The sequence below is a fragment of the Rhinatrema bivittatum genome, unplaced genomic scaffold (assembly GCF_901001135.1).
Source record: "Rhinatrema bivittatum unplaced genomic scaffold, aRhiBiv1.1, whole genome shotgun sequence".
Lineage (NCBI taxonomy): Eukaryota > Metazoa > Chordata > Amphibia > Gymnophiona > Rhinatrematidae > Rhinatrema > Rhinatrema bivittatum.
In genome coordinates, this window is record NW_021820466.1 from 295,563 (window position 1) to 427,390 (window position 131,828).

Genomic DNA, 131,828 nt, shown 5'->3' on the forward strand with positions numbered 1-131,828 from the left:
GTTGCCAAGAGCTAGCTAGCCGGGCTGGTTGTGCAAGAGACAATAAGAAGACTGGGACTTTCACAAGCTATATATATTGGAGAATGGATGAAGGTTCTGTGGTTCTGTTCAATATCTTAATGAGATATCTGCAAGATCCACGCACATGTTTTGCTGAGGAGACTGGGACTTTAATTCTTTGCAAATAAAAATCAAAAAAATTTTGCTGGAAAATTTCTAGTCTTGTAAGCTTAGCTGCTTAGAATTTAAAAGCGGGAAAAAAACTTAAGCAAATAGCAAAAACTCTTTTCACAAAAAACCCCCACTAAAAACAATTTTTTGCTTCAATAAAAAGTGGAAATGAGAGGAAGTTGCAGAGTTCACCATTTTAACATTTCTGCCTGAAAATGTTCCCACTGGATAATTTTGCAGTGTGAGGTTTCTGGGCTTTTTAAGCAAATAGAACTCTTAGACCTCTCTAGAACACTCTAGACCTCTCGCTTTCTAGAACTCTCGCTTTCTAGAACCTGTAGAAGACCTCTAGAACTTTCTAGAACATAGAACTCTAGCTTTCTAGAATGTTCTATGAACTTCTAGAGTTGTAGAAAGCTCTAGAGTTCTAGGACTCAGATCTAGACCTCGTAGACCCCTAGAACTTTCTAGAACCCATAGAACGTGAGCTTTCTAGAACCCATAGACCTATCTAGAACTCAAGCTTTCTAGAACCCATAGACCTCTAGAGCTTTCTAGAACTTTTAGACCTCTAGAATGTTCTAGACTTATGAACTTCTAGAGTTGTAGAAAGCTCTTGAGTTCTAGGACTCAGATCTAGACCTCTCGAACTTTCTAGACCTCCTAGAGCTTTCTAGAACTATGGGCTATGAAGTTTTAGAACGTTCTAGACCATTCTAGACTGTTCCAGAACTCGTAGAACTCTAGAGCTTTCCAAATAACTGGCGTTATGCTTCAAGTTACCTATGCTGTGTTCTTCTTCCCCCAGTTTGCGCACCCCTGTTTTATTGTAACATTTTTACTTCTTTACTATGTTAACATATTTATGTTATCGTTCCCTAGTTTTCTGTAAACCGACATGAAATGATTCAGTCATGAATGCCGGTATAAAAAAGCATCAAATAAATAAAATATTTGCCTTAATGACAACCTCCCTTTTTGAGTATCCCAGGAGAACTCAGTGGTATCAAATTATTTCGGAAAGTCCAAGGGGTATTAACTCAACCTTCCTTGCTTAATGCCCTGAACAGGCTCTGTCATGTGCTGTCTTGCTCTGACAGCAGGGGAATCACATGTGCACCGTAACTGCACGCACAGCCTTCAGATGCTCCTCTTAAGCAGAGTAAAATGGAAACCACTTTGTCCATCTGGTGCATTGGTGAAAGCACTGGTTTAACACGTTGAGCCATACTGGTTTCCATTTTCACAGAATAGGTGAAAAAACCTTTTGAAAGCAGGGCCAAAGACTTGGGGCAATAGCAGGAAATGAAGCATGAATCTTTCAGATATTGCCCAGTGGCACTTCAACCGGTCTGAAGAGGTTGAGGAAGGCAGACTGACAGGAAGCTTCCCACTCTACATAATCCCCCTTACATGGTATCACACAGGCTGAGGATTGGGTGCTGATGGAGCAGTGTGGGAACACTTCCAGGAAGCTGGCGCCAACTTTTAGAACTGGACACTTTTTTAGCTTGTTTATTTAAAAGGGTTTGTTTTTTTATATTCCACTTACAGAGACCACATGCTAGGCAGATCACCAAGGGGATAAAAACATTTTAAATGGGATAGTACTGAATGAGCCAATAAAAATGTTATAGGCATTGATACATAGAATTCTTACAAGAGCTGGAGACAAAAGTGACTCACTATGTCCCATGCACCCCAGTAAACTTACTCAGTGCCAGGATTACTTTTATTTTCACCTTCACAGCATTGCTCTGGCTGGTGAAAATCCCAATGCACAAGAACAGCTCCTGGCTATTCACAGACCTCTGGCGCAGATCAGTTTCATATTCCTGGCCAAAATGTAATTTTCAGTGAATGTAGGTGAAGTAATTTAATTCTTTCACACACTAGTGACAATACTCCTCCTATTTGGAAAACAGAAGCAGCTGCACAGTACAGATCTCTTCACAAAGTACACACTAGTAGAATCCCATACCCTAGAACACAGACCCTCAGCAAACATAGGAGGAACCACAAATGTGACTCTAGAGTGGCGAGTCTGATGGCTTTCCAGCTAAAACAGCAGCAGGGCATCTTCTACAAAGATTAAAACATACATAATTATAATAAAAACCGAAGAGGTAACAAAATTAAAAGGATATAATTACAATCAGAAAAAAACTGAGATGGGATAACGATGGATTTGAGCAGTCACATTAGCTTGTGAAAATAAGTAAGTTGTTACTGCTTTCTTGAAGTCATGTTTTGTGGTGAGCTGATGGATGTAATTGGGTGGATCACCACCTCCATTTGCTTACTGGTTATTCCTCTCTATGCAGCTCAGCATTCTTCTGGCTGTAGCTAAAACCTTGCTTCATTGCCTTCAGATCACCAGACACTGTCACCCCAAGGTCCCTCTCCCAGTCCTTCACATTAGCCTTTCACCCCCCATCACATACAGCTCTTTGGATTACCGCACCCCACATGCACGACTCCGCGCTGAATCCCAACTTCCAAATCCTCAACCACTGACCAGACAGTCCCAAAAGCCTTCAGAGACCCTCGCTGGTAGAACTTCAGAACCAGAACCCAAGAATTGTCCTGGTTATTACCCTCCTTTCACTTTGTAATATTTAACTATTTTGACATTTTTTCCCTTTCACAATTACTTTAGGTATTATTCGACAACATGTGTAGAAGTTTTAGGCCACTAAAGTTAACTGGAAAGAGTAAACAAGACTACGATGAGGAGGGGGTGAGCGCTTCAGCTGTCACGAGCCTGCCTGTGGCAACACAATGTTTGTCTTTATGAAAAGCAGCAGCACGTGATCAGCAATGCAGGAACGCAGGATTAACCAACGACGCTAGGCATCCTGCCAAGCAGGATATCTGGCACACGAGATTAGTACACAGGGCTCTGAGGTCGCCATCAGGCAGCAACACGCTCTGAATTTTGAATTATGAGAAAAAAAAAGCGATAGAGCAGCTACAAGAAACCCAAAGAAAACCCTGGGGAACACTGTCTGCTCACGTGCTGCAGCTGCCCAGAGGTGAGCATTAAACAAATAAAGAGTACACAAACCTCGCAAGCAAGGACTGACTAAGGTTATTCTCTGCTGTAGAGAAATTGGAAAAAGCAGCATGGACTTAGCCAAGGGAAGAGAAACACAAATCATAGCTACAAAATGCAAGGATCCACATCAGGAGTCACCACTCAGGAAAAGGATCTGGGTGTCATAGTTGAAAATACGTTGAAATCTTCTGCTCAGTGTGCAGCAGCAGCCAAGAAAGCAAAGAGGATGCTGGGGATTATTAGGAAAGGAATGGAGAATAAAACAGAGAATATCATAATGTCTCTGTATCGCTCCATGGTGCGACCTCATCTTGTGTTCATATATCATACACAAACAGAATGCTGGGGATTATTAGGAAAGGACTGGAGAATAAAACAGAGAATATCATAATGTCTCTGTATCACTCCATGGTGCATCCTCATCTTGTGTTCATATATCACACACAAACAGAATGCTGGGGATTATTAGGAAAGGAATGGAGAATAAAACAGAGAATATCATAATGCCTCTGTATCACTCCTTGGTGCATCCTCATCTTGTGTTCATATATCATACACACACAGAATGCTGGGGATTATTAGGAAAGGACTGGAGAATAAAACAGAGAATATCATAATGTCTCTGTATCACTCCATGGTGCATCCTCATCTTGTGTTCATATATCATACACAAACAGAATGCTAGGGATTATTACGGAAGGAATGGAGAATAAAACAGAGAATATCATAATGTCTCTGTATCACTCCATGGTGCATCCTCATCTTGTGTTCATATATCATACACAAACAGAATGCTGGGGATTATTAGGAAAGGAATGGAGAATAAAACAGAGAATATCCTAATGCCTCTGTATCACTCCATGGTGCATCCTCATCTTGTGTTCATATATCATACACAAACAGAATGCTGGGGATTATTAGGAAAGGAATGGAGAATAAAACAGAGAATATCATAATGCCTCTGTATCACTCCATGGTGCATCCTCATCTTGTGTTCATATATCATACACAAACAGAATGCTGGGGATTATTAGGAAAGGAATGGAGAATAAAACAGAGAATATCCTAATGCCTCTGTATCACTCCATGGTGCATCCTCATCTTGTGTTCATATATCATACACACACAGAATGCTGGGGATTATTAGGAAAGGAATGGAGAATAAAACAGAGAATATCATAATGTCTCTGTATCACTCCATGGTGCATCCTCATCTTGTGTTCATATATCATACACAAACAGAATGCTGGGGATTATTAGGAAAGGAATGGAGAATAAAACAGAGAATATCATAATGTCTCTGTATCACTCCATGGTGCATCCTCATCTTGTGTTCATATATCATACACAAACAGAATGCTGGGGATTATTAGGAAAGGAATGGAGAATAAAACAGAGAATATCGTAATGCCTCTTTATCACTCCATGGTGCATCCTCATCTTGTGTTCATATATCATACACAAACAGAATGCTGGGGATTATTAGGAAAGGAATGGAGAATAAAACAGAGAATATCATAATGCCTCTGTATCACTCCATGGTGCATCCTCATCTTGTGTTCATATATCACACACAAACAGAATGCTGGGGATTATTAGGAAAGGAATGGAGAATAAAACAGAGAATATCATAATGCCTCTGTATCACTCCTTGGTGCATCCTCATCTTGTGTTCATATATCATACACACACAGAATGCTGGGGATTATTAGGAAAGGAATGGAGAATAAAACAGAGAATATCATAATGCCTCTGTATCACTCCATGGTGCATCCTCATCTTGTGTTCATATATCATACACAAACAGAATGCTGGGGATTATTAGGAAAGGACTGGAGAATAAAACAGAGAATATCATAATGCCTCTGTATCACTCCATGGTGCATCCTCATCTTGTGTTCATATATCATACACAAACAGAATGCTGGGGATTATTAGGAAAGGACTGGAGAATAAAACAGAGAATATCATAATGTCTCTGTATCACTCCATGGTGCATCCTCATCTTGTGTTCATATATCATACACAAACAGAATGCTGGGGATTATTAGGAAAGGAATGGAGAATAAAACAGAGAATATCATAATGCCTCTGTATCACTCCATGGTGCATCCTCATCTTGTGTTCATATATCATACACAAACAGAATGCTGGGGATTATTAGGAAAGGAATGGAGAATAAAACAGAGAATATCCTAATGCCTCTGTATCACTCCATGGTGCATCCTCATCTTGTGTTCATATATCATACACAAACAGAATGCTGGGGATTATTAGGAAAGGAATGGAGAATAAAACAGAGAATATCATAATGTCTCTGTATCACTCCATGGTGCGACCTCATCTTGTGTTCATATATCATACACAAACAGAATGCTGGGGATTATTAGGAAAGGAATGGAGAATAAAACAGAGAATATCATAATGTCTCTGTATCACTCCATGGTGCATCCTCATCTTGTGTTCATATATCATACACAAACAGAATGCTGGGGATTATTAGGAAAGGAATGGAGAATAAAAACAGAGAATATCTTGGTCCCAAGATGGCGGCACACAGAGACGGAGGAAGTAGTGGTCTCAGAGCTGCGATTTATTTTCCTTTTGAAAATGCCAGGTAAAAGGAAAGGGAAAATACAAGTTTTCCCAGTTGTTTCCTCACCTTCAGCGGCGATTCAGCGTGAAATCACGAATTTCCTCAATCCTACAACGGAAGTTCCAGGGAGTGAGGATCCCGATGTGCCAGGCGAGGAGAGAGCGTCGCCTGAGCCTGGCGGAGGAGCTATCCCCGAGTCCTGACCTAAGGCAAGCACCGGGGAGGTGTTGCAGCCCGGACCGCTATCAGAGGGGACCTCTTCCGGGTCAAGCGCAGATGGAACATCGATGCCTGCGGCTTCGGGTGAAGCTGGACAAGCTGAAACGGGGAACTCCGGGCCTCGGAGCAGCGGTGGAGCAACAGGGACCAGGCTGGATCCAGGTACTGTAGGGGCTGAACCCACGGGAAGATCGCTGCCAATTTGTGCCTTTGCTGGTCCCAGAGAGGCCTCAAGTAGTCACCCTTGCTGTACTGTGGGACATGATGGCTGGAGTAAGTTCAGCCTTAAACACTTTACATGTTAAAATGGAGCATTCAACAGAATACAATATCTAACTCACAAATGCAAAATCAACTAGAAGAGAAAGATGCTGGGACTTTGGACTTTAAAACGGCTACGGTTAGAGATAGAGAAATGCTGGCGAAAAGGATCGAGACACTTGAAAATAAATCTAGGCAATTAAATTTGCGTATATTGAATTTTCCCAGAGTTATTGGGGAGACCCCTTATACTACCTTGAAAAAATTTATGGAGGAAATCTTGGGATACACCCAAGAGGAATTACCATCGATTAATAAATGCTATTTCCTCCCTCAGCAGTAACTACCACCGGTCAAAATTGGCAGGAGAACCTCACTGGAATAATTGAGAACTCAGCCATAGAAGTATTAGAAAGGGAAATGAAAGATACCAGGAGCGTTGCTCTATCAGATTTACAACGTGTAATGAAAAAGTATTTCAGAAATTTTCCTATTTCATATTTGAATGCGAATGTTAAGATTTACCCTGACTTGGCCGCATCTACACAATCTAGACGAAAGGGTTTTTTAGCCCTTCGTCAGGAGGTTCTTGACCTAGGTTCTTCCTATATGCTTAAATTTCCTTGTAAATGGTGCTAAAGAGAGTGGGAGAAATCTTTATATTTTTTTTCTTCAGAACAATTAAGGACTTTTATAGATGTGAGGAAACCAGCTACATCTACGCCCATTGTACGTGAAAATGATTCCTTGTAAGCGTGCCCGTTTCCTTTTGTTTATGGATTCTGATTATGAATTACTCTTTAAAATTTCGGGGAGCCTAAATAGAAATTGATTTATGGTTATTTGAGGATATACTGTTAAAAGCCTGTTTAGGCCTTTTCTTTAGAGTTGTGGATTGTTTAACTCTGTTTTTCGAACTTGCAAAAATGTTTAGTTTTTGTAATTGGAAAATGATAAAGAATTTAATAAGAAAAAAAAACCCCAGAGAATATCCTAATGCCTCTGTATCGCACCTTGGTGCGACCTCATCTTGAGTATTGTGTGCAGTTCTGGTCACCGCATCTCAAGAAAGATCTAGAAAAATTAGAAAAGATACAGAGAAGGGCAACCAAGTTTATAAAGGGGATGGAATGATTCTCCTATGAAGAAAGGCTGAAGAGGTTAGGGCTGTTCAGCTTGGAGAAGACATGGCTGAGGGGATATATGATAGGGTCTATAAAATAATGAGTGGAATGGAACAAGTAGACATAAGAACATAAGAAAATGCCATACTGGGTCAGACCAAGGGTCCATCAAGCCCAGCATCCTGTTTCCAACAGTGGCCAATCCAGGCCATAAAACCTGGCAAGTACCCAAAAACTAAGTCTATTCCATGTAACCATTGCTAATGGCAGTGGCTATTCTCTAAGTGAACTTAATAGCAGGTAATGGACTTCTCCTCCAAGAACTTATCCAATCCTTTTTTAAACACAGCTATACTAACAGCACTAACCACATCCTCTGGCAACAAATTCCAGAGTTTAATTGTGCGTTGAGTAAAAAAGAACCTTCTCCAATTAGTTTTAAATGTGCCCCATGCTAACTTCATGGAGTGCCCCCTAGTTTTTCTACTATACAGTAGACTCAGGTAGGATAACACATGTGTCCCACAGTCACCCATTCTTGACAGATGGGAAGCCAACAAGTATACCCCCCCACTCAATCAGGTCATCAAGTAAATCATTAAAAAACAGGATCACAGTGGGCTCTGGTAGAATTAGACCTGTAACAAGGAGACACACACAGTATCAAATGCAACAAGAACATAAAGCCCTCCCTATATTAACTGAAGAAATTCTAGAGAAAAACATTGACGTGTTACCAGAAAAGAGAAAAAACCAAAGCATGCAGAATTTCAAGATCCATAACCAAAAGAAAAAGCTAATTGAGATAGATAACTCTGTCATCAATGGTACAACTGCAAAAGGAAAGAGTAAAGTGAATAACAAATCTCAACTAAAGTCTCATAAGGAGTCCAGGAAAAGCAATAACCTTAAAGAGAGTACCTGGAAGGCTATGACCACAAATGCTCATAGTTTGGGAAATAAAATCCCAGATCTGCAGGCCCTAATGACAGAGGCAGAACTGGACATCGTTGCTATCACAGAGACATGGTTCACAGGATCTCATGATTGGGATACGGCAATACCAGGCTATAACTTGTTAAGGAAGGACAGAGTGGATAGAAAAGGGGGAGGTGTGGCTCTTTGTCAGAAACGACATCCAAGCATCTGAGCTACAAGGAAGTTGGGGCAAGGAAGAAGCTCTATGGGTCGACCTAAAAAAAAAAAGAGACAGAGCGTCCATTTATATTGGAGTGGTTTACAGGCCTCCAAACCAAAAGGAAGAGCTGGACAGAGACCTGGTTGAAGACATCCATAAGATAGGTAAGAAGGGAGAAGTGGTGTTCGTGGGTGACTTTAATATGCCAGATGTAGACTGGAAAATCCCATCTGCAGAATCTAAAAACAGCAGAGCAATAGTGGATGCCATGCAAGTAACTTTGTTCAAACAAATGGTATTGGAACCCACCAGAGAAGGAACTATTCTCGACTTAGTGCTCACTAATGCAGATAATGTCTCTGATGTCAAGGTGGGCGCCCACCTCAGCAGCAGTGATCATCAAACGGTATGGTTTAATATCACTAAAAGAATAGAGAAAAGAACCACAAAGACCCGAGTTTTACAGTTCAAAAACACAGACTTTGAGGAAATGGGGAAGTACCTGGAGGTAGAACGAGAGAGATGTGGAGCAGCAGTGGACCAATCTAAAAGGAGCAATCACCAAGGCAACTACTCTATATGTTAGAAATGTAAAGAAAAGCAAAAGAAAATTGAAACCTATCTGGTTCTCAAAGGAGGTGGCTGACAAAATTAAAGCTAAAAGAACTGCATACAAGAAATACAAAAGATCCCAAAGGGAGGAACACAAAGAAGAATATCTGATTCAACTGAGGGAGACGAAGAAATTAATCAAGTTGGCAAAAAGTCAAGCGGAAGAGAGGATTGCCAAGGAGATAAAAAATGGTGACAAAACATTTTTCAGATACATCAGCGAAAAGAGAAAGGTCCAAAGTGGTATAGTGAAATTGAAAGGTGGTAATGATCAATGTGTGGAGGGAGACGAAGAAATGGCAGAAATATTAAACAAATACTTCAGCTCTGTGTTCACTAAAGAAGACCCTGGAGAAGGACCATCTCTACACAACAAAAAACTGGAGGGAAGTGGAATAGATGAAAATCCTTTTACAGTAGAAAATGTGTGGGAAGAGCTAAAGAACCTGAAAGTGGACAAAGCCATGGGGCCTGATGGGATTCATCCAAGGATACTGAGGGAGCTCAGAGATGTGCTGGCGGGACCGCTGTGCGACCTGTTCAATAGATCCCTAGAAACGGGAGTGGGGCCGAGTGATTGGAGAAGAGCGGTGGTGGTCCCGCTTCACAAGAGTGGAAACAGAGAGGAGGCTGGTAACTACAGACCGGTTAGCCTCACTTCAGTGGTGGGAAAAGTAATGGAGTCACTGTTGAAAGAGAGAATAGTGAACTATCTACAGTCAGGAGAATTGATGGACCAGAGGCAGCATGGATTCACCAGAGGAAGATCCTGTCAGACAAATCTGATTGACTTTTTTGACTGCGTAACCAAGGAATTGGATCGAGGAAGAGCGCTCGATATCATATACTTGGATTTCAGCAAAGCTTTTGATACGGTTCCGCACAGGAGACTGGTGAATAAAACGAGAAGCTTGGGAGTGAGTGCTGAGGTGGTGACCTGGATTGCAAATTGGTTGACGGACAGAAGACAATGTGTGATGGTAAATGGAACCTTCTCTGAAGAGAGAGCGGTTTTAAGTGGTGTACCGCAAGGATCGGTGTTGGGACCGGTCCTGTTCAATATCTTTGTGAGCGACATTGCGGACGGGATAGAAGGTAAGGTTTGTCTTTTTGCGGATGACACTAAGATCTGCAACAGAGTGGACACGCCGGAAGGAGTGGAGAGAATGAGACGGGATCTAAGGAAACTGGAAGAGTGGTCGAAGATATGGCAGCTGAGATTCAATGCCAAGAAGTGCAAAGTCATGCATATGGGGAGTGGAAATCCGAATGAACTGTATTCGATGGAGGGGGGAAAGGCTGATGTGCACAGAGCAGGAGAGGGACCTTGGGGTGATTGTGTCTAATGATCTGAAGTCGGCGAAACAATGCGACAAGGCGATAGCTAAAGCCAGAAGAATGTTGGGCTGCATAGAGAGAGGAATATCGAGTAAGAAAAGGGAAGTGATTATTCCCTTGTACAGGTCCTTGGTGAGGCCTCACCTGGAGTACTGTGTTCAGTTCTGGAGACCGTATCTTCAAAAAGACAAAGACAAGATGGAGGCGGTACAGAGAAGGGCGACCAGGAAGGTGGAGGATCTTCATCGGATGACGTACGAGGAGAGATTGAAGAATCTAAATATGTACACCCTGGAGGAAAGGAGGAGCAGAGGTGATATGATACAGACTTTCAGATACTTGAAAGGTGTTAATGATCAAAAGACAACGACAAACCTTTTCCATAGGAAAAAAATCAGCAGAACCAGGGGTCACGATTTGAAGCTCCAGGGAGGAAGATTCAGAACCAATGTCAGGAAGTATTTCTTCACGGAGAGGGTGGTGGATGCCTGGAATGCCCTTCCGGAGGATGTGGTGAAGACCAGATCCACAGTGTTTATCCCACGCCCCTTTGAAGGACTTCAAAGGGGCGTGGGATAAACACTGTGGATCCATAAAGTCAAGATGCTGCCAATGAAGAGTGGGTGACTCGCCAGAATGATGGCTACTGCCTGGAGTCAATACCCTTATTAAATAAACATACACATGCTTACTGTGACTCCAACATCGCTCTAAGCTTCAACAAGAGGAAATGTGGAAAAAAGGATTTGCACTCACAAAGCGGGGAGTAGCTGGCTTGTTACGGCGGTTACTACCCCAAACCAAATGTGCCTGATACTTCACTTTCGATGCACATCCAGCATGGCTCTCTGCTTCAACAGCATGGGAGAAGAAAAACAACCAATAAGGGCTGTATAACATAGTCTGGGTAAAACAAATAAGCATGGGTGTAGCTTGCTTATTGCAGCGGCTACTACCCCTAACGAATCAAGCTAGATATTTCACTTGGATGCAGCTCCATCACTGCTCTCTACATTAAAGGTGTGGGTAGAAGGGAAATAGAACCAAGAGCAAAGAGAAACAGATAAGTATGAGAGAAAAAATGTGTGAAGCTTGCTGGGCAGACTGGATGGGCCATTTGGTCTTCTTCTGCCGTCATTTCTATGTTTCTATGTTTAAGTAAATAACTGATTCACATCTATCCATTCTAGACCTCTCATGATTTTAAACACCTCTATCATATCCCCCCTCAGCCGTCTCTTCTCCAAGCTGAAAAGTCCTAACCTCTTCAGCCTTTCCTCATAGGGGAGCTGTTCCATCCCCTTTATCATTTTGGTTGCCCTTCTCTGTACCTTCTCCATCGCAATTATATCTTTTTTTAGATGCGGCGACCAGAATTGTTGTTTTAAATACAAACACTCAGTTCTGTTTACTAGCTGCCTTACAGACTTAAAAATAAACATACTACCTACTGCTTTCTAGCTGCCTTATTGACTATTTAAAAATACAGTCTAACTTGTTTATTCACTGTCTTACTGACTATTAAAAGCACACACACACACTAAATAATATTCCCAAATACTTAACTTTGCCCCAATACTATTAAGAAAGAATGTCCCAAGCAAAAACTTACTGATTCCTTTCAGCCACCAGCAAGGTGATCCTCTCAGTGTTTAATGTCAGTTTAACACCCCACCCCCCCCCAAGCTGAAACCATTTTGCTAAGTAGAAACTCAATTTATAATCACCTGCCCTAAACCTGAGTAACTTTCAAATTAACCCCTCAAACTAAGTATGGGATTTACGGGTTCTGATAGATGAGAACCTCACAATGAAAATGCACATCAGTAAATTAAGAAAGTATTCTCAACTTGGTGTAACCTAACTTGGCTGAAATCATTACTAAGCCATACAGTATTGCAAACTCTGATCTTCTCATATCTTGACTACTGTGCAAGGTGATGCATGTAGGGAAAAATAACCCTTGCTGTAGTTATACGATGTTAGGTTCCAAATTAGGAGCTACCACCCAAGAAAGAGATCTAGGAGTCAAAGTGGATAACACATTGAAATCGTCGGCTCAGTGTGCTGCAGCAGTCAAAAAAGAATAGAATAAGCCTGAGGTTGCACAGTTTTCAGTAGATTCAGTCAGGTATCAGTATCAAACAATTCTCCATCAGGCTGATTAATAGCTAACTCCGACCCAAAATATTTCATAACAGCACTGTCAAAGTCCAGGATCACAAGCCAGGATCAGTGTCTGATTTTTAATGCATGACACCATGCAGCATAAGATCCAATCAAGTAAACAAATAATTTAACCAGGCCCTGTATGCAGCACTTATCATAACCATTTCACTGCCGGAACAACCCCAAGTTTTCATCCTTCGACATTAGTCATTCAGTTCTCTACCTCTTGCATGGACACTAAGCTCCTCAATGTTTACAGGAAAGGGCGACCAAAATGATAAGGGGCATGGAACAGCTCCCCTATGAGGAAAGACTAAAGAGGTTAGGACTTTTCAGCTTGGAGAAGAGACGACTGAGGGGGGATATGATAGAGGTGTTTAAAATCATGAGAGGTCTAGAACGGGTAGATGTGAATCGGTTATTTACTCTTTCGGATAATAGAAGGACTAGGGGGCACTCCATGAAGTTAGCCTGGGGCACATTTAAAACTAATCGGAGAAAGTTCTTTTTTACTCAACGCACAATTAAACTCTGGAATTTGTTGCCAGCGAATGTGGTTAGTGCAGTTAGTGTAGCTGTGTTTAAAAAAGGATTGGATAAGTTCTTGGAGGAGAAGTCCATTACCTGCTATTAAGTTCACCTAGAGAATAGCCACTGCCATTAGCAATGGTTACATGGAATAGACTTAGTGCTTGGGTAATTGCCAGGTTTGGCCACTGATGGAAACAGGATGCTGGGCTTGATCTGACCCAGTATGGCATGTTATGTTCGTCGAATGAACTCTCCAAGGCCAGCACCAACAGCACTGCTATATCTGTTGTCATTTTCTACTTCTGAGCAGCAGCAATAATCTGCGCTGTGATGTCTGCCACACACACACTATTCGGGGTGGGGGCTCTCCTACATATAGAGACAAGATCGGCTCCTATTTTCCTCTGCTGATGCCTCCATGAGCTTTACCTGCTGCCTTATTATTCCCACTCTCCACCTTCAGGTACTCTTGACATGATCTATCAATTGCCAGTTTCTGGCTTCTGATTGATCAGTAGTTACTTATTTGTAAGGAAACATCTTCCCTACCCTTCACCCTTGCCTGGTGTTTACCCTATTACAGATTCTGTATCATGTGCCAACAAGACTTTCCCTCCAGTCTCTCAGCACATTAACATTTATTGAAAATAACTTGTCCGTACTTGCAAAATCTGCCTGGGTCAGCTCTTTAGCACCCTTGAGAAAGAAGGCTGACATATAAACACTAGGGATGTGGTTGTTTCAGGAACACAGAGTAATCCACAAACTTCAGTGAGCTATGAAACATAAAACACACTGCAGGCCACCCAAAAACATATTGTACGGCAGATATAACTGATGCCATGAAGGCTACAGACATGCACACACCTCTACCAAGGCACCACCAAGAGACCTCTCCTCCCCCCTCACACACACCTCTACCAAGGCACCACCCCCCTGCTATTCCAGTACCAAGAGACCTCTCCTCTCCCCCCCCCCCCCCCCCCACAGCTCTACCAATGCACCTCCCTCCTCCCCTGCACCACCCCCTGCTATTCCCGGGCTATTCTCAAGTACCAGGTCACCTAAATTTTGGTACTTGGCACCCAAAAGTCAGGCCCAAGAAGAAGATGTCAGGCAAGACATGAGCTTCAGACATAGGGTGGGAAAGGAGCAGGGCCCAACCAGACAGCAGTCACCATCAAGTGCCAGCTCATTCTCAGCCCTTCCTTGAATTATAACATAAGAACATAAAATGGATTTATTTATAGCGTTTAGATACCACATGTTTCTAAGTGGTTTACAATAAAACATACAAAATATAGACATAAAAACATTAAACTACAATAAAATCTAATAATGATCTAAACACACAATCACCACAATACTCAATTTTCAAAAACCAAACAAAAATACCCAATGCCTGCTGATTTAATAAGTGACTGAATTCAAGGCATTAATGCTATTATGAGCAATTTTTAAAAAATGACATTACTATATGCCTGATTAACAAAAAGCTATAATTTTCCTAAAACTGGTCACAAAACATTTTTTATCTCAGTTGGTAAATAACTCTGGGACCAGGGACCAACATGCCCTTCCCATCCTGATCACCCCCTCTCCACACTTTCTTACTTCCAATTAAAACACAATACAGTCATGCAAAACCCTGCAAATAACTGGCTGTGAAGGCCACAGCTTTATTAGCATCACAATAAACAGAATAACACACATACCAGAGGGTCACTCACCACCCACCGTGATAACCAAGCAAGGCAGCGATCTTCACCCGCCGGCCCTGGCAGTAAACAAGGGGATCACCCGCGCCAATTCCTCCATAGAGGCTTTCCCTTGGCAGCTGACAGCTGGCCCATTACTGTGATGCAACACTTACACCTCCCATCGGAGCTTGCCATTGGCTCGGGTACCTGCAATAGGCATGAGGCAGGGTTTACCTTGCTTCATGCCCCCCACAAACAATACTGGGGATCGGCATCAATGAATAGTGATAGGTCCTCAACTGCCTTCTGCAGTATTTTATTAAAGATGTAACCAATGTCGGACAGATGTGTTTGATCCGGCCTGAACAAGACGTCACATTGCGCATCTTCCCAGTCATGCAAAATGTGCAGCCCACCCAACCTTAGAGTCCATACACCCACCAGGCGATTCACTTTTTTGCAACTCTGCCCCCACAGCTTCGTATTGCCCCATTTTGGGCGCAGAATGTCGTCTGAATAACAGAAAGCTGCCTGGTGGCCGAATATCCATTTTGGCAAGGTCAATCTTCATCCTCTTAATTAGTTGTTTGCATGATAGGCTGCCCGGATTGTTACCCCCGAGCTGCGTAATTAATGTGTTGGGGGGAGCCAACGAATTCCTGAAACAATGCAGGAGGGGTAATGACTGGTTCCTACTCATACCCCTCCGACCCATCCAGTCTATGCACATGCCTGAAGGAGCCAAGGATAAGTGTGGCCCATAAGGCCGATTGCTCAACCCTCCCGGCCACCCAGTGTACAAAGAAGTGTCTAACAAGTCACACAGTCCAAAAATAATATCGTTGCAGGTGCATCACATTTAACATCATGAGTGATATTACTTGTGCGATCAAGTCTCATGTATGCATTGGCTGCAGAGGACTTCCAACGTCCTATTTACTTGGGTCCATCTGTAATCCTGTCTGCGCTGGTTGTGGCTCCAATTCTGAATGAGTGAGATGTGAACTTGCTGTGATCAAAACTTGCTGTGATCAAGACCCAATCTGTCTATTGCAAGAAGTATAGCAGAAAATTGCTATTGGGTGAGTGGAACCCCACCTGCGTGAATAAGCAAATGTGCCCCACCTTTAGGCCAAATAGCTCTCCATGTTTTGTTTTTTACTGGGCAGGTGACCGGGGAGCCGATGGATTTTTAAAGTAAACGAGACCCCCTTACTGGCCTAATCTGTCTTGGACCTGAGTATCTGTATGGAAATGGATGACGGTGTGCATATCACATGCCTGAATAAGATGCCATTGAAGCCAGAGTCACATTTGGATGAGGCCACCAGCTCGCTTTCTCGCAATGCTCCAAAGAACGCCAATGAGAAAGCCAAGAGAAATAAGCAAGTCTTGAGCTCTGACATGCATATGGTTGGCAATAGCACGGACAAGCAGGTCACGCATAATTTTCAAGCAGGTCACGCATAATTGGGAGGCGAGCATGAGGCGTGGGCTCACATATTTCCGTTGCAGAGGACCTTGAATCATGAAAGTGCGCTTGTGAGATTAATCTAATCCAGGGGTCGGGAACCTTTTTGGCTGAGAGAGCCATGAACGCCATATATTTTAAAATGTACACCCCCCTACTCTCCTGATGCCCCCACAAGACTGTCAAATTAATTTACTACAACCCCCACCCTCCTGACCCCCCCCCCCCCCCCCCCAGACCTGCCAAAAGTCCCCTGTGGTCCAGTGGGAGTCCAGGGCTCGCAGACAAATCTTTAATAAAAAAAAGTCACTCTCTCCTCTCTCCTTCCCCCCAGTCACTCTCTCCTCCCTCCCCTCAGTCACTCCCACCGCCGCTATTACATCTTGCCGCCACCACCGCCGCTACTCCCCGCCACCACTGCTACTCCTTGCCATTTTGTTTTTGCAAGTAATATCCAACGGATCCTCACCAAGTGAGTACAATACACTATCCACAATAAATTCACCCGGTGTTTATTCTTATATTAATTTTCAAACGGTGAATTTCTGTGTACCCATAAAGCAACCTTATAATAATAATCAATCATTACTATAAATTATTTGAAGGCGATGGGTGATTGTTTCATATATTTAAGGTCACCATCCCGGTGCCAAGTTACTGCTGTAATCATTAACAACCAACCACCATCCAATGCTTTAATCAAACATAAAGTTTTTATTTTTAATTTATACTAAAATTGCAATAGTGGGACACAGGAATTCCCTGAATCTCCATATATTGATATTAAACTGTGTAATATAAACTTCTCTCCGTGACTAGCACTTTTTAAGAATTTTTTGGTCTCAAAGCCGTCAAGTTGCCGCCGCTGTTACTTAGCTTGTGAGAATGTCTGTCATACTCCCGACTTGCGCAAGTTTCGACGAAATGTCTTCCTCAGGGTGTATTCATTCTCTAATGACGGTACTATCCCCGATAAATTGTTTCCAAATTTTACGGTGCTCCATTAAGCCTCCGCTACCCTTCACTCTCCTGACGGCGTTTTGTACCCTCTATCTTGTTTCCTGTCTTCCTTTAAACCCACTTCCTGGATACTAGGACAGCCAATCATCAGGCTTCAAATCAGAGAAAACCAATCTAATTGGTCATTTAATCCCCCTGGTACTTCCGTATGAAGTCTGAATATCCATGCTTGTTCACGTCGATTAAGAATAGAATGTCCACCCCGACTATCCGTAATGCTGTCAATAATCGTCCATTTTAATTGTTCAAATGAATGTTGTTTTTCTATGCAATGCTGAACAATTGGAGCTGTGATATTGGCATTGTTTATGCGGGAACGGTGTTCAGCTATTCTAAGCTTCACCGCCCTGCTGGTGCGTCCCACATACACCTTGGGGCAATTGCACACTATCACATATATTACAGATTTGGTGGTACAATCAGTGTTGGCTTTCCTGAAAATTTTATACCCTGATACCGGATCAAATGTTTGGCTTTTCTGCCAAACATTTGCTGAGAGAGGATATCCTCGCAAGGTCATCCGCAATGCTTACAAGCGGGCAAGATACAGGGACTCGCTGCTTCAATATAGATCTGTTGACACACAGAATAGAATGGTATGCGTATTACCCCACAGCACGTCGACCACTACCATCATGAATTCCATAAAAAGACATTGGCATATTGTGGCTTTGCACAGTGTGTTGGGAGAGGAACCTCTCATAACGACTAGTAGAGGAAGAAATATTAGGGATTATGTCATCCATTCTAAATTGCAACCTTGTGAAAAGGAGAGAAACAAATCGGCATAGCAAATGTGGCAAATGCACTGTGTGCGAATTCACTATTGAGGGAGATACATGGATTGATCCGGTATCAGGGTATAAAATTTTCAGGAAAGCCAACACTGATTGTACCACCAAATCTGTAATATATGTGATAGTGTGCAATTGCCCCAAGGTGTATGTGGGACGCACCAGCAGGGCGGTGAAGCTTAGAATAGCTGAACACCGTTCCCGCATAAACAATGCCAATATCACAGCTCCAATTGTTCAGCATTGCATAGAAAAACAACATTCATTTGAACAATTAAAATGGACGATTATTGACAGCATTACGGATAGTCGGGGTGGACATTCTATTCTTAATCAACGTGAACAAGCATGGATATTCAGACTTCATACGGAAGTACCAGGGGGATTAAATGACCAATTAGATTGGTTTTCTCTGATTTGAAGCCTGATGATTGGCTGTCCTAGTATCCAGGAAGTGGGTTTAAAGGAAGACAGGAAACAAGATAGAGGGTACAAAACGCCGTCAGGAGAGTGAAGGGTAGCGGAGGCTTAATGGAGCACCGTAAAATTTGGAAACAATTTATCGGGGATAGTACCTTCATTAGAGAATGAATACACCCTGAGGAAGACATTTCGTGTCAACTTGCGCAAGTCGGGAGTATGACAGACATTCTCACAAGCTAAGTAACAGCGGCGGCAACTTGACGGCTTTGAGACCAAAAAATTCTTAAAAAGTGCTAGTCACGGAGAGAAGTTTATATTACACAGTTTAATATCAATATATGGAGATTCAGGGAATTCCTGTGTCCCACTATTGCAATTTTAGTATAAATTAAAAATAAAAACTTTGTTTGATTAAAGCATTGGATGGTGGTTGGTTGTTAATGATTACAGCAGTAACTTGGCACCGGGATGGTGACCTTAAATATATGAAACAATCACCCATCACCTTCAAATAATTTATAGTAATGATTGATTATTATTATAAGGTTGCTTTATGGGTACACAGAAATTCACCGTTTGAAAATTAATATAAGAATAAACACCGGGTGAATTTATTGTGGATAGTGTATTGTACTCACTTGGTGAGGATCCGTTGGATATTACTTGCAAAAACAAAATGGCAAGGAGTAGCAGTGGTGGCGGGGAGTAGCGGCGGTGGTGGTGGCAAGATGTAATAGCGGCGGTGGGAGTGACTGAGGGGAGGGAGGAGAGAGTGACTGGGGGAAGGAGAGAGGAGAGAGTGACTTTTTTTTATTAAAGATTTGTCTGCGAGCCCTGGACTCCCACTGGACCACCGGGGAAAGTACCCAAACACATTAAAAAGTCCCATGCTATTAATGCTGGCAACAAGCAGTGGCAAGTTTCTATTTATGCAACTGAAAAACTTAAGTTTCATTTCATTTAAGTTTCAAGTTTCATTTCATTCAATGTACAAACGAAACTGATCTATGGAGATTCTTAGTGCAGCAGACTAATCTTAATCTCAAGGTTCAAATTACTTTTAGGCCGATACAGTACAGTGCGCTTCGGCGGAGCACGCTGTTAACCTGCGTTTGACGCACTAGCTTTACCCCTTATTCGGTAGGGGTAATAGTCCCCCGAAACTAATAGCGCCCGCAACATGTAAATTCATGTTGATGGCCCTATTAGGTATTCCCGTGCGATTCAGTAAGTAAAATGTGCAGCCAAGCCGCACATTTTGCTTTCAGAAATTAGCGCCTACCCAAAGGCCGGCCTTAATTTCTACCGGCGCCGGGGAAGTGCACAGAATAGCAGTAAAAATTGCTTTTCTGTGCACCCTCCGACTTAATATCATGGCGATATTAAGTCAGAGGTCCCAAAAGTTAATTTAAAAAAAAAAATTTTTTTAAATCGGCCCGCGGCTTGAAAACCGGACGCTCAATTTTGCCGGCGTCTGGTTTCCGAGCCCGTGGCTGTCAGCGGGTTTGAGAACAGACGCCGGCAAAATTTCATCATCGGCTGTCAAACCCGCTGACAGCCGCCGCTCCTGTCAAAAAAGAGGCGCTAGGGACGCGCCAGTGTCCCTAGCGCCTCTTTATACCGCAGGCCCTAATTTGAATGTTTTGCTTTACTGTATCACACGCACAGGAGAGTGGGCGCTCGCCCGCGATTTTTACTGTATTGGCCAGTTTGTGTAAGACTTTTCTTCCTCACTAGTTAGATTACTTGTTCACAAAAATCAGCTACACTATTTTTTTAGTTACTTATCTTCTGCTCTACTTCTCTTCACACATTCAAGGGCAGGGTTTTTGTGAATTCACAATAAGTTTTTCTATACTGGTTTCCATTAAGTGAACATACCTAGCTCCTCTGGGAAGATATTTCTAGATGTGCTGATGTTTTTATTTGGTATGGAAAAATCCATCAGCAAAGAAACTCTCTCTCAATCATTAATAGACCAGAATGCCTTTAAAGATTAAGCAGAGGTGCTCTCTGAGGACAGCAGGATGTTGTAGGCCCTCACACATGGGTGACATCATCAGATGGAGCCTGACTCTAATCTCAAACATTCTAGAAGTCTCAAACATGCCCTACTGAGCATGTGCAGCTGTATTCATCACCCTGGCCCCTAAGCAGAGTCCCTCAGTCCATGATATACCTCATACATGGAGAAACCTTCTCCCATGGGAGGCAGGTGGGTTTCATGACTAAATTCCTGCTGTCCTCGGAGAACACCTATTACAGGTAAGCAACTCTGCATTCTCTGAAGACAAGCAGGATGGTGGTCCTCACACATGGGTGACTCCCAAGCTATAGGCTGCCCGAGCAGGATAAAGCAGGAAATTGCAGTGTGCTGAAAGCACCACCTCTCTCACTTTTGCCTGTGAGGAAGCCGATCCACAAAGGGGATACATTGGGAAAACAGTTGGGCTTTAGAAAAAGAGAAAACCATAGAAACGACAGACACAAAACCCCCATGTGTAGCAAGGGCATCTAAGGCAGAGGAGCGATGCGAGTGCCAGCAAGAAACACACATTACAAGCAGGGTTTCGGATCAGTTGATGACAATTGGTCTAGAACCTTCTGGATACAGGAAAAGTCTAGAAATGTAAACAAGAGAAGGACTTGGATGAAGACTGCAGTTCCCTTTCATGTTACAAGACAACCAAAAAACCAACTGCATCCTGAGCCCCCCAGAAAGAAACTGCGGTTCACTGGCATCCAAAGCACAGAACGCCTCTGCAGAAGTGCGCCCACGTTTGGCTGATAGGCACAATAGGTAGAAAAACCCAAGCAAGGCTTGGAAGAATAATCTGCAACAGCAGGGTCTGTGACAGACCACACAAGCCAAAGCACCAAACACAGCTAACCAGCAGGACAACATCACAAGTTTCAGGGGATGAAAGACAACTCCTGAATGGGATCGCTAACCCAAACCCCCCAAGCAAGAAGATAAGTTAGGCCTGAAGGTCACCCACCCTGCACCCTGTCAAGGGCAGGGTTATGCATCCTGTCAACGGGATAGTTCAGGGGAGCAGGAAGGCACTGTGGACAACTTAGTGAAGTGAGAAACGCTAACGGCAGTAATGTCCAGAGCTTGGTGAAAATATAGGGAAAAAACTGGTGTCTCTCTTTGCAGCTATACATTAAGATATACCACGAATGCCTTAGCTTTTCCTCCCCTCCCCACGACGTTCCAACTGGAAGTCAGAAAGAATACAAGAAATCAGACCACTGAATTGCAGGGATAAGAACAAGTCGCTAGGTTGTATCTCTCAACCCCAAGCAGATAACTCACTGCTAGTTCCAATGGGGAGTTACCCACCGAGATAGAGCCCTTGGCATGGCTGAAACTGAGAGCGAATCCCCCAGGGAAGAAATCCAGGAACATTCCACCTAGAGACAGGAAGCCGGGGCACCACAAATGCAGATCCCTGTATAACAGGATTTTTTCACCAGCCTGGAAACTGAAGGTACCAGGGCAGGGTCTGAACAGATTGCCACCAACCTGGCTTAGGCATGTTATGCGCCAAACATGCTTAGGACGCTTCTCCACGGGAACAAGAACACATTGTTCAATAAAAAGTGTACTTTCTACAAAATCTAAGTATTCTTGGGAGATGCTGGATGCCCGTTCTCTGACAAACTGACCACCAGCATTTCAAATACATGAACTGATCTTTCTTTTATAAGTAAAAAAACAATGCAGTACTAGGTCAGAAATTATGCAGCTGCTCACGCAACTTCAGAATAAATTATCCCTAAACTACCCTGACCAGTTCTACAAGGTGGGGCCCAACTCTTTAGATCTTTTGTTCTGTTAAAATCTTGCTGCTCAGGGCAATCTTCGTACCTTGGACTGTGTTTACAGATGCCGCTCTAATGGCATTGTAGCCTGAGGTTCTAATAGTTGCATTCTTTCTGCTCACGTGACCCTTGCTGTAGTTACACAATGTTGGGTTCCATATTAGGTGCTACAACCCAAGAAAGAGATCTAGGTGTCATAGTGGATAACACATTGAAATCGTGGGCTCAGTGTGCTGCGGCAGTCAAAAAAGCAAACAGAATGTTGGGAATTATTAGAAAGGGAATGGTGAATAAAACGGAAAATGTCATAATGCTTCTGTATCTCTCCATGGTGAGACCGCACCTTGAATACTGTGTACAATTCTGGTCACCTCATCTCAAAAAAGATATAATTGCGATGGAGAAGATACAGAGAAGGGCGACCAAAATGATAAGGGGAATGGAACAACTCCCCTATGAGGAAAGACTAAAGAGGTTAGGGCTGTTCAGCTTGGAGAAGAGACAGCTGAGGGGGGATATGATAGAGGTGTTTAAAATCATGAGAGGTCTAGAACGGGTAGATGTGACTCGGTTATTTACACTTTCGAATAATAGAAGGACTAGGGGGCACTCCATGAAGTTAGCATGGGGCACATTTAAGACTAATCAGAGAAAATTCTTTCAGTCAACGCACAATTAAACTCTGGAATTTGTTGCCAGAGGATGTGGTTAGTGCAGTTAGTGTAGCTGGGTTTAAAAAAGGTTTGGATAAATTCTTGGAGGAGAAGTCCATTAATGGCTATTAATCAAGTTTACTTAGGGAATAGCCACTGCTATTAATTCGCTCCTGAACAGGAGAGATCCTTTAAAAGGCATTCTTGTGAGGTTCATTTTGGAGGTCACATCAGCTGACCAATTTCAGAGCCATAGTTTTCTTTTGGCTGCCACTATGGAAGAGACACCCCTGGCTGAGGTGCGTACCAAGTCTGAGGTTGCATCCGTGAGGAAGGATATCACTAGTTCTAATATTTCGGTGGAGGTGGTTGCGTCTCTGGAGAGAAGCAAGCAGACACGTGTCACCACGGCACAGCAGGAAGTGATCTGCAAATGACATCAAATGACTGTTTACAGATGGATTCCTGACATCTGTCTTGGGCATCCTTGAGTGAAGCTCCTTCTTCGACTGGGATAGTCGTTCGCACTTTTGGGAACAGGAGTTCTTTGGCCATGGGTTCTGGTGGTATAGGGCTTCTAGGGCCCATCCTCCTTTGAAGCTGGTTTCCGGAGCATTCCATTCCAGGTCAATAAGTTGTTGTACAGCCTGTAGCATTGGGAAACAGCAGGAGGCCTGATGGAGGGAGACCAGAGCGGGGTTAGTTTTTGGCTCTGCTATGGAACTTGTGCCTGGAATGGCCAGCGTCTTCAGGGTCAGAGACAGGAGGGCTGGCAACTCATCTTTGGAGAAGAATCACAGTATGGTTCCATCCCTGGAGGAATTTCCCCTTCCTCCAGGGAGTCAGTCACGTCTGAGGTGTCTGTGTTCCCTAAGGAGAGGCTTTTGCTTGGATGGGGCACGGGAGGTCTTGCGCTTCTGGTGGAGACTGGGGCTGTGTCGCAGGCGGTACAGATTGCACCTGGACGAAGGTTTGCAGCCCTTTGAAGAATTCTGCCCAGGAAAAGGTTCCTGAGTCCATACTGAATCCAGTGGAGGACCCCCGAGGTGCCCACCTGAGTAGGGATCGAGTAGGAGATACAGAGTGCCGGGTAATATCATTGGTGGAGCCGGATCCCTCTACTGGCTGAGGGGTCGCCTTGCTTCGGTTCCCCCCCCCCCCCCGAGTCTCTTCATACTGCAGGCATAGGGCAGAGGCCACGTCTGGTTGCGCAGCTCTCAGGTGGCAAGCTGGGCAGAGGGCTTGTCCCTTGGCCCGCTGTGCCATGATTTGTGCGCATGGAGTGGCTCAAAACTCATCTGTGCGTGTAGGTGCGCGCACCGGGACACTTAGTTGTGCGCTCCGGGTATGCCGATGTGCGTGCAGGCCAGGGATGCACGCACCGCTGTACGCATGGGCCTATCTGTGCGCCGCTCAGGTGAGCGTACAATGAAGTGGTTGGGGGGGGGGGGGGGGGGGGGGAGAAATGGCGATTCCCCCCCTCCCCCCTGGGTCTCCACATGTGAGGACCGTCGCACCAAATCGGGGTCTAGTTCGGACGGGGCTGCTCAACCTGATTAACTGACGCCGGAAGGACAATGTGTACGGCTAACTGAGCCTCGGAGGCCGGAGACTTTAATAGAATTTTCTAACTTACCATGTCTCAGCGCTTCCCAGTCTCATGCCGGGCGGTCTCCAGCTGCGGGAGGGGGGGGGGGGGGGGGGGGGGGGGGGGAAGGGAAGGAGAGGGAATTACCTTCACTGCCGCCTCTCAGCCACTCTGGGGGCTAAGTTTTCTTCATGGGTATATGTAGGCTGATGTCAGCTTGAAATCTGACTCGTGTCTCCCATCTGCTATCAGAAATACACTTATACCGATTGGTCCTCAGTCCATCTGTTACATGCTAAGAAATGCAAGAAATTTTCAATCAAAAAAGTTGTGCTTAATATCGGCAGCCGAGCTGCCGTAGAGTGTAACAAGAACTATATAGTGGAGTTTAACAGCTTTTATATACAGATATTAAAATGCATATCATATCTGTTTACATTGAAACAATAGGTGGAAAATACAATGAAACGGGGAAGGGGGAGAGGGACAACAAGGTTAACATGTTGACACACTGGTGCTGCAGCTGGAAGAGGCTCTAAAGGTGAGCCTGAAGAATAAACTAGAGACGTAATATAAAAGAGTACTAAAGTAAAGTATTAACATTAGCATGTAAACATATTAACGTAAACATTTAGTAAGGAATAGTGATAACTGCGAGGTGGAGGCGTAGGGGGTGCCTGGAACTAGTCTGGGAATGCCTGCTGGAAGAACCAGGTCTTCAGCATTTTCCTGAATTTAAAGGGGCAGGGCTCAAGGCGGAGGTTTGTGGGTAGGGTATGCCAGCGGGAGGAGCCGGCAATTGAAAAGGCACGGTCCCTTCTTGATGTGAGATAGGCATTCTTGATAGGTGGGATATGTAGGGTACCTGTGAGGTTTGCTCTGGTAGAGCGGGAGGACTGTGTGAATCGGAAGGGTTCGCTGAACCAGGAGGAATTGCTTTTCTGGATGGATTTGTGCATAATGGTGAGCGTTTTAAATAGGATGCGTGACGAGATGGGGAGCCAGTGTAAGCCTTTGAGGAACGGGGTTATATGGTCTGATTTGCGTGCATTCATGATTCTAGCGGTGACGTTCTGTAGCAGTTGGAGAGGTTTGATAGTGGAGAAAGGAAGGCCTAGATACAGTTGCAGTAGTCCAGCTTGGATGATAGGGTGGCTTGGATGACAGTTCTGAGGTCATGGGTGTGGAGTAATGGTTTGAGCTTCATCAATCACACAAAAAACTTAACCTCAGTAGAACACCTCTGGTCCAACTTTATTATTTTTATTTTTCACACTCACTCGGCATAACAACTTATTTTTGTGATTTTTTTTAATCTATTTACTTAAAGTCATGAAAGTCCCCGGGGTAAAGATAAATCATTTCTTTAATCCATGAAGAGAGCAGAGCAAAGAAAAATTAAGCACTTAACTTAAATGTCCAGTCCATACATCACCCCGACATAGCCATGTTTCGATTGATCTCTGCTTCAGGGGGTCTTCACATTCAAATTGATCTTGCTCTCTATCACAACCTTTGAATCTCTAGCGTCCAGATCTATCCCCAATGGTTTTACCCCCTTCTTCCAGCAGTGCATCAAGCTCCTTCCCAGCCAGGGATAATCATTCACACAGCACTGGAATAGTCCTGAATCCCTGCTACAGGTGTCAGGATCACAGAGCTCCCCTCCTTCTTCCAGCAGTGCATCAAGCTCCTTCCCAGCCAGGGATAATCACTCACACAGCACTGGAATAGTCCTGAATCCCTGCTACAGCTCTCAGGGCCATGCACCTTCCCAGACAGATCAGGTGGTAGCAGAGCTCCAACAATTCTCCATCAATGCTTTTCTTTTCCTCCACCGAACAGGAATCTCCCAAGCTGGGGACGGTGCATGGAAACCATCTGCTTTACAGGCCTTACTTTAACCTCCTCTCGCGTGCTTAGCGCTTCTCATGCAGATTTTCTCCTCTTCAGCCTCCTTCCATACTCCAGGCACAGCGAGGACTTGGTAACTTCCTCCTTGCAGGACAGGCTCACCCCTACTGCACTGCCTCCATCTCAGAGAAGCAGCTGAAGCCTTTTGCTTCCACCTGGAGATTTCTTTCCAAGGCCCAATCCTTCACTGCACCCCAGCAGGGTGAACAAAATGACATCACTACCATACTGAGGCAACAGAGCCTTACACTTACCCTGTTTGCTTCAAGCACTTTTACTTACAGTTTATTTTTCACTCACTGATGTTCTAAGCGAGTTACAATATAAAATACAATATGACTCATGAAATTATAAAATATAAACATAAACTGCAATACAATGCACATAAAGCATCAAAACCATTCATAAAAACAAACAAAAATAAATCTGCATACGAATTAGCAGCTTCAAGGCCAAGACCGTTTCCTGATTCTGAATATTTTCTGGGACCCAACCCAGCCTTTAGTTAGGACCTGCAATCCCTGGTAGTGGTTACCACGAGCCTTCCCTCAAAACCAAAAGACTTATGACAAAACACAAAATTATAAGAAACTCATTTTTCGGCTGCAAACGTTTTTGCCTGGTTTCTCTGATTTGGGGAGGGGGTAGGGACACCCCAGAAAGATCTATTAACAGTCAATTGTGACTGTACTGATGATTGGATTTAATGTCTTAATAACCCCATTGGTCCAGACAAATCCAAGGCTGTGGGAGGGGTTTTCTGATTGTGATCAGCACAGCAGCACCCAGCTTCACATTAGGAGCTTGTAATGGGTTAATTACACCAATCTATGAACATGGAGATAGCACTGATCCAACACAACTACAGAGGGATCTGTTCTCAATAAAGGAGAACTAAAATCCTTAGACCACAGAAGCAGGGTCCACATCTTTACTGTACAAACAAGTAACCACCACCACCTCAGGAATAATACTTGCATGTTTTATTGCCTTTACAAAAGCCTGCTACTATCTGGCGAGGGCTCTGCCTAGGCAGGAGACAAACTCTGCTCAAGCATCCAGCTAAGCAGATAAAAAAATTTCTTATTAATTCCTATTTATTTCAGAGTACTTTTGTGATAGGGATTAAAGTGTAGAGACAGAATATATTCTCTCTTTAACTGCATATAGCTGTCATTAAAAACAAAAAAATCACCATTTGTCTACTCTAGATATTAAGATTGGGGCATTAAATTTAACTCCACATCAATTTTAAGTAAAACTGAAAGCATTCCTGAAACAGCCTTGCTCTAACCAGCTTGAACAGCAGACTCACAGATCATTTGAGGGCTGTGCTCAGCCAGAATACAGGAAATACTAAAGCTTGTGTCCAGCTAAGTAAAGAGTTTAACTTAGTAAGGCAATCTGGGGGAGGCTCTTGTCAAAACGCAATAGCAGATACAGGGTCCTGTGAACAACTCCCACCCACCCCTGGGGTTGGGTTTCTGATATAAGCTGCCTAAATACATAATTGTCAACAATATAAGCTGGCAATTCCTTAAGTGTTATCCATCACATTTACCAAAATGAAGACAACTGTTGTGGAGCCTTTATATTGAGAGTGATCATATAGAAACTTAGGCCTTGCCCCATTTGTTCAGAACTCTCCACCTTGGAAAAGGAGCTGGCTGAAGTTAAAGCTGAATTAACTTCAATAAAGTCCCAGCCACTTTACATTATTCAGGAATTAATTCCCCATTACCACAGAAAACCCAAACATCAAGGAAAAAGATTTACAGAGGGATCAGGTAGGAGACGACCTGTGACCCACAGACACCCATTCTTGACAGCTGTGCAGCCCACAGGTCTAGCCCCCCACTCACACAGGGCATTAAGGAACTGTAAAAACATCAGGATTACAGTGGGCTCTGGTAGAATTAGACCTATGATCCGGAGACACACAGCGTATCAAGTGCAACAAGCACAAAATGCCTTCTCTGTACTAAATACTGAAGAAGTTCTTGAGAAAGAGAATGAAGTGTTATCTGAAAAGAAAGAGGTAACCCAATGCATACAGGAATTCCAGATCAGTAACCAAAGGAAAAAGCTCACTGTGATGGATGACTGTCAGAGGCACTAATCTTTTCCCTTGCACAAATGCAAAGGGAAAGGGTGAATTGGATAAAAAAAAAACTCAACAGAAGGCACAAAAGGAGTCCAGGAAAATCAGTAAACCGAAAGAGGAAAGCTATGAGCACAAATGCTCGTAGTTTGGGCAATAAAATCCCAGATCTGGAAGCCCTAATGGTGGAGGCGGACTTGGACATTGTTGCTGTCATGGAGACATGGTTCACGGACTCGCATGATTGGGATACGGCAATACCGGGCTATTACTTGTTTAGGAAGGACAGAGAGGATAGGAAAGGGGGAGGAGCGGCTCTTTACGTCAGAAAGAATATCCAAGCATCTGGGCTGCAAGGAAGATGGGGCAATGAAGAAGCACTATGGGGCATCCATTTATATTGGAGTGGTTTACAGGCCTCCAAAAAGGAAGAGCTGGACAGAGATCTGGTTGAAGATATCCAAAAGATGGGAAAGAAGGGAGAAGTGATCGTTGGAGACTAATTTACTGGATGTAGACTGGAGAATCCCATCTGCAGAATCTACCAGAAGTAGAGAGATAGTGGATGCCCTGCAAGTAACTTTGTTCAAACAAATGGTAATGGAACCCACGAGGGAGGGAGCTATACTCGACTTAGTGCTCACTAATGGAGATAACGTCTCTGATGTCCAGGTGGGCACCCACCTCAGCACCAGTGATCATCAAACGGTATGGTTTAATATCACAAAAAGGATACGGAAAAGAAGCACAAAGACCAGAGTGTTGCAGTTCAAAAACACAGACTTTGATGAAATGGCTCCATCCTGTCTCTGTCTCCAGAACTGAACACAGGTGAGGCCTCACCGAGGAGCTGTATAAAAGGGACTTATCACTTCCCTCTTCCTGCCAGTTATTCCTCTCTCTATGCAGCCCAGCATCTTTCTGGCTTTACCTCCCACCTTCTCAGACACTATCACCCCGTATACATCAATCTTTCACCGCCCACACAGCTCTACTTCTTGGCATTGAATCACAGGGGCCAAATCTTCAATCATTCTTAAATCACTTTTCATTCCCTCTATTCCTTCAGGCATGTCCACTGCTGCAGATCTTTGTATCATTCGCAAAAAAGCAAAAATTTTCCTTGTAATCCCTCCACAATGTCGTTCAGGAAAATATTGAACAGAACAAGTCCTAAAACTGACCCTTGAGGCACTCACTTAGCAGCATTGTCTCAGAGCTGCTTCCATTTCCCATTACATTGTTTCCTGTCAGTCAACAGCAATCCACTCACACCCAAGCCTCTTATGCGGAATTATATCAAAAGCTTTACTGAAATCCAAGCAAATCACATCGCGTGCTCTCTCTTGATCCAGTTCTCTCGTCATCCAATCAAAAAAAAAAATTTAGATTTGTCCAACAGGACCTTCCCCTGGTGAATCCCTGCTGCCTGGGGTCCAGCAAGCCTCCTGATTGTAGATAGGTCACGATCCTTTCCTTCAGCAGCGTCTCCATTACTTTTCCCACCACCAAGGTGAGGCTAAGTGGTCTGTAGTTTCCAGCCTCCTCTCTGCTCCCACTCTTGTGAAGCGGGACCACCACCGCTCTCCTCCAATCTCTCGGCACCGCTCCCGTTTCCAGGGATCTATTGAACAGGTCGTGCAGGGACCCGTCAGCACATCTCTGAGCTCCCTCAGTATCCTGGGATGAGCCTCATCAGGCCCCATGGCCTTGTCCACTTTCAGTTTTCCTAGCTCTTCTCATTCATTCTCTTCTGTAAATGGAGTTTCGTCTACTCCACCCCCATCCACAGTCTTGTTATCCAGGGACGGTCCTTCTCCGGGGTCTTCTTTAGTGAACATTGAACTGAAGTATTTGTTTAATATTTCAGCCATTTCTTCGTTATTCTCCACATCTCTCTTTCCATGTCACTATACCACTGTGCACCTCCCTTATTTCTCTGGAAATATCTGAAAGATGTTGTCACCTCTTTGGCAATCCTCTCTTCAGCTTGTCCTTGTGTTTTTCTGATTTCCTTTCTTCATCTCCTCAGTGTCACCAGGTATTCTTCTCAGTGTTCTTCTTTTTGGGATCCTTTATACTTCCTAAGTGCTGTTCTTTTTGCCTTTATTATTTCAGCTGCCTCCTTTGAGAACCAGATCAGTTCTCTCTCCTCTTACTTCTGTTTACTTCTCTAACAGATTTGTTGCCTAATTCTATTAATTGGGCTCACTGTCTCCCAGTCTTCTACCTCTTCCTCCAGGAACATCTCCATGTTTCTGAGATTCAACCCTCAGGTCTTCAGGCAATTTTCTATCTTATTTGTGATATTGAACCATCCCATCTGATGATCACTGGTGCTCAAATGGGCTCATACATTAGAAACATTACCCCCATGTCGAGGATCACATCCTCTCGTAGGCTCCACTACCATTTGTTTGAGTAGGGCTCCTTGAAGGGCATCCACTCTCTCTCTACTTTTTGTAGATTCTGCAGAAGGGATGCACCAAGCTACATCCAGCAGATTAAAATCTCTAACGAGCAACACACTTCTCTTCCCCCCCCCCCCCCCCCCCCCCCCAATCCCTTTGCGTGGCTTCGACCAGATCTCTGCATCGGAGGCCTGTACACCACACCAATGTACATGAAAGCACCAACTTTTGTTTCCTGGACAGCTCACGATGCTTCTTCCCTACCATGGCCCTTGCACTTCAGTTAATGGGACATTGTTTGACAAAGCTCATCTCCTCCCCCTCCTTCCTTATAGACCGGGATGGCCGTATCCCATTCATTAGACTATGACCCATGTCTCTGTACAGTCTGCTTCTACCATTAGAACTTGCAGCTCTGGGATTTTATTGCCCAAACTTTGAGTTTTCCATCATCTCACCCTCAGCTTGCTGCTTTTGTTTGGACATTTCAGCTGTTCTTGTCTGCAGAATTTTGTTAATTTATTCCCTCACTTCTCGGACATGACTTTCCAATTTCTGTCTGTCACCCCTGGTCTCTAGTTTAAATGTCATATGGTGTACGATTTGAGTCTCTCTCTTGCCAGACAGATGTAAGCCATCTTTGGCATAGAGCCTTTTACTGTTTTCTTCACATCCCCGGCCCCCAATATATCCAAAACTTTGTTCCTTACAGCAGGTTCTGAGCCGTGCAGTGAAGTTATCGATAGAGCTTAAGCCTCTCCTTCCCATGAACAGGTAACACTTCTGAAAAGGCAACAGGTCTTAACCATGTGCCTAATCTGCTTCCCCAGAGCCTGGAAATCTTTGTACCACTTGCCTGCTGTTATCAGCAAGGTTGCTGGTTCCAAGATGGAGATAATGTCGACGTAAGAGTCCCTACGTTCTTCACTGATCACATTGACCATCTGATGTGCATTTCTACAGCTGAAGAACCCGGAAGGCATTTAACTACAGTGTTTGCCTTGAAAATAATTTCCCAAATTAGTGCCTGTGATGACAGAGTCTCCCAACCCAATGAGACACTTCTTATGGTTTTTGGCTGTTTTAAGGAATTTCTGTGTGCATCGGGTTTCGTCTTTCCTTGATGCCACTTCAGACTCCATTGCTGGACCTTTTTCATTTTTAATCCAGAGAAGGCATTTTGTTCATGTATTGCCTGAGTGGGTTTCTCTGCATCACAGGTCTTATCCTACCAGAGCTCACTGTAATCCATTTATTCTTGGGTTTCTGGATGTTCTCTACAAGTGGCGGAGGACATCTGGATTGCAAACATGAAAAATGGATGTCTTTGGGACGTAGATCTTATCCTACCTGAGCCCTCTATAAACCACTTGATTCTGAGATTCTGAATCTTTTGTGGTTGTAGGGGAAAGATATCTGAATGCTGTAAAATGGGTGATGTTTCCTTGGTGGTGCTTAATGCCTTTTTTTGCTGCAGCTAATGCAGATTTAAGGTGCGTCAACTCCTTTTTCATTGAAGAGAGTTGTGAACAAATGGGGCAAGCCCTAAACTTCCACATCATCTGCCTCAAGATAAAAAGCACCACAGTTGTTACACTGAATAATAGTCATTTTATTTAATTGATTTGATAGTTTGATAAAAGGAGTAATCTATCTTCTTACAAATTACTGCAATTGGCTATCCCAGAAAGACTAAATATTAAAGAGCAAGATCTGGGGTGAGTGGATAGGCAGGGAGGGCTTATAACAGTTGAGATTATTAGTAATCAAATCAGATATAAGCAATATATATTGGGGAAAAATATGAAAGAAAGTTATATTAATGTAGACTTTTTTAAAACTTAGCCAAAGCAGGACTCAGGTGAACTGCTCAGCCCCTCAGCCAGGTCACCATGTGCTTTGAAATTCTGTCTCTAACTGGATTATAGTAGATAGTGCTTGTTGTGCAACAGGTTTCAAACCACACCCAGATGCCTGGTAAGTAATAAGATGTGCTTCAGCTGAACCTTTTGGTTCGACCTTTGTTATTGGTGTGCCGCAGGAAATTTTGGTTTCCCGCGGTTCAGGCCTTTTTTTTTTTCCAGCCGTCCCGAAATTTGGGTTAGTACGTGCTAAACGGGAGTTAGCACACACTAACCCTGAAAAATGAAATTTCCCAAAATTTCGGGGAAATTTCCTTTGTTTTTCGGGGTGGCCAAAACAGGACGAATTAGGCAATTTAGTTGAAACATCTAGTTCATCCTAGACAAATGCACAGCCCTAGTAAGTAATGCTCTGTGTTACTCATAACAGACAGGGAATTTAAAATAAACTAAGAAATATAATTCCAGCTAGAAAACAAGTGTAAAAGTCCAGCAACACACAAGACAGGAAAAAAAAAGTCAGCAGAAAGAAAACCCTGCAAAATTCCTTGTCCACAGAAACTCCCCTAATAATGGAGGCAGAGCAGAATTAGGGTGCTTCCCCTTATTACTCAGAAGCAATAAAGAATATTCAAATTCTAGTGCCACCTTTATAAAAACACCACAAATTCCCTCCACTACAAGCATCTCTGTGAAGTAACATCAAACCAGGGAAAAACAAACACACTCAGCACATATGGAGCAAGCCTCCTATACTAATCCAGCAAGAACCTAGCACATAAAAAGAGGGCAATGCAAATATTGCAACACGTTCTAGAACACCAATACACCTCCTGGAGGGAGGAACACCTGAGAAAGCAGAGTAAGTTGGACTGCTACAGATCCCTACACAGAAAATACATGCAAGCAGATTCCTTCACCTCAGTCATAAATGCAAAAAGAATCCAACAAAAAATCCCAAAATAAGTAGACCCTCAAGCACAGGATAAGTGATGACAGACTAGAAATAAAAAGATGAAGACACAAACTGAACTGCAAACCCCAAGACGCCAGACTCTGCCTGCACATTCCTGGGGACTTCAAGTTCTGCTCACCCTGAGATTAGTGCAGTCTCTCTCTTCCTCCCCCCTCAGGCAATTACCTTCTTCATTTCTATTCTCTCTCTAGCCTTTGCTGGCTCAGCATCAATTTTTGTCACTATTTGTCCTTATCTCTATTCCTTTGTTTCTCTCTCGGGTATCCTCTGTCATTTCTCTCAGTTCTCTCCTTCCCTTCAGCAGCAGATGCTTCAATACTTTCTCCTTTCTTTCTCTCCCCGTGTCCTGCTGTTTTTCCTATTCATCCTACAGCTCTGCTTTCATTGGTTCCTCCTGTGCTCATTCCCTCCTCCATCGGCAGATACAGTACAGTGCACTCCGGTGGTTACAGAGAGCACGAGTCTCGCCCTGCCCAAGCCACATCGACACAATTGCTCCCCCTGGTGGAAAGTAGGGGAGCAGCAGATGCAGTAGTTACTGACCCTTATCCCACTTCTGTGCAAGCCAATTTTGACAGCACTCTTTACCTGCTGTCTCAATCTGCAGACTGTAGCACTACAGGAACACCACAGGGTGGTCACTAGGACTGCTCTACAGCAAGCAGAGTTAATTACAGCACAGAGCAGGGGAAGAGGACTGCAGCACAGGGCCACTTACGGGCTGATACAGAAAGAAGCGCGGGAGAGCCTGCGAGCGCCTGCTCAGGCCACTCTCCTGGGCGCGCGATTCAGTATCGGCCCGCATGCAAATGAGGGCCTGTGATAAAAGGAGGCGCTAGGGACACTAGCGCATCCCTAGCGCCTCCTTTTTGACAGGAGCGGTGGCTGTCAGGGGGTTTGACAGCCGACGCTCAATTTTACCGGCGTCGGTTCTCTAGCCGCTGACAGCCACGGATTCGGAAAACAGACGCCTGCATAATTGAGCGTCCTTCTTCCGACCCGTGGGCAGATTTTCAATTTTTTGGGCCTCTGACTTAATATCACCATGACATTAAGTCGGAGGGCATACAGAAAAGCATTCCCCCCCCCCCCCCGGGACGGATTTTGGGCAGGCTTTAATTTCTGAAAGTAAAATGTGCGGCTTGGCTGCACATTTTGCTTTCTGTATTGCACGGGAATAACCAATAGCACCTGCAACATGCATTTGCATGTTGCAGGTGCTATTAGTTTGGGGGGGGGGGGGGGGGGGGGGTTGACCGTGCACTTTACTGTATCGGCCGATAGCCAGAATCAATCAACAGCCAGAGACAGATAATTGGCAGCAAGGCTTCCTTCCTAGCACCTGCCATCAGCTCAGCACAGACGGAGGAGAGGGGCTGCTGCTAAGCAGAGTCAGTGCTCTCCCAGGTCTCTAAACCCTGACTTGCCGGGTCAAAACCCGAGAGTTACAGTGCACCATCAGAGAACTAGAACCAGAAATGCATTTGCTCCTGTGCAAAATACAGCTACAGTACAGTGCACTCCGGCAGAGCGCACTGTTAACACGCGTTTGGACGCGCACTTTCGATGCACTAGCTTTACCCCTTATTCAGTAAGGGGTAACGCACATCCAACCCCCCAGAATGTAATAGCGCCCGCAACATGCAAATGCATGTTGATGGCCCTATTAGTAATTCCCATGCGATTCAGTAAGTAAAACGTGCAGCCAAGCCGCACATTTTACTTTCAGAAATTTAACGCCTACCCAAAGGTAGGCGTTAAATTTCTGCCGGCACCGGGAAAGTGCACAGAGAAGCAGTAAAAACTGCTTTTCTGTGCACCCTCTGACTTAATATCATGGCAATATTAAGTCAGATGCCCCAAAATTAAAAAATAATTAAAGATTAAAAAAAAAAGTAAAATCAGCCTGCGGCCCAGAAAATGGATGCTCAATTTTGCCAGCTTCAGGTTTCTGAACCCGTGGCTGTCAGCAGGATCGAGAATCGACGCCAGCAAAATTGAGCATCGGCTTTCAAACCCGCTGACAGCCTCCGCTCCTGTCTGAAAAGAGGCGCTAGGGACGCGCTAGCGTCAGTAGTGCCTCCTTTTACCGCCAGCCCTCCTTTGACTACTGAATCGCAGGCACAGGAGAGTGGCCTGGGCGCTCGCCCCGGACTTTTACTATCGGCCTGAAAGAGACTGGAGATGCGCCTTTCCCAACACCGAGGAGAGAAAATAAAATATCAGAGCCTTCCCACAAAAGGAGAAGCGGGAAAATCTGTTTCTAATTCTGCTCCCAGGCCGGAAATAGAAGCCGAGCAGGGAGAAAAGGGAGCACCAGCACCAAACCCCGAGACCCGGCCCTGAGACTGCGCTTTCCGGAACCGGTGCCTTTACTGTCACCATTTCCTAATTTTTCTCCTTTTATTCGCATTCATGACGCTGATACGAGGCCCGCGGCGGCTTCCAAAATAAGAATACACAAAGCCCAGCATTAAAACAGCAAGAGAAATATTACTGGTGTCATACTGTATACAAATATATACTCACATTCATATATAACTGGTGGAAGATGGCCCTTACCACTGTGTCAGATCGATACTGTAACGTGTGGTTGAAGATTTCCCGTCTGTAACGTGCTGGGAGCGCACAATTCAGACGCGCAAGGCGATCCAGCCTCCAGTTTCACGCGTCCTTAGCGCTTCTTAAAACAGACGCATAACCCTTTCCGCACCCAGCATGTATAGGATATGTAAATGAACGAATTAGCTGTTTAATGAAGGAATTAGCTATTCCCCTCCGATACTGTGACGCGCGCTCAGATTTTCTCCTTTGTAACCCGCTATTTTGCCGCGGCCTTAACGTGTTAGTTTACCGCCTACCCTCTATGTGGTGTTAGTGTGGTGTTCGAACAGCTAACATAGCGGAATGTACCATGGACGACCTCTCTACAGGTCGATACAGTAAGGCCGCGTTTGAAAGAGTGCGGCAGTGTCAGGCGCACCCTCATTCCCCGCACGCACAGTTCTCTTCACCTAGCGCTCGATACTCTCTTCTAATCGCATGCAAATGCATGCCGCGGCTGTGAAGCGTTAGGCGAAGGGTTAGGCCCGCGCAACCAATTTTACTGTACAGCGCCTATACAGTGTCCTGGGTGCGCTGGTACCTGTCATTTCAAATGTCATTTCAACTGACCATTGAAATGACAGGCACCAGGAAGTGTAAAAAAACAAAAAACCAAAAATATGTATAAATACCTGTCACTTTCCTAATCCCCCAGGCGTGCGGTCATCCAGGCGGCGGCGGCGGGAGCCGGGGGGGCGCACGTTGGTTTCAGGCGGGCGGGTGGGCGCGTGTTCGATCCAGGCCGCGGGCGTGCATTCATCCAGGTGGAGGGAGCCGGCAGCAAAAGCGGCCTCCGGCAGCCCCCGCCTGAAGTGAATGAATGCGCGCCTGTGCGACCCGTGCGATTTCGGCGCTCACTGCGTGACGTCACGACGTCTGACGTCACGGCATGTGATTGCCTTGAGCGCCGAAAGCGCACGGGTCGCACAGGCTAGGAAACCAGGAAGAGGCTGTAATGGCGCATGCCTTTCCCACGTGACAGTGGAAAGCGGGGTGGGCCTATCTCCAGACTCTTTAACTGGAAACCGTTAAGGAGCTCCACTCCGGCGCATGCAATGAAAAGTCAGAAAAATAGAAACAAACGCGGTTCCTTCTTTGCTGGGCACACGTGCATTGCTCTCAGTGGCTGCGGCCGGAAAAGCAAGACTTCACAGGTGTGCAGGGGAATCCTAAATAGAGCAAGGAAAATCCCCCTCCAAAAATATTGGGGGACAAAAACAGCCTTCACACGGCACAACTCCCAATTGCACCTTTTCTCCCCAGGGCAGGTGGGGGTATCCCAAATTAATCAAAAAGATTTTACTCACGGTTCTCTTTGTCAGATGACGAACAGGATTAAAGGTCCCGGCAGCAGGGACAACTCTTGTACCTTTCCCCACTCTCGGGCAGGAAGGATGGCAGCAAAAGTTTTCCTCCCAGATCCCCAAAAAAAAATCTTCTCAAAAGTCCAAGCACACGAATTCTCCTGCAGCTTGTTGCAACCGGCTACCCTCAGATTGTGAGAAGAAGCTGCAAGTGCCTGCTCTTCTGCTGGCCACCTCAGAAAACGACTTCCCGAAACCCCTTCCTAGGCCAAGAGCCAGGTATCTTGCCAAAAAAAAAAAAAACCTCCAAAAACTCAGCAAACTTCAAACAATTAAAAACCTCTTACGCAGATCCATACTGCGACACTTGCTGCCACCTACTTTTATATAGCAGGAGGCAAGCTCAGGGGAGTGTTCGGAACTGGTACGCCCCTCCCTAAATCCTACAGGGTTTACAACTAGGGCCACCTAGTGGTCATCACAAAGTGTTGCCGCATAAACATTTTATCATTGCAGTAAACCACATTGCATAAAAGTGTATCCCTTTCTAAACAAAATCCTGCTACAAAGAAAAAACAAACATCTTCCCCTTAATTCAGAACAAAGAAACAAAGGGGTTTCTATGAGTCCTTATGAACCCAGTTGACTGAACTGCCAGGTTTTTAATTGCCTGTAAAACACAGAGACAAATTTCTCAACTAAACAGGCAACACATTCCATGTTGCTGGAGCCATTCTTGAAAAATGATGTGCTCTAATTTAATAGAGGGCAGCTGTAAGAATGTAAAGCCTTTATCGACTTATATCGCTTGAGCTTAGCCATCAAACACATGGGATCAAACCCCGCCAAAGCTCGAAACACCAAAACTAATAGCTTAAAGCCAATTTGAACTGAGACTGCAGTGCTAAATGCAGAGCTTTTAACACAGGGGAAGTCCTCTCCCAGAGCAATTCTAATCTTTCCTGCTGCTGCATTTTGCACTCACTGTAGTCTGCCTAAAATTAAAAGGCAGAAGAAATGCACGTTTCCCGAAGCTGAGCGAGAAAATCCAAGACTTCCCACAAAAGAAGAGGCAGGAAAAATGGCTTCTAATCCTGGGGGAAAGAGGAGAAACAGCAGCAAAATCTGTGGGATCCTCTCACTGAGCCAGAAATGGAACCCAAGCAGAGATAGTCCGGACCAGCACCAGGACTGTTATGGTTAAGCGCTGTTTGGGTGGTGTGGCAGATGACCACGCCCACGGGGAGCCACAGTACTGGGCTAGACTCAAGGAGGCACAAACCCAGAGTTCTGCCTTTTATTGTACAGCTGATGGGTACCACCAGAGGTGGCAGTAGTGAGGTGATCCAGAGGTAGCAGTCCCGGGACCCTCGACAGAGGGAACCCGTCTCACCCCATTGGTAAAGGGAATTCTGGTGTAGGTTTCCCAGACAAGGCAATGCTGTAGATGAGACAGACTGAGAGATTACTCATTAGATGGTAGCTGTAGGTATGCGATTCCACCAGGCTGAAGTAGAAGGTACAGGCACCGAGGCAGGGAGAGCAGGTCCTCGAGGAGTGAGTACCTGATCCCAGTAAGGAACCTGAAATAAAGCAGAGGGCCCCCGAGGAGCGGGTACCCAGGTTAGACAATACCCCGAAGGGCAGAGAGAGAGCTTTCAGCGGCAGCACGGAAGCAGCAGAGTAGCTTAGATTGGCCGAGACCAATCCTTGCTAATTCAATGAGCCAGCAAACAAGTACAGGCTAAATACCCGGATGACGTGATGTCACTTGAGGGGGACGCCCCTGAGGTTCGCATCATAGCTGGAATAAAGATGTGGGTAGCGCGCACGCGCACACCTTAGAAAGCCCTTGGGAGAAACATGGCGGGAGGCAACGCCATAGCCGTTCCGTGGACGCCGGAGAGAGCGGCTTGCAGACGCGGCGGTAGCCATCTTCCCAAGGCTAGCAGGGAGAACTGAGAAAAAGGTGAGGCACAAGGGTCGAAGCCATCTGAGACCGACGGACGCAACAAGGACCTGGGAACTCTCTCTAGGATTTTTCTTCTGCATGTTTTTATTATTATATATTTTTCTTTTATTTTTAAGCATTTAATGTCTAATTTGCCAACACATAAACAAACTGTCAGACCAAGAAAGTTTTCCTGAGTAAATCTGATGGGACATAGACTCAGGAACAGAACATATATGGAAGGGCGTAGGATTTATGAAGTTATTTGTCACATACCCACAGAACATTTCTGAAAGATTGTAGAGTTTATGTCAGGAGTAAATTTCTTGGAAACATCTATCCTGGAGATTTTCATTCCTCAGGAACACAAATCTGATTTTTGTTTCAGATTTCTTCTTTCGGATTGATTTTTAGTGTCAGTTCTACAGAATTTGGAATTTTAATGTGTTTTTTTATTTTTTCACTTTGTCTGTGCTTGGTCTTTACTGTGGAGGATGTTGGGGAGATACAATTTCTTGTCAATGATGATTCTACAAACAAATCAGTATCAGTCTGGAAGAGGTGCTAGATCATTTTGATAATCTAAATAGTAGCAAATCACCAGGTGCTTATGGTAGTCATCCCAAAGGAACTTAAATATAAAATTGCAGACCTGCTACTCAAATCTGCCACTGTTCCTGAGGATTGGAGGGTAACCAATTTAATGCCAATTTTGAAAGAGGGCTACAGGGATGACCCAGGTAACTGTAGACTGGGTGAGTCTGATGTTGGTGCCAGACAAAATGATGGAAGCTATTTGTTGCAGTTTGTGTGCCTGCAATAATGAAATATAGTGAGCAGGCCAGTATACCCTCATCATCTGAACAATAGAGATGTGCAATCGTTTTTCACGATTTAGTCAATGCCAACGACATTGTCTAAATCGTCATTGTTGGGGAAGTTGGGAAAAAGAATCAAAATTCCACGAATTTTCGGGTTAAAGTCGGTTTTTTTATTACTGCGCACTAACGGATGTTAGTGCGCATGGACTATCCGTTAGCGCGCAGTCGCTGGACGTAGTGCGCAGTACATGGCGCCTCACCATACTGCGCACTAACGGATTATTAGTGCGCACTCGGTACATGGCAGTGCGCGGTGATATATGTTAGTGCGCACTAACGTAAATTGATACTAAATTGACACTTTTTTTTAAATTGAAGGTTGAATATGTATTCCTATTGGGTGTCTTCTTGTTTTTTATTCATTACCAAGGTTACCAACAGCCAAGGTGCTGTTTTTTACAGATTGTTTTATATGGGGGATGGGGAATGGGAATGGGGGATAGAGCTATTAGCTTGAAGTTCTAATCCTACTGTAGTAGTGTGTCTGTGGATATTGTGATTAGGTCATCAATCATGTGACTAGAATTTGTTTGATATATTATGCATAATATTCATTTGCATCATTTTTGAATTGGCCACTTAAATTAATAGGTTTATTTTCCCTCCTACTTTTAGTCAATAGGTAGCTATAATAGCTATATAATAAGGGGTGCTCTGCTTATGTGTTGCTTTTGTTTTGTGGGTTTGAGGAGAAAACATCAGTCAATCAGTCATTATAGCTAGCTGCAGCTGTTGATTGATAGCTAATATTATACAGCCTTTATTGTTATTAATAAGGGGTAGCTGCTAGCTGGCTTAGCTGCTAGCTGATACTAGTATCAGCCTATGATACTAGCCAGCCAGCCAGCCAGCCAGTAGCCATTGCCACTAGCCACAGTAGCATATAGCTACTGCTAGCAGCCAAGTACCACTAGCCAAAATAGCCAATAGCCACAACCAGTGAGCTGAGCTGAGCTCTACTCTTTTTTTCTGTTTCTTGAGTGAGCTCTTCGTTCGCAGCATTCCTAGCCTAGGCATAGGCAGGCACCAGCACTCCAGTCCAGCAGCAGTGCTTGCTTATAAAGGACAAGGTAGGTGCTTTGACTGCTTTCTGAACATTGTAGCAGTAGAGTTTTAATAGATTTATAAATATATAAAATTATATAATATTATATTTATCAATATTATATAGATGTATGTGTAATCTACTAGATTTATCACTAATAGTGTTTATAGCTAGCTAGCCATAGCCAGTGACACTAGGCTAATAGCTAGCTTGGCTATTAGCCTAGTGTCACTGGCTATGGCTAGCTATTAAAGCCAGTGAGTCACTACTATCAAATCAATTCTACTACTAAACCTATAATTGGCCAATAGTCTGTCCAATATCCTATATTATGTTTCTTGTGCTTGGCTTAAGGCTTCTGCTCCTGTGTGTGAGATTTGTGGGTAAGACTTGAAGTGGGAGGGAGAAGTTATTTTAGTCCAAAGAACAGAATAGGCCTGAAAAGGATATGAAAAAATAAGAATAGGACTTCTCTAACCTCAATGCTTGGCTTGCATGTAGTATTAACAGAAAAGCCTAGCCAGTCCTGCCAGGAGGCTAATGTAATGAGTGAACTGAAGTATTGCAGCCTAGTTTCAGTCTCAGTCTGCTGCAGTTTGATGCTCTGGCCAATGCATGGTATAAATTGCAATATAATATATTAGTAAGTATACTATATCAAATTATCAATTGTCAGTGTCACTCACTGACTAATAAAAAATAATCACTATATCCTTCTTTGTCCTGTGGTCTGGGGGTAGCCTTAGCAAGCAATAGCTAGCTAGCTAGCTAATGCTATTAGCTCAATAAAGTTTTAAATATGAATACCAAACTAATTTATTAACTTGTTTAATGTACTATATTTATTATATATTTCTTTGACCACAGGATCATAATGCCCCTACCAGTACCCTCTGGAAAAAAACGTGTTGCTAGTGATAGTGCTACTGGAAAGAGCTGTCTGCCAGTCCCTAGGAAAAAACTGCGATTTTTTGAGAAGAAAGAGGATGTAGAAGTGCAAGGAAACTTGTTGCAAGGGAAGGAACGAGCAAAATTTGAGGGAAAGGTGAAAAGATTAGATGAAAGAATGGTGATACAGAAAATATTTGATGATGATGAAGAATCAGATATTGAGGAGGAGGAGGAGGAGGAGGAGGAGGAGGATGATGATCAGGAGTTTTTGGCTAGTAAACATTCAGAGGAGAAGGAGGAGGAGGAGGAGAACAGAAGCAATGACAATGTTAGTCAGATTGCAAAACAAACAACTACTGCCAGTGCCAGCAGTATTGCTGGTACCCTGTCCCCTACACCATTTGAACATCCACGTGTGACTACTACTACTACTACTACTATTTCTACTACTAGTATGAAAATGACAAGTATCCAGCCTAGAGTAAGGAACAGTACAAGGACATCAAAGATTTGGAATCATTATCATGTTGTGGCTGACCAGAGATTTGGACAATGTATCCATTGTAAAAAGATGGTGAGCCGTGGAAGAATTATTGGACATCTTACTAACAGCAACATGAAATATCACCTTGAAAGAGAACATAGAGCACTGTTGCTTGCAGAAGAAGCTGGTCCCACCGTGCTTGCCCAGGCTTCAAGTAAAGCAACAGGGAAGCAGCCACAGAAGGAAAGTAGTAGTACTAAAGAAGATACAGATTGTGTGCATCTGCAGAAGCAGCAGTCTCCTCTTCCTCATCCCCAGCAGCAGCGGCAAGCTACCATGGAGCAGATGGGGTGGTGTTCTTCTGCAATGTCACAGAGCAGGAAGCAGGCAATGTCTAAAGTGGGTACACGACATATTGCTCTAATGATTGCTTTGGATGATCAGCCACTGCAGATTGTAGAAAATGAGGGATTTAAGCGGATGCTCCATTATTTCGCCCCTTACTACAAACTTCCTTCAAGAAGTACATTTAGCCGTCAGGTGCTTCCTTCCCTATACAGAAAATGTCGTGCTGAAATGCAGATTATGATGGCAAGGGCAAAGGGGAGGAGCATCCATCTCACCACTGATGTTTGGACTAGTATGAATGCAATGCATGCATATTTGTCTCTAACAGCACATTGGTGGCAGCTGGATGAGGCATTAATACCTGTAAGCACTAGCAGCATTGGCAGTGGCAGTGGCAGCAGCTCCAAAAAGGTTTCACCAGGATACCATTGGGCTTTACTGCATGCTCAAGTGCTAGACAAGAGACATACTTCAGAAAATATCTTACACGCAATTCAGGGGATGATGGAAAAATGGAATGGGCTCCTTAGAAGCAGTGATATGGAATGCTTAAATGGATTTTTCATTACTGACAATGGTTCCAATATTATTAAGGCTCTGGCTGATGGCAGATTCAGCGGCATCCGATGCTTTGCACATACCCTGCATCTGATAGTGAGGGATGCTTTGGGGCTTAGTGGCAAGGAAGGTGGTACTACTACTAGTTGTAGTAGTCAACTCCTGAAGCGGTTGATTGAAAAGTGTCGCAAAATAGCTGGGCATTTCAATCGTAGTGTAAAAAGTGGGAAGCAACTCAGAAAGAGGCAAATAGCAGTTGGCGCACCTTTGCACAACCTTCTTCAGGATGTGCCTACCAGATGGAATTCCACCTATCTTATGTTGGAGAGGTTGTCTGAACAGCAGACACCTCTTCATGATTTGGCAATGGCAACTGAAATTGGATTGGAAAATCCTCTTGGATGTCAGGACTGGACAAACATTGCACACATGGTGCATGTCCTCAAGCCTTTCAAAGTATATACTGATGCATTGAGTTCAGCTAATGCCACTTTGGGTGGTGTCATCCCTGTAATAAACTATCTGGAGGAGGTATTACAGGAATTTCTGCATCATCCAGATTTCTCTAAGGAAGTGTTAATGCTTGTTAAATGCTTAAAAGAGCAAGTTGAAAAAAGATTGAAACCTCTCATGCAAAGGGATTGCTATATGTTAGCCACGATGTGTGACCCACGTGTGAAAGGCAGTATTGCTCTCAAGAACAATGCTCTTACACATTGGAAAAAAAAGTTGATTACAATGGTTGAAAACATAATGTCTAACAGGGTCTGTTCCACTGGTAACGATGAAAAAGAATTAGTATTATCCTCTCAGTCTCCAACTCCATCCTGCTCAAGTACTAGTATGATCAGCTGCTCCCCTACCCCTTCCATAACACATCAAAATATGAGTCATTCCACATTTAATGAACTGCCTGCCATGTCACAAGCAATCGCATCAGCTGTTGGCAGAAGAGTTACTACTACTGAGTCCTACCTGCAGGAGAATGTTTCAGAACTGCATGTTAAGAGTTTTCTGTCTGAGCCAATTCAGAGCATGGACTCAGATCCCTTGAGATATTGGGCACAGAAAGCTTCAATGTGGCCTGATCTTGCAATACTAGCACAGCACTTTCTTTCCTGCCCGCCAACAAGTGTGCAAAGTGAAAGAGTATTTTCAATGACAGGGAACATAGTGAGTCCACACCGTGCACGTTTGTCTCCAGACTTAGTCGAGCAATTGGTTTTTATCAAAACGAACTTTCCACAGCTTGGGTATCCGAACTTTCCCTGTGACTGGGAGGAGTGAGCCTCTTGTCGAGGGCCGAGATCCAAGGTCAAGGGGTGGAAGAGAGGCTTGGCTCTATGCAGCTGTGCTCCCCGCATCGCTTGCTGGGGTGCCCGGCCACAAGAGGCAGCAGCGGCCACAACACTGCCGCTGCTGCCTCTTGTGGCCCACAGGAGAAGCCAGTCTGGGAGTCACAAGACATGAACACTCTGTCCTGCTGCGTCTCCAACACAGGCTTCTCACTCCCAGGCTCCTTTCCCCCAGTGTCCACCTCTGAGGCAGGCAAGTCCTCGCTGGGTTCTTCTGCCTCAGCGTCCATCTCCGACAGCATGATTGTGTGAATGAAGTATGAAAGAATTTCAGGCCAATACAATATAAAATTGCACTTACAGTGCACAGAGAGGTTGATACTCTAACAAAGTAGCTAGTGGTTGTACTAGTAGTAGCTAGCTACTAGCTAGCTACTACTACTAGCTACTACTTGGATATCCAGTTTATATCCAACTAGTAGCTACTACTACTAGCTACTAGTTGGATATAAACTGTTACTGTTATATCCACTACTGTAACAATATATTGATTAACCAAATATATACAAACACCCTTGAGTGTAATAAAAAGAGAAAACTGAGCACCCAGAAGTTGTACATTTCTGAAGGATTTTTTGTTCATGAGTCTGCTTTCTCCTAGTCCTTACTCCTACTTTAGTATCACAAGCATTAAAGTTTTTGCTTCAAATGGCTGTCTTGGTCATGGAGCAATTTTTGGCATTGACGTGTGAGTCATTGCAGTAGCTTGAGTGCTGCACACACTGCACACAGTGCACAATATTGTATTGGCCAGGTTGAAAGATGTGTGAATGGTCAGTAGCCACGGTTGAAGCCTTGACGTTGGCGCTACTGCTCACAAGTATACAACTTGTGCTAATTCAGCCAGACTGAATGTTGTATGGAAGTGTATGACTAACTTAGTTACTACTAAAACAATGAAATATGTTGGATTATAATAGACATACATCCGTACATGTCTGCTCTTTGTAATTTAGTAGTACCATACTATATTATTTATGAATAATTATTATTAGTTAAATGACTAATAAAATAATATATAAAAAAGAACAAACAAACATTTTGCACAATGTTAAAACATTTATTTTTTTTTACAAATATTTAACTATTAGAAGACATTAACAAATTACAATAGACAAACATTTTTGTCAAAAAAATAAATTAAAATAAAAAAAAACCAGCCCAGCAGCCCAGGTCAAGGCGAAATATGATGCCTTGACTTCATGATGTTGCAGCAGGGTCAGGCTCATGTGGAGAGGAGGGTGCCGCCACTGGAGAAACCTGCTCTGAAGCAGAGGGAACTGGCACCTCCTCCTCATGAGGCATCTCATGAGGAGGAGAAGCCATTTCCCTCTGCTCCTGAGGGGCCTCCTCCAGGGCTAACAACCTCCTCTCCACATTGCTGACACTGGCCTGCACCTCTCCGACCCTCTGCTGCAACATCATGAAGTCGGCATCATATTTCGCCTTGAACTGCCGTACTTCCTGCAGGATCTCCTCCAACTTTGAATATTGTGCACAACAGCACTTACAGGTTGGAGGAGATCCTGGAGGAAGTACGGCAGTGCTGGTGCTGGTGCTGGCACTGGCGCTGGCGCTGGTGGTGGTGCTGGTGGAAGTGGTGGGCCGCTGGCTGGTGGCAGCTTTATCTTGGCCTGTAAAGAAATTAAAAAAAAATAATAATTCAACATGAGACACAGAACTATACATTATACATACATTACACATAGTCAGATATGACAAATAAAAAAGCAAATACTGGATGCGTGCGAGCAAGTTTATAAAATAATCTACCCCATATTTAGTTTATTGACCTTGAGGATTATAGAAAAATGAGGAGTCCATTGCAGGGGAGAAGGAGTGAGGGGGAGAGTGGAGGGATATCAAATCTATCAACATAGATTAGAGAGAATACATAATTTGAAGGATTGGAAGGAGAAATAATAGTCAATCTCAGGTTACACAGAATATGATGGTAGGAGATACACTACAAACCTCTTCTTTTTTTTCACCTTCAATTCTTTAGTTTACTATCATAGCCACTCAGTGTCATTTAATATATACAAATAAATAAATACACACTTCCCCCCATTCCCAATCCCCAGCCACTAAAACTGATTGATATTAAAAAAAAAAGATTTTGTTTTTCAGCCTCAGATAATATATACTACTTTACTGGCCGTGCCAAGAGATATATTATTTCCTACCTAGACCACTACTGGTTGCTGCCTCCGTCCTCCTCTGGTGACAGCTCTGCCTCCCACTAGGCCCAGGAAGCCCCGCCTCGTCCCTGCCTGGGTGTGGTTCTGTACAAGACAAATCAAAATTCAGAGAACAGTTAGAATTTTAAAAACAAGAATGAGATCAGACACAATGATTCATTCACTGTTATAGTAAAGAAACATTTTTAAACACAAATTCCATTACAATTAATTGAATACTTGTGTAATGTGTGTTGTTCTTGTGTAGTATTCTGAAAACAACTTACCAGGCACGGAACGGGCCACGGTTCGGCGGACCTCCTCGAGCCACCTACCCTCGTGCAATCGCAGATGGCGACCTGAAAATTAGAGGGATATACAGGAAAAAGAATAACATTGATTAATTTTTACAACATGCCCATGTTTTGCCTTGACCTACTAGATTATTTTTTATGCAACATACAAAAGTTAGTTATACATAAATACTATTTTATTTATATTTCAATGTGGCTTTCAAAAAAATCCCAAATACCACCATTTCAAAACGATTAATATATAAATATCAATAATATACCACAGATAATTTTATTTCCTGTGTAGTCTAGTTATTAAGTATTAATACTAGTATAGTATAGGGTAAGGGTGGTACACTAGTAGCTAGCTAGCTAGTAGCTAGCTACTAGTATTTCTGTTTTTTTAAAATATATTTACTTAACATTATAACTTTTATTACTTATAGTAGTTAATTATTACATTATAATTATATAACTCAATGTATGCTACTAGTAGCTACTGTAGCTAGTATTACTATCATACTCTATTTAATTTTCAATGACAAAATAATATACATAATTTATAATTGAATATTATGATCAACATTATTATTTTCACCTTTCTTTTTCAGGTCTTCCACCTCACGAGGGTAGGAGGCCCGCCGGCAAAACTCCTCCTGGAGAGAGGCCCAGGCAGCAGTCTCCCTTTGCAGGTTAGGCCTGCTGCCTGGGGGGGTGTAAAGGTTCCCCTCATCCAGGAGCATCAGCCGGGCCAGGAGGTCCACGTCGGCCTGGGTAAAGCGGGGCTTCCTGGACCTTGCTGCCACCTTGGAGGAGGACGGTGGGGAGGAGTCAGACTCCCTCCCCCTGTCATCTGACTCCCTTTCACGTTCCATCCTACCATGAGAAAATAAAAAAGAAGATGAAAAAAAGTATGTGCTATAGGACAGCTGTTTGTTCAGAAGCTCACACACTAATGCAGGGAGGGGCTAGGCAGCTCCCCCCTGTCTGTGAAGCCAGCCCTCAGCCCTCACCCTCACAGTGACAGTACACTATTCAGTTCAGTGGCAGGGACATGGGGGGAGGGGAGGAGTGAGGGTCAGGCAGCAGCTGAGCTCCCCCCCCCCCCCTACGTAATGCAGGCAGGGAGGGAGCTGTCTCAGCCCTCACCCTCACAGTGAGGGCTGAGACAGCTCCCTCCCTGCCTGCATTACGTAGTGAGAGGCTTGCTGGCTTCACAGACAGGGGGGGGGGGGAGCTCAGCTGCCTGACCCTCACTCCTCCCCTCCCCCCATGTCCCTGCCACTGAACTGAATAGTGTACTGTCACTGTGAGGGTGAGGGCTGAGACAGGGAGGGAGGGAGCTGTCTCAGCCCTCACCCTCACAGTGACAGTACACTATTCAGTTCAGTGGCAGGGACATGGGGGGAGGGGAGGAGTGAGGGTCAGGCAGCAGCTGAGCTCCCCCCCCCCCTACGTAATGCAGGCAGGGAGGGAGCTGTCTCAGCCCTCACCCTCACAGTGAGGGCTGAGACAGCTCCCTCCCTGCCTGCATTACGTAGTGAGAGGCTTGCTGGCTTCACAGACAGGGGGGGGGGAGCTCAGCTGCCTGACCCTCACTCCTCCCCTCCCCCCATGTCCCTGCCACTGAACTGAATAGTGTACTGTCACTGTGAGGGTGAGGGCTGAGACAGCTCCCTCCCTCCCTGTCTCAGCCCTCACCCTCACAGTGACAGTACACTATTCAGTTCAGTGGCAGGGACATGGGGGGAGGGGAGGAGTGAGGGTCAGGCAGCTGAGCTCCCCCCCCCCCTGTCTGTGAAGCCAGCCAGCCTCTCATGCAGAGAGGGAGCTGTCTGACACTGACAATTTCTGTTAAACTTTTTTTTTCACTAAATTAGCATAAAATTAAATGAAGTACTTTTGTGTGTTAAACTTTTAATTTCCCCTAATGTAAGTAACTTCATTTAATATTATTTTTATATTATTTTATGCTACTTCACCGAAAAAAAGTGCATTAACTATTTCTTAACCAACTAAGTAACTACTAGTAAAGTAATACTGTTGTATAAAAACTAAAACAAAATCTTATATATTTATTATATTATACACTTACAGTGGTAGAGTTGATGATAATGTGGGAAGAATGAATCAACGTCTGTTGAATTGATGATTGATTATTATATTACTGGTGTCTGTAGTATACTGCTGCTCACAGTGCTCAGAGTCAGCTCACTGCGCGTGCTGCTCAGCTCACTGCTCTGTCTCAGAGACTGCACGTAGTAAGAAAATAATTATTAGTGCGTGTATTTTAAGCAAAATGGCCTCCGGGGACCTCACAGAGCATGCTCAAGGTAGTGCGCACTAATCCGCGATAGTGCGCACTAGCCAGCGATAGTGCGCACTACCTACGGATGATTTAAAATACTGGTTCTACATTCCCATTGCCTGTTTTCCAGGTGGTGCGAACCAGTGGGAGCTGGGAACCGTACATTTAGCTAACGGACTCCTTAAAAATTGATACGTTTTACTTAAAAGTTGCAATTTTTGGCTGTGCGCACTAACTTTAGGTAGTGCGCACTAACGGTAACAGTGAGCGCACTAACCCCGGTAGTGCGCACTAACTACGGATGATTTAAAATACTGGTTCTACATTCCCATTGCCTGTTTTCCAGGTGGTGCGAACCAGTGGGAGCTGGGAACCGTACATTTAGCTAACGGACTCCTTAAAAATTGATACGTTTTACTTAAAAGTTGCAATTTTTGGCTGTGCGCACTAACTTTAGGTAGTGCGCACTAACGGTAACAGTGAGCGCACTAACCCCGTTAGTGCGCACTAACTACGGATGATTTAAAATACTGGTTCTACATTCCCATTGCCTGTTTTCCAGGTGGTGCGAACCAGTGGGAGCTGGGAACCGTACATTTAGCTAACGGACTCCTTAAAAATTGATACGTTTTACTTAAAAGTTGCAATTTTTGGCTGTGCGCACTAACTTTAGGTAGTGCGCACTAACGGTAACAGTGAGCGCACTAACCCCGTTAGTGCGCACTAACTCCGTTCGTATAAAAAAACCAAAACACACGCGAAAAACTAAATTTTTAAACGAATCGGTCGACCGAAGCCAGACCCGATACCTAAACACGAAGCACATCTCTACTGAACAATAGCTCAAGAACTGGTCTCCATAGCTCTGCAAACAATTTGAAGGCTGAATAATGGGGCCAAGTCAAATTCTCTGATAACCTGACAAGATTAGTTGGAAACAGTGGTGCACACCCTTATTTTACAACAGGTACCTTGTCTGAGATGACTCAAGGAAGAATGATTGACATGAAGGGGTTAAGGGAGGATATGAGTAGTTTGTTCTATGACCTGGGGTGGGAAAGAAAGGTAGAAGGGATACATGGAGCAGGAACCATATAAATATTACTCAATCATTGCCCTCGCCTAGTGTGTTTGGAAGGAGACCTATGGAGGAACTCAATGTGGTCAATTAATCCTTGTAATTTTATAATTATTATTATCCTTGGTTTCTATATCTAGATCTTAGGTGGGATTGCCTCAGGAATATCGCTATAGTGGATTTTATAATAATAAGGTAGCTGGAATTTGGTTACTGTTCTGCTCTGTAGTCTTATTTAGTTATATATGTACTGTGATTACACTCGATTATGCAGAGACCGAAATTCAAAGCACATTTTGCACTAGATAGCTGGATAAGTAGGACTTATCTGGTTATGTAGCAGCCGCTGAATATTTGGTTATGTTTAGTGGCCACTAGATAGCTGTATAAGTAACTTATGGGTGGGCAGTAGGCAGATCAGGGCAGCGCTATTTAGCCAGATAAGTTATCTGGATAAGTAGCAATATTCAGTGTTAGGCGGATAACTTATCTAGGTAAGTCAGACCTGCTTAAAAGCAGATTTAAACATAGATAAGACTTATGCAGCTAAGTAGTGCTTACTAAGGGGTTATTTAGTGGCATAGCCGTGCTGCTGAATATCCCATCTCAGTTAGCTGGATATGTCTATCCGGCTAACTTAAAAAATGTATACATTTTGAATATCTACTTCACTTTGGTTAAATTAATTACTGGTCATTTGGCTGAACATGGTTTAATGGGAAAGAGTCAGCATGGATTTTGCAAAATGAAGCCGTGCCTTATCAACCTATTAAAACTCAGGGGTTAGGTAATGATGTCCTACTGTGGGGTTGGTAATTGGTTAAAAGAAGACACACCCCCCCCAGTTCCTCAGCTTTAAGCTGCCCCCTCCAACATGAACGGTCAAGGAAGTCCATTCAAGGTTACTTTGAAGAGCTAGGATCTCTATCTCTACATATTACAATCACAAGCAAGAAAGAATTCCATTTTAACCTCAGCGAATAATGAAACGTACACAGGTAGTTTTTATTTTGAAGCCAAACATAAAGGCAGCCATGTGGATAGGAAGTGACAGGGAAGAGGGCTATAAGGGGGAGAGGACTTTAGATAAGGCATGGATGAAGGTCCTTGCTACCAGCTGCACGCTCTTCCTGTTCCTGCAGGTGTATAAGTCACAGCGGATACTCACGGTGCTGGATGGGGAAAACGGAACACAGACTGTCCAGAAATATTTTTTTAAAACACCTAGAACTATGGCTTTTTAAACATTTATCTTGATTTTTGGGTGATATTTTATATTGGTAAATTGATTTTACTTTATTATTTAGCTACCACACTGTGTTCAAATTAGTTTTTGTTCCAGTTTAGTCAACTGAATATTATATTGCATGGAAGCTAAACTACAAAGAGGTGTGAAAGAACACAGCGCTTTCTCACTCTTAGCATGACCCAAAGTCCTTCATTTCTTCACTCCGTGTTTCTTCCATGCGTTGATCACCAATAAACGTTTCTGGAAAGACAGGGCAATCTTTTGCAGTCTCTCCTTGTTCTTCTCATATATTTCTTCCTCACTTGGAAGCAGCTTCTCCCCATTCACAATTTTTGAGATGAGGATGGCCTGTTCCTTGACCTCCAGCAGGGCCTCGATCCTCTTCTCATACCCTGGCTTGGCTTCCTGCTTCTCCGTGGTGATGAGCAGCTCTATGTACTCTGGTGTGGAGAGGGGGTTGGACTTCAGGGCAATCTTCTCCAGCCGTTTCAGGCACTGAGAAGACTCTTCAATCTTCTTAATGACATTCGCTTCTGCTTCAGCATATTCCTTCTCCAGGGCCTCCAGCTCATTCATTTTGGATGTTACATCTTTCTGGACCATCTCGATCATGTTCTCTGTGCCCGCACTGCTTTTAAATGTCCTTCTCTTGATGATCCACATAAAATTCTGATGCAGATGAACTTTCCAGGGGCACTTACCAGGGCACACCACACACTGCCCAGAGTAATCCATGGCCGCGCAATACTCTGTGTTATCATCACTGGGCAGCTCGCAAGGGAAGTGGCAGGACACTTGGCACAGAGGACAGTTTGTGGCACATTTTGAGTCAATGTTCTCCTTTACGTTTTCTTCCTCCACTTTGTCACCGTCCTCCATGTTATCCTCTAAAACTTTCCGTTGTCTTTCTACAATATCCTTCTTCCTTTTAATAACCTCCAGCTGGGCAATGCCAGCCTTGAGGTCAGGCTGCAACCTCTCTAGAAGCTGCTCCAACCTTTTACGCTCTTCAAGAACCTCCTTTGTCAGCTGAAGGCTTTTGCTTTCTATCTTATCCAGCACAGCAAAAAACTTATTCAGGCTGCTGGTGCCCATCTTCCAAACCATCTTATCAAACCTGCTTCCTTCTTCCTCATCATCCTCATCCTCTTCTTCAGAGCTGTTAGGAGTTTTTTCAGGTTTCCTATTGTTGGTAAAGATGGCAGAGTTGTTAAACTTGTAATGTATGGGTTTCCCTTTTGTGTTCATTGGACAAGGAACCTGAGCTTGCAAAAGGGCCTCTAGTACAGCAGGTGTCTGTCTGTCTGCAAAGGTGACAAGAATTTGAATGTTGTCTTTGATGTCATTCCCAAAAACAGACAAGACAGAGTCAAAAATGTACTTTTGGGAGTGGGTTAAGCGAGCCAAAGAGGCCTGCACCAAAAAGCAGATAGCATCGATGTGGTCCACATATTTCAGCTTAGAGAAAAACACATGGATTTGCTTCATGATCTCTTTGTCTCGCTCAATCCCCCTGGTGTCTCCAAACCCAGGTGTGTCAATGATGGTCAGGGAGACAGGAACCTTGAAGCCCTCCTGGTAATTGAGTTGATAGGCTGCCACAAACGAAGTTTGACTTTCTGCCTGAGATTTACTGCTGCCTTCATTGATAAGCTTGAAGCGGAAATTGTCTTCCCACTCCACTCCTAAGACATAGTTGACCAACCCATTAATAAGGGTTGTTTTCCCAGAACCTGTGGCCCCTACCATCATAATCACCTTATTCTTGCGACTAACAGTGGCATCCCCAACTCTGAAGAACCGATGGTCAGCACTCTCTTCTATCTTCTCTTCCCGAAGGGAGAGATTATAAACAGAGGGCTGACCTGTAGACAGAAGGACACTTTCTTTTAACAATTGTTCTGCCAGTCTCAACGTTTTGCCTTCTTTTGGGGTTGTTATCATCACCTCTATACTAGGCAAACTGTTGCCATCTTCTCCACACTTTGCAATGACTCTAATTTGGTAGGCAGTGCCAGGTTTGAGGTCCTCCAGGGTGGTCTGACAGAATCTACCACTTGCATGTTTTCCATTCCAGCATGCTCCAGAATCAAATTCTTTAAATTCAACCCAGTACTGGCTAATAACTGCTCCATCTCCAATAACACTAGGTGTGCACCAGGTTATGGTTATTGATGAGGGCTCTGCTTGGTGCTTTAAGACTTCTGTTGGTGGGCTTGTAGGATGTGTCTTGACACTTGCCATCACCTCACTGGGCAAACTCACTCCAATCTTGCTTGCTGCAGTACACCTAAAATCATAGCAAAAATTAGCTTTTAAGTTTGACATGGTGAATTCTTTCAATAGCGCTTCTGTGTCCACAGCTACCCACATAGTTTCTCTGCACTTGTACTCTATCCTATATTTCTCAACCCACGAGGCACCATATTCGGGTGGTATCAATTCTAGGGTTATGCTGTCATGGGTTTTTGCAGAAACCAGGGGGCGACCTGGTTTGGAGGGTGGTTGAAACTTATGGGAGCTGAGCTTTCCATTCTCATAAAGGTAGATGGAGGCTCCTGGGTTTATCTCATCAAGCACCGAAGCAACAACAAACTTTGTTTTCTCTGCATTCTTGTTGGCACTGGCAAAAGTCAAGAACTGGTAAGCTGTGTGTTGCACAGAGTCAGTGGAATGATACCAGGCTTCTGTTTTTCTTGTCTTATCCTGTTCCTTCTCACCAAGCTCAGGGGAGAGATAGGTCTTCATTGACTCCAGCTGAGGGTCTTGTTTCTTGAGTGATGTGAACATGAACCCAACCACCCACTTTGCTTCTGGATTCAGCACTGTTTTAGTCAATGCACTTTTAGATGGAAGGATGGTAATGTCTTTCATGCGCTCAAGGTAGGTCTTCACGGCAGTCAGTTCATTGTCCTTTTCCTCTATCCATTCAGTCAATGTGTGATCACAGAAAGGTGATTCTTCCCGGCTTTTCATGATATCCACAAGGGCACTTTCCTCTTTCCCTCCCCCACGAATATCTGGCAGCAATTCGCAGAATTTTTTCTGACAAACTAATTGGTACTCTTGACACCTAGATTTGAAAAGTTGGATTTTTTTCTTCGGTGCTTGAAACGGCAGAGTGTCACAGTCTTTCATCAGGTCATTGCACTGCATGTCATACTCCACCAGCTGGTCCAACGTATCGCGGGCTCGGCGGACGAGGCTCACGCTGATCTCTTGCACCAGTCTAGCAGCTGCTGTGTTGATTTTATTCAGTGGGTACAGCCAGGCCCTCATGGGCACTGCGTTCTCCCCATTCTCTCCCATCAGCTTGGGTAGATTGGCGTAAACTGCCAAGGCATCCTGGAATGTCACCGGGTTCTTCTCCAGGGCAAAGTCACCATAGAAGCGGCAGCTGAACTTCTGCGCATTGACTCTTTCCTTCTCTGACAGCTGAAGTTCTGCTTCACCACTAATAGAAACCAAAGGAATCATCTTAATTGTTGCTTGTAGGCTGCCCTGTATTTCTTGATATGCCTCACTGGAGTTGACCTCTTGGTCAAAGATGAAGAATGCCTGGGCACCATACAGCACTCCAGTGATGACATGAGTAGCTATGCCCTGCTCAAACACATAGGGATAGGTCACATTTCCTGCCCCTAGATCTCTCATGGTGAGCTGCTCAAACTTGGTGGTTGCTCTGTACTGCAGTGTGACTCGGGCTTGATGTTTAGAAGTCTTCTTGTCATTCATAAACTTAGCTGAACCCTTTATGGAGATTAAACCCCCCAAGACGCTGGCCTCCAGGGAAGCAGACACATTCAGGGCTGAAGACTTTGCCTCTGTAGAGTCAGAGGCTATGATCTGGTACTCTGACTCCGGCTTCGGTTGACTGTCCTTCACCAATGAATCGATATTCCACAGAGTAATCCCTAGAATACAAAGTTCAAGAGTAATGTTACCACCTGCACTCACAGCAGTAGTACTATAGTCATAGAGTGATGCTCATGTTCTAAGTTGTCTGCGACTTTTAACCATGTGAAATGTATACTTTTATTATGTGTGTTATTATGTTACCTGCCTAGGATTGTAGCTAGTTTAGTTTTTTGATTTGAAGAATCACTATGCTTTACAGTTAAGGTGATGTACAAAAAAAATGAATCAAAATTACATTAAACAAATAAAACTAAACAATATACAATAAAATGAGAACAACAATAAAAGCAATAAGAGGTAAAACAAGTATTAAAAAACAAAACTAAACAATGATTTAAGTTCAGTTAAATGCATAAACCCTGATAAAGAGCAAGGTAGTGTGGGATACAAATCTTTAAAATAAATAGTGAAATAATCAATTCAAATAACATCACTTTATCCTGGTGGAAAAACGGACTATGATATTCTCAATTAACTTTCCAGATCAGTTTGGAAGAGTAGGCTAGCAGGCAGCACAAGAACTATACACTCTCTGTAATGGACACATTTCACCCATTAAATTATATTCAGTTAAACGAATTACATTTGAGGAGAAGAATATTGTTACAAGAAATTCCATGATACAAATCAACCTCACTGTAAGCAACAAACAAAACAGAAACCATACACCAAGATAGTCCACCCCCACACACTGAAATCAGCACGCCCTGAGACATCCCTCCCACCTCAATAACATACCCCGCTCACATACTAAAGTCAGCCCACCGTGAGCCAGCCCAGTCCCTCATAAGTCACCCCATTCCCACTCACTGAAATCAGCATGCCCTGAGACATCCTATCCCCACATGCTGAAGTTAGCATACCCTGAGCCAGCCCACCCTCAATAAGTCACCCAACCCACCCACACACTAAAGTCACTACATCCTGACACCCCCCCCCCCCCGCCTCAAAATACCCTACCTCTATACAGTGAAGTTAGTATACTCTGAGTCTTCCTCGCACAGTGGTGTGCTTGATACTGGAAAATGCATATCATTGCATGTTTGGTACCTGGGAGAAGCGAACCATTGGTACCAGGAGGAATGTTCAGTACCTGAGAGAAGCAAGTCATTGGTTGTTTCCTGGAGGAAGAGTATCTATGCATGTTTGGTACCTGAAAGAAGCATGTCATTGCATGTTTGGTACCTGGGAGAAGTGAATCATTGGTTGTACCTGGGAGAAGCTTGTTAATGCATGTTTAATACCTGGGAGAAGTGAGTCATTGGTTGGGACCTGTGGGAAGTGAGTCAGTTCACATTTGGTTCTTGGGAGAAGCAAATCATTGGTTGGTACCTGGAAGAAGCTTGTAATTGCATGTTTGGTACCTAGGAGAAGTGAGTTATTGGTTGTACCTGGGAGAAGCTTGTTATTGCATGTTTGGTACCTGGAATAAGTGAGTCATTGGTTGGTTGCTGGGAGAAGTGAGTCATTGGTTGTATCTGGGAGAACTTGTTATTGCATGTTTGATACCTGGGAGAAGTGAGTCAATGTTTGTACCTGGGAGAAGTTTGTTATTGCAGGTTTGATACCTGGGAGAAGTGAGTCATTGGTTGTACCTGGGAGAAGTTTGTTATTGCATGTTTGATACCTGGGAGAAGTGAATCATTGGTTGTACCTGGGAGAAGTTTGTTATTGCAGATTTGATACCTGGGAGAAGTGAGTCATTGGTTGTACCTGGGAGAAGCTTGTTGTTGCATGTTTGATACCTGGGAGAATTGAATCATTGGTTGTACCTGGGAGAAGCTTGTTGTTGCATGTTTGATACCTGGGAGAATTGAATCATTGGTTGTACCTGGGAGAAGCTTGTTGTTGCATGTTTGATACCTGGGAGAATTGAATCATTGGTTGTACCTGGGAGAAGCTTGTTGTTGCATGTTTGATACCTGGGAGAAGTGAATCATTGGTTGTACCTGGGAGAAGTTTGTTATTGCATGTTTGATACCTGGGAGAAGTGAATCATTGGTTGTACCTGGGAGAAGCTTGTAATTGCATGTTTGGTACCTAGGAGAAGTGAGTTATTGGTTGTACCTGGGAGAAGCTTGTTATTGCATGTTTGGTACCTGGAATAAGTGAGTCATTGGTTGGTTGCTGGGAGAAGTGAGTCATTGGTTGTATCTGGGAGAACTTGTTATTGCATGTTTGATACCTGGGAGAAGTGAGTCAATGTTTGTACCTGGGAGAAGTTTGTTATTGCAGGTTTGATACCTGGGAGAAGTGAGTCATTGGTTGTACCTGGGAGAAGTTTGTTATTGCATGTTTGATACCTGGGAGAAGTGAATCATTGGTTGTACCTGGGAGAAGTTTGTTATTGCAGATTTGATACCTGGGAGAAGTGAGTCATTGGTTGTACCTGGGAGAAGCTTGTTGTTGCATGTTTGATACCTGGGAGAATTGAATCATTGGTTGTACCTGGGAGAAGCTTGTTGTTGCATGTTTGATACCTGGGAGAAGTGAATCATTGGTTGTACCTGGGAGAAGTTTGTTATTGCATGTTTGATACCTGGGAGAAGTGAATCATTGGTTGTACCTGGGAGAAGCTTGTTGTTGCATGTTTGATACCTGGGAGAATTGAATCATTGGTTGTACCTGGGAGAAGCTTGTTGTTGCATGTTTGATACCTGGGAGAAGTGAATCATTGGTTGTACCTGGGAGAAGTTTGTTATTGCATGTTTGATACCTGGGAGAAGTGAATCATTGGTTGTACCTGGGAGAAGCTTGTTGTTGCATGTTTGATACCTGGGAGAATTGAATCATTGGTTGTACCTGGGAGAAGCTTGTTGTTGCATGTTTGATACCTGGGAGAAGTGAATCATTGGTTGTACCTGGGAGAAGTTTGTTATTGCATGTTTGATACCTGGGAGAAGTGAATCATTGGTTGTACCTGGGAGAAGCTTGTTGTTGCATGTTTGGTACCTAAGAGAAGCAAGTTATTGGTTGCTACCTGGGAGAAGTGAGTCATTCCATGTTCAGTACCTGGGAGAATCGAATCATTGGTTTGAACCTGGGAGACGCAAGTCATTGCAGGTTCAGTATCTAGAAGAAGCAAGTCACTGGTTGGTACCTGGAAAAAGTGCATCATTGGTTGGTGCCTAGGAGAAGCTTGTTAATGCATGTTTGGTACCTGGGACAAGTGAGTCATTGCGGCAGTCGTAGAGCATGCCCAGTTGAAAGGGACGTCCAAGAGTCGCCATCTCGATCGCACCTTCTGACCCTGCCATCTCGCTGGGTCTTAGATTAGGTAAGATGAGGATTTCTATTGGCCTAAAAGTACAAAATCAACCATAAAGCCATTTTTATTATGTCATTCTTTTTATTTTCTGTTTCACTGTTTTTGAAATTTCCTCTTTCTCTGCGGTTGCATTTTCTTTCCTTCACTTCCATCTTATTTCTTTCCCCATCTCATTCTTTCTCTCATCCTTCAACATTTTTATGTTGTTCCTTGCCTCATCTCTTACATATCACCTTCCCATCCATCCCTTCAAACGTTTAATGTATGATGTTCTGCTGGATAGGAATGTGAATCGTTTTTTGACGATTTAAAATATCGTCCGATATATTTTAAATTGTCAAAAATCATTAGAGCCGTGATACAATAACAATTCCCACGATTTATCGTCAAAAAATCGTAAATTGGGGGAAGGGGGAGGGGAAGGAGGAGGGCGGGAAAACCGGCACACTAAAACAACCCTAAAACCCACCCCGACCCTTTAAAATAAATCCCCCACCCTCCCGAACCCCCCCAAAATGCCTTAAATTACCTGGGGTCCAGAGGAAGGGTCCCAGTGTGATCTTTTACTCTTGGACCTCCTGTGCATTGTAGAAATGGCGCCGGCGCTACCTTTGACCTGTCATATGACAGGGCAAAGGTAGCGCCGGCGCCATTTTGTTTTTTTGTCCCCTGACGGCAGGAGCATAGGAGATCGCTCCCGGACCCCCGCTGGACCCCCAGGGACTTTTGGCCAGCTTGGGGGGGCCTCCTGACCCCCACAAGACTTGCCAAAAGTCCAGCGGGGGTCCGGAATGACTTCCTGCACGCAAATCGTTTTTCCATATGGAAAAATGATTCGCGGCAGGAGATCGCTCCCGGACCCCCGCTGGACCCCTAGGGACTTTTGGCCAGCTTGGGGGGGCCTCCTGACCCCCACAAGACTTGCCAAAAGTTCAGTGGGGGTCCGGAACGACCTCCTGCAGTCGAATCGTGTTGCCTTACGGCCGGCGCCATTTTGCGCAAAATGGCGCCGGCCGTAAGGCAACACGATTCGACTGCAGGAGGTCGTTCTGGACCCCCGCTGAACTTTTGGCAAGTCTTGTGGGGTCAGGAGGCCCCCCAAGCTGGCCAAAAGTCCCTGGGAGTCCAGCGGGGGGTCTGAGAGCGATCTCCTATGCTCCTGACGTCGGGGGACAAAAAAACAAAATGGCGCCGGCACTACCTTTGACCTGTCATATGACAAGGCAAAGGTAGTGCCGGCGCCATTTCTACAACGCACCGGAGGTCCGAGAGTAAAAGATCACACCGGGACCCTTCCTCTGGACCCCAGGTAATTTAAGGCATTTTGGGGGGGTTCGGGAGGGTGGGGGATTTATTTTAAAGGGTCGGGTGGGTTTTAGGGTTGTTTTAGTGTGCCGGTTTTCCCGCCCTCCCCCTTCCCCTCCCCCCACTGGACCCCAGGTAATTTAAGGCATTTTGGGGGGTTCGGGAGGGTGGGGGATTTATTTTAAAGGGTCGGGGTGGGTTTTAGGGATGTTTTAGTGTGCCGGTTTTCGATTTACACGATATTTAAAAAACCCAAACTGCGACGATCCGATTCCCTCCCCCTCCCAGCCGAAATCGATCGTTAAGACGATCGATCACACGATTCACATCTCTACTGCTGGATACATTGTTTTTTTATATCTGTATGAATGTTGCTGGTATCTTGTGTGTGTTGAGTGTTTGTATGTATGGTTGATATGTTTTATACTGTGGTTTTGTGTATTGCGTATTTTCATAAATAAACATTTCTTGGAATGTGTTTATATCATTTTTTGTTTGATGTATACAGTAGGGTTATATAACAAGTAGTTAAGCCAATTATTTTGCTATTTAAGCTCCCTGATGCAGCGTTTCATTGCCTAAACTCCCTAGATGGCTCAAGTGCATTAACTTATAGCCTTGGTATAGGGGAATCAAGAAAAGGCAGGGTAACAATTACTTGTGCAGGAATTAGAGAGAAAATGAATATCTCTTGTGGTACAGAATCTACCAGACCCTATATTGTAAGCTCTTTCAGCCCCTGGATCTCTGTCCACACCCAGTGAATGTTCTTATCCTGCCTGATTTCTGGGAAGACATTATATTACCTTATAGAGGCACAGAATACACTGGCAGAGGAGAGCCAGAAGCAGGGCTTATCTGGTCAGTGGTGCATTTCTGCCAGGTCACAGCAGGGCTCAGACCTGGAACCTTTAGTTTTCTTTGAACTTGCTTCCTTTTTCCCATTGCAGGTGGAGGCTGCTGCTGCTGGCGCCGACCCAGTATCTTTTATGTTTAAAGATGTGACCAGGCTTCGCCAGTCACTAATATTTCCCCAGTGATTTTCAAGCTAGGGATAGTAGGAGGAGTTTTGTATTTTAGAATTCTTTCCATTGCTATAAACCCCACCTTTTTGGGGGGGTGGCATTTGGGATATATAATCCCATGGAGCTGGTGGGGAGAACTGCTGGAGATTCCCAAGGATCTCAAACAAGTTGTTGGAAGAGTAGGAGATCTTCCCGGGATTTCAGTTTAGGAGAAAGAGATCCCTTCAGGATTTCAGTCTCCCCCCAGGATCCTAAAGTAGAGGACTGAAGTCTCAAGAGAAGATTGAGTAATATTTATTGGATGGGCCTCTGCTCATCATTTTTCATATTTGGACACTGATGGACTTCTGAATGTGACCACGCTGAAGAGAAGGGTGGACCCCCTGGGATCCCCAAGGACTGGGATAAGGATCTTGTTGCCGAAGCAAACAGAAGAAGAAAGAGTGATATTTTTGAGATAAGGACTCAAGGGGGGCTAACCCTTATCGAGAATTTTCTCAGTTGAGGAAGAAGTTTAAACATTTGACCAAAGTAGAGTTTGGATGTTTTTTTTCTTGGTGGTTGTTTCCCTGCAGTTTTTGTGTTTGGGGATATTCTTTGATTGACTTTAGGCTGGAACCCCATTCCAGTTACCCAACGCTACAGGGTGAGAACATTTCCTCCATGGATAATGGAGCTAACATCTAAGATGCAGAAGTCATTGTGATCATACTCCTCATGCTGTTTCTCATTTTTGGTATTGTGGTTTGGATCATCCTTTTCAAGTTGCAGTAAAGACTTTTTCATTTGAACACAAGTGTGCTGCTTCTACATTCTCACCCCCTTTGGGACTTACTAGGGGATGGAGGGGCTCTTTTGGGCCTCCTGGTTTCTCCCTATTGTTTTGATTGTTGCTTCCCTGCAGATTATTTAATTAGATTGTGGTGGATAATGCCAGAGGAGAAATCTTCCTTCCTGTCCGGATCTGAACCTGGACCCGTAGCACCCCCAGTCTAGGATAAAGCACCAAAATGGGGGACCTGCTACAAAAAGATAATTACCTCTGTATCTAGTCTCTGCTCAGTTTCCTTCCTGCTGCAATGCCACAGATCCCAGCTGATCTCTGGCTTTCTGCTCACTTCTTCACCATGAGGGAGCCTCTGTGCCTGTCCCAGGCTTATCTGAATTGTGTCTCTACCACCTCCTCTGGGAGGCCATTCTGTGCCCCCACCACCCTTTCCATGAATAAATATTTTCTCATGTTCCTCCTGACTGTGACCTCTTGGAGCTTGTACCATGACCTCTTGTTCTAGAACCTTCTTTCCTTCTTGTATCTGATGTGCATCTTTCAGGATCTGAAGTTCTCTATCATATTCAGGAAAAGACAGAAAGGCACCGACACACAGTCCTTAGGACTGTACAGTAGATTAGTCTATGAAGTCTAAACCACAATAAGCTTAACTATAATACTATGTGTGATAAAACTACCCATGTAAGTACCTTGGTACAATTGGTCATGAACTACTTTGCTAAATGACTATGTCTAATGATATATTGTAACCGAACCTTTGACGGCACCTGTTAGAATGCACTATAGTACACTTACCTACATTAAATATGTGCCTACATGTAAACCATTGCGATGGTATTTAACTTAGCGACGGTATAGAAAAGATTTTAAATAAATAAATAATCTGTTTAGGTCCTTAAGTTTCATCTCCTATGGCTTTTGATTGAGACTCTGTAGCATTTTGGTAGCCTTTCCTGCACCATCTCCACCTTGGCTGTATTATTTTGGAAGTATGGCCTCCAGTCGAGGTCTCACCCACCTCCTACACAGAGGCCTTAGCACCTCCTTTTCTTGGCAGGCACCCTGTCCTTTTCCACCCCCCTTCACCCCCAGGTTTCTCTTCACCTGCCCCCTATCTGTTTCTGTCTTCCCTTGCCTAATTCTTCTTCCCAGGCAAACCTTTTTCAGAAGAAAGAATGTTCTCGAACAAGAGGACATGGTTTCAGCCTCCATGAGAGTAAAGTAAGGAGCATGGATACCCCGGGTTGGTGGTTTGGTCATGGGACTTAGAAGGCTGAATGTTTGGGCAACAGCCTTGCTAGCTATGGTACCTGTTTAGATCCAGGCTTGTCAAATCCTGGGTACCAGGTTGCTTTGGCACTCAGATATTTCTCTATAGAGCCCCACTCCTATTTTATCTGCTGCTGCTAGAATCTCTGTTCTCTTCCAGTCGGCACTGTGAATCTCAGTAACTTCACCACTTTGGTTCTGTTTTGTGTGCACTTGGCTGTTTCTCAGAGCAATGGGATACTTTGGAGACTGTGAAAGCTTTTATTGGAATCAAGCAGCGTAAATCATCATCACAGGCATAGGTTATTGTACAAGAGTTATCGGTGCCACTGCTGTACCCCAACGTGCAACAGGCAGAGACAAAAATCAGATTTATAATCCTCCTTCCTGAGCAGAGCACCCCAGGATCACCAGAGAGGTGAGAATGAGCATGAGAGGAGGGGGCAGTACACGTGCAAGGAGAGGGCGGGAGACATTAATATAGGAAGCAGTGCGAGGGGAGGGAGGGAGACAGTAATAAAGGAAGCAGTGCGAGGAGAGGGAGGGAGACATTAATATAGGAAGCAGTGTGAGGGGAGGGAGGGAGACAGTAATAAAGGAAGCAGTGCGAGGAGAGGGAGGGAGACATTAATATAGGAAGCAGTGCGAGGAGAGGGAGGGAGACATTAATATAGGAAGCAGTGCGAGGAGAGGGAGGGAGACAGTAATATAGGAAGCAGTGCGAGGAGAGGGAGGGAGACAATACAGGAAGCAGTGCGAGGAGAGGGAGGGAGACATTAATACAGGAAGCAGTGCGAGGAGAGGGAGGGAGGCATTAATATAGGAAGCAGTGCGAGGAGAGGGAGGGAGACAGTAATATAGGAAGCAGTGCGAGGTGAGGGAGGGAGACAGTAATATAGGAAGCAGTGCGAGGAGAGGGAGGGAGACATTAATATAGGAAGCAGTGCGAGGAGAGGGAGGGAGACAGTAATATAGGAAGCAGTGCGAGGTGAGGGAGGGAGACAGTAATATAGGAAGCAGTGCGAGGAGAGGGAGGGAGACAGTAATATAGGAAGCAGTGTGAGGAGAGGGAGGGAGACATTAATATAGGAAGCAGTGCGAGGTGAGGGAGGGAGACATTAATATAGGAAGCAGTGCGAGGAGAGGGAGGGAGACAGTAATATAGGAAGCAGTGCGAGGAGAGGGAGGGAGACAGTAATATAGGAAGCAGTGCGAGGAGAGGGAGGGAGACAGTAATATAGGAAGCAGTGCGAGGTGAGGGAGGGAGACATTAATATAGGAAGCAGTGCGAGGAGAGGGAGGGAGACAGTAATATAGGAAGCAGTGCGAGGTGAGGGAGGGAGACAGTAATATAGGAAGCAGTGCGAGGAGAGGGAGGGAGACAGTAATATAGGAAGCAGTGTGAGGAGAGGGAGGGAGACAGTAATATAGGAAGCAGTGCGAGGTGAGGGAGGGAGACAGTAATATAGGAAGCAGTGCGAGGAGAGGGAGGGAGACAGTAATATAGGAAGCAGTGCGAGGAGAGGGAGGGAGACAGTAATATAGGAAGCAGTGCGAGGAGAGGGCGGGAGACATGAATATAGGAAGCAGTGCGAGGAGAGGGAGGGAGACAGTAATATAGGAAGCAGTGTGAGGAGAGGGAGGGAGACAGTAATATAGGAAGCAGTGCGAGGAGAGGGAGGGAGACAGTAATATAGGAAGCAGTGTGAGGAGAGGGAGGGAGACAGTAATATAGGAAGCAGTGCGAGGAGAGGGAGGGAGACAGTAATATAGGAAGCAGGCCAGGTATCAGCTGTGTGTGTGCTGCAAGCCTTGGGCAGGGGTCCCTATGCCTGTCCTGAAGACCCCCCCAGCCCCCCACCACCAGTCGGGCTTTCAGGATATCCGCAGCGAATATCGTGCATGTTCATGCTGGAGATCCTGAAAACCAGTCTGCCAGTGGGCTCCGCCATTAGCTGCTGCTGCATTTCTATCCTGCTGACCCCTTGGGCCTGGCCTGCCCGGGAACCTGGGCCGTATTTTCTGGTGATGCGCAGCCCCTTCCACCCCCCTGCACCCCATTCATGTAAGCGCCGTCCATAAACGACGTCAGGCTATGTTGGCATGAAATCACCCCCCACTCCCCTTGCGTCACACTTTGTCACGAATCTCCAAACCCGCCCCCCCCCTCGGAGCGTGACGTCACCTGTGGACGGTCCCCCGGGAGCCTCCTCTCTCTGTCTCTCGCTTTGCTGACTGCTTCCTTTTAATTAATTGTATTGCTTTACAGGGCAGCCTGATCCAGTCCTGGGGGCAGAACCGGGATTGGATCAGTCTGTCCTGCAACCAGGAGATGTGTGAATATGTCCTAATGTCTCCTTTCCTTCTTCGGCACAGAAATTTGCAGCTCATTGTGACCGTGTTTGTTAGGTAAATTTCCACATAATCACTTAATTAAACACTAGAAACCTTTTTTTTTTTTCTCTTTTCTTATAGGAAATGAGGCAAGAAATGGAGTCAGCTGGTGGCCACAAGCACTGACCAATGGCAGGGCAGCTTTAAAAATGGTTGATGACATCACGATGTGCTGTGGCCTCCGAGGCCTGGTTTTCTATAGGAAATGAAAAAAGATAAGTGGATCCTGTGAAACGGGCGAGTCAGGGGTCATTGGGCAGTAAAATGTTGCTGGAACAAATCTGAATGAAGTTGGATGAATGCTTACAAACTTATGGGGGGGGGGGGGGGGGGGGGAGGCAGACGCAGAGACGTGAGGGTCTGAGGAGGAGAGTTTGCTCACAGGGAAGAAGGCTAAAACGTGGCGAGAGCGGGTAATTCTGCCTCCGTCCCTGGGATCTCTATCTGGTGAACCAAGTCCCCAAGAGCAGGAAGGGAAGACCTGGGTGAGAAGAAGCCCTTCAGGGCCACCGGGGGTCACCGTTGGATTGGTAGCTGCTCTTCTGCCTCTCCCTACTCTCTGGACTTGCCCTGTTCTTCCTCTCGCTCCTTCTCCTTCTCCTCCTCCTCCTCTCGCTTCTTCTGGTGCTCTGCCTGCATCTTCTGCCTCTCCCTACTCTCTGGACTTGCCCTGTTCTTCCTCTCGCTCCTTCTCCTTCTCCTTCTCCTCCTCCTCCTCTCGCTTCTTCTGGTGCTCTGCCTGCATCTTCTCCCTCTCCGTGGCCTCCTTCCTCCTCATTTCTGTTTTCTTTGCCGCAGCCTGTTGCGCTCGGCAGGCCTCATTTTTCTTGTTCAGGCAGCTGTTGCAGAGATAATAGCTGTTTTCATTCCCATCGTGTAACATGTCGCCCGTCTTTTCCCCACGCTGCCAACCTGGCTTTAGGTCAAAATCACAGTTCTTGCAGTAATATCCATGGTACGATGGTTTACCACCCATGAGGATGCTTGCTTTGAACAGGGACTTCTGCTCCCACTTCACGTGACGGCTTGGGGGTGACAGGAAGCTCACAGCAGGCCAGGACCGGGTCTGAAGGAAGAACAGGGGTTTCTTGGGTTTTAAATGATCGGAACAAGAAGATAATCCCACCCGCTCCCCTGACATTACATCACTGTCTGTGGCCAGATTCAAAACACATTGTGGGGGGGACAGAGCCTCCAGCTGCGGGGGTGCGTCCCAGCGCGATGCTGCACGATTCTGCACAGAGGAACCGGGATGCATCTGTTTAATGCACCTAAGTGGGGCAGTGAGTTGCACAGCCGAGGATTACTTGGCCCTACACAGGCTGCAGTTCAGGTCTATCCTATTAATAACTATCTCGGAGCTTCCAATGTGGGACGGCACTTCTGATAGCGCCTGACCCGAGGACGTGACTCCACCCCAGCCACTTTCATAGTGGCCATCTATCTGTGCTTAGACATTTGGAGGTCAATATTCAAATCCTACTCATCCGGTTAAGTGGCAGCCTCTGTATATCCAGCTACGTTCAGCGGTCGCCTGGATAAGCAGCAGTATTCAGACTTATCCTGCTAAGTAGTGACACATTTGGGGATATTCAGCAGTACAGCATTGCTTCCTATCCATCTATCTTACTTAGCCAGCTATGTCTGCAAATTGTAATGTCCAATGATCCTTTTGTGTGTCTGTTCCTGCAGCCCGAGTACAAACAGCCTTTAAGAGCTGCAATCAGAGCTTCAGGGGCTGCATTTTATAATTACCCAGAACCCAGAATTGGGTTGATTCTGGTGTGAGCCACCATGAAGCCTGTGGGGAGATGGATGAGTCAAAAGTGAAGTCCTAATGGGTTTTTCAGGTGTGACCAGGATGCTATGAATCATGGGTAATATAATTCAGAGACTACGTGGCCTTCAGGACTACATTTCCCATGGTGCACAGCATCCAGATCACAGTTAGGGTGTGGGCAGGCAGTGGTGGCAGGAGGCGGGCTCTGCTGGAGAGGTCTGTGGTTGCTGGGAAGCCAAGCCTGGCCCCCTCCAAAGGAAGGTGGGGCCATGGTAGAGCGAGAGAGAGGGAGCAGGAGAGAGATGTAGAGAGTGAGAGAGATAAAGAAGAAAGGAGTGACAGGGATGCACTGGGAGCAGCAGACGTCGATAACAGTGAGACATTTCACCTCTGAAGGATCTCACCCAGGTCTTCCTTTCAGAATGAGACAGTGGCTCATTCCCCATTAATCTGATAATCATTGAGCTGTGACCCATTCAGTACTGACGGCAGAGCCCAACAGTAATCAAAGCGCAAGTGAAAGTCCAGTGGCTACCGTGCAAGCAATGGTGATAGCTATGAGAGGACTACCATGCATTCTACATTGATAGCCATGTACAGAACTAGAAAGGGCTACCATGGTAATGGTGTGTGCAGCTAGAGCTGGCTACTGGATACTATAACATGATGGCCAAGCACGAAGACAGAGACGGCTACCATGCACTCTCCATTGCAAGCCATGTGCAGAAAACTGCTTGGCTACCATCACTCCCTGGTGGTAAAGGTGGACATGGTTTTAACCCATGGTGCTAAAGATGACCTGTGTGGTTTAGACTTCAGAAACCTGCATTGACCCAAATAGAGAGAGACAGCAAGAGACAGACAGGGCGATAAAGCTGATCTCCAGAGGTTGCTTACGCTCCTGCTCTGTGACTCCCCTGTGCGCTTGTTTCTTGTCCCAAGATCCCGGTGCTCCCAGCATCAAGGACGGACACAATTTATCCCAAACGTAACATGAAGGAGATTACAAGCCCTGCGACTCAGGGAACCAAGCCTGGAGGAGCTGGGAGACTCCCTGCTCCTTCTGAGGGAGGTTTTATGTCACCTGTCACTGGGAGTCTCCTGATTCTGTGATCGTAGCGTCCTTAGTACCTGGGGCTGGAAGTGACACTGCCACGGGGACTCTCAGCAGCTGAGGGACTCCCTGCTCCTTCTGAGGGGGGGTTTATGTCACCTGTCACTGGGAGTCTCCTGATTCTGTGATCGTAGCGTCCTTAGTACCTGGGGCTGGAAGTGACACTGCCACGGGGACTCTCAGCAGCTGAGGGACTCCCTGCTCCTTCTGAGGGAGGTTTTATGTCGCCTGTCACTGGGAGTCTCCTGATTCTGTGATCCTAGCGTCCTTAGTACCTGGGGCTGGAAGTGACACTGCCACGGGGACTCTCAGCAGCTGAGGGACTCCCTGCTCCTCCTGAGGGAGGTTTTATGTCACCTGTCACTGGGAGTCTCCTGATTCTGTGATCCTAGCGTCCTTAGTACCTGGGGCTGGAAGTGACACTGCCACGGGGACTCTCAGCAGCTGAGGGACTCCCTGCTCTTCTGAGGGAGGTTTTATGTCACCTGTTACTGGGAGTCTCCTGATTCTGTGATCCTAGCGTCCTTAGTACCTGGGGCTGGAAGTGACACTGCCACGGGGACTCTCAGCAGCTGAGGGACTCCCTGCTCCTTCTGAGGGAGGTTTTATGTCACCTGTCACTGGGAGTCTCCTGATTCTGTGATCCTAGCATCCTTAGTACCTGGGGCTGGAAGTGACACTGCCACGGGGACTCTCAGTAGCTGAGGGACTCCCTGCTCCTTCTGAGGGAGGTTTTATGTCACCTGTCACTGGGAGTCTCCTGATTCTGTGATCCTAGCGTCCTTAGTACCTGGGGCTGGAAGTGACACTGCCACGGGGACTCTCAGCAGCTGAGGGACTCCCTGCTCTTCTGAGGGAGGTTTTATGTCACCTGTTACTGGGAGTCTCCTGATTCTGTGATCCTAGCGTCCTTAGTACCTGGGGCTGGAAGTGACACTGCCACGGGGACTCTCAGCAGCTGAGGGACTCCCTGCTCCTTCTGAGGGAGGTTTTATGTCACCTGTCACTGGGAGTCTCCTGATTCTGTGATCCTAGCATCCTTAGTACCTGGGGCTGGAAGTGACACTGCCACTGGGACTCTCAGTAGCTGAGGGACTCCCTGCTCCTTCTGAGGGAGGTTTTATGTCACCTGTCACTGGGAGTCTCCTGATTCTGTGATCCTAGCGTCCTTAGTACCTGGGGCTGGAAGTGACACTGCCACGGGGACTCTCAGCATCTGAGGGACTCCCTGCTCCTTCTGAGGGAGGTTTTATGTCGCCTGTCACTGGGAGTCTCCTGATTCTGTGATCTTAGCTTCCTTAGTACCTGGGGCTGGAAGTGACACTGCCACGGGGACTCTCAGCAGCTGAGGGACTCCCTGCTCCTTCTGAGGGAGGTTTTATGTCGCCTGTCACTGGGAGTCTCCTTATTCTGTGATCCTAGCGTCCTTAGTACCTGGGGCTGGAAGTGACACTGCCACGGGGACTCTCAGCAGCTGAGGGACTCCCTGCTCCTTCTGAGGGAGGTTTTATGTCGCCTGTCACTGGGAGTCTCCTTATTCTGTGATCCTAGCGTCCTTAGTACCTGGGGCTGGAAGTGACACTGCCACGGGGACTCTCTCAGCAGCTGAGGGACTCCCTGCTCCTTCTGAGGGAGGTTTTATGTCGCCTGTCACTGGGAGTCTCCTGATTCTGTGATCCTAGCGTCCTTAGTACCTGGGGCTGGAAGTGACACTGCCACGGGGACTCTCTCAGCAGCTGAGGGACTCCCTGCTTCTTCTGAGGGAGGTTTTATGTCGCCTGTCACTGGGAGTCTCCTGATTCTGTGATCTTAGCTTCCTTAGTACCTGGGGCTGGAAGTGACACTGCCACGGGGACTCTCAGCAGCTGAGGGACTCCCTGCTCCTTCTGAGGGAGGTTTTATGTCGCCTGTCACTGGGAGTCTCCTGATTCTGTGATCCTAGCGTCCTTAGTACCTGGGGCTGGAAGTGACACTGCCACAGGGACTCTCAGCAGCTGAGGGACTCCCTGCTCCTTCTGAGGGAGGTTTTATGTCGCCTGTCACTGGGAGTCTCCTGATTCTGTGATCCTAGCGTCCTTAGTACCTGGGGCTGGAAGTGACACTGCCACGGGGACTCTCTCAGCAGCTGAGGGACTCCCTGCTTCTTCTGAGGGAGGTTTTATGTCGCCTGTCACTGGGAGTCTCCTGATTCTGAGATCGTAGCTTCCTTAGTACCTGGGGCTGGAAGTGACACTGCCACGGGGACTCTCAGCAGCTGAGGGACTCCCTGCTTCTTCTGAGGGAGGTTTTATGTCGCCTGTCACTGGGAGTCTCCTGATTCTGTGATCCTAGTGTCCTTAGTACCTGGGGCTGGAAGTGACACTGCCACAGGGACTCTCAGCAGCTGAGGGACTCCCTGCTCCTTCTGAGGGAGGTTTTATGTCACCTGTCACTGGGAGTCTCCTGATTCTGAGATCGTAGCGTCCTTAGTACCTGGGGCTGGAAGTGACACTGCCACGGGGACTCTCAGCAGCTGAGGGACTCCCTGCTTCTTCTGAGGGAGGTTTTATGTCACCTGTCACTGGGAGTCTCCTGATTCTGTGATCCTAGCGTCCTTAGTACCTGGGGCCACCCGGCAGCGACTGAGGTTTGTTCTCAGCCGTGGTGCGGCCACAGATTTATGCAAATTGAAACTGATTCTGGAGCTCCTCTGCAGGGGTCCCTGAGGCCGTCACTCCAGTTTGCACCACAGAGCAGACATCTTCAGACTTCCCTGGCAGCCTCACCCTGACTGGGAGTCTGCAAGCATCAGCCAGAGGAGAAAACGCTGAGCTGGCAGCGAGCACTATTTATCTGTAATGCTTACTGTCCATGCAATAAAGGCTGATTCACCCCAACCCCCTCCAAGCAGCCTGGCCCCATTTTATTAATAATTAGCAAGAGATGATAAGAAGGGCAGAGGCAGCTTTGTGCTCACATTACAGACGGCAGGCTCTCTGCAGGGCTGTGACCCCTGTATTGGGCCAGCAGTGAAGCGATGGAAAGCTGAGGATCACACGGGCTTCACAGAGCACACCGAGGACCACTGAAGAAGGGATCTGGGTGAGGGCCAATACACGGCATCAGACCAAACCGAGAGCCACTGAAGAAGGGATCTGGGTGAGGGCCAATACACGGCATCAGAACACACCGAGGGCCACTGAAGAAGGGATCTGGGTGAGGGCCAATACACGGCATCAGACCACACCGAGAGCCACTGAAGAAGGGATCTGGGTGAGGGCCAATACACGGCATCAGACCACACCGAGGGCCACTGAAGAAGGGATCTGGGTGAGGGCCAATACATGGCATCAGAACACACCGAGGGCCACTGAAGAAGGGATCTGGGTGAGGGCCAATACACGGCATCAGACCAAACCGAGAGCCACTGAAGAAGGGATCTGGGTGAGGGCCAATACACGGCATCAGAACACACCGAGGGCCACTGAAGAAGGGATCTGGGTGAGGGCCAATACACGGCATCAGACCACACCGAGAGCCACTGAAGAAGGGATCTGGGTGAGGGCCAATACACGGCATCAGACCACACCGAGGGCCACTGAAGAAGGGATCTGGGTGAGGGCCAATACATGGCATCAGAACACACCGAGGGCCACTGAAGAAGGGATCTGGGTGAGGGCCAATACACGGCATCAGACCACACCGAGGGCCACTGAAGAAGGGATCTGGGTGAGGGCCAATACATGGCATCAGAACACACCGAGGGCCACTGAAGAAGGGATCTGGGTGAGGGCCAATACACGGCATCAGACCACACCGAGGGCCACTGAAGAAGGGATCTGGGTGAGGGCCAATACATGGCATCAGAACACACCGAGGGCCACTGAAGAAGGGATCTGGGTGAGGGCCAATACACGGCATCAGACCACACCGAGGGCCACTGAAGAAGGGTTCTGGGTGAGGGCCAATACACGGCATCAGACCACACCGAGGGCCACTGAAGAAGGGATCTGGGTGAGGGCCAATACACGGCATCAGACCACACCGAGGGCCACTGAAGAAGGGTTCTGGGTGAGGGCCAATACACGGCATCAGACCACACCGAGGGCCACTGAAGAAGGGATCAGGGTGAGGGCCAATACACGGCATCATTGCCCACGGAGAGTCCTGACCCTTCCAGGACTGACTCAGGAGTTAAGACCTCCACGTACCCGTAACAGAAAGGGAGGCTTTAGCATGAAAAGCGAAAGGAGACTTAGTGAAGAAATGGAAAGTCATTAGCGCGTTACTAATTATCTGTTCTGTAAAAGAAGAGATTCCAAGACAAGGACACTGACCTTTCCAGTTAGTCTGAGGACCGCCTGGGTGCCTTATTACCTACAGCAGGGTCTCTTCTCCGGATAAGAGTGCTCTATGTTCAGTCAGTCTGCCCTGGAATAAGGAGAGAGTTACATCAAAGTCCAGTTATAATCATTCTGGAAAGGGGCTGGATGGAGGTGTGACTGCTCAGAAGGGAGAGGGGGGTAGCAAGCAGACGGGGAAGTGAGAGCGAAAGAGAGAGGAGGACTGAAGTGAAAGAAGTGCACGTGAGAGAGGTTTGGTACTCAGTGCCAGAGGTCGTAGCACACTCGCACGTCCACACTCACATCCCTCACACATGGGGTGGCCTTTATAGAAACATAGAAACATAGAAATGACGGCAGAAGAAGACCAAACGGCCCATCCAGTCTGCCCAGCAAGCTTCACACATTTTTCCTCATACTTATCTGTTTCTCTTGGCTCTTTGGTTCTATTTCCCTTCCACCCCCACCATTAATGTAGAGAGCAGTGATGGAGCTGCATCCAAGTGAAATATCAAGCTTGATTAGTTAGGGGTAGTAGGGGAAGTAACCGCCACAATTAGCAAGCTACACCCATGATTATTTGTTTTACCCAGACTATGTTATCGTAATCGGAGGACTTGGGCAGCCCTGACAGAGAGCAAGGGAAGGGGATGGCGCATTTCTCCTTTCCAGGGTGAGAGCGCGTCAGTTGCCATTCTGTAAGCTCTTTGCAGGCCACAGGTCCTGATCTTTCAACGCGTGTTAGGTCAGCTCTCCCATTCCTGCACACTTACACCCTCACAGCTCCTGTACCTTTTTCCAAGTTTATTAAATAAAAATGTGACTGTGCCAGGAAGAGCGTGCCACCTGGCAGTGACTGAGGTTTGTTCTCAGCCGTGGTGCGGCCACAAATTTATATCCTCACAGCTCCTTTACGCTTCTGTATCTTTTTCCATCCTAATTAAATAAAAACGTGACTGTGTCAGGAAGAGCGTGCCACCAGGCAGTGACTGAGGTTTGTTCTCAGCCGTGGTGCGGCCACGGATTTATAACCTCACAGCTCCTTTACGCTTCTGTACCTTTTTCCATCCTAATTAAATAAAAACGTGACTGTGTCAGGGAGAGCGTGCCACCTGGCAGTGACTGAGGTTTGTTCTCAGCCATGGTGCGGCCACAGATTTATATCCTCACAGCTCCTTTACGCTTCTGTATCTTTTTCCATCCTAATTAAATAAAAACGTGACTGTGTCAGGGAGAGCGTTCCACCTGGTGGTGACTGAGGTTTGTTCTCAGCCATGGTGCAGGGGCCCCTGAGGCCGTCACTCCAGTTTGCACCACAGAGCAGACGTCTCAGACTTCCCTGGCAGCCTCACCCTGACTGGGAGTCTGCAAGCATCAGCCAAAGGAGAAAGCGCTGAGCTGGCAGCGAGCACTATTTTATCTGTAATGCTTACTGTCCATGCAATAAAGGCTGATTCACCCCATCCCCCTCCCAGCAGCCTGGCCCCATTTTATTAATAATTAGCAAGAGATGATAAGAAGGGCAGAGGCAGCTTTGTGCTCACATTACAGACGGCAGGCTCTCTGCAGGGCTGTGACCCCTGTATTGGGCCAGCAGTGAAGCGATGGAAAGCTGAGGACCACACGGGCTTCACAGACCACACCGAGGGCCACTGAAGAAGGGATCTGGGTGAGGGCCAATACACAGCATCATTGCCCACGGAGAGTCCTGACCCCTCCAGGACTGACTCAGGAGTTAAGACCTCCACGTACCCGTAACAGAAAGGGAGGCTTTAGCATGAAAAGCGAAAGGAGATTTAGTGAAGAAATGGAAAGTCATTAGCGCGTTACTAATTATCTGTTCTGTAAAAGAAGAGATTCCAAGACAAGGACACTGACCTTTCCAATTAGTCTGAGGACTGCCTGGGTGCCTTATTACCTACAGCAGGGTCTCTTCTCCGGATAAGAGTGCTCTATGTTCAGTCAGCCTGCCCTGGAATAAGCAGAGAGTTACATCAAAGTCCAGTTATAATCATTCTGGAAAGGGGCTGGATGGAGGTGTGACTGCTCAGAAGGGAGAGGGGGCTAGCAAGGAGACGGGGAAGTGAGAGCGAAAGAGAGAGGAGGACTGAAGTGAAAGAAGTGCACGTGAGAGAGGTTTGGTACTCAGTGCCAGAGGTCGTAGCACACTCGCACGTCCACACTCACATCCCTCACACATGGGGTGGCCTTTATGTTTCGTAATCGGAGGTCTTGGGCAGCCATGACAGAGAGCAAGGGAAGGGGATGGCGCATTTCTCCTTTCCAGGGTGAGAGCGCGTCAGTTGCCATTCTGTAAGCTCTTTGCAGGCCACAGGTCCTGATCTTTCAACGCGTGTTAGGTCAGCTCTCCCATTCCTGCACACTTACACCCTCACAGCTCCTTTACGCTTCTGTACCTTTTTCCATCCTAATTAAATAAAAACGTGACTGTGTCAGGGAGAGCGTTCCACCTGGCAGCGCCTGAGGTTTGTTCTGCCTCTCCCTACTCTCTGGACTTGCCCTGTTCTTCCTCTTGCTCCTTCTCCTTCTCCTTCTCCTCCTCTCGCTTCTTCTGGTGCTCTGCCTGCATCTTCTGCCTCTCCCTACTCTCTGGACCTGCCCTGTTCTTCCTCTCGCTCCTTCTCCTTCTCCTCCTCCTCCTCTCGCTTCTTCTGGTGCTCTGCCTGCATCTTCTGCCTCTCCCTACTCTCTGGACCTGCCCTGTTCTTCCTCTCGCTCCTTCTCCTTCTCCTCCTCCTCCTCTCGCTTCTTCTGGTGCTCTGCCTGCATCTTCTGCCTCTCCCTACTCTCTGGACCTGCCCTGTTCTTCCTCTCGCTCCTTCTCCTTCTCCTCCTTCTCCTCTCGCTTCTTCTGGTGCTCTGCCTGCATCTTCTGCCTCTCCCTACTCTCTGGACCTGCCCTGTTCTTCCTCTCGCTCCTTCTCCTTCTCCTCCTCCTCCTCTCGCTTCTTCTGGTGCTCTGCCTGCATCTTCTGCCTCTCCCTACTCTCTGGACCTGCCCTGTTCTTCCTCTCGCTCCTTCTCCTCCTTCTCCTCTCGCTTCTTCTGGTGCTCTGCCTGCATCTTCTGCCTCTCCCTACTCTCTGGACCTGCCCTGTTCTTCCTCTCGCTCCTTCTCCTCCTTCTCCTCTCGCTTCTTCTGGTGCTCTGCCTGCATCTTCTGCCTCTCCCTACTCTCTGGACCTGCCCTGTTCTTCCTCTCGCTCCTTCTCCTTCTCCTCCTCTCGCTTCTTCTGGTGCTCTGCCTGCATCTTCTGCCTCTCCCTACTCTCTGGACCTGCCCTGTTCTTCCTCTCGCTCCTTCTCCTTCTCCTCCTTCTCCTCTCGCTTCTTCTGGTGCTCTGCCTGCATCTTCTGCCTCTCCCTACTCTCTGGACTTGCCCTGTTCTTCCTCTCGCTCCTTCTCCTTCTCCTCCTTCTCCTCTTGCTTCTTCTGGTGCTCTGCCTGCATCTTCTGCCTCTCCGCGGCCTCCTCCCTCCTCATTTCTGCTTTCTCTGCCTCGGCCTGTTGTGCTCTGCGGGCCTCATCCATTTGGTTTACCGCCAGATTCAAAACACATTGTGGGGGGGTGAGAGGGGGACAGAGCCTCCCGCTGCGGGGGTGCGTCCCAGCGCGATGCTGCACAGAGGAACCGGGATGCATCTGGAATTCATATCTGATGTGCCTGCTCTCCTGTGAACGAGATTTAGTATCGGCCCACATGCAAATGAGGGCCCGCTGTAAAAGGAGGCGCTAGGGACACTTTCAACGCGTGTTAGGACTTCCAGACATATTTCATTTTTATATGTGCATCAGCATCCCATTTAATAATGTGCGCCCTTAGTCTGAGGCCTGTGGGAAGGTCGTGTGTAACGTACCCCAGCAGAGGCACAGGGCACTCACCATGAGCCCCCAGGGGCAAACATTCTCTGCTTTTAATTCCTCTCTTTCTGGACATTTGGTGCGCAGAGGACCCTCCTCGCAGCCTCGTCTCCCCAGTGATGTCACCGTCTGTTTCTGACGAATGAGCTCACCTGTGCCCTTCCCTTCTGGTTGAGAAGCTACACTCTTCCTACCCCCTCACCCCACACCAGCCCACCCCACCAGGGCCGCACACACCCTCCAGAACATAAGAACATAAGAAATTGCCATGCTGGGTCAGACCAAGGGTCCATCAAGCCCAGCATCCTGTTTCCAACAGTGGCCAATCCAGGTCACAAGAACCTGGCAACTACCCAAACACTAAGAAGATCCCATGTTACTGATGCAATTAATAGCAGTGTCACATATTGCTTGCATCTAAACTTGAGACAGGAAACTGGTCCTTCACAACGTTGGAGTCATTTTTTGTTACTTTTGCTGAGAATGTATAAAGAGGATATTAGGCCGTAGGGATTCAGAGTTCTCACCCAGACACAGACCAGTTTGAAGGCCACAGGCCAACCCCTGAGTGAACTCCTGTTTACTGTCTTACATTGTGAAAAGTTTACAAACAGGCAAGAGTCTGTTTATGAGAAAACTAGCAATTAACTTATACTAAAGCCTGAGAGAGAGAATGAAGGCCACACAGCTGTGTCTGAAACCTGATAAGAACTCAGAGGGAGGGAACGCTGTTGCTTTCACAAGCATTTGTAGTGTATAAAGAGAGACAGCGAGAAAGAGAGAGGAGAGAGATGCGGTTGTTTTAAAATTTACCTTTGATTGTAGAGTGACAAAATAGCTACTTGTCAAGGGAAAAAAAACTGAACCAGCTCCTGGTTTATCCCAATGCATGCAATAAGACATAGTTCTGCTTTTCTTATGGAACTCAATAGAGAAATTTCTATGAATGCAATGGGGTAAAACCAGGCCTGGATTGGCTTGTCCTCCTTGACATGGAGTTATATGGTCACCCAATTCTTACAGGAATCCCTGCTAGGGGGAGAGACCTCTTATAGGAAAGAAACCACCAGAAGTTCATCAGATCAATAAGATGTCCTGACACCGAGTGCGCTGATCCCTCCCCGTTACCCACATTTTCTGGCTTGGTGAAATGTTTAGGGTCTGAAGGGTTAAAGTGAAGCTGTTACTAATCCTTTTCTGCATCAGCACCCAGCAGTGACATCTGTGGTTTCTAGAAGCTGAGAGAACCCAGGCCTCTGCCCAACATCCTGTGAGAGAGGCGAGGGGGCGGCTGACCAGTCTCTCATTGGACAGAGACCCAGACAACGGCTGCTCCCTGTCACCTTTTCTCCTGCCATCATGAGTGTGTGGTCAGTGAGGTTCCACCAGGCCCACGTTATCCTTGGTAACCATGGCAGCAGGTGACTGGCACGCCACAGGAAACGAGGCCGACGCAGTCAGAGGCAGCCACAATGGCCGGAGCAGAGCAAAAGGGCAGGACCTCCAGGAGGGTGGAAGGAATGCAGAGAATTTCCATGCACTAAACACTGCAGTTACGACCCTTGTGCGTGACCGGACATCGGAGCCTCAGAGTGACCATTACCCACATCCCGTTCCACATCATGACACCTGCACTGGGTGTTATCTCTGCCTGGACGTGGCTGGAGAGGGCAGGATCTCTGTCACTTCCCCTCTTCTACTCAACATCCCATGTAACTGACACTGAGACTCCTCCTGTCACTGAGGTCTTGAATTTGACACTCAGAGGCTGCAGAGACAGGCGGTGTCCTGATCATTCTCCCCTACACTGCAAGGAATCCCCTGAGCTGTGTCTCCGATGGAGGGCTCCGTAGCTCTGGAACAAGAAGAGGCGCGGGATGAGGGTCTCCGTTACCCCATGGGTGACAAACAGGAAGATTCAGGGACAGAGGCTACAGGTGAACGGTCGGGTTTTTCCATGCAGATCCAGTGCCTCGTTTTACCCCACGGCAAGCATGGACTCAGTAGGGAAACATCAGAACTACAAGTCCCAGCATGCAAGAGGGCTAAAACCAGGACTGGATCAAACTGAATAAAATGGAACCAGCTGGGACCCTTTATTGACTGGAGCCACTTTACTTTCTAATGAAGGGAAGCAGTGGTTATAGTCCAAGAGTTCGGGCACGGGAGTGAGCGGCTCCCATGCAGGTATTTATTACCCATCCTTACAGTGATAACCTCAGTGAGCACAGGGACGTATGGGCAGTAAGGAGCCTCTCAGACAGGTGTGAGACACTTACCAGGGCACGGGGGGTCTTCCCTGGGGAGTGAGAGGCTCCCATGCAGGTATTTATTACCCATCCTTACAGTGATAACCTCAGTGAGCACAGGGACGTATGGGCAGTAAGGAGCCTCTCAGACAGGTGTGAGACATGGGACCAGGGCACGGGAGGTCTTCCCTGGGGAGTGAGGGGCTCCCATGCAGGTATTTATTACCCATCCTTACAGTGATAACCTCAGTGAGCACAGGGACGTATGGGCAGTAAGGAGCCTCTCAGACAGGTGTGAGACACTTACCAGGGTACGGGGGGTCTTCCCTGGGGAGTGAGAGGCTCCCATGCAGGTATTTATTACCCATCCTTACAGTGATAACCTCAGTGAGCACAGGGACGTATGGGCAGTAAGGAGCCTCTCAGACAGGCGTGAGACACTTACCAGGGCACGGGAGGTCTTCCCTGGGGAGTGAGGGGCTCCCATGCAGGTATTTATTACCCATCCTTACAGTGATAACCTCAGTGAGCACAGGGACGTATGGGCAGTAAGGAGCCTCTCAGACAGGTGTGAGACACTTACCAGGGCACGGGGGGTCTTCCCTGGGGAGTGAGAGGCTCCCATGCAGGTATTTATTACCCATCCTTACAGTGATAACCTCAGTGAGCACAGGGACGTATGGGCAGTAAGGAGCCTCTCAGACAGGTGTGAGACATCAGACCAGGGCACGGGGGGTCTTCCCTGGGAAGTGAGGGGCTCCCATGCAGGTATTTATTACCCATCCTTACAGTGATAACCTCAGTGAGCACAGGGACGTATGGGCAGTAAGGAGCCTCTCAGACAGGTGTGAGACATGGGACCAGGGCACGGGGGGTCTTCCCTGGGGAGTGAGGGGGCTCCCATGCAGGTATTTATTACCCATCCTTACAGTGATAACCTCAGTGAGCACAGGGACGTATGGGCAGTAAGGAGCCTCTCAGACAGGTGTGAGACACTTACCAGGGCACGGGGGGTCTTCCCTGGGGAGTGAGAGGCTCCCATGCAGGTATTTATTACCCATCCTTACAGTGATAACCTCAGTGAGCACAGGGACGTATGGGCAGTAAGGAGCCTCTCAGACAGGTGTGAGACACTTACCAGGGCACGGGGGGTCTTCCCTGGGGAGTGAGAGGCTCCCATGCAGGTATTTATTACCCATCCTTACAGTGATAACCTCAGTGAGCACAGGGACGTATGGGCAGTAAGGAGCCTCTCAGACAGGTGTCAGACACTTACCAGGGCACGGGGGGTCTTCCCTGGGGAGTGAGGGGCTCCCATGCAGGTATTTATTACCCATCCTTACAGTGATAACCTCAGTGAGCACAGGGACGTATGGGCAGTAAGGAGCCTCTCAGACAGGTGTGAGACACTTACCAGGGCACGGGAGGTCTTCCCTGGGGAGTGAGGGGCTCCCATGCAGGTATTTATTACCCATCCTTACAGTGATAACCTCAGTGAGCACAGGGACGTATGGGCAGTAAGGAGCCTCTCAGACAGGCGTGAGACATCGGACCAGGGCACGGGGGGTCTTCCCTGGGGAGTGAGCGGCTCCCATGCAGGTATTTATTACCCATCCTTAGCAGTGATAACCTCAGTGAGCACAGGGACGTATGGGCAGTAAGGAGCCTCTCAGACAGGTGTGAGACATGGGACCAGGGCACGGGGGGTCTTCCCTGGGGAGTGAGCGGCTCCCATGCAGGTATTTATTACCCATCCTTAGCAGTGATAACCTCAGTGAGCACAGGGACGTATGGGCAGTGAGGAGCCTCTCAGACAGGTGTGAGACATGGGACCAGGGCACACCAACGTCTTCTAAACCCTAAAACTGCCATTGTTGTGGTAGAGCCAAAGCTCTTCATGAGCACTGAGCGTGCAGCCACCTCTGGGCGGGAAACAAGGCAGCAATTAGTTATGTGGCTAATTACAGGGGGTTTGAGGAGCCCTGAGGGGAATCAGGTGAGAGAGGCTGAGGAATAAGGAGTTTACGCACAGGAAGCATAAATGACCTGCCCCGTGGTCTGTGATCAGAGACAGAGCTTGACGAGGGTGCAGGCGATTTCTCGGATCTGTTCCCCTTGGGACGTCCCTGTTTCATGGCGGCAGCTCCTGGGCCGGTCTGGTTTCAAAGGGCGAGCACTGCCGTGCGGTGGATCTGGGTCTGATTCCTGCTCTCCAGGCTGGCTGGGGCTGCTGTAGAGGCAGCGCACATCATCCCTGGGGCTGGGGGACGAGGGGAGCAGGGAGTGCAAGGCATCAGGCAATGCTGACATCTGATAGCCAGGCCTAGGATCCACGTTAGCCCGGATCTAGGGGGAGCTGTGGATCGTGGCCCCTGAGATAGGACGGTCACTGCAATGCAGGCCAGGATTGGAAGGAGATATAAATGTAGGGATCGCTCCCCATCCCTCGCGGCTGGGTTGCTGTGAATGAAGCCCCCTACATCATCGTTCCTTAGAGGCCGGTTCCAGCAGGAAGAAACTGTCCAGCCAAAAGTACAAAACTCATCTTGAGCTTTACGATCTATTTCCACTCAGCAGTGAATGAGTGAATGAAAAGTGGTTTAACTGGGAAGCTGAGCAGATGTGAGCTGGGAATCCCAGCGCAGACATTTATTTATTTACTTATAAGATTTTCTATACCGTCGATTAGACAGGCCATCTCAGTGGTTCACAACACATCATAGAACAGATAAAACACAAATTGTCATTCATAAAGCAACTAAAATACAGTTTGTTTTCATAAAAGAAAATAAAAGGTTACTCATAATAAAATAATAATGATATTCGGCATAATACTAAGCTAATAACAACGTAAGAGCATTATTCATAAATATAAAAAGAATAGTAAAATCGTATCTATAATCATAACAAGTATCTAGGAGCTTTTTCTCACGCTCACTCTTCAGTGCAACATTAACTTTTTTTCTGCTTAGTTCCCTCGGATGTAAAATGCCTCCTTAAACAGCCAGGTTTTTATACTTTGATTGAAGTTTCTCCGATCTTTTTGCAATCGTAGTTCTTCAGGTAACTCATTCGATAATCCAGGGCCTGCTATTGACAAAGCTCTGTCTCTGACACTTGACTTAAAAGAGCTGAGTGTAGAGATGGAGTTGTTACTAATCCTTCGCTAGCTGACCTCAGCTTCCTTTGTGGCACATGCAAGCGAATAGCAGCATTAAGCCAATCTATTTGTTCCTCATGAATTAATTCATGTAGGGTGCATAATGCCTTGAATTTAATGCGAGACTGAATTGGAAGCCGGTGTAGTGCAGCTAGAATTGGTGTAATGTGCTCCCTCTTAGTGTTCATGCTGCTGTGTTCTGTAAAATGTGTACTGCTCTAATCCTTATGGCTGGAATTGCAGTAATCTGTACTCGCAAATATTAATGCTCGTAGTGTTCGAAAACCGCTTTGATGGAATAATGGTTTCAATCTTTTAAGCGTCATTAATTTCATATAGCCCTCCCTTACTATTTTTGTTATATGTTTTTTCATATTTAATTCTGAATCTATAACTCCTAGGTCCCTAACTGTGTCTGATAATTTTAAATTCGGATCTTTATGGGTTATTGTTGATGATTGTCTATTCACTATAATTTTTCTCTCCAATAAGATGAATTCGTTTTTGTCAATATTTATAACTAATTCCATGAGTTAATAATTGTGAGATACATATTTGCAAGTTCAGAAGCCTTTTCTATTGTATCATCTATTGGTAAAATTATCTGAATATCATCAGCGTATATGTAGTAAATACAACATATATATATATATATATTAAATAGTGTTGAAGAAAGGACGGATCCTTGAGGAACGCCTGCTGTCAGTGTAATCTCTTCTGATGTCATTTTATTAATTTTAACCCTATAAATTCGATTCTCCAAACAAGAATTGAACCATTTTAATGTTATGCCACTTATTCCAATGTCCATTAATCTCTGAAGAAGTATATTATGATTTACAGTATCAAACGCTGCCGATAAATCTAACAAGATTAATAAGTATTTTTGTCCACTGTCAAATCCTCTCAGGACTGTGTCAGTTAGGGATAAAAGCAACGTTTCAGTGCTAAAATGTTCCCTAAAGCCACGTTGCACAGGATATAAAATATTATTGACCTCGAGATGTCTAGAAAGTTGGTTTTGTACTACCTTTTCTATAAGTTTAGAAATAAAAGATAAGTTTGGATTTTATCTCTGACGGATCTAGTTTACTTTCTTTTAATATGGGTTTTTAGTATATTTGGCAGTTAGCATTAAGTTAATGGTTTGCATCCTGGCATTAACAATTGGCTTTAATGCTAGGATGGGAATGGAATCGACAGGGTGGATGGCAGGATTCATGTTTTAATCAAACATTTTATTTCTAGAATTGTTGCTTCTTCAAACTTGACCATTTTTTTAGTTCTTTAGGACACCTCTTAATCTGCTGGGCCGTTTTGCTATCTAGACTGGCTAATAATTTATCTATTTTGTTTAGTTTCTGGGAACACAGTAACTGTTCACTTTGGGGTAGATTTTATAAATTTGCGCACACGTGTACTTTTGTTCACTCAGCAGGCGCGGACAAGAGTACGTGGGATTTTAATAAATACGCGCGTAGCCGCACGTATCCATTAAAATCCAGGGTCGGCGCACGCAGGCTGCCCAAAATCGGCAGCCTGCGTGCGCCGAGCCGCACAGGCTGCCTCCGTTCCCTCCGAGGCCGCTCTGAAATTGGAGCGGCCTCGGTGGGAACTTTCCTTCGGCCTCCCCTCCCTTACCTAACCCCCCCCCCCGGCCCTATCTAACCCTCCCCTACCTTTGCTGTACAAGTTACGCCTGCTCGAGGCAGGCGTAACTTGTGCGCGTTGGGCCGGCCATCGGCGCATCATGGTCCGGTCTGGGGGCTGGTCCAGAGGCCGTAGCCACGCCCCCGGGAACACCCCCGATGACGCGCCGGCCACGACACGCCCCCGACACGCCCCCCCAGGAAAGCCCTGGGACTTATGCGCGTCCCGGGGCGTGCGTGCGCGCGCTGAGCCTACTCTACATAGGCTCAGCGCGCGCAGCGGGAGTTCAGGCCTGGTTTTCGGGGGGTACGCGCATATCTTACGCACGTACCCCTTTGAAAATCTGACCCATATTGTCCTTAGTTAAATTATTAACTATGCTAAACAGGGTACGTGGATTACGCGCACATTTTCTAATTTTGTTGCTATAATAATCCTTTTTGGCATTATCAATCATTTTTTTATATGTAGCCAGAAATGATCTAGAGATTCCTAGAGATTCATTAGATTTTTCTTTCCTCGTTTCCTTTTTTTCTTCTCTAACAGCTTTTTTGCCTCTCTAATAGTCTGGTTATACAAGGCATTCTGTTTTTTTGTTGTAGTATTTATTGCATTTCGTCTTTACAGGATTGAGACAATCAGCAATCTCTGCTGTTAACTTTATCCAGGAGTCAACTGCAGAGTTACCGTCTGGCAAAATTATTTTATCCCTGTTCTTATCTAGTTCTGTTTGAAGCTCCTCAATGTTAAACGGGGGACGGTGTTCAAATGTGAGGGTGCTGGCCTGTATTAAAAAAATGATCAAACCCAGGAACTGGTGAATATTTCATACTAGAGGTAGAAGCATTTTTATGATTAACAAAAACTAGGTCTAGAAAGTGTCCAGCTTCGTGTGTGGCTTCAGTAGTGAGGAGATTATATCCTAATGTATCCATGGTTTCTATTAGAATATTACAAGCTGCTGAAAGTGCTAGACTAACCATATGTAAATTAAAATCACCAAGTATTATTGTAGGTTTATCATGGTTCAATGCTGATACAGATAGTTCTATTAACGATGCGGCAGCCAGAATCCTAACAAATTCCAGAAGAAGAGACCACATCTCTCCCATTCTAATAAATCTACACTGGCTGCCAATACACTACAGAATCCTACACAAGTCCTTCACCATCATCCATAAATCCATCCACGCCCAAGCTCCCCTCAACCTCCAAATCCCCCTCAGACTACACACATCATCCAGACCCATCAGAGAAGCCTACAAAGGATCACTGACTGTTCCCCCAACTAAAACTACTCTCCATATTACACTCAGAGACCGGGCCTTCTCTACAGCGGGACCCGCTCTTTGGAACACCTTACCACCTGATCTCAGACTTGAACCTTGCCTATTAATATTTAGAAAAAGGCATAAGACCTGGCTATATAAACAAGCCTTTCCAGAGTCTAATTATCTAGGGAGATATCTAGGGAGAGATCCTACGGCAGGGAGAGATCCTACGGCAATATACATTGAGAGACCTTACCGCACATTGTAAATAATATCCATAAAGAGAAATTACTGACAATGTAAATAATATACCTCTGTAAAGTTTATATAATTCTTGTCTATTCCTGTCGCCTTCCTCCCCCAGTTCAACAACCCTGTTATATTGTAACATTTTTGCTTCCTCTGCACTGGTTATAAGAATAAAGTTATTGCACCCCCTGTTATCTGTAAACCGGCATGATATGATTGTATCATGAATGCCGGTATAGAAAAGCTCTAAATAAATAAATAAAAATAAATAAAAACCCAGGGGGACAATAAAGTAAACAGATTTGTAATATTTCAGTCTCAAATAATTGCTCAGGAACGTTTGCCACCAGAGGGACTGTTTTCGTCCTCTAAAATACTAACCCCAGCCTCCCTTTCTTCTCAGGTTACCCCTCGTCCCACCGCGAGCTCCTGCTCTGGAGGACCCTGGCTAAGATTCTGGGCTTATCACAGGCTGCGCTGGTGCTGATGATGATCCTGCTCCTCCGTCTCTGTAAGTGACTGCACGGCCGCCAGTGGTTTGGCTGAGCTAAGGACGGAAGAGCGGCAGGGTCTGTCTGATGGGACAGAAAGACAGACAGACATACATAGGGAAAGAGGGACATGGCAGGGAGAGAAGACTGAAAATGAAAGAAGAAGAGACAAAATATAAATATAGAAAAATGCAGGAGGAAAAGAGGGAAGAGTTATCCAGAGAGAAAGAGAAAATGAGACAGAGAGAGAGCTACAGTGAGTGAGAGAGACTGATACAGTGAGAGAGACAGTGAGTGAGAGAGACAGATACAGTGACAGAGAGAAACAGATACAGATACAGTGACTGAGAGAGAGAGAGAGATACAGTGAGTGAGACACAGACATACAGTGACACAGAGAGAGACAGATACAGTGACTGAGTGAGAAACAGACAGATACAGTGACAGAGAGACAGAGTTACAGTGAGTGAGAGAGAGACAGATACAGTGAGTGAGAGAGAGAGAGACAGTGAGAGAGAGAGACAGATACAGTGACAGAGAGAAACAGATACAGATACAGTGACTGAGAGAGAGAGAGAGATACAGTGAGTGAGACACAGACATACAGTGACACAGAGAGAGACAGATACAGTGACTGAGTGAGAAACAGACAGATACAGTGACAGAGAGACAGAGTTACAGTGAGTGAGAGAGAGACAGATACAGTGAGTGAGAGAGAGAGAGACAGTGAGAGAGAGAGACAGATACAGTGACAGAGAGAAACAGATACAGATACAGTGACTGAGAGAGAGAGAGAGATACAGTGAGTGAGACACAGACATACAGTGACACAGAGAGAGACAGATACAGTGACTGAGTGAGAAACAGACAGATACAGTGACAGAGAGACAGAGTTACAGTGAGTGAGAGAGAGACAGATACAGTGAGTGAGAGAGAGAGAGACAGTGAGTGAGAGAGACAGATACAGTGACAGAGAGAGAGAGAGAGAGACAGATACAATGAGTGAGAGAGAAGGGGGTGACCCCCATATATAATTTCATATTCTCCTGTTCTGTGACACCCTGTGCTCTTCTTTCTTGTTACAGGTTCCCAGTGTTTCCATTGCTCCCTGCAGGAAGCACAGACACAATTTACCCCAACTGGTAGCATGAAGGAGGTTACGAGTCCTGCGACCCAGGGAGCTGCGCCTGGAGCAGCAGGTAACACTCAGCTGAGGGTCCCCCTGCATATTCTGAGAGAGGTTTTGTGTCAGCTGTCACAGGGAGTCTCTGGGGGGGGGGGGGGGGGGGTCACTGCTCCTGATGCTGTCCCTGGAATTCTTGCACAATTACCTCCTCACATCCCCTTTACAGTTTATATACTTTTCCAACCTTTCCAATGAAAGGTGTCAGCCGTCACAGGGAGTCTCTGGGGGGGGGGGTCACTGCTCCTGATTCTGTCCCTGGAATTCTTGCACAATTACCTCCTCACATCCCCTTTACAGTTTATATACTTTTCCAACCTTTCCAATGAAAGGTGTCAGCCGTCACAGGGAGTCTCTGGGAGGGGGGGGGGGTCACTGCTCCTGATTCTGTCCCTGGAATTCTTGCACAATTACCTCCTCACATCCCCTTTACAGTTTATATACTTTTCCAACCTTTCCAATGAAAGGTGTCAGCCGTCACAGGGAGTTTCTGGGGGAGGGGTCACTGCTCCTGATTCTGTCCCTGGAATTCTTGCACAATTACCTCCTCACATCCCCTTACAGTTTATATACTTTTCTAACCTTTCCAATGAAAGGTGTCAGCCATCACAGGGAGTCTCGGGGGGGGGGGGGTGTCACTGCTCCTGATTCTGTCCCTGGAATTCTTGCACAATTACCTCCTCACATCCCCTTACAGTTTATATACTTTTCCAACCTTTCCAATGAAAGGTGTCAGCCGTCACAGGGAGTCTCTGGGGGAGGGGTCACTGCTCCTGATTCTGTCCCTGGAATTCTTGCACAATTACCTCTTCACATCCCCTTTACAGTTTATATACTTTTCTAACCTTTCCAATGAAAGGTGTCAGCCGTCACAGGGAGTTTCTGGGGGAGGGGTCACTGCTCCTGATTCTGTCCCTGGAATTCATGCACAATTACCTCCTCACATCCCCTTTACAGTTTATATACTTTTCTAACCTTTCCAATGAAAGGTGTCAGCCGTCACAGGGAGTTTCTGGGGGAGGGGTCACTGCTCCTGATTCTGTCCCTGGAATTCTTGCACAATTACCTCCTCACATCCCCTTTACAGTTTATATACTTTTCCAACCTTTCCAATGAAATGTGAGAGTTTCAGGCCCGTGAGCTGCTGGCAGTGACTGAGGTTTGTCTCCAGGAGAGCTGCTGCTGCAGGGATTTGCAAACTGAATCCGCAGCTGGAGTTGGGCAGCGGAGGGACCAGTGCCATCGCTGCAGTTTGCATATCCGTGCTCCTGCACCATGGCTGAGTCCCAGAGCAGAGGAGGGGATTGAGCGGGTGGGTGTTAGATATATTTATTTGTGTTTGGCTTGGATAGAAAGTGATAGGGGGTCCTGAGGGTTCATTCATCAAGAATTTGTGGGTGAAGGAGCAAGTGGTGATTTCAGAAAGGTTAGGTGAGACTGTAGGCATTTGGAAATAACCACTTCTGAGGTCAGGGCTGAATTTTTTGGTTTCAGTAGTTAGGCGTGAAGTCCCAGGAAGAGAGCTGCAAAGTGTGGGCCCTGCAATGGGGAACATTCGCTCTCTGAGCTGTGTTAGGTGTGAATTCTGCAATGAGGGCAAGGCCAGAAGTCCTTTGTCTTGAGATCTTAGTGATCTCTGTGGCATGAATGGTTGAAGCACCACCCCAGGAAGCCAGCGTTGTCAGAATGGAGGGAGGAATGGATCAATGTTAAGACTTTCAGGTCGATACAGTAAAGTGTGCTCCGTCGGAGCGCACTGTCACCCTGCTCTGGACGCGTGTTTTCCCTTACCCCTTATTCAGTAAGGGGAGGAAAACACGCGGCCCACCCACGGCACCTAATAGCGCCCTCAACATGCAAATGCATGTTGAGGGCGCTATTAGGTATGCCCACGCGATACAGTAAGTAAAATGTGCAGCCAAGCCGCACATTTTACTCTAAGAAATTAGCGCCGACCCAAAGGTCGGCGCTAATTTCTTCCGGCGCCAGGAAAGTGCACAGAAAAGCAGTGAAAACTGCTTTTCTGTGCACTCTCTGACTTAATATCATAGCAATATTAAGTCGGAGGTCCCCAAAAGTAAAAAAAAGTAAAAAAAAATTAAATAAATAAATTTGAATTCGGCCCGCGGCTGTCGGGGCGAAAACCAGACGCTCAATTTTGCCGGCGTCCGGTTTCCAAGCCCGTGGCTGTCAGCAGGCTCAAGAACCGACGCCGGCAAAATTGAGCGTCGGCTGTCAAACCCTCTGACAGCTGCCGCTCCAGGCCAAAAGGAGGCGCTAGGGACGCGCTAGTGTCCCTAGCGCCTCCTTTCCCTCGTTTGCACCGCGTCGCCTAATTTGCATACTGTATAGCTCGCACCAGCGAAGGGCCGGTGCGTGCGCCGGGAGAGCGGGCGTTCGTCCGCTCTCCCGCGGTTTTACAGTATCGGGCTGTTTGTAATGTATCTATATCTAAATCTATCTATTGATGGTAGCAAATCACACAATCTATATTATTCATGGAGGTTTGGTGCCACCGTGTGGCCATAATTTAGAAATGCAGGTCTAGGTTAACCAGGATTGAATTTGTTGAAATTCTTTTTTAAACAGACTATAATTCATATTTATTTATTTATTGTCAGTAATATTCCACTGATACAAATAAGCAGTAGAGAGAAAATTTGTGTTTTGGTCACTAATATGTAGAGCATGTTTGCTTAAACTATGAATCTTTTGTACTAAATGGCTGTGACCTTCCTGTAGCAAGCGGTATAAAGGTACTGAAAATAAGTAAAATATTTACTACCAACCGAAAATCTGTGGCAGAAGAAGATTTCACATGTCACAACAGTCTTAACTTGTATAATGAAATCGTTGCTACATATTTCACCTGGGATTTAAATGTTAGGTGGGAGTCTAAAGTGACTCCCAGATATCAGAGCTCAGAAACATTGGAAACGTCAGTACGAGCCACTTTAAGTACTGGAAAAGTTGCAATGAATCAGAGCACAAAACCCATAATGATTCCCATTTACCCAAATTCAAAGCCAGCTTCCTTGCTGACATCCATTCATTGACTGCTAGAATACAGTCCACAAGCCCAGGTAGAATAAATAAGCTGGACTTCATCCGCATAAAACTGAAAATGGATGTTAAATGAGGCAAGAAAATTTGCCAGTGGAAGCAGATAGGAGTTACATAGAGCAGGTAAAAGCACAGAGCCCTGCGGAACGCCTGAAACGAATGGGAACGAGTCTGATTGAGAAGACCCAGGCCTTACCTGTGGGTAACGATTTGTAAGAAAGGACTGGAACCATTTAAGTACTCCAGGGCTAGCCTAAGCCCTGCCAATCAGGCTAACAAAATAATAAGGTGCAGAGTATGAAAGGCAGCAGAGACATCAAGAAGGCCCATCGGATATGAGTTTCCCCTGTCTCAGCCCTGCCTCGGAAAACCCAGGGCAGATAATAATAAAGTTTCTCTTCCATGACTTGTGAGGGGCGCAATACAGAGAACTCGTCCTGAAAGTCCTGCTCCTGGTTCAAATCAGCCTTCTCCAATTATTTTGCCAAATACTGCAAATTAGAAATTGGGGTGATAAGTACTGGGCAGAGATCTAGAGATGGCTTTTTAATTTTAGGGTAATCATCAGCTTTCTTTATTTAGGCATTTTTATATACCGAAGCATATTGTGTACACTTCATGTCGGTTTACATTGTATCTGTGGACCATCTTTAATGAAGTGTCCTAAAAAGCATTAAAACAAATAAATAACCCTATAAATAGTAAAAAAAAAAAACCATCTAAAATTCATCTAAATTTAGTTTTTACAAAATAATAAAATACATAAAATTCATTCAATATCAAACTAGTTATAAAATAGAGTTTATAATAGGCACTCTTTGTGATAATCTAGATTCACAGGGGAGTCTCAAGAGAAGTCATACTACATTGTTGAACGCCTGTGTTTTTAGCTGTTTCTGAAAAGGTTGTATGCTCGCCTCGAAACGTATATCCAGGGAAAGAGTTCCACAGTTTTGGGCCGGCTATAGAGAGGGCCCTCTCTCTGACTGCATTAAGATGTGCTGACTTGGGAGATGGAACTGGGAGAAGTGCTTTACCTAGGGACCTCAAATTGCAAGAGGGTGTGTGGATGCGAAGGGCTGCATTTAGCCATTCGTTATTATTGCCACAGATGGTTTTATGAATAAGCGTCAAACATTTGTGTTCGATTCGAGAATGGATAGGGAACCAGTGAAAGCTCATCAAGATTGGGCTGATATGATCAATTTTTTTGGAATTGGTTAACAGACGCGCGGCAGCTTTCTGCAAGAGTTGCAAAGGGCGAATAGATGTTAGTGGTAAGCCCAAAAAAAAAGAGCATTACAATAATCCAACTTTGATAATAAAAGAGCTTGGAGCACCATTCGAAAATCATTATAGTGTAGCAAAGGGGCAGATTTTAAAAAAGTACCCTGGATTTTAATAGATATGCACGCGCCGTGCCGTGCAGCCTGCCTCCGTTCCCTCCGAGGCCGCTCTGAAATCGGAGGAGCCTTGGAGGGAACTTCCCCCCGCCCCCCCAGCCCTCTCCCCTACCTTATTCTGATGGCTTTAGGAACTCCTGCTGATAAGGAGCTGGAAAGCGGCTGAATAAGATACTGTACAAACTTTGGTAAACCAGCTTTAATCCCCCACCCCAGTGAAACCTCCCCCTCAAAAGCAGGAGATTTCCTAAAGATCTGACGACATTACCTACAATGGGGGTCAATACTCAGTGCCTTGTTGCGGGTTAATTTTGGAGTTATGCACAAAAAATAAGTTTTGAATATTTTTTAATGCTGAATCCCTAAGTTTTGTGCACACAGCTTTATTCAGTGTCAGAATGTGTGCGTCTGTCTCGCTGAATATCTGGGACAAGTTACGCCGCTCACCGCCTCTCTGAATACTGAGCTCATTATCTCCTGCTTCTGCTTCATTTTCCAGTGGAATTTGGTGCCAAGCTGTGTCCTATAATCTGCAGCTTTTTACTGATTTTCTGGACTAACCGATTGTTTAAAATGTACTTACGGGGAGCCAAAGAGGTGGTGAGAGGCTTCAAGTGAGCGTGAGTCCAGAGAGCCTTACCCTGTAACATTCTTCAAACCCCAGCAGAGCTCAAGAGATCTAGCCAGTCTGAGGAGAGGGAAGGAGGCGGGACCAGGCGACGTGAGCGGCGTGAGGGAAGCCTATGCCCTATAAGAACAAAGGGCAAGCGGCGCCCCGCCGTCGTGGCGCGCTGCCTAAGCCGCGTGCTCTGAAGGGGCGCACGGCTTTGACTGGCTTAGACCGGAGAAGGCCGGGAGGCAGCACTCTATGCTCAATTTTTCCTTACAGCACCCCAAAGAAGTATGGAATAATTTGCAGTTTGTCGTGTGGAGTTTGCAGCTTGTTGGTATCCCTGATTGCTTAGTTTATGATGCCACATACGAAGCATAAGGGCAAAGTTAGACAAGAACCCTCAACCCTTGCCAGACCGAGCCCCAAACAAACAATGCTGACAACATTCTACCCAACTACGGAGATCGTGACCCCGGAGAATCCCGTTACAGTTCCAGCAGGTGAGCAAACCTTGGATATGTTGGGAGAAGTGACTCTCAGTCCAGGGGCCCCAATTACACCTATACCACCTGCCAGCGCTACAAATGTCACTGCTACAGACTTGGTAGAGGAACAGTATTCATTTCTGCAATCAAGTCCGACTGAGGGGGACAGTGATATGAAAGTTCCACTAGTAAGTGGGGAAAAGGAAATTCCCCCTTTGGAGCAGGAGGTATTTTATGTCGGAGATCTGAAACACCTGGAGGAAGTCCTCAATCCATTTCGTGGACTGCACCCAACCAGAATTTGGCAAACCCCCAGGAATTAATATCTATACCAGTAATAGATAAGGGTACAGTGACTATGGAAATGTTATGGCAATCGATTAATATGCTTCAAAATAATATAACGAAATTAAATGGGAATATCAAGGATATGCAAGACGTCCTGCTACATATAAATCCATTGGTTACAAATTATGGGGTTACCTTAAAAAACAGTTGAAGATGAAATTAACATTGTAAAAAAAGTGCAATCGTCTATTATTCAGGGCGAAATGTTAATTACAAAGAAAGTTGAAAATTTGGAAAACCAAGTTAGATATTCTAACCTGAGAATGGTGAACTTCCCCAAATGTAAAATGGTCTCTTTAAAAGAACAGCTGAAAAATTATTTTTCAGAGATATTGCAAATATCCTCAGATAACTTTCCAGCAGTTTTAAATGTTTATTTCATAAATAAAGATAGAGTTAAAACATCTTCCCCAGAAGTACAGGAAATAACATTGAATGTAACCGATCTTATTGAGACATCATATAGTTCCCAGGTAGAGGAAAGAGGGACTCTATTAGTAAAGTTTGCTTTATCATCAGATAGAGACAGAATACTTAAATTATTTATGTTAAAAAGATCCTCCCCTCTACCTGGGACAAAAAATATGGGTCTACCCTGATGTTTCAAAAGATACACAGCAGAGGCGAAAAAGGTTTATAACATTGGCAAATATGGCAAGAACATATGATATTCAAATAATGGTTAGATTTCCATGTAAATGTATCATGTATAAAGAAGGTAAAAAATATGTTTATTATGACCCAGAACATTTGGAAAAATTTTTGGAGGAATGTAAGAAACAAAAGGAGGATAGTACTTCATAATGTTATTCCAAGCAAATTGGTATATAATAGAGATATACTCCATAATCTGCAATTTATGTATTATTGTTATAGTTTACTATTCTATTTGCTAAATTACGCTCCTCAAATATTGTTTTGTAACAAGGAAACAGGGTCAATAAGATTTTTTCTTCTTACTATTTTAATTTGAGTATAAAATTTATGTGAAGACCCTGAACCTTTAAAAATGCTCAATTTGAATATTGAATATATGTACGTTTTGAATTTTTGTTGCATCTGTAAAAAATTCATAAATAAACAAACAAAAAAAAAAATGTACTTACAGTATTCACAGCAGCCCCGTGTCCTTGTCTTCCTGGAAACGGATCCTGCCCCATGAACTGGCTCCGGCACAAGGGAAAGTGCTATTACTTCTCTAGAGACCCTGAGAGGAGCTGGAGCAGGAGCCGTGAGGACTGTGCAGAGAGGGACTCTCAGCTCCTGGTGATACTGGACCAGGAGGAGAAGGTGAGGAGCCATGCGTACAGCAGAAAGGTTACTCAGGGATACAGCACAGATCTCACTGAGTCCTGAGCACTGCAAGGGGACAGGGAATGAAGGAGAAGCAGGAAAGAGGTCAGGGTTACAATGCAAGAAAGCACAAATCCAGCCCAGCAAATGTATCCTACAGATTCAGAGATTTGTTTAACGCAAACCCAAAGCGATCTCTCGGGTCCCACTGGACCCTTCCTCCAGGAGAGATGAGAAAGTCAGAGGAAGGCTCCAGTGGGAGTCCAGACATGGAGCTGGATCATGCCTCATACAAATGGTTTTATTCTGTAGTTCCCCCATAAAACAGATTAGGGGTTTTTGGAGCTGGCGTAACAGCGAGTGGAGCATTAGGAAGTGGGTTGGAGGTCTCTTGACTGTATGTGCGTCCTGTACATTATTGGATAGACTTCTCCGTTATAAATTTTGTGCCTTTTCCAATCCTTTTCTTTATTTATTTACAGTAATTTTTGGCCCCCTATCACCAGACCTGTCTTCTGGGCGGCTCTCGGATAAGCAAACACAATATAAATAGAATAACAAGGAGGATAGGACAGAAGGAGGCTAATTATAGGAGCTAGAGTTAGAAAACAAGATTAGGGTGCCTGGTGCCCTTCATAAGGGTACAAGTCTATCCCGCCCTTCTCTGTCCTGCGCTTCTCGTCTGCTCGCCATCCATGGCACGGGAGGTGCCCAGGGTGAATATTAACAAGGACCAAGCTGGAATGTTACTTTTCCTGGAGGCAGGGGTGCATTGAACAGGTCTCGTCTCGTCTCATCTCTGTGGGATTTTCCTCGCTTGGGGCTTCTGGTTCTCAGGTTTGCTTTGTGAGATGCACAGAAGGTTTCTGTTCTGTGTTTGCACAGGATTTCATCATAAACCGTCAGGCAGGGGACAGGTATCACTGGATCGGACTTCACATCCCAGCACCGGGGAGGAACTGGACCTGGGTGGACGGCTCCCCCTTCAATGAAACACTGTAAGAGACGTCTGAGCACTTCTTATGTTATTGTATAGATTGACTTGGAATCCAGAACCACCCAAATCTCTCCCCTCACTGTTACACTTTCATATCCTGCTGCCTTTCAATAAATTACATACAGGCACACTGAGTCCCTTCCCCAGAGAGCTTACAGTCTGTGCAGGTTCCTGAGACAGAAAGAGATAAAAGGCCTTGTCCAGGTCACAAGGCATGTCAGAGGCAGGAGCAGGACTTGCACCCGGGTCTCTTGGCCATAGTTGGACCATGACTTCTCTCATAATTACATCCATTTCTCTTAAGAAAGGTGGTGCAAGGAGCCTCATTAAACCAGCAGATCTGACTACAGCACCCCAGGGTATCTGTTTGTTCATCTCTCGGTCCTATCACTCCCTCTTTTGGTCTTATTCCTCCCTCTTCTGCCTTTTTACATATTTCATTTCTTATGTAACCCCCTCCCTTCGCCAGGGGTCAACGTCCCAGCCCTGGAGATCACTGGATTTGCCCCACAAGGGTGGGGAAAAGTTCTGGGTCCTGTGGATTGGGAACAGGAATGAAAAGCAAGGCCACTGAGTCGAGGTTACCTCCAAAAATAACAACACACAACCCACACCAAGCTGTGCTCCAGACAAGAGAAAGATTTCACTTAGAGAAAAACAGTTACAAAGCAAAGTTCAGACCAGTCCTCAGTCAGGGAGAAACAGCATCTCCCCTCTCCTTCTCCAAAATCTCCCAATCCCCTTCTCCCTGCAGAGTCCTTCTGCGCAGTGAGTCAGTGACTCTCCTCCCGGTGCCACTCAGCCCTGAGAAACCTCTCCCATCACTCACACCGAGCAGCCCAAGTCCAAGCTCCCACTTCCCTCTGGTGAGCAGGAAGTCCTCCTTCACTCCTGACAGCCCCGGTCAGGGTTCACTGCTCTTCCTGCCCCTCCCTGTCCTGCACACAGCTCTCAGGTCTTTCAGCTTCAGACTTCCCCTACCCAAACTGCTAGGACCCCTTATCCAGGGACCCCGTCCACAACTCTCTTTAGTGCCTCCCTCCTGTCACCCATCCACCATTACTCGGTCCTAACCCTCCTACAAGGCTCCCAGTATTAACCAGTGCAGCACATTAACCTATAGTAAGGCCTAAGCTGCCCTACCCTTACATGTTTGCATTTCAAATAATTGAATTCCCAGAGTCCCATTCTTCAGCTGTCTGTGCTGTATTCATGCTTTACGTGTATCAGTGTGACACCTGCATGGGGCTCTGATGGAGATCTGCTCTTCAGCTGTCTGTGCTGTATTCATGCTTTATGTGTGTCAGTGTGACACCTGCATGGGGCTCTGATGGAGATCTGCTCTTCAGCTGTCTGTGCTGTATTCATGCTTTATGTGTGTCAGTGTGACACCTGCATGGGGCTCTGATGGAGATCTGCTCTTCAGCTGTCTGTGCTGTATTCATGCTTTACGTGTATCAGTGTGACGCCTGCATGGGGCTCTGATGAAGATCTGCTCTTCAGCTGTCTGTGCTGTATTCATGCTTTACACGTATCAGTGTGACACCTGCATGGGGCTCTGATGGAGATCTGCTTTTCAGCTGTCTGTGCTGTATTCATGCTTTACACGTATCAGTGTGATGCCTGCATGGGGCTCTGATGAAGATCTGCTCTTCAGCTGTCCATGCTGTATTCATGGTTTACGTGTATCAGTGTGACACCTGCATGGGGCTCTGATGGAGATCTGCTTTTCAGCTGTCTGTGCTGTATTCATGCTTTACATGTATCAGTGTGATGCCTGCATGGGGCTCTGATGAAGATCTGCTCTTCAGCTGTCCATGCTGTATTCATGGTTTATGTGTATCAGTGTGATGCCTGCATGGGGTTCTGATGAAGATCTGCTCTTCAGCTGTCTGTGCTGTATTCATGCTTTATGTGTATCAGTGTGATGCCTGCATGGGGTTCTGATGAAGATCTGCTCTTTAGCTGTCTGTGCTGTATTCATGCTTTACGTGTATCAGTGTGATGCCTGCATAGGCTCTGATGAAGATCTGCTCTTCAGCTGTCTGTGCTGTATTCATGCTTTACGTGTATCAGTGTGACATCTGCATAGGACTCTGATGGAGCTCTGCTCTTCAGCTCTCTGTGCTGTATTCATGCATTACATGTATCAGTGTGACGGCTGCATGGGACTCTGATGAAGATCTGCTCTTCAGCTCTCTGTGCTGTATTCTTGCTTTACGTGTATCAGTGTGATGCCTGCATGGGGCTCTGATGAAGATCTGCTCTTCAGCTGTCTGTGCTGTATTCATGCTTTACGTGTATCAGTGTGATGCCTGCATAGGCTCTTATGAAGATCTGCTCTTCAGCTGTCTGTGCTGTATTCATGCTTTACGTGTATCAGTGTGACATCTGCATAGGACTCTGATGGAGCTCTGCTCTTCAGCTCTCTGTGCTGTATTCATGCATTACATGTATCAGTGTGATGGCTGCATGGGACTCTGATGAAGATCTGCTCTTCAGCTCTCTCTGCTGTATTCTTGCTTTACGTGTATCAGTGTGATGCCTGCATGGGGCTCTGATGGAGATCTGCTCTTCAGCTGTCTGTGCTGTATTCATGCTTTACGTGTATCAGTGTGACATCTGCATGGGACTCTGATGGAGCTCTGCTCTTCAGCTGTCTGTGCTGTATTCATGCTTTACGTGTATCAGTGTGATGCCTGCATAGGCTCTGATGAAGATCTGCTCTTCAGCTGTCTGTGCTGTATTCATGCTTTACGTGTATCAGTGTGATGCCTGCATAGGCTCTTATGAAGATCTGCTCTTCAGCTGTCTGTGCTGTATTCATGCTTTACGTGTATCAGTGTGACATCTGCATAGGACTCTGATGGAGCTCTGCTCTTCAGCTCTCTGTGCTGTATTCATGCATTACATGTATCAGTGTGATGGCTGCATGGGACTCTGATGAAGATCCTCATTTCAGCTGACCAGAGAGGTGCAAACAATTTAAAGTGAACGTTGAATCAGGAAAACTTCATTCTGGTTTGAATGTGACAAAATTCAGGATTCTCCACAGCTCCAGTATATCTGATAATATGGGCATCCAGGACATCACTCGTTCACATCCGCCCCCTTTCACACATTAAATAAATGCTACAGACAACACGTTTTGGGTAAACTGGGCCGCAGCTTTAATAAACCTGGAGGTCCGAGCCATTATATTAACATTACCACTTTAACAACAAACACCAATCAATCGTCCGCCACTCCTCGAGCAAGACGATCTTCACCAGCCACACGGCTCGATCCTCGGCCCTCACCGGATTCAGACCCCCACCACCTGCCAGCAAAAGAGTCAATCCGGTGGGCCCCCGCCGCCGACTAGCAAGGAGCCAGGCCAGGGGACTCCCGCCACCAGCCAGCAAGCAAGGAATCCGCAACCGACAACTACCCCAGTTGTCCTCCATTTTACATTGCCACATAATTCCATCTTATTAGTTCCTTGAACATAGCTGCATCGGCTCGGGCCCTCCGCCATAGACACGGGCATACCTGTCCCGTGACCCCCCAAAGATGCGGCCCAATGAGACAGGAAATATCACCTCCAAGGCCTCCTGAATGGAATTAAGAAACAGGTCCATTCCAAATAAACGAAAGGTGGACCCCTTCCTTACCAAAAAGCCCCGGGAGCCGACCCCATGACCCCTCATACTTAATCTGCCGCCCACCCAGGAAAACCAGCCAGGAACCAATCTGCTGGGGAACCGTAGCTCAGCTGCAGCGCCCAAGCGCCTTGTCCCATTCAGCAGGCCTCACAATAATATCCGACCAAACCAAAACCGTGGATGGCAGGAGCATGGACACCATTATCAGGCCCTTACGGACCATACTAATGACCCATCGCCCCGCACTCTAGCCCAATCGGTGCCATCCAAGAGGAGCACCAGCACCTGCGGAAACCAAGCCGCTCCCGGCTCTTCCGCACGCAGGGGACCAACTCATCCCACACCTCTCCTCGACGCCCAAGCCAATGCAAACCCACCTCCCGTGTTCTAAGTCCAAGTGCGGCCCGTACTGCCGGCCACAAGCATGCCTGTGAGCCCAGTAGGTGTATGAGTGCCCAATAATCCACCCGAACCGTCCTGGAGACTCAGCGCCTGGAAAGAAAACACAAGGTTAGCCCACTCATACCAGCCCCTGATCCGGGCGAACGTAGCGTCTGAACGAGTCATACCACCTCCGTCCAATCCTACGAATCACTACCCCTATCAATCCCGACAGAAGTCGCCACCGTAGCCGCCCCGATCCGAAAGGAATGGGTCCCATAACGACAAACAGCCACACCAAGCGAAACCCACGTCGAGCGCAGAACAACCCGGAATTGATAATTGGTCAACGGACACGAATCCTCAGGAACCAAACTTGCGCCGGGCCCTGGGCGCGCACCATTACCTAGCTAGTCAGTATTAGATCGCGGAATACAAATTGTCACCGTCCGCGCCGTAACCCGCACGTGCCTGGCCAAGAGGCCTGGAGAATCCACGCTCACCGCCGACCGCGCCACTAGCTTACTAATCCGAAAAACCCCGAAAGCAAAAAACACCGCCCGAAGCAAAACCACTTCATAGCGGGAGAAACAGAGAGCCGGCAAGGCTTCCAACAACCGCAACAGGACCCCCACGCAATCTAACTACGTGAAGGGGCTAGTAAAGTCCGCAACCTCGTCCAGGCGTTGCGGAACAAACGTCCCAAAGGCAAGACGGCACCACCGCTCCACAAGGATCCGCAACCGGGACCAGCTCTCGAAAGCACGCCCACTGGAAACGAGAAAGAGAGTCGGCTACCCCCTTAGCGACCCCCGGGACATGACCGGCCCAAATGGTCACAGTGAACGACCTGCAACACAGAACCAGTCCTCGCAAAAGTTCGAACACCCAAAGGCCCGCAGCCGTCCGCTGATTGCCGACCTCCACCACCCCCATGTCATCCCACCAAAACCACCCGAGCGCTCCCCCCGGATGGGCCGCGCCACCAAAATCGGGAACAATTCGAGGAAGGTGATGTACTCCGTGGTACTGGATGCCACCCATTCACCCGCCATGCTGCCGCGCACCCAGCCCCCGGAAGTAGGCACTAAAACCAACGAGTTCCGCCGCATCCGTAAACAGGTCCAGGTCATAGCTGGAGAACGGATCAGACTGCCCAAACGCGATCCCGTGGAACCCCGCCAAAACTGATCCCACATTCGCAAATCCTCCCGCATCAGACTGGACCCCCGCACCCGATAATGCTTCTTCCGAACCCCCGCCATGGCCCTAGTCAACTGTCTCAAATACTCGGCCCAGAGGGATCCCCCAGCGCGTGAAGTTAAGACTGCCCACCAACGATTGCAACTCCAGAAGCCGCAACTTAGGCCGTCACAATGCCGCCCGCACCAAACCCCGCAACCGATCTACCGCAGCCGTGGGCAAACGCGACCCCGAGCTACGGAATTCACCTCAATCCCCGTCTTACCGTCCACCAGCGGAATGCAGAACTCCATAGCCACCTCCTGAAAACAAGTCAGCAGGGCCATACAGTCATCCGAGCCCGATTTTCCACCAACAAAATCATCAAGGTAGTGCACGAGGTTCGCGGAACCCGGCCCCTGCCCCACTACCCAATGCAGGAAGGAACGAAATGCCTCAAAATAGGCACATGCTACAGAACACTCCATGGGCATACAACTATCAAAATAATACTCCTGCTGAAAACGAAAACCCAAGAAATGAAAACTCACGGAGGCCACAGGCACTAGTCGGAACGCTTCAATACCAACCTTTGCCATCAGGGCACCCGGCTCACAGCTCAAAATCACCCGTACAACGGAATCAAAAGACGCATACGGACCATCCACAATTCCTGGGGAATGAAGTCATTCACCAAGCCACCCTTAGGAAACGACAGGCTATAGAGTAACCGACAGTTGCCCGGCTCCCCTTTTGACACCACGAACAAAGGCGAAAGAACCAAGATCAGGAGAGGGGGTACCAGGAATGGCCCGGCAACTCGACCGAAATCAATCTCCACCAGCAACGTCGCCCGCCCCACCGAGGGCAGATGATTAACCGAAGGACAGCTCAACCCCCCGCCCACAGGGACCCCCCCCTAATCCTGGACCCCGAAACCCACAAGGAAAACCATGCGTCAACGCCTCCGCCATCCCACCCCCTGGGTACACCCGCTGCCAAGGCCGCATTGCATCAATACGGACCGGCGTCACAGCTCAGGCAAAACCCCTACTTACTTGCCCCTTTTGCCCCAAGAGAAGAGCCGAGCCCATCCCCGTGCTTTTTGGTGCACTGGGAAGCAGGGTGGCCCGCTCCACAGTTAGCGCAGGCATGCCGAAAGTTGCAAACGGTAAACCAGCACGTGGATCCGATGAACCTCCCAGCCCGGCCGTAACGGCCCCGCCGGATACCCCGTCCGCAATGGCTGGGCGGCCCCGGCCCCCGAAGCCGTACTCACCCCCAAGCCCCCCACCGGGACCTTGGATGCCATCTGAGTCAACCACAAACCCACATCCCGGGTACCCCAAGACATAAACGCGTTCTCCTCCCTACGGTCCCGGAAGCGCTAGTCGCCGGGCAACCACGACCAGCCCTCCTATGCCTAGCTGTCCGCCAAAATTGCTGCCCCAGCTTTTTTTTTTTTTTTTTTTTGACTTCGTCTCCTTGCTTTGCCCACGACGCCCTTCCAGTAATTGAAAAATACCAATGAACCTGCGATGCCGTAACTGCCGCCAAAGAGCCCGGGGCACCCCTTCCCACAGCTCCGCGAGAGGAACCAGCGCGAGAGTACTCCGCACCGCCGCCCCCACCTTAGAGACCCCCTTTGTGACCCAGACGAACCGGATAACGTACAAGACGAAGACGATGAAGAGGACGAGGATCCCGAGGAACTCTCCCGCACACGCCGTTGGGTAGAGGTGTACCGCTCCCCAGACTATTTGCGCGCCCGACCCCCAACGTCCCCCGGCCCAGCCACGTCCGCCGGGCTCACTCCGCACTCCTGCCCCGTGACCGCCCCAGGCTCATCCCAAGTCCTACCCGTCACCTCCACCCCCCCACATACCCCACCCCGGGGCAATAAACCAACTCACCCTGCAACACGATCAGCATCCGCCAGGCCCGGAGCACCCGCAGGCCGCCGTGGCACACGTCCATCCTCCCCGGGCGCCGCGGTCCTCCAAGCCTCCTGCCGCGATGGCCCAGGTTCCTCCCACTCCGCACCGGGTACCTCCTCCTGCCAACACAAACAGGCGCAGGAAAAGGGGGCCTGCCCATGCTCAAAGACCCTCCCAGCTGCAGGCCCAAGACCAGGAAGAGGATCCGAGTGGCCCGGCCACCCGACTCCAGCCAACCCCCCAGGCTCCCCACCATCCCAACCCCGAGTGAAGGAAGCCCTCGAGACACCCCTACCCCCCCGCGGGGGGCCGCGCAGGTAGGTGAACACCAAACCAGGCGGGACAGGACAAGGCGGCTGGAGCCCCAGCCCCCCGCCATTCGCTCTCCCATTAACCTCCCCGCCCGGAGGCAGAACTTCACGCGCCACCGCACGCCACTCCTCTCACCACACTGAAGGCAACCGGCCTTGCTCTCCCCCCCCTTTCCAGCCAAGTTCCCTCGCCCTCCAGACGACCCAGCTCCCCTAGCCCTCCTCCTGGCCCTCCGTAAACCATCCAGCCCGCCGCCCCCCAGCACCAGGCCCCCCGAGGCGAAACAGCGAAAGGGGAAGCCAAAACTCGAGACAGAAGGGCCCCCGAGCCACCTGGCCCTAGAACCCCGACAGACCCTGCTGGGCCGCCACCCCCGGCGACGGCCGCATGCCCTGCAGGCCTATTGGCCGCCCCGTCCCGCGCCGTAGCTCCCCGCCCTGCGCACTCCACCGGTCTCTCCACAGGCCCAGCAGCGCTGACTCCGCTCCCTCGCCCCCCGCGATCGAGAACGGAGACGCACGAGAGGCCGTCCCCCGAGCGACCGCCTGTCCGAAAAAACCGCTGGCCCACAAAGGATCGCCCCACTCCACACCCGCTTTTTCCCGGACCGCCAGCCCCAACAGCCCCCCCCGGGGCACCTGACTCACCCGGAGCGCCTCCAACGCATCAGCAACTGCAACCGGAGAGACGCCCGCCTCATCCCGGTTCCAGGAACGCAGGCGGCCTCCTCCGATGCCATCGACTCGCCGCCGACCCACAGCTGCCTCTATGCACGCTCCGCGACCCGCCTCGACCGTGACAACCCAGAGAGCCGCAAATAAAGTCACCCGGTCAGCCCTCATCTCCACGGTAAAACTGATATATTCCAGGAGAAAAGAAACAACCGGCCGGCTCTCAGGGCAGTCGCGGCGAAGTGAAAGACTGACGCCACGCTGCCCCGAGACTCCGCCTACCCCCACCTCCTTTCATGCTCGCCTGCCAATCACTGCAGGCCAGCACATCCTCTTTCCCTAGCCCCCAACCTATCTCGCGCCAGCAAAAAGGCGCTCTTCTCTCTCCACTACTTCACTTCCCCCCCCCCCCCCCCCCCCCCCCCCCCCCCTTCTGACCTTAATCTGACCTAACTGACGCTGCCCTGAGGCTCACCCCCGAACCCGGGTCTGTTCACCCGAGCAAGCCTGGGCCCACATTATCCTGGCCAGCCGGTCACAGGGACCAACTGACCCTCCAAGAACATAGGAACATAAGAAACTGCCACACTGGGTCAGACCAAGGGTCCATCAAGCCCAGCATCCTGTTTCCAATCCAAGGATTCCTTAGGCTGATGAGATCAGTGTGAGGTTTTTTGTGTTGTTTTTCATCTTAAAATCTCATAAACCAATTCCCTGAGCCTTGGAAAATGTTCCAGATCTTGGAAGGTGCTGGATGAGTCCAGTTTGAAGGAGTCTTCACCTCTCCCTCTGCTGTCCTTACTCGCCCGTGGACCGTGGGCCGTGGCGGCCACTTCCTGCAGCCCAGGCTGACCCTGATTCCCTGAGCTTTCCGGTTCTACCACACCGGGGTTCTGTGCTCCTTTGATGAGTCCAAGCTCAGCTCCCAGGGGTGATTTAAAAAAAGAAAAGTAGCAGATCAGGTGATACAAGAGGGGGAAGGAGAGCCTGTGCCAGGGTGACTTTCACTCCATCCTACCCCCTATTTCCAAGTAGCAGAAAGGTACAGGCCTGTCTCAGTCAAATCCCCCCCCCCCCCTGCCAGCAGTGTCTCTCTCTCTCTCTCTCTCTGTTCCTCCACCCACACCTATCCCAGCAGTCTCTCTCTCACTCTCCACCACCCCTCACCCCATCCCACCACTCTCTCTGTTCCCCCACCCCAGCACCCATCCCTGCAGTCTCTCTCTGTTCCCCATCCCCCAAACCCATCCCAGAAGTCTCTCATTCTCCCCCACCCCCAACACCCATCCCAGCATTCTTTCTCTCTCTGTTATCCTACCCCCACACCCACCGCGGCAGTCTCTGTCTTTCTCTGTTCCCTCATCCCCCACACCCTTCCCAGCAGTCCCTCTCTCTCTGTGTTCCCCCACCCATCCCACAAATCTCTCTCTCTGTTCCTCCACCCCACCCCATCCCAGCAGTCTCTCTCTCTCTCTGTTCCTCCACCCACCCCATCCCAGCAGTCTCTCTCTCTGTTCCCCCAACCTGCACACCCATCCCAGCAGTCTCTCACTCTCTCTCCCCCACACCCATCCCAGCAGTCTCTCTCTCCCTCCCCCACACCAATCCCAGCAGTCTCACTCTCCCTCCCCCACACCACACCCATCCAGCAGTCTCTTTCTCTCCCTGTTCCACCACCCACCCCAGCAGTCTCTCTCTCTCTGTTCCCCCACACCCATGCCAGCAGTCTCTCTCTGTTCCCCCACTCCACACCCATCCCAGCAGTCTCTCTCTGTTACCCCACCCCCTACACCATCCTAGCAGTCTCTCTCTCTCTCTCCCCCACCCCAACACCCAACCCAGCAGTCTCTGTTCCCCACCCCCACTCAACCATCCCAGCAGTCTCTCTAGTCCCCACCCCGCTCACCCATTCCCAGCAGTCTCTCTCTCTCTCTCTCTGTTCCCCCACACCCATCCCAGCAGTCTATCTCTGTTTCCCCACCTCCCACTGATCCCAGCAGTCTTTATCTCTCTCTGTCCCCATCCCCCACACCCATCCCAGCAGTCTCTCTCTCTCTCTCTCTCTGTTCCCCCATCCCCCACCCATCCCAGCAGTCTCTCTGTCTCTCTCTCTCTCTGTTCCCCCACCTCCCACTGATCCCAGCTGTCTCTCTCTCTGTTTCCCCACCCCCACCCATTCCATCAGACTCTCTCTGTTCCCCCACCTCCCACTGATCCCAGCAGTCTCTATCTCTCTCTGTTTCCCCACCCCCACACCCTTCCCAGCAATCTCTCTCTCTCTGTCCCCACCCCAGCAGTCTCTCTCTGTTCCCCCATCCCCCACACCCATCCCAGCAGTCTCTCTCTCTGTTCCCCCATCCCCCACCCATCCCAGCAGTCTTTCTGTCTCTCTCTCTCTCTCTGTTCCCCCACCTCCCACTGATCCCAGCAGTCTCTCTCTTTGTTTCCCCACCCCCATCCATTCCAGCAGTCTCTCTCTCTGTTCCCCCACCCCCCACACCCATCCCAGCAGTCTCTCTCTCTCTTTTCCCCCACCCCCATCCCAGCAGTCTCTCTCTCTGTTCCCCCACCCATCCCAGTGGTCTCTCTCTGCTCCCCACCTCCCACTGATCCCAGCTGTCTCTCTCTCTTTGTTTCCCCACCCCACCCATTCCAGCAGTCTCTCTCTCTGTTCCCCACCTGAACACCCATCCCAGCAGTCTCTTTCTCTCTGTTTACCCACCCCCACCCCATCCCAGCAGTCTCTCTATCTCTCTCTTTCTCTCTGTTCCCCCACTTCCCACTGATCCCAACTTTCTCTCTCTCGCTCTGTTTCCCCACCCCCAGCCATTCCAGCAGTCTTTCTCTGTTCCCCCACCTCCCACAGATCCGAGCAGTCTCTCTCTCTCTGTTCCCCCACCTCACACACCCATCCAAGCAGTCTCTCTCTCCCTCCCCACCTACCTCCATCTCAGCAGTCTCTCTCTCCCTCCCCCACCCCCACACCCTTCCCAGCAGTCTCTCTCTCTGTTCCCCCACCCCCATCCCGGCAGTCTCTCTCTCTCTGTTCCCCACCTCCCACTGATCCCAGCAGTCTCTCTCTGTTTTCCCACTCCCACCCATTCCAGCAGTCTCTCTCTCTGTTCCCCCACCCACACACCCATCCCAGCAGTCTCTCTCTCTCTCTCTATTCCCCACCTCCCACTGATCCTAGCAGTCTCTCTCTCTCTGTTTCCCCACCCCATCCATTCCAGCAGTCTCTCTCTCTCTGTTCCCCACCTGATCACCCATCCCAGCAGTCTCTTTCTCTCCCCCCCCACCCATCCCATCAGTCTCTCTGTCTCTCCCTCCCTCACCACACTCCATTCCCAGTACAATCTCTCTTTCTCCTATGGGGCACCAGTGCATTTCCACTCCCTTCCCTCCCTCTGCTCTTGCTGCTTCTTCTGCCCCGTTTCTGCCTCTTTGGGGTGGGTGGGCATCGAGGCAGTGTCCTCTTCCTCGCAGGGCCATGATCAGACAGGGCACTGCTAGCAGCTGGCGCTCCTCAGGGTCATCACTACACATCTCCACTCTACTGACAGTGTGTGGCCAGAGAGGGTGGGGGGTCAGTGACCCAGCACAAAATCACCCCTGCTCTCTCCCTTCCTTTTTTCAGGGTCTCTGTATCGGGATCTCTGGGACAGGGCCGGTGCGTGGCAGTGGGTCAGGGCAGGTTTTATTCTGACTCCTGCTTCAGTCTCTATGAATGGATTTGCCAGAAAGAAGCTGGGAAGGAGTAAAGAGTCCCAGAGCTGCTCATGGCCTGTGAGGGGAAGCCACAGAAAAGGAGGCCACGGATCAATTCCACCAGGAGAGCCGGACAGTAATGACCCTTCCTTATTACAGACGCTGCCTGTGGACTCTAAGAGAACATTTTCCCCTGGAAGAAAAAGGAAACGGATTTCAAACACCCCTTACTGAACCCGTCGTTCCTGTGAGGGGCGAGACTTCAGCTATTCCATGACGCCTCACGTCTCAGGGGCAACCTGGGCTTTGAACTCATTGGAGCAAAGAATATAAAATGTACTGGAAGGGCAGTCAAGTCCGATGAGAGGCTGCCGAGCCTCTCCAGACCCAGGCTCATAGCTTGGGATGCTCTGTGCCCGCCCCAGCCTCTGATACTGTTTATGCTCCAAATAATCAGAGAGAATGAAAGAAACCTCCCTCAGGGCCAGAGAAATATAGCCAGCTCGACCCAGTCCCAATGCCGCATGATCCCAGTTGCTCTCTGGATTTCCAAGGTTACAAAATCTCAGATTGTCTGCATCACATCCTGAGGGAGGCCGTTCCCTTCTGTGAAGAAATGTTATATTATCTGGTGCTCCTCCTAAGTCTCTCCCTCACCCGTTTCCCCCTGCCTCCTCCAAGCTTCATTATCTGACCTCGTCTAACCCCAAAAAAGGGTCAACAAAATATGTAGAAATTTATGGTTGTGAAAATACAATATTAAATCCCTAGAACGGGGAATCTCAACTCAAGCTCACATTTCTAGTGCCCCAGGTGAATAATCCTCTACCCTCTAAAATTCAGTGCCCCATGAATTCACCCAGAATCTCAAAAACTCACAAACTTTACGGAACAATTTTAAACAGGAAGCAGAAAATAGGTAACGGTGATAGCTAAGCAAAGGCCTGGTGGATGCCTTGCTGCAGGCTGCTTTCACATTTTGCATTCCCTGCTGTGAAGCCGAGCAAACTCCCTTCCTCTCCTTATTTCTCAGGATCTGTGTATGGGGGTCCATGGAGCGGGGCAGGTGTGCGGCAGTGCATGGGGTCAGCTTTGATTCTGACTCCTGCAACAATCCCTAGAACTGGATTTGCCAAAAAGACGCCAGGAAGGATAATCACAGTCAATCCCTCTGCTGGGAAATTCTGATGGTGATGAACTGAGGTGACGTCAATAATGGCGCGAGAGGACGGAGCTTCACATATTCCAGGATGGAGGGAAACCCTCAGCCTTGTCTGGGAAAGGAGGCTGGGAGGGAGGGGAGCATCATGTGTACCTGGCATTTAATTCATAGAAAGAGAAATGTCAGCAGAAAAGGACCAGCAAGCTCCCACACTTAGTGTCCCAGATCGCCAAGGTCAGGGCCCTTGTTGGTTACTGTTTGAGTCCAATTCCCCTTTATCTCTTGCCATTGAAGCAGAGAGCAATGTTGGAGTTACATCCAAGTATCAGTCACATCAGCAAGTTAACCCCATGCTTATTTGTTTTCCCACACTGTAAAATGTATGTCCTTGTTGGTTTCGGTCTGAATCTAATTCCCCTTTTCTTCTTTTCCCCCTGCCATTGAAGCAGAGAGCAATGTTGGACTTACAACACAAGTATAAGGCTTAGTAACCACCTCATTAGCAAGTTACTCCCATGCCTCTTACTTCATTCCTCTCCCCCTTGCCTTTGAGGACCCACAGTGTTTATCTCTCATTCCCCTTTGAAATCTTTTACCATTTTTGTCTTCACCACCTCCTCCAGAAGGGCATTCCAGGCATCTGAATAGGAAAGAAACATAGAAACATAGAAATGACGGCAGAAGAAGACCAAACGGCCCATCCAGTCTGCCCAGCAAGCTTCCCACATTTTTTTTCTCATACTTATCTGTTACTCTTGGCTCTTAATAACCTTTTGATTCTATTTCCCTTCCACCCCCTCCATTAATGTAGAGAGCAGTGATGGAGCTGCTTCCAAGTGAAATATCAAGCTTGATTAGTTAGGGGTAGTAACCGCCACAATAAGCAAGCTACACCCATGCTTATTTGTTTTACCCAGACTATGTTATTCAGCCCTTATTGGTTGTTTTTCTTCTCCCCTGCCATTGAAGCAGAGAGCTATGCTGGATATGTGTGAAGTATCAGTTTTTCTTCTCCCCTGCCGTTGAAGCAGGGAGCTATGCTGGATATGCGTGAAGTATCAGTTTTTCTTCTCCCCTGCCGTTGAAGCAGAGAGCTATGCTGGATATGCATTGAAAGTGAAGTATCAGGCTTATTTGGTTTGGGGTAGTAACCGCCGTAACAAGCCAGCTACTCCCCTCTTTGTGAGTGCGAATCCTTTTTTCCACATTTCCTCTTGCTGTTGAAGCTTAGAGCGATGTTGGAGTCACAGTAACCATGTGTATGTTTATTGAATAAGGGTATTGTCTCCAAGCAGTAGCCGTCATTCTGGCGAGCCACCCACTCTTTATTGACGGCCTCTTGATTTTATGGATCCACAGTGTTTATCCCATGCCCCTTTGAAGTCCTTCACAGTTCTGGTCTTCACCACTTCCTCCGGAAGGGCATTTCAGGCATCTACCACCCTCTCCGTGAAGAAATACTTCCTGACATTGGTTCTGAGTCTTCCTCCCTGGAGTTTGAAATCGTGACCCCTGGTTGTGCTGATTTATTTCCAATGGAAAAGGCTTGTCATTATCTTTGGATCATTAAAACCTTTCAAGTATCTGAAAGTCTGTATCATATCACCTCTGCTCCTCCTTTCCTCCAGGGTGTACATATTTAGATTCTTCAATCTCTCCTCATAAGTCATTCTATGAAGACCTTCCACCTTTTTGGTCACCCTTCTCTGGACCGCCTCCATCTTGTCTCTGTCCCTTCGGAAATACGGTCTCCAGAACTGAACACAATACTCCAGGTGAGGTCTCACCAAGGACCTGTACAAGGGGATAATCACTTCCCTTTTCTTACTCGATATTCCTCTCTCTATGCAGCCCAGCATTCTTCTGGCTTTAGCTATCGCCTTGTCACATTGTTTCGCAGACTTCAGATCATTAGACACCATCACCCCAAGGTCTCTCTCCCTCTCTGTGCACATCAGCCTTTCTCCCCCCATCGAATACAGTTCATTTGGATTTCCACTCCCAATATGCATGACTCTGCACTTCTTGGCATTGAATCTCAGCATTCAAGGACCAACAAGTCCCCCTTTTAAAAAAAAACAAAAAACGGACACATTTTAGTAGGAATAGACATTAGTATAACCAGACTAAAGCTTTTCTACCATCAGCTGTAACATTTCTCAGCTACTTTCAGATCCATGTTGTTTCTCTGTTAGATACATTGTCTCACTGGTTTAGAATGGGACAATGCTCAATAAATTGTGCAGGATACATTGCTCTCTGTATTATCAGGGTAACTGTTCTCTTCGGGATATAGCAGTTGCTTGCAACACATTAGTTAGACAGGTTTTTTGTGTGTGTCTGAGTATGAATGTATAGAAGTAATGCTTTTACAAATGCTTATGTATGATTAATGACTATAACATGTTCATTACGTGCAATTTCATTGTATTATTTGTTTTTAATTAGATATTTGTAATATGACTATAATGGCTATGATTCCTTCATGTTAAAGACAGTAGAGTTTTGAATCACTTTGTTCTACCCTTTCTTTCTTTGCACCTGTGTAGCGTCGCCTTTTCATAGATCAAGTTGTTAGGGATGTTTTGGCATGGGAGGTTTAATATATTGTAATGGTAATTCTGTTTGTTCATGGCTTTCTGACGGCAAAGCTCAAATCCAAAACGCATTCAAAAGTCTAACTTCATAGGTGCTCCAAGTGAATTTTTGGCAGAGCTTAATTATGTGTGTGTAAAAAAGATGGGGGAGTGAGGGGTAAAGCGGGGATAAGCACAGAGGATCCTCAGAGGTGGGGGAGTGAGGGGTAAAGCCTGGGATAAGCACAGAGGATCCTTAGCTGTGGGGGAGTGAGGGGTAAAGCCTGGGATAAGCACAGAGGATCCTCAGAGGTGGGGGAGTGAGAGGTAAAGCCTGGGATAAGCACAGAGGATCCTTAGCTGTGGGGGAGTGAGGGGTAAAGCCTGGGATAAGCACAGAGGATCCTCAGAGGTTGGGGAGTGAGGGGTAAAGCCTGGGATAAGCACAGAGGATCCTCAGAGGTTGGGGAGTGAGGGGTAAAGCCTGGGATAAGCACAGAGGATCCTTAGCTGTGGGGGAGTGAGGGGTAAAGCCTGGGATAAGCACAGAGGATCCTCAGAGGTGGGGGAGTGAGGGGTAAAGCCTGGGATAAGCACAGAGGATCCTCAGAGGTGGGGGAGTGAGGGGTAAAGCCTGGGATAAGCACAGAGGATCCTTAGCTGTGGGGGAGTGAGGGGTAAAGCCTGGGATAAGCACAGAGGATCCTCAGAGGTGGGGGAGTGAGAGGTAAAGCCTGGGATAAGCACAGAGGATCCTTAGCTGTGGGGGAGTGAGGGGTAAAGCCTGGGATAAGCACAGAGGATCCTCAGGGATGGGGGAGTGAAGGGTAAAGCCTGGGATAAGCACAGAGGATCCTCAGAGGTTGGGGAGTGAGGGGTAAAGCCTGGGATAAGCACAGAGGATCCTTAGCTGTGGGGGAGTGAGGGGTAAAGCCTGGGATAAGCACAGAGGATCCTCAGAGGTGGGGGAGTGAGGGGTAAAGCGGGGGATAAGCACAGAGGATCCTCAGAGGTGGGGGAGTGAGGGGTAAAGCCTGGGATAAGCACAGAGGATCCTCAGAGGTGGGAGAGTGAGGGGTAAAGCGGGGATAAGCACAGAGGATCCTCAGAGGCGGGGGAGTGAGGGGTAAAGCCTGGGATAGGCACAGAGGATCCTCAGAGGTGGGGGAGTGAGGGGTAAAGCCTGGGATAAGCACAAAGGATCCTCAGAGGTGGGGGAGTGAGAGGTAAAGCCTGGGATAAGCACAGAGGATCCTCAGAGGTGGGGGAGTGAGGGGTAAAGCCTGGGATAAGCACAGAGGATCCTCAGAGGTGGGGGAGTGAGGGGTAAAGCCTGGGACGGGCACAGAGGATCCTCAGGGATGGGGGAGTGAAGGGTAAAGCCTGGGATAAGCACAGAGGATCCTCAGAGGTGGGGGAGTGGGGGTAAAGTGGGGATAAGCACAGAGGATCCTCAGAGGTGGGGGAGTGAGGGGTAAAGCCTGGGATAAGCACAGAGGATCCTCAGAGGTGGGGGAGTGAGAGGTAAAGCCTGGGATAAGCACAGAGGATCCTCAGAGGTGGGGGAGTGAGGGGTAAAGCCTGGGATAAGCACAGAGGATCCTCAGAGGTGGGGGAGTGAGGGGTAAAGCCTGGGACGGGCACAGAGGATCCTCAGGGATGGGGGAGTGAAGGGTAAAGCCTGGGATAAGCACAGAGGATCCTCAGGGATGGGGGAGTGAAGGGTAAAGCCTGGGATAAGCACAGAGGATCCTCAGAGGTGGGGGAGTGAGAGGTAAAGCCTGGGATAAGCACAGAGGATTTTCAGAGGAGAGGGAGTGAGGGGCAAAGCCTGGGATGGGCACAGAGGATTCTCAGAGGTGGAGGAGTGAGGGGTTTATTCCTGCTGTTTCCTGTACAGGTATTCAGCAGAGGGTGGCAGGTACATGTGGGTATCTTTGGTTGGTCTTATCCCTAAGTATCCCTGTTTATGCACTGAGGACGTGTTTATTCCTGCTGTTTCCTGTACAGGTATTCAGCACAGGGTGGCAGGTACATGTGGGTATCTTTGGTTGGTCTTATCCCCTAAGTATCCCTGTTTTTGCACTGAAGACATGTTTATTCCTGCTGTTTCCTGTACAGGTATTCAGCAGAGGGTGGCAGGTACATGTGGGTATCTTTGGTGGGTCTTATCCCTAAGTATCCCTGTTTTTGCACTGAAGACCTGTTTATTCCTGCTGTTTCTTGTACAGGTATTCAGCACAGGGTGGCAGGTACATGTGGGTATCTTTGGTGGGTCTTATCCCTAATTATCCCTGTTTTTGCACTGAATACATGTTTATTCCTGCTGTTTCCTGTACAGGTATTCAGCACAGGGTGGCAGGTACATGTGGGTATCTTTGGTTGGTCTTATCCCTAAGTATCTCTGTTTTTGCACTGAAGACGTTATTCCTGCTGTTTCCTGTACAGGTATTCAGCAGAGGGTGGCAGGTACATGTGGGTATCTTTGGTTGGTCTTATCCCTAAGTATCTCTGTTTTTGCACTGAAGACGTTATTCCTGCTGTTTCCTGTACAGGTATTCAGCAGAGGGTGGCAGGTACATGTGGGTATCTTTGGTTGGTCTTATCCCTAAGTATCCCTGTTTTTGCACTGAAGATGTGTTTATTCCTGCTGTTTCCTGTACAGGTATTCAGCAGAGGGTGGCAGGTACATGTGGGTATTTTATTAGTGCAGGCTCTGCATGTCAGTGAGTGGTGGGTCTGTCCTGCCTGGAGATGTCTGTAAGGTCACTGGGAGAGGACACTTCCTTCCTGTTTTAGATCATACAGTAACCTCTTACCTCAAACTTTCCTGTCCTCTTCTTTTCCTTACCCTTCCTCACGTGTCCTGCTTCTGGTTTTTCCCCTAATTGTCATTCTACTTCCACACAGCTCCCACCTCATTTTAACTCTCCTCAGAGGATTTAATGACCTTTCTTGGTTTTGCTGCAGACTATTTCAGAGTTTGTGTCCGTGCTGTGAATCAAACTCCTCTCCCTTCCTTTCTGTTCTTTTGCAGGGTCTCTGTATCGGGGTCCATGGGACAGGACCAGTGCGTGGCAGTGGATAAGAGCAGGTTTTATTCTGACTCCTGCAGCAGCTTATATAACTGGATTTGCCAGAAAGAAGCTGGGAAGGAGTAAAGATCCGCAGAGCTGCTCGTGGCCTGTGAGGGGAAGCTGTGCAGAATAAGGACAGATTGTGAGTTTCGCTGAACCCAATGCCATCCTACAAATCTATGTCCCATCTAGGGAGGTAAGATCTGCTGGAAGTCCCTTCCATACTCCATGCTCACCTCAGCGAAACGCGGGACAGAACTTTTCCTGTAACTGCTCCAAATGCCTGCAATGCTCTTCCAGGCCCGAAGTGCACATCATCAGTGTTTAAAAAAGCTTTAAAGACCTCATTCAGGAATGCATTTAACTTACCAGAGTAACAGGTGCATTGTTTTTATTTTATTTAAGATCTTTCACATTTCTCTTATTTCTGAAGGATTCTGGGTCTGTATCGACTTGTATCATTTTAATGTGCTGTGTTTTGTGTTACAGAACTGTGTGTGTTATTGTTTCCTGCCCCGCAGCCTTGGGAAGATGTGATTTATAAATCATTTAAAATAAATGTTCACAGCAATAGTTTTTTATTATAATAGTTTTCCTTATGAAATATTTAAAGTCAGTGTTAATTTTCATCCATTTGAAAAAGTTTTATTGAGGTCAGTTTCCAGAATGCCTCAAAGCTGAAAAGTCAGGTACCTGTAGGTCAGCAAATACAGAAAACCCTGCCGAACACGTAAAAATAAAAAACCCATAAGGTATTGTGTCCGTGGCTGTCCGACGTCTCTGCTCCACCCACCTTACCTCGTTGGCGACTCCCTTCGGGGTTGATGGAAGGCTGGCTGCTGCGGCGTCTCCAGGCCGTCCTCCTCCGGCGTTCCTGGACCGGCTCGACGCTGCAAGCCGCCATGTTGACCAGATGCCTAAGGGCACATGGGGTCCGACTGATGTACCAGCGTTGGCGCGAACCTCAGGGGCGTCCCCCTGAGATGACGTCACCAGCTCCAGATATTTAAGGTCTCAGTTTTCGCTAACAAAACGAGTTAGCAAAGGTTCGCTTCCTCCTGGTCGCTGCGGATGGGATTCGCTCTCCGCAAACCCAGCTACTCTGCCTCCTTGGACTTCATTAGAGGTACCCGCTCCGCGGGGGTCTCGCTCTCTCTTTTTCTTTTCAGGTTGCAGTCCGGAACTGGTACTCGCTCCTCGAGGGCCCACGTCCCGGACTCGCTCCTGAATACCACTTCTGCTAAGAAGTCATCGCTGCTTACAACATTGTGAGTTTTCTTCTCTCTCTCAGAGCTTTCCCTGGGTCCAGGTACTTGCTCCTCGAGGGCCTAATGCATACCATCTCCTGGGCTGCCTTAAGAGACTATTGTGTGAGTGTTACCATCAAGGACTTGTTCCTGAACGCCGCATGCTTTGCCTACTTACTTTCTTAGTTTCTCTACAGCTCAGCCACCCTGGGATCGCTGTTCCAATACCTGAGGAACTACTGCCCAGCCGGGTGCTTCCAACTCACTACTGCCACCTTTGGTGGTTTACTATATTGTCTAATAAAAGAACTAGTGTGTGTCTGTCTCCTACACTAAGCCTGACCAGTAGTCCCTCTCGGGATTTCCCCCGAGGGCGTGGTCACCTGCCACTGGTCCAAGGATCCACCCACAACTATTCTAAATGACATCAGATTGCTAACTCTTAGCAGAACATCCAACAGGTAGGAGGGCTATTGTAACACAAGTGTAGGCTTGGTATTCAGAAAGTCATGAATACATGAAATTCACTTACAATATAATAAACCTCCCCTAGCAAAACAGCCCAAAGTGCCAGCACTCAAAGAGTAACAACCCTACCCATGAAAAAGCACCAAATATTACACAATGCCCTAAACACCAATACATCTCCTATTAGGAAAACAGAAGAGGCCAGGCAGCTGGAGATCCCTCTGCACAGCCTACATGCCAGCAGAATATCTCACCTCCGTCTCACATGCAGAACTCGGACAGACGCTCACCTAACACAGAATAAAGAGACCATAAAGTATAAACAGGAACGTGCAGACAAAAACTGAGCTGCAACAGCAACAAACCAAACTTTATAAGCAGTGCAACAAATGAAAAACAAAATCATCCCCAGTTCATAAAAAATAAATATAAACAGTACTAAAACCAGAGTAATAAAAACAAATATTTCAAAACAGTTAATGAACAGAACATCAAATAATTAATAACTCAGAAAAATTTCCAGATACCAATACAATTTAAAAAAGACACCAAGACCCAATAATTGAAACTAATAAGGATTAAACAAAAAACGTATCTGCTTACCTATTTGGAAGCTTTTGATTTCCAGGTCCCTGAGGTTGTCATGAATTAGTAGGAGAGGGAGGGTTTGCTCTCAAAAGTTTTCCTCTCACTCACACACACAGACACAATCACGCACACTTGTGTCTCCCTCACTTTCACATACTGTACGCATGCTCTCAATCACACACATCCCTGCTCCCTCACTTTCACACACAACCTCACACACACATGCTCTCCCCCCTTTCACCCACATGCACATCTGCTCTTGACCTCACCTTCTCACACGCTCTCTATCACACCCCCCTCACTCTGAGGATCTCCCCCCCCCCTTCAGATCCTCTTCTTCAGCTGCCAATGGGATGGGCTCTGCTGGGTCAGTGCTCCCCCTCCCCTCAGCCTCTGTGGCATGGGCAGGCAGCGGCTGGAGCTGTGTTTATGCAATTGACCCTGCGGCAGTAGATGACGTTCATTTAAACACAAGTCCTGCTGCAGAGGAGGGAGGCAGAGGATGCAACAATTGCTAGCACAAGGTGACACTCTATGTCATGACACACCGGCTGAGAATTGCTGGGTGTGATATAGTTTGCTATTGCTACTGCTGCAGAAAGCATTGCATTACCCGGGAGATTGGTATGTCAAACAAGGGAACCAGAAACATGCAAGAAAAGGACTCCTGAACCCACAATGGAGAGATTGCTCTCAGAACTGAAAGAGGACTTGGCTAAAGAAGTTTCAAAGAATGGCTCAGCGGTTATAGACCTCTGTCATGCATATGTATGTATGTATGTATTTTTATATACCGGGATAAGTTGGGAACAACATCTCAGTTTTTCAGTTACCTTAATAAAGCAAAGAGCTTTACAGAGAACAGTTAACAATGTGTAACAACGGGATACTGAATATAGAGTAGATTAATTGCGAGGGGGAAGGAGTTTACAGGGGGAATTACAAGGCATATATACAGTATAGAATAGATTAACTGAGAATGAGGGAGAAATTTACAAGGGGATTACATTGTGGGATTACATTAAGAAAATGCCATACTGGGTCAGACCAAGGGTCCATCAAGCCCAGCATCCTGTTTCCAACAGAGGCCAATCCAGGCCATAAGAACCTGGCAAGTACCCAAACACTAAGAAGATCCCATGCTACTGATGCAATTAATAGCAGTGGCTATTCCCTAAGTAAACTTGATTAATAGCCATTAATGGACTTCTCCTCCAAGAACTTATCCAATCCTTTTTTAAACACAGCTACACTAACTGCACTAACCACATCCTCTGGCAACAAATTCCAGAGTTTAATTGTGCATTGAGTGAAAAAGAAATTTCTCCGATTAGTTTTAAATGTGCCCCATGCTAACTTCATGGAGTGCCCCCTAGTCTTTCTACTATCCGAAAGAGTAAATAACCGATTCACATCTACCCGTTCTAGACCTCTCATGATTTTAAACACCTCTATCATATCCCCCCTCAGCCATCTCTTCTCCAAGCTGAAAAGTCCTAACCTCTTTAGTCTTTCCTCATAGGGGAGCTGTTCCATTCCCTTTATCATTTTGGTTGCCCTTCTCTGTACCTTCTCCATCGCAATTTGTCTAATTTTTGGACTCATAGCTTAGGGCACAAGAACACTGCAATTCAGCAAGAGGTTTAAAATTTAGTTTATTTGGCTTTTTAAAAACGAGGCAAAGACAAGTGTTCTGGGAGATGCACTATGCCCTCTATCTATACCAACTAGCATCTCAGTGAATCTCTGCCATGCTCTGACTTATATAATCAAAATACAACATTCTCGAAGCTTCCAGAATGAATGACGTAACTAGCCAAAGACTTCCTTACAAAAATACCTTAGGCTATTGTCATGACAATCTATCATGTATAGGAAATGCTTGTGAGGACCTCCCTCAACTAAGAATTCTTCTAACCCTGTTTCTCCTCCCACTGTAAACAAGTTCCTGTATCATGCTGGCTTTGATGCACTGTATTCTTCTTGTCTTCTTTTGTTCTTCTTTGTTTATTGTAAACAACTCGCAGTCTGGGTTTTGAATAGCGATTCCACTTCTTGGCACCAGGATTCATTCAAATTGGTTTCAGGTCATTGAAACCAGCATCTGCAAGATAAAAGCTTGCATCCTGGTTTCCTGCAAAATAAATTGCCATGTATTGTGGTGCAGATATTGTCATTGATGCCTTCCTGGCCTGTAATTATAAGCTTTGCAGAGTTTACCAGTTTCCCAACTCTTCTGCATCCTTTGAATCTATGATAGTCAGAAAGTCTCTCAAAGTTCATTCACCTCTGACAGGCCAGTACAACAGAGGAGTCTGGGTATTCTTGGTTATCTTACTCAGACATATTCTTCATTTCCCTCTATGGGACACCTTTAATGGACAGGTGTCACATCAATCAGTCTTCGATGAAAAGCCATGACAGAGGAACTTAAAAGTGTAGCCTAACCACTAACCTTGGTATTTATCAGGTGTAGTGCATAGGTGTGTGTCCCTCTAAATTCCCAATTAATATGAATGATACTCTCACAAGCATTCACTAGTTAATCAAAAAATAACATCAAAACTAATTTTCACTAGGTAACTATTAGCTCTATAATGGAGCTATACAGATACCTGCATTATAAAAAGGACCTACTTCATAATAACATGATCACATATGTTATCTTTCAGAATCAAGTAAGTACATAATAGTGGTATAACATGTAAAGATAAGTACACAGAGAGACCAGTATGAAAGTACTATGTTTTTCATATAATACTAGGTATTCTGGGCAAATCTTTTCAATGAATACTGTTGTGGTGAACAACTACCCAGGATAATATTCATTAAAATGGCAAACAGGGATATAATCAATGCACCTTACCAGAAAAGTAAAGAAACCAATAACATAGAAGAAAACCAAGAATCTATAGAAAAACTCATACTGTGTTGTGCATACATGATGTAAAAGTGTTGCAAAGCATAAGACATATTCTAGTCATATGCTGTAGTGATGGAAGATCAAATACAAAAGCATATGCATGATAGGCAAAGGCATAGCAAAAGTCTGAAACATCATACTAATTCTGTAGGGTATTTATAGTGCTATCCAGTATTAGGACAACAACCTGTAGCAGTGAAAGCACTCACTGTATGGACAGTCCTAATTCACTTGTGACAGTCATATGTCTAAGAGATAATACAGCTGTGTAGGGCAAGTATTAATTTTTTAAGGTAGATGATGGCTAATAATACTGCTTCGTCTTCAGATACTTCTAGGGGAAATGGGGCTCATACCCTTCTCAAATGATGGTAAGTCTAAATATATTGGGGATAATCATAACAATAAATGAAAGCTAACTCTGTGAGAAAGTCTTTAACATATTATGTGAACTACTTTACAGAATTGATAAACCATCAGTGTAAGATTTTACACAGGGAAGGAAGGAATGTCATATAAATAAAAGACAGAAATAAGGAAAATTATATCTTCCCCTTTGAAATCCTCAATAGAAACCCACTAGCTTATAAGTCACAGATAGAGTTTATAGTGAAAGGACCAAGATAAGAAGAAAAGAACCATGAGCAATTAATAAACCCAAAAATATAGTAATAGAATATTACAAATCCCTATAGCAGAGCTCCTCATGTGTAAGGTATGTATTTGTTTCAAGGAGAAAAGAAATCTTTGTGAAAGAGAGTGAAACAGTCATTAGGTAAAATCTAGTAAATAATGGCATAGTAAAAAGATATTCAAAGAAGGGTTCAGCAAAGACATTAGAATATTGAAATATTAAAGATCAACAAAGTGATTACCCTAAGTGCAAGCTGCAAAACAAAAGAATAGAAATAGCTTATAACTTAGGCTAGTGTGGAAGAGAAATATAAAGAGATCTCCCTCTTGAACCCTGAATTATCATATTTGAATCACAATGAAACACATCACCCTCTATGTGATCAAAGCAGCTTCCATAGATAAAGATAGAAAAACCTAGTACATATGCATTTAACTGAGTCAGCATATAAGTATTATAAAGTCTACGACTGGAAAATACTACTTAACTTGGAACATACAAACTAATAAAACCAGCATCACTTCGAATAATATTATTAACTTGAACACCTAAGTGCTGACAGAGAATAAAAGAACCTAAATTCTGCATAAAGTCATTCCCACACAACATAAAAAAGCAAATATCAGGTATAAATTGTACGCCTTGCAGTCCATATAATATGTAAGAATGTCTGTGACCAAGCATAATTTCTGCATTCAGGGCGTATATAGTTCTTTTAGTAGGATTCAGTGATGATGTCAAGGCAGAATCTCTTAGCTCCTTAGATTAGATGCATGTGTATGAATTCAAACCTAAATAAAAGTGCAACAAATCCGATTAAGTAGTAAGAAAATACTTTTATGTCACGTACTCCCTATATTTAATTTGCCAAATAATCCCCACATTATTTCAAAACATCATGCAATGGTCCGGACCACAAACATAAATACTCAGACTATACATTAAAACATATATGTCACAGCACTGACCACATAATACATGCATTCATTCATTCCTCCTTGTACACATGTAACATAGAACAAACAACATGACAAACGTTTGAGCTCAAAAAAGAAAAAACGTATTTTAAAAATATAAAAGAATTGGATCGATCCACAAAAGAAAACAAAAACTCAGGATGAAAATTAAAATAGATCTATTCAAAAATTGAAAAGGAATCAAACTGGAAGAAACTGATCTTCATCTCCCATAGAACAGAGACAGATGCGCTGTGTGCTTTGGTACCCTGGAAAGAAATCTAATATATAACAGTTAATATAATGTTTAAAATGAAAATTAAAAATGACATTACAGATTCCTTAAAAGTCAAACTACTGATATACCTTAATTCAGAAAAAAAACATTCATAAAGCTACTTTCCTTTCTCTGATGGTCCACCCCTAGGAGGCGCTGTCCCCTGTGATAAGAGCTACTTCCTTTTACAAATCTAAAATCTTTTTGTTTTCCTATGCTTGTAAACTCCTAACTCGCCTTCGAAAAGAAAAACTTAAAACAAACAACTTTGCACTTAATTAGAAGTCAGTTATTTCCATCCAATATGCATATGTTCCACAAAGTTCTTACTACCAAATCCTGTAAATACCCTAAATAGAAATACGAATCATTTCCAAAAGCACAGACATATCAGCTAGAAGTCTGGAAGTCTGCAAAATAAAAGGATGGCATAGACTAATATGCATTAACCAAAAGTTTTTCTTACTGGCACATAAATAGATAATAGACATTGCTGCTTATTTCTCTGTTGTTCACCGTCTCACAATCTTTCTCCTTTACATATCATCTAACCAGTCCACAATACAAACATGTACTACCTGAACTCCCATCAAAATAAACCACCTAATTCATTCCCTTACGTCTAAAAGTTAGCAGCTAGTGAGATATAATCAAAACTGAGAACTAACGTAATTAACATATACTGCCGCAGAAAGGTCATGCATATTAGTGCCGTCCGTTTATTTCTGCCCTGTGTTTAATTTAAAATAAATCATATCTTCACACAATTAAATGCAACTGAATTACAAAACAATCTATATTGCTCAGCACACAGCCTTCTACATATTCCTAAATCTCTTCCCTCTTTAACATTACGTCATCTCTCATCCCTAATATTCACTTTCCCCATACTTTCAACACAAATTTCTGTTTTCACATTAAACAGATCAATTCATTAGTCCCTCTTCTATCACCTTTGCACTTTATCCTATAACATACTTAAACCTCAAACCTTTCAGCAGAACTGTAAAATCAATTTTAAAAGTGACTCACTCCCAGGGTTTTTTTTCCTTTCTTCTCAACCACATTCCTAAGGGGGGGTTTCACCTCCTCTCCCGCCAAACAACTATTACACTCAATGAATAGGTTTGTTAAGTGATAAAACACTTAAACAGATCATTTTATTAAAATAAAGTTGCTCTCTTGTAGTATATCTATAGATTGTTTTCCTTTCTATCTCTCTGCCTATACCCCTGACCAAAGAAAAAACGATACATCCCTCTCCAATGATAAATCAAATCTAATTATGAAAGGCTTTAAATAAACACAAGTTCATGCTTTCGTTCTTACCAAATGAAATGAAACACAATGCACAATAAACTCTCGGTAATCACACAATTCTAAAAACTTAGATGCAAATATGAGCATCTCTGCATTAATGGTGGGAAATAACACCAAAAACTAAGAGGAACAGATAAGTAAAATATGTAAAACTACCTGGGCAAACTGGATGGACGACTTGTGCTCCGTCTGCCAGCATTGCTAAATCCTTGAAGCCAGCCAAGGCTGATGAAAAACAACATAGCACTGAAAAATTCCTTTCTCTGTTTAATGAACTGCAGCAATTAATTCAAATGTCCCTATATACCACACTGCCAGCAGTTCACTAATGTCCAGATTTAAGTTCAACTACAATCACTAAACTTTTCTTACAAGGAACCATTTTACACAAAATCTTAACTTATATAAATATATGCACACAGACAAAAATAGGCTTCCTTGTTAAAAGCTAATCAAAGAAAGAAAAGAAAGAAATTAACCACATGTAACCTGCTGTAAAAGATTAAAGCCATTAGCACATTCCTGTAAGAACAATAACCAAACTTTGAGGAATATTCCACTAAACAAAAACTCCTTCTTATACTAATTATAACTTTCAACTTACCAATTGTAACTTATTCCCTCTTTCTCCTTCTAAATCTACACACGCACAACTGCTCTACTCAGCCGCTCCCCAGATATAAAGTGAAAGTGAAAGTGAAACTGCTTGAGCCCAAGCCATGCGGTCTGAGGACAAAAGACCCCAGACTGACTAGTGCTGGCTACCCCTCTATTTTTTCAACTGTTCTATCTGATTTTAATCAAATCATCAACTCATGTCCTGTCTCCCTAACATATATTAAAGAACATTGTGCAAAAAGTATTCTAAACCTGATATAACACACAAGCTATATACACTGTACAACAAATAAAATAAAAACATTGCTACTTACAGATTTTTCCTTTTTTTTTTTTTCTTGTTACATACTCACAAAATGGATCCAACTTCATTCCACATCTGCTCTGAACTCATAATTCTCCGGGATAAGCCTCCAGTCTACCTGGGTAACTCAATCTTTGAACAGCAAGCCAAATTTTACCCTTCAAGAACCTAGTATTACTTTCGTCCGCCAAAAGTAATACTACAGCTTATTAATAATTAATAATTAATAATAACAACAGTTATTAGAGTCCCATCTGGGGTGCCAAAATGTCTAATTTTTGGACTCATAGCTTAGGGCACAAGAACACTGCAATTCAGCAAGAGGTTTAAAATTTAGTTTATTTGGCTTTTTAAAAACGAGGCAAAGACAAGTGTTCTGGGAGATGCACTATGCCCTCTATCTATACCAACTAGCATCTCAGTGAATCTCTGCCATGCTCTGACTTATATAATCAAAATACAACATTCTCGAAGCTTCCAGAATGAATGACGTAACTAGCCAAAGACTTCCTTACAAAAATACCTTAGGCTATTGTCATGACAATCTATCATGTATAGGAAATGCTTGTGAGGACCTCCCTCAACTAAGAATTCTTCTAACCCTGTTTCTCCTCCCACTGTAAACAAGTTCCTGTATCATGCTGGCTTTGATGCACTGTATTCTTCTTGTCTTCTTTTGTTCTTCTTTGTTTATTGTAAACAACTCGCAGTCTGGGTTTTGAATAGCGATTCCACTTCTTGGCACCAGGATTCATTCAAATTGGTTTCAGGTCATTGAAACCAGCATCTGCAAGATAAAAGCTTGCATCCTGGTTTCCTGCAAAATAAATTGCCATGTATTGTGGTGCAGATATTGTCATTGATGCCTTCCTGGCCTGTAATTATAAGCTTTGCAGAGTTTACCAGTTTCCCAACTCTTCTGCATCCTTTGAATCTATGATAGTCAGAAAGTCTCTCAAAGTTCATTCACCTCTGACAGGCCAGTACAACAGAGGAGTCTGGGTATTCTTGGTTATCTTACTCAGACATATTCTTCAAATTATATCTTTTTTGAGATGCGGCAACCAGAATTGTACACAGTATTCAAGGTGTGGTCTCACCATGGAGCGATACAGAGGCATTATGACATTTTCCGTTTTATTCACTATTCCCTTCCTAATAATTCCTAACATTCTGTTTGCTTTTTTGACTGCCGCAGCACACTGAACCGACGATTTCAATGTGTTATCCACTATGACACCTAGATCTCTTTCTTGGGTTGTAGCACCTAATATGGAACCCAACATTGTGTAACTATAGCATGGGTTATTTTTCCCTATATGCATCACCTTGCACTTATCCACATTAAATTTCATCTGCCATTTCGATGCCTAATTTTCCAGTCTCACAAGGTCTTCCTGCAATTTATCACAATCTGCTTGTGATTTAACTACTCTGAACAATTTTGTATCATCTGCAAATTTGATTATCTCACTCGTCGTATTTCTTTCCAGATCATTTATAAATATATTGAACAGTAAGGGTCCCAATACAGATCCCTGAGGCACTCCAGTGCCCACTCCCTTCCACTGAGAAAATTGCCCATTTAATCCTACTATTTCCTGTCTTTTAGCCAGTTTGTAATCCACGAAAGGACATCACCTCCTATCCCATGACTTTTTACTTTTCCAAGAAGCCTCTCATGAGGAACTTTGTCAAACACCTTTTGAAAATCCAAGTATACTACATCTACCGGTTCACCTTTATCCACATGTTTATTAACTCCTTCAAAAAAGTGAAGCAGATTTGTGAGGCAAGACTTGCCCTGGGTAAAGCCATGCTGACTTTGTTCCATTAAACCATGTCTTTCTATATGTTCTGTGATTTTGATGTTTAGAACACTTTCCACTATTTTTCCTGGCACTGAAGTCAGGCTAACCGGTCTGTAGTTTCGGCGAAGGCGCTCCGGAAGAGCGCCTTCGCCACAAGAAAGAAGACCTTCGCCTATACTGTGTTGGTTCTGGACATCTATGACAAGCCTGCCCATTATGTCCGGGAAAACTGCAGAGCCTGAGCCTGGCGGGGCTCCCGAGCTTGGGCGCCACTGTTACTGGCCCCCAACTACTACTTCCAGTGTCCCTCTCTCAGGAAGCACGTTCCTTCGCCACTACCACACTTGTGGATACTGGAGCAAGTGGTAACTTCATCTTAGATGACATCGTCACCTTACTCCAAATTCCGCTGCAGCCACTGAAGGTGCCTCTTCAGATTGTGTCTATCCAGGGAGAACACCTTCCCGGAGGCATCACATATCGCACTGTGGCTTTCCGCCTCTCCGTGGGAACCCTTCATGAAGAGGAGATCTCTCTTTACGTCCTAAAGCGTTCCACGCATCCCATAATCCTAGGACTTCTGTGGCTCCAAATTCATGGACCCCAGTTTTGACTGGCAATCCCTCCAGTTGACTCAATGGGGACCCAAGTGCCAGAACTGCTGTCTGCAACAACTTGCTCCGGCAGTCACCGTTCTGAACTCTACAACCCTTTCCGGGCTACCAGAGCCATATTCCAATTTTCAAGATGTCTTCTCCAAAAAGAATGCGGACACCCTACCTCCACTTCATGAGTTCAATTGCCCATTGAGCTCCTGCCAGAAGCCATGCCTCTCAAGGGCAGAACTTATCCCCTCTTGTTACCAGAGACTCGAGCGATGTCATCATGCCGTTTGTAATGCCCCAGCGGTCTTTCAGCGTTTGATGAATGAAATCCTCTAAGACTTGCTATATTCATCAGTCGTGGTATATCTAGATGATATATTGATCTTTTCTCCTGATCTGAAGTCCCACTGCTCACATGTATGCACCGTCCTTCAACGTCTATGAGACAACCGGCTCAGCGCCAAACAAGAAAAATGTATCTTCAAACAGACTCGTCTTCCGTTTTTGGGCTACATTATCTCCAATAGCAGGTTTTCCATGGATCCTGGGAAACTTCAAGGCATTTGGGACTGGCCCCAGCCAATAGGCCTCCAGCCCTACAAAGCTTCCTCGGCTTCAAGAATTACTACAGAAGCTTCATCGCAAACTACTCCACGCTTGCCTCTCCACTCATGGCTATGACTAGGAAAGGCTGTAACCTCTGAGTCTGCAGTCCCAAGGTGCAAGCTGCCTTCCATGCCTTAAAAGAGGCCTTCTGCATCGAACCCTATCTACACCACCCGGACCCTAACTGGCCTTTCGACGTCGAAGTGAACGCCTCTGTCATTGGGACAGGGGCGGTCCTGAGCCAATATTCCTCCAAGGAGGCCTTAGTGTCCTGCTCCTTCTATTCGCACAAATTTTCCCCGGTGGAGCAAAACTACATGATCAGGGACCATGAACTGTTAGCAGTAAGATTGGCTCTCCAGGAATGGCGTCCCTGGTTGGAAGGAGCACAGCACAAATTTACGATCTTTGCCTATACTGTGGTGGTTCTGGACATCTATGACAAGCCTGCCCATTACGTCCGGGGAGAATTGCAGAGTCTTAGCCCGGTGGGGGTCCTGAGCTTGGGCGCCACTGTTACTGGCCTCCAACTACTACTTCCAGTGTCCCTCTCTCAGGAAGCACGCTGGGCACTGTTCTTCGAATGTTTTAACTTCGAACTCCGCTACCGTCCCACAGCGAAGAACACTCAAGTGGATGCCTATCCTGCTCTTTCGAGCCAGAGGTCATACCTGAGACCCTAAGACACATTATTGATCCCGCTTGCATAACCCTTGCAGCCACCCACACAATGCCAGCTGGGAAGACTGTGGTCCCACGCCGCCTCTGAGAGTACCTCCTGTCGTGGGAGGGTTTCGGTCTGGAGGAGAACTCGTGGGAACCCTCCCACCACATCTATGACAAGAACCTCCTGTCAGACTTCCATCGAGCTCACCCTGAAAAGCCCAGGCCAGTAAGCGGAAGGCCTAGAAGGGGGGTACTATTGCGTGTCCCGGCCGCATCCGCTCCACAGCTGGCCCTGCTCACCTCGCTGTTCCTTCTACCAGCCCTGGGTGCTCCTACTCCACTCCAGCGGCATGTCTTTGGTGTCCTCAGACGTCCCCAGTCCCATCATGGGCCTTCCACCTCACGCCGAGGCTCAGTGTCCTCCTCGGTGTTGTCCCCGCCGCCTAGCGCACACGCGGAGCTCCACCTCATTTAAAGGGCCAAGTGCGGGAAACTCTTGGCCGGCACCCGATTCTGACATTACCTAAGCCTGTATAAATAGCAGGGCTCAGCCTCCAGCTAATTGCCTTGGCAATCGGTCTCACACTCTGGTGTTCCTAGATTGCTCCAGCGTCTCTTGTTCCAGCGTCTCCTGTGTCTCCTGTTCTAGCATCTCTTGTTCCAGTGTCTCCTGTGTCTCCTGTTCCAGAGTTTCTGTTCCAGTGTCTCCTGTTCCTTCGTCTCTCCTGGTAGTACCCTTTGGACTGATCTCATGGTACTGACCATTGCTTTGTTTCTGACCACGTCTGACCACTGCCTGGAACCAACCTCTGCTTGACCCAACTATACCTGGACTGTCTTCTGGTATTGACCCTTGCTTCGGCTGACCCCCGGATTGCTATTGGCGAAGCTCCTTCCAGCCTCTGTCTCCTACTGGGCTCTGCCTCCTGGTGGCAGGTGCTCTCTGGGTCCGACCAGTGGGCCTACAAATCCTGCACCAGGCCAAGGGTCCACTCACTGGTGCAACACTGAGGTGGGCACCCATCCTAACATTAGAGACATTATCTCCATTAGTGAGCACTAAGTCGAGTATAAACTCCCTCCCTCGTGGGTTCCATTACCAATTGTTTGAACAGAGCCCCTTGCAGGGCATCCACTATATCTCTACTTCTGTTAGATTCTGCAGAAGGGATTCTCCAGTCCTCATCCAGCAGGTTAAAATCTCCAACAATCAACACTTCCCCCTTCTCTCCCACCTTTATAATGTCTTTGATCAGATCTCTGTCTAGTTCTTCCATTTGATTCAGAGTAAAAATGGATGTACCGTCATTTTTTTTTTTTAGGACGGCCCATAATGCTTCTTCTCTACCCCATGTTCCTTGCAGTTCTGTTTTTTGGATATTGTTTTTGACATAAAGAGCCACTCACCCCTCTTTTCTGTCCTCTCTGTCCTTCCTTAAATTATAGCCTGCTATGGCCATATCCCAGTTGTGAGAATCAGAGAACCAGGTCTCCATGAACAGCAACAGTCCAAGTCCACCTCCTCCATTAGGGCCTGCAGGTCTGGGATTTTAATGCCAGACCTGCAGGCATTTGTGGTCATAGCTTTCCAACTTGTCTCCCTTGATTTGTTGCACTTCCTAGGAACCTTTTCTGTTTTTTTGAGCTGACTGATTTTGTTATTTTCACTTCGTGTGTCCTATAGTGTTTGTATTGCTTGGGGGTGACAAGACAATTTCAAAGGGCCAACTCGTGCCACCCCCATACATTAGTTTAAATGCCTGATAATGTAGGATCTGAATTTCTCACTTAGCATCCTTCTTCCTGCTGCAGACAGATGTAGGCCGTCCTTACCATGCAGCCTTTTACTGCTCCACGCACGGCCCCAGCCTCCAATGTACACCAAGGTTTGCAGCCAGGAATTGACATTATTTGTATGGCAACACCTTCCATCTCCTATTCCATGACTTTCGAAAGGCAATAGTCTTTGCAGTGTGTCTTATTATCTTGCCTAGTTTTTGGAAATCTTTTTGTACTTCATAGATACCATTTCTGTTGAGGTCATTGGTTCCCAGATGGATGATAACACTGACACCAAAGTTCCTACTTTCTTCTTCAATGATGTGGACTAACTTGTTTGTAATTTCTTCCAGCTGAGGATCCTGGAAGGCATTTAAGTATTGTGTCACCATCAAAATGTGCTCCCAAATTGGTTCCTTTGATTATTGAGTCTCCCAGCAGAAGCAGTTTTCTTTTATGATATTTGGTTCTGTTGCAGGGCTTTAGGGTGCACTGGGTGACTTTCCTTTTAGAAATCCCTTCAGTATCTATTGCTGAGGTTTCTTCTATCTCAAGTGTAGAAAAAACATTATGTAGGGGTAACAGTGGGGAGAGTGGGTAACTGTTCTTCACCAGTCTTATTGTGCCAGAACCTACTGTTATCCAATTGATTGTGGGTTTTTGAATCCTGGACGTCTGATAACTCTGCGGGGGTGGGGGTTGCTGTAAACTTGGGGAAGGTGGGTGCCTGATTGTCCCATGTCTAGTGCTCTCTCATCCTACTGTAAAACTATTTCTTCCTGGGATTCTGTAACCGCCGTGGGAGACGGGTGACAGAGGGATGTTTCAAGGAAGTGAAGTCTAAAACTGTGAAGCACTTCAAAGGGGCGTGGGATAAACACTGTGGATCCATCAAGTCTAGTGGGCGTAAATATAGAGGAGGTGGTAAAACACTGCACGGAGCGGCAGTAGCCACAGAGGCATTCACGGAGCGGGATGCCAGTGGCCAGTGGTTGGTGTTCCACCTTCACGGAGCGGAAGGATGGAGGGCTGCTATCTCCAAAAAAACCCAAAAAAACCAGGGGTGGGTAAGAGTATGGGGCAGGGGTGTGGCCTGCTTGTTACAGCGGTTGCTACCCCTAATTGAGCTGGATGTTCACTTGGATGCAGATCCGGCGCTACTCTCTACATTGGTGGTGGGGTGGAGGGGAATTAGGGCTGGAGGGTACTGGAAGCCAATAGTAACAGGTGGGAGAGAAAAAGGGAAATAAAAATGGATAAACTGCGTAGCTTGCTGGGCAGACTGGATGGGCCGTTCGGTCTTCTTCTGCGTCATTTCTATGTTTCTATGTTTCTATAAGGAGAGGTTAATTGAATCCTGGCCAATTGCTCCCTAAGATGGATCAGCTCCATTTTAGACAGCTGAAGGCAAAAGGGACAGCCCTTGGTTCTCCAACTGATAGGCCTTGAGACATAAGCACCACAATTGTTGCATTGAATTAAAGCCATTCTCTCTGATTAATTAAAATCCTAAAGATAAGGTAAAGTATGGTTAGTACAAAAAATTAGATAGATCACAAGCTACTATTGCATATTAAATATCATCATACCAGTTTATGGATTTATCTTCTAGGAACTTATCCAAACCTTTTTTAAACCCAGTAACAATAACTGATGAAACCACATCCCCTGGCAACGAATTCCAGAGTTTAACTATGCGCTGAGTGAAAAAGAATTTTCTTCAATTTGTTTTAAATGAGCTACTTGCTAACTTCATGGAGTACTCCCTAGTCCTTCTATTATCTGAGAAATAACCAATTTACATTAACTTGTTCAAGTCCTTTCATGATTTTCTAGACTTTTATCATATCCCCCCTCAGTCGTCTCTTCTCCAAGCTGAACAGCCCTAACCTCTTTAGTCTTTCCTCATAGGGAAGCTGTTTCATCCCCTTTATCATTTTGGTTGCCCTTCTCTGTACCTTCTCCATCGCAATTATATCTTTTTTGAGATGCGGCGACCAGAATTGTACACAGTATTCAAGGTGCGGTCTCACAATGGAGCGATACAGAGGCATTATGACATTTTCCGTTTTATTCACCATTCCCTTTCTAATAATTCCCAACATTCTGTTTGCTTTTTTGACTGCCGCAGCACACTGAGCCGACGATTTCAATGTGTTATCCACTATGATGCTTAGATCTCTTTCTTGGGTTGTAGCACCTAATATGGAACCCAACATTGTGTAACTATAGCATGGGTTATTTTTCCCTATATGCATCACCTTGCACTTATCCACATGAAATTTCATCTCCCATTTCGATGTCCAATTTTTCAGTCTCACAAGGTCTTCCTGCAATTTATCACAATCTGCTTGTGATTTAACTAC

General features: G+C 46.3%; 2 protein-coding genes and 2 long non-coding RNA genes across 4 annotated transcripts; 2 read left to right on the plus strand and 2 right to left on the minus strand.

Moving 5' to 3' along the window:
* Positions 1 to 52,676: 52,676 nt before the first annotated feature.
* On the minus strand, positions 52,677 to 67,234 carry LOC115081641. Its single transcript, XM_029586064.1, has 3 exons — positions 67,113 to 67,234; positions 59,566 to 59,705; positions 52,677 to 56,401 (listed from the first exon to the last, which is right to left on the minus strand). The coding sequence occupies exons 1-3, from the start codon at positions 67,232 to 67,234 to the stop codon at positions 52,677 to 52,679; spliced, it is 3,987 nt and encodes a 1,328-aa protein (XP_029441924.1).
* A 49-nt stretch (positions 67,235 to 67,283) lies between these two features.
* LOC115081651 lies at positions 67,284 to 75,720 on the minus strand. Its single transcript, XR_003853849.1, has 3 exons — positions 75,551 to 75,720; positions 73,667 to 73,760; positions 67,284 to 67,522 (listed from the first exon to the last, which is right to left on the minus strand). It is a non-coding gene; the product is annotated as an uncharacterized LOC115081651 (long non-coding RNA).
* Positions 75,721 to 79,392: 3,672 nt separating this feature from the next.
* LOC115081642 (killer cell lectin-like receptor subfamily F member 1) lies at positions 79,393 to 115,226 on the plus strand. The gene is made up of 6 exons (XM_029586065.1): positions 79,393 to 79,492; positions 86,538 to 86,645; positions 87,711 to 87,824; positions 94,829 to 95,010; positions 95,899 to 96,011; positions 114,621 to 115,226. Exons 1-6 carry the CDS (start codon positions 79,393 to 79,395, stop codon positions 114,742 to 114,744), a joined length of 741 nt encoding a protein of 246 aa, XP_029441925.1. The 3' UTR covers positions 114,745 to 115,226.
* LOC115081660 lies at positions 95,664 to 114,646 on the plus strand. Its single transcript, XR_003853851.1, has 3 exons — positions 95,664 to 95,793; positions 95,899 to 96,011; positions 114,621 to 114,646. It is a non-coding gene; the product is annotated as an uncharacterized LOC115081660 (long non-coding RNA).
* Positions 115,227 to 131,828: the final 16,602 nt, after the last annotated feature.

Coding starts and splice junctions, on each gene's coding strand:
- LOC115081641 (XM_029586064.1), bottom strand. CDS start 67,234: ATGAGGAGGAAGGAGGCCACGGAGAGGGAGAAGATGCAGGCAGAGCAC. Junction 59,706..67,112: donor GAACAGGGCAAGTCCAGAGA/GTAGGGAGAGGC, acceptor TTGTACTTTTAG/GCCAATAGAAATCCTCATCT. Junction 56,402..59,565: donor CAATGACTCACTTGTCCCAG/GTACCAAACATG, acceptor TTTGTATTCTAG/GGATTACTCTGTGGAATATC.
- LOC115081642 (XM_029586065.1), top strand. CDS start 79,393: ATGGAGGGCTCCGTAGCTCTGGAACAAGAAGAGGCGCGGGATGAGGGT. Junction 79,493..86,537: donor TTCAGGGACAGAGGCTACAG/GTGAACGGTCGG, acceptor CTTTCTTCTCAG/GTTACCCCTCGTCCCACCGC. Junction 86,646..87,710: donor GATCCTGCTCCTCCGTCTCT/GTAAGTGACTGC, acceptor TTCTTGTTACAG/GTTCCCAGTGTTTCCATTGC.